Raw genomic sequence first — 144,179 nt, 5'->3', positions numbered from 1 at the left:
AGGGGCAATTTAAGGAGGCCAACCTCTATGAAGGAACGTATAGCTTTTATATGCAATGTGTGTGAACGAAAACACAAATGAATCAAAAATTATTTTAAAAGAACCTGAGAGGCAACTTTTTCCACACAGGTGGATATTTGGAGCAAGCTACCAGAGAAGGTAGTTGAGGCAGGTACTATAACAGCATTAAAAAGACATTTGGACTTTTAAATGGATAGGACAGGATTAGAGGGATATGGGCAAATGCAAGCAGGCGATACTAGTGTAGATGGGGCATGTTGGTCGGTGTGGGCAAGTTGGGCTGAAGGGTCTGTTTCCTCTCTGCATGACTCTATGTTACTTGTACTGAACTGTATAGAAAAATGAATTTTGCTGTACCTCAGTACATATGACATATAAAGTACCATTGAATAAAGTCCTAGTCTGAACCAGTTTTAAACGGTGCTTCCTTAACACCAACTTAGTGGCACTGCATACTTCTCTCTTCCATTGAATCCATGGCACCAGGAACCGCTCTGAACTCTCTTACCAAAAGATGTTGAATATGTTGTAGAGTAGAATTTCAGGGGGTCTACATCTGCGCCGAAGCTTGTCTTTGTATAGTGTGGTGTTCTGTCAACAGAGAGCAATGCCATTGTGCAACAACTTCACTCTGAAACAAGATAGTTTTTTGGAAATGTTAATATGAATCCATTTATCAAAAATGCGCCAAGCTTTCATCAGAATTTATACATAATTTATATTTTTGTATGCTATGTGCTGCTCCAAGCAACATTTTCATTATACCCGTAACTCATAGTTTTAGTTTTTAGTTTTAGTTTTAGAAATACAGCGTGGAAACAGACCCTTCGGCCCACTGAGTCCGTGTCGATTAGTAGTCACCCTTTCATCCTACACACTAGGGACAATTTACAAAGTCCAATAAACCTATAAACCTGGTCATCTTTGGAACGTGGAAGGAAACTTGAACACCCGGAGAAAATCCACGCGGTCACAGGAGAACGTAAAAATTCCATACAGACAGCACCTGTAGTCAGGATCGAACCCAGGTCTCTTGCGATGCGAGGCAGCAACTCTACCGCTGCACCACCATGCCACCCAATTGCCACCTCATCTTACTTGTCCTTATGATATTGAACTTGACTTAAATTGATCAGGTGGAATAGAGTAAAGAACTACAGATCACAGAGAAAAAAGTGGGAGAAAAACATCGTGGTCTGGAAGATCACTTTAACAAATTAATATTTCTCATTTCAATAAAGTGCTCTTTCCATTTATAGCTGTGGTGCCAAACATCTTTACACAGCTACTTTCCTCTTAAAATATTCTTGCACAGCAGACAATCCACACATAACTTTACAAGTGCACTTCAGACCATTGGCATTTCTCTGGAGCTTTTCCAAGAACAATTTATTTCCCAAAAAATTCCTATTGAAGTCTCTTCCCATAGCATAAACGCACAAATATTTAACATGAATTTGCAAGCTTTCTTTCACTTCAAGAAAAGTTATATATGCAAATGGTATACTGAATTTGTATGAAATATAAACAGAGAAATCACATCCTTTGTTTCAAGTCTTCTTTCACAGATTACGAACAAGAGATATCCATGGAACAGTACAGGACAGGATCTCCTGGTCGGCAAACGCTTTAACTCCTCTTCCCATTCCCACACTGACCTTTCTGTCCTGGGCCTCCTCCACTGTCAGAGTGAGGCCACACACAAATTGGAGGAACAGCACCTCATATTTCACTTGGGCAGCTTACAACCCTGTGGTATGAATATTGATTTCTCTAATTTCACTTAACCCTTGCATTCCCTCTCACTCCACCCTTCCCTCACCCTAATCGTCCAGCTAGCTCCACTGTTTGCATCCATATATTACTTTGTTACCACCTTTTGCACAGCTAACAGTTGACCATTGTGGGCTCCACCTTTTCTTGGGCATCGTTCTGATTTGTTCTGAGCCTTTTCATACCTCTAGTTTGCCTCTCCCCTGACCCTCAGCCTGAAGGAGGGTCTCGACCGGAAACATCGCTTATTTCTTTTCTCCAGAGATGCTGCCTGACTCGCTGAGTTACTCCAGCATTTTATGTCTATCTTTGTGTAAACCAGCAACTGCAGTTCCTTCCGACACAGGAATAGGCCCTTCAGCCCACAATGTCCGTGCCGAACATGCCAAATTAAACTAACCTTGTCTGCCTGCACCTGATCCATATCCCTCCATTCCCTGCATATTCATGTGCCTATCCAAGAGCCTCTTAAATTCCCCTCTAATATCACCACCTCTGACAGCACCTTCGAGCTGCAAACTTCACCACTAAATGCTGCCCAACAAAACTTGGCAATTTCTACACAAACAACATTCATTATTTTTGTGTTGCTTTTTTACAGAAGTGAAAGAATAATTCTTCCAATTAGAGATAAAATGTCTTGAATTTATCTCTTGAATTTATGTACTCAGTGCATAACTATTTTTTAAATCATTCTCGTTGTCCTCCTCTGCATTGTTATCTAAGTCAATATGTCATCCACAATATAAAGAACAAAGTGAGCCAATGCATTCTAAATGGTTGAGCTAAGGAGCAATTGCTCTGTGCGTTGTGTCTATATTGTGCTCTATTTGCACAATATACACAATATAGAAAGGAACTGCAGATGCTGGTTTATACCGAAGATAGACACAAGGTGCTGGAGTAACTTAACGGGTCAGGCAGCATCTCTGGAGAAAAAGAATGGGCGACGTTACAGGTCGGGATCCTTCTTCTGAAAAAGGGTCTCGACCCAAAACATCACCCATCCTTTTTCTCCAGAGATACTGCCTGACCAGCTGAGTTACGCCAGCATTTGGTGTCTATATTGTGCTCTATTTGTTATTATATGTCAAATAGCACAACTTAATATTTTATTTGCTTTAGTCATAGCTTTTGGACAATGGTTCGCAATTAATGGCAAGACCCTTAACAGCAGTGATGTAGAGATGATAGCATCCAAGTCCATTGCTCTCTGGAAGTGGCAACACAAGTAGATGGTGGTAAAGAAGGCATATATCCTGATCTTTTCTCGCCTCCAGCTATTCACCCAAGATGCTGCCTGACTCTCTATGGCACTCCAGCACATTGTGCCTTTCTGTGGACCCTTGCCTTCATTAGTTGGGGCATTGAGTATGTCAGGAAGTCATGATGCTGCTTTATCGGGCTTTTGTTAGGCCGCATTTGGTGTATTGCGGGAAGTTCTTGTCGCCCCGTTACAGGAAGGTTGTGGGGGCTTTAGATAGGTTGCAGAAGAGGTTCATCAAAATGTTGCCTGGATTTGAGGGTATTACCTACAGGGAGGGGTTGAACAGAATTGGGTTGTTTTCTCTGAAAGGTTGGAGGCAGAGGGGAGACCTGATTGAAGTATATAAAATGACTAGAAGAATAGATAGCATGGGTAGGCAGAACCTCTTTCCCAGGATGGAGATATAAAATACCAGAGGGCACAGCGTTAAGGAGAGAGGGGCAAGGTTTAATGGAGAGGTGCAGAACAGGTGTTTTTTTTACACAGAAGGGTGGTGAGTACCTGGAAAGTGTTGCCAGGGGTTGTGGAAGCAGATGTGATAGTGGCATTTAAGAGTTTGTTGGATAGGCACATGGATTTGCAAGTAATGGATTATGTGTAGGCAGAGGATATTAATTTAACCTGGCATCATGTTCGGCACAGACATTGTAAGCCACAGGGCCTTTTCCTATGCTGTACTGTTCTATGTTCTGTGTTCCATGGACACTTAATCCTAGGCTTGCCTGCAAAACACATATTCCATAAAGTCAAACTTTTAAAATCATAAATTGCAACATCACTTTTACCTGCCAGCTGATTCATTTTTAAGTGTACATCGCGCTCGTATCTAAAATGCTGTTTCTTGAATATATTAAAGTGTATCTAAATTTGCTTTGCAAAGATTTGTTCTTCACAGTCATTGCAGCCAAGTCAACATGTTCACACCATGTTTTTTGGACCTAGATGCAGCAATGTGGTAGGGAAAAAAAGCTTGATATGAGATCAGAGCAGCCTATAACACCAGCGATGCCAGCATATATAAATAAATAGAACTTGCCATGAAAGAGAAATCTGCTTCTTCTTAAGCTTTTGAAATCTAGAATGAGTTTGGAAATCATATTAGTTACTCGTCAACAGAATAAAATGGTCCATGCCATGATCAGAGATGATTCCAAATTATCTTTCCTGATATTTCTAAGTACAAAGCAAAATTTTCACCTGATTGATTGATCAATTGAAAGATACAGCAGGGAAACAGGCCCTTCGGCCCACTGAGTCCATGCCAACTATCGATCATCATTCACACTAGTTCCATGTTATGGTCTGCACTCTGTATCTTTTCTTTCACTCTGCCTGGTGTACTTGAGTTTGACTTTATGTATTGTGTTATTTATGTATGTATTTATGTATAGTGTTATCCGATTTAATTGGATAGCTTGCAAAATAAAGCTTTCACTACGACACATGACAATAATAAACCTAAACCTAAACGATATATCGAGTCGCTGCCTCAAAAAATCAACCAGCATAATCAGAGACCCACAACACCCCTGCCATCGGGAAGAAGGTGCAGGAAACTGAAAACTGTAACGTCCAGGTTCAGGAACAGCTACTTCCCTACAACAAACAACCTCCAAATAGGCTCCAAACTATATAGACTAGGGGACATTATTTTTGACTTTGCGCTACTATTGTCTATTTTTTTAATGTACTGAACATTTTTATTACTATGGGTTTTACATAGTAAAATGTTTACACGGCTGTTGTGCTGTTGTAAGTAAGAATTTCATTGTTCCGTTTCGGGACATATGACAATAAAACACTCTTGACCCTCTCTTGACTTTATATTGAATACTGTTTATGAATAAAGATTATTTTTAAAATATACAAAAGTAAATGAACTTCAAGTTCAAGTTCACGGTTATTGTTACTTAACCAACTAAAGTACAGTGAAATTTGAGTTACCATACAGCCATAGTAAGTGAAAAAGAACAATACACACGTAAAATAAAATTTAACATAAACATCCACCACAGTGGAATCAACATTCCTCACTGTGATGGAAGGCAATAAAGTGCAGTCATCTTCCTCTTTGTTCACCATGGTCGGGACCTTCAGGGTCTTACTTCAACGTGCTAATGTTATTACATGGCATGTTCAATTCAGTAAATGAGGGATGAATTTCCAAGCGACTGTACCTTAGATGGTCTTTCCAATTATACTCTATTGCTACTATTCCCCTGCCCTCTGGTGGACTTAACCAATCTGTACAAGTTAGGTTTTAGTTTAGTTTGGATACAAGGAACTGCAGAAGCTTTAGACTTCAGATTTTCAGAAATTGGTCCTTCGGCCAGACAAGCCAGCAATCGCCCCCATACACTAGCACTATCCTACACACTAGGGACAACTTACAATTTTTTACCAAAGCCAAATTAAACTACAAACCTGTATATCTTTGGAGTGTGGGAGGAAACCGGAACACCCGGGGAAAACCTACGCAACCACAAGGAGATCGTACAAACCTGGTACAGACAGTACCCATAGTCAGGATCCAACCCAGGTCTCTGGTGCTGTGCCACCGTGCTGCCCCTGGTTTACAAACCGTTCACAAAGTGCTGAAGTCATTCAGTGGGTCAGGCAGCATCTCTGGAAAATATGGATAGGTGACATTTTGGGTATGGAACCCTTCTTTCGGGTGAATGGGTGATCGACAGCTGGTGCGGACTCCATGGGCCAAAGGCTTTTTTCCATGTTGTAACTCTATTGTCTATTGTCTATAACTCCAAACTAAACTAAACTAAACTTAATCGTGAGAACAAGTCGCAACCACAAGAATCTGCAGATGCTGGAATCTTGAGCAAAATGCAAAGTGCTGGAGTAACTCAGCGGGGGGAGGCAGCATCTGTGGAGGGAATGGATAGATAATGTTTCGGGCCGGGACCCTTCTTCAAACTGATTGTGGCAGGGCGTGAAAACTGGAAAAGGTGTGGGGGCAGGATAAGTAGAAGAAATACGATATTTGAAAAAGGAAAGAATATAGATGGAGTGGACACAGGGAAGAGAGGGAGAGGAAAAATTGTGTGTTTGTAGGTTACTTACCTAAAACACACCTATCCACAAACATCTTTGCTGCTTTGGGCAGTTAATCTGCAACTTTAGTTTTCATTTTAGAAATAAACAGCCCGTTGGCACACGGAGTCCATACTAATCAGTGATCACCCGTACACTAGTTCTGTTCTGCACACTAGTCAATTAACCTACCAATGTGGGATGTGGGAGGAAACCGGAGCACCTGGGAAAACCTCACGCAAACACATTGAGAACATGCAAACTCCGTATATACAGCACCCGAGGTTAGGATCGAACCCGAGTACCTGGTGCCGTGCGGCAGCAACTCTACCGCTGTGCGGCAACAACTCTACGGATGCGACGCTGTGTCACCCCCTAATGGAATTGCTGGAACCTGGGATCAAACCAGGGACCTTAATGCCCCTGTCCCACTTAGGAAACCACTCCCTGCGCATCCGTGTGTCATCTACAAACCTTTTAAACGCCACTATCGTATCGGCCTCCATCATCACCCTTGGCAGCATGTTCCAGGCACCCACTACCCTCTGTCTTTGAGAATAGTATTGCAAATTGTAATTTTGAGGAATTAGAGGGCCAAGGATAGAATCTTCTAAGAAATGTGTAGATAATCTGAAGGTGAAAGAGGGGACAGAGATGAACTGATCATTTAACCTGGTTAATTGTGGAATCACACAAGTAGGCCATTGGAGGTGAGAGAGTGCTGGAAAATAACTCGTTTAAAATGCGTCATCTTTCACACCGAATTATTGAATATGAAATGCATTGACTTATATAAGCATCCACTTTGCAAGCAAATTACTTATGATACCCTGATAAAATGGGTGAGTTGTTATGATGGATGAAATAGATAAATAATAAAATTAATACGGTATATTATCGATTTAAATTTGCAAACAACGCTTTCTATTATGAGAGGTTTACGTTTCATTGCCTTATGCCTAATTCCTATTTGCACGACTCTTTTCCATGTTTACCACAGTGTCGCAGCGGTAGAGTTGTGTTAAGAGGGAAAGATAGATCAGCCATGGAGGAGTTGACTTGATGGGCCACATGGCCTAATTCTGCTCCTATAACTTATGAACTTATCAGTTGCTGCCTTTCAGCGGCAAAGACCCGGACTTGATCCTGACTCTATGGGTGCTGTATGTACGGAGTTTGTACGTTCTCCCTGTGACCACGTGGTTTACTCCAGTACTTTATAACTTTTTTTGTAAACCAAGTTTTTTTACATAAAGGGTGATGAGTGCCTGGAACGCTGCCAGGGATGATGGTAGAGGCAGATTAGATGGTGGTGTTTAAGAGGCTTTTGGATAGCACATGCATATGCAGAGAGTGGATGGATAAGGACCATGTACAGGCAGATGAGATTGGTTTATCTTGGCATCATGTACGGCATGAATGTTTTGGGATAAAGTGCCTGTTCCTGTGCTGCATTGGTCTCTGTTCTATTACTTAAGCTTTTGCATCATGGTAACATCCTGGTGAATCTGTATTCCATGTTCATAGAAGAATTTTAGCAGCAACAGAAAACATCAGTATGCCAAGACTACATCATGAAAAGTTTGCTAATCTCAGACACAATAAACTGCAGACGCTGGTTTACAAAAATAGACACCAGGTGTTGGAGTAACTCCGCGGGTCAGGCAGCTTCTGTGGAGGAAATGGTCAGATGGCATTTTGGGTCAGGATCCCTCATCAGACTGGAAAATAAGGCACTTTCTCCCCCTATTATAATCAGTGGAAAGGTCCCAACCCGAAACATCGCCTGTCCTATCCATCCACAGATGCTGCCTGACCTGCTGAGTTACTCCAGCACTTTGATCTACAAACAATTTCAATGTTCTGGATGCGTGAGCGGAGGTTGAAAAAGGGTTCCAACTCAAAACAACACCAATCCATGTCCTCCAGAGATGCTGCCCGACCCTCTGAGTTACTTTTGGTACTATGCAGAACATGGCTGGGTGAAGTAGAGAGGCAGGCGGATAGTCAATGAAAATGAATGAATTAAGGGTGGCACAGTGGTAGAGTTGCTGCCTTACAGCGCCAGAGACCCAGGTTCGATCCTTACTATGGGTGCTGTCTGTACAGAGTTTGTGTGCTCTCCCTTTGACTGTGTGGGTTTTCCCTGGGTTTGCTCCCACCCTCCAAAGACGTACAGGTTTACCCGTTAGCTGGCTTCAATAAAATTGTAAGTTGGCCCTAGTGTGTAGGATAGTGCTAGTGTACGGGGTGATCGCTCGTCGGCACGGACTCAGTGGGCTGAAGGGCCTATTTCCGCACTGTATCTCTAAAGTAAAGTCTAAAGAAATCTGGAAGTGCATCTCATTCCAATGAAACCTCAGAGTGCATCTCACTTGAGGGCTATTACTCTGTGTTGGGGCCACCATCTCTGATCAATGTGAAGAAGGGTCCCTCTTATCCAGGCGGAATCGTGGTGAACCTATTCTGCATCATATCCAAAGCCTCCACATCCTGTCTGTACTGGGGTGACCACACCTGCTCCCTCCCTTTTGCCCCTGATGCTTTGCCCCTGGTATCTGATCTCATACCCCTTGCCTCTGCTCTCGCATCCCTTGCCTCTGCTCCCTCACCCCTTTCCCACCACTCGCACACCTCTGTCCCTACTCCCTTGCCCCCTGATAACTGCTCCCTTACGCATTACTCCTGCCCCTCACTCCTTACCCTGCTCCCTTCCACCATGTCCCTACTTCCTCACCCCTTTCCCCTACTCCCTTGCCCCCTGATAACTGCTCTCTTATCCCTTAACCCGTCCCCTCACCAGCCCCTGACCACTCATATCTTTCCACTGCTCCCTCACCCTTTACTCAGTTCCCTTGCCCCTTGCCATCTGCTCTTACCCCTTGCCCTTGCCCCACCTCTCTCGCCCCTTAATATCTGCTCTCACACCCCTTACCCCTACCCCCTTACTCCCCTAGCACCCTGATATCTGCTCCCTCCCCCATGCCCCTACTGCCTGTTTCCACATCTCTCACTCTTGTCCCCTTACCCCTCGCCCTTGAGTCAGCCCCTTGCCTGCCGCTGCCTCTCCAGCTCCCCTCCAGCCTTGCCCCTTGAAATCTGCTGTCTCACCCATCACCCCTTGCCCTTCTCTTCTCCCTTACCCCCCAGCCGCGGTATCTGCCCCTTTACCTGCGGCTGTCTCTCCAGCTCTCCTGCACCCTCGCGGCGACGCTTACTGTTCGCAGCCTGGCAACCGTTGTCTCGGCAACTCGGTAACCATTGAGGCAGCAACAGTGCGCGGCACCGGCGCAGCTCCCAAACCCCACTCTACACCAATGTAATGCAGTGCAATGCAGACCCTCCCCGCAGCGTCAAAGGCAGAGCGCAGCCCGCGTTACATTTTGCATTAAACCCATCTTTGCCATTTATTAACGTTGCTGAATGCACGTGTTTATAGTCAGAATTGCGTAAAATGTCATCTGTCCGGACAGCAGAACAGTGAAGTTGTTGCTTGCAGCAGCTTAACAAGTTCAAGTGTTCAAGTGAGTTTATTGTCATGTGTCCCTGTATAGGACAATGAAAATCTTGCTTTGCTTAAGCACACAGAAAATAGTAGGCATTTACTACAAAACAGATAAATGTGTCCATATACCATGATATAAATATATACACACATGAATAAATAAACTGGTAGTGCAAATAACAGAAAGTGGTTGCTAATAATCAGAGTTTTGTCCGAGCCAGGTAGTAGGAACAGGAAGTGGCTATTCCTGAACCTGGTTGTTGCAGTCTTCAGGCTCCTGTACCTTCTACCTGAAGGTAGCAGGGAGATGAGTGTGTGGCCAGGATGGTGTGGGTCTTTGATGATACTGCCAGCCTTTTTGAGGCAGCGACTGTGATAAATCCCCTCGATGGAAGGAAGGTCAGAGCCGATGATGGACTGGGCAGTGTTTACTACTTTTTGTAGTCTTTTCCTCTCCAGGGCGCTCAAATTGCCGAACCAAGCCACGATGCAACCGGTCAGCATGCTCTCGACTGTGCACCTGTTGAAGTTAGAGAGGGTCTTCCTTGATAATCCGACTCTCCGTAATCTTCTCAGGAAGTAGAGGCGCTGATGAGCTTTTTTGATAATTGCGTTAGTGTTCTCGGACCAGGAAAGATCTTCAGAGATGTGCACGCCCAGGAATTTGAAGTTCTTGACCCTTTCAACCATCGACCCGTTGATATAAATGGGGCTGTGGGTCCCCCTCCTACTCCTTCCAAAGTCCACAATCAGTTCCTTGGTTTTGCTGGTGCTGAGGGCCAGGTTATTGTGCTGGCACCATATGGACAGTTGCTCGATCTCTCTTCTGTACTCTGACTCATCCCCATCAGTGATACGCCCCACAATAGTGGTGTCGTCAGCGAACTTGATGATGGAGTTCTCACTGTGGTTCGCTACGCAGTCATGGGTATAGAGTGAGTACAGCAGGGGGCTGAGCACGCAGCCTTGAAATGCTCCCGTGCTGATTGTTGTTGAGGCTGACACATTTCCACCAATACGAACAGACTGTGGTCTGTGGACGAGGAAGTCGAGGATCCAGTTGCAGAGGGATGCGCAGAGACCCAGTTCTGCGAGTTTGGTAACCAGTTTGGAGGGGATGATTGAATTAAATGCCGAGCTGTAATCAACGAATAACAGCCTGACATATGAGTTTTTGTTGTCCAAGTGGTCCAGTGCGGAGTGGAGGGCCAGCGAGATCGCATCCACCGTTGATCTGTTGTGGCGGTACGCGAACTGCAGTGGGTCCAGGTTTTTGTCGATGTAGGAGTTGATTTGCTCCATGATCAAACTCTCAAAGCACTTCATCACCACCGGCGTTAGTGCCACTGGTCGATAGTCATTGAGGCATGTCACCTTACTCTTCTTGGGCACCGGTATAATTGATGCCCTTTTAAAGCAGGTGGGGACCTCAGACCTCAGAAGTGAGAGGTTGAAAATGTCCGTAAAAACTCCTGGCAGTTGGTCCGCACAGGTTTTTAGAACACCTGCAAGCACGACATACATAGATAATATATAATAAACATCTTACAAGTTCATGTTGCTGGGGGTTTCAGAGGGCTCTGCTTCTTCCTAACAGATGATGGCACTAAATTGAAACAATATTTGGACAGGTACATGGATTGGAAAGGTTTAGAGTGTTTAATTGTCATATGTAAGGACAACAGAACAATAAAGTTATCACTGTGTAGCAAGGAACTGCAGGTGCTCGTTTACACCAAAGATAGACACAACATGCTGGAGTAACTCAGCGGGTCAGGCAGCATCTCTGGAGAAAAAGAATAGGTGACGTTTCTGGTCGAGACCTTTCTTCAGATGGAGTTCATATTTGCAGCAGCATACCATGGCTGTAAACACAGTACACAGGGGTGGCACAGTGGTAGAGTTGCTGCCTCACAGCGCCAGAGACCCACCTACATTGGCCATAGGTCAATTGGCTTGGTAAGTTGTAAATTGTCCCTAGTGTAGGATAGCGCTAATGTACACAATGTTCGCTGGTCAGCCCGGAATTGGTGGGCTGAAGGGCCTGTTTCCGCGCTGTATCTCTAAAGTATCTCTAAAGCATACCGAATCTCCTCAATCCTCCTTCTTCATGCGTATCGCATGCACAGCCTAAAGTTGTAGGACAACTTATCGGCTTTGTTAAGACATGTAACACTATCGATAGCACCGTTTCATTCCTTTACTTTTGAATATGCACTGCATGTAAAAATATCCCCCAATGCACACGTCTTCTTAAGACAGTCTTCAATGGCATTCCTTTTTAGATTATACAGCTTGGTTCACCAACAGACTGCACCAGGTACTGTGCCAGGTGTACCTTTAAACAATTTAAATTCTGTATTTATTGTGCAAATAGTCACTAGATATTGATTTCAAAGTTTATGGTTAATTCATACCTGCTGCTTATACCAAAGCTAAAAATAGAACTAGCTTGAAATACAAAACTAACTTAACAAAAGTGAAAGAGCACTATTTCAATAGCACTTAATAGTGTATTGCAATGTCCCCCAGCGCTTGTTACAACTGCACATTGAGTGGAGATATTGTTCTTTATGTTGTCATGCAGCGACTAAAGAGAGATACTTTATGGATATTCATAGAAACATAGAAACATAGAAAATAGGTGGCGGAGGAGGCCATTCGGCCCTTCAAGCACCACCATTCATTGTGATCATGGCTGATCGTCCCCTATCAATAACCCGTGCCTGCCTTCTCCCCATATCCCTTGACTCCACTAGCCCCTAGAGCTCCATCTAACTCTCTCTTAAATCCATCCAGTGACTTGGCCTCCACTGCCCTCTGTGGCAGGGAATTCCATAAATTCACAACTCTCTGGGTGAAAAAGTTTTTTCTCACCTCAGTCTTAAATGACCTCCCCTTTATTCTATTCAGTTTCTTCTTCATTCAAAATGTTAATCATTCTTTTGAATATTAAAGTTTCTATTGAATATATGCAGTATTTTATGAATGAGAATTAAAAAAAAAAAATCAAATACAGATCACTGTGAATGATAGACGGGTCTCAACCCGAAACGTCACCCATTCCTTCTGTCCAGAGATGCTGCCTATCCCGCTGAGTTCCTCCAGCTTTTTGTGTCTACCTCTGTGACTGATTCTCAGGTACAGTGTCTTTTAGACAAAAGGGACTGCGGATGCTGGTTTACAAAAAAGTTACAAGGTGCTGGAGTAACTCAGCGGGTCAGGCAGCATCTCTGGAAAGCATGGATAGGTAACGTTTCGGGTCGAGACGCTTCTTGAGACTTCATGGATTTACAGTTCATGTAAACACAATTCGCACCCTTTATCTCACACATTTGTCTTTTCATCTCTGGTTTTTGTCCAACCATCTGCCCATCAAAACCCCCCTCACCTATCACTTGCTAGGCTTTGTGCTGCCCCTCCTCTTTTCCAGCTTTCTTCCCCTCCATCACTATCAGACTGAAGATGGGTCTCGACCCGAAACATTGCCTATCCGGTTGTTCTCCAGAGATGTTGCCTGACCCGCTCAGTTACTTCAGCACTTTGTGGAGAGGGAGAAATGGGCTGCAAAGAGCATCTGCAAATTACAATCTGAAAGGACTGTACATAACACATTTTCCTCTATTGCAGAACCTGAAACTCAAAATTAGCTTACTCATATAAAAGTTATTAACATCTCAAAGTTTTTTTAACTTTAGTTTAAAGATACACTACAGGAGCAGGTCCTTCGGCCCACCGAGACCATGCCGACCAGCGATCCCTGTACACTGGCACTATCCTACGCACTAGGGACAATTTGCAATTTTACTGAAGTGAATTGACCTACAAACCTGTACGTCTTGGGAGCATGGGAGGAAACCAGAGCACCCAAAGAAAACCCACGTGTTCACAGGGAGAACGTACAAACTCTGTACAGACATACCTGTAGTCAGGACTGATCCCGGGTCTCTGGCGCTGTAAGGCAGCAACTCTACCGCTGTGCCACTGTGCCACCCCAAAGTAAGACAAAATCTCCCAGTTCCAATTCAACAAATCCCCCTAAGATGAATAGATAAGTGGGTAAGCCATAGATTGCAGGATACAGAATAAGATTTGATGTTAGAAATACATCATCATCATCATCGTTGAAAACATTAGCGCCGCAGTGGTGCTGGTTTCCAATGGGAACGGTGACGGACCACACATCTCTGTCCTCCAGTTCCAGCGGACTTCCGCCACTGGAAGTAGAGGATTTTGGTGTGTGTGCTTTATCATCGTTCCTTACAATGCTATGTACGACAGTGATCGCAACTTCTACTGAAGTGTGGATGGCCGTTGGCTCGCTAGAAGCTCATCCGCTCTTTGACAGGTCTTGTTTTTGGTCCTGCTGAGGGTCCACAGCCCCCTCCTCACCTGGCAAACCACGTGGGGGAGACAGTTTAGTCGCCGACTATCCGAGCATGGAGCAGGTAGCACGGGATTACATGGAACCCATGGCGGGGGGAACTCCCCCCGACCTGACCTGAAATACAGTATAAGTAATTATGTCATATTTATACTTCCAGTCTTCATTTTATATTGCTGATGGTGATACAGGCCTTTGTTATTTTTAGCAATTATGTCCCCTTTAAGGTCGGTTCCTCTTCCGGCCACAGGTAAACGAGCAACAGCCAAGTCCAATTAAGGTGCGTTGGACCAATGAACCCAATCCTTCAGACCTACACCTTATAAACCTTGGAGCCCAGAGGGGAAGGAGGAGAGGACATGGTGGGGGTTGAGTCTAGAGTGCATCATTTATTGCCCAATGGATGAGTTCACCTTATTGTGTGTGCCAGTGTATTCATTATTGATGTGGTGTCATGCTTAATGCCACACAATATCTATATTACTAAAAGTCTGATCTTGACCGCTTTTGGCCCACTGTGCTGCGATTTCCGAGAGAACGCCTCCACCTACGGCCGTCATTTTTGGCCACCTCGCTCAGAGCCCACGTCTGCCTTCCTGGACCAGAGGATGTTTCCCATGGATGAAAAATCAGAGATATTAATGATTTTTTTTAAATCACCATTCTCTCTGCTGCCCCTGCTGGAGGGAGGGGGAGGGACTATAAAACCAGGAAGTGGTGTGCCTCACTCAGTCTCTGCAAGATGGAGGTCACGTCTCTCTGAGCTCTGAATAACACTGAACACATGTCTACTCAACTGTGAGTGACCTTAATGTGGTTTGAAAATGAAAATATGGTTGGTTTGAAGTAAAAAGGCACTGCCTGCAAATGGTTGGTTGGGGGGTTTGGGTTGAAGTAAAAAGTTGAAGTCTCCCCTCCTCTCTTCCCACCTCTCCTCCCCCCCCCTCTCTCTCTCTCCCCCCCCCTCTTTCTCTCTCCCCCCCCTCTCTCTTCCCTCTTTTTCTCCCCCTCCTCCCCTCCCCCACCCTCCCTCCCCTAAACCCCCCTCCCCTCCACACCCCCTACCCCCTTCCCTCCACCCTCCCTGCTCCCCACCTCTCCCCCCTCACCCCACCCCACCCCCTCTCAGCACCCCCTCTTTCTCCCCCTCACTCAGCACCCCCTCTCTCTCCCCCCTCCCCCCTCTCTCTCTCCCCTCTTTCTCTCCCCCTCTCTCCTCTTCTCCCCCACCTTTCCCCCCTCACCCACCCTCACTCTTCTCCTCCCCCCCACCCCCTCTCCCTCTTGCCCCTCTCTCTCGGTTTCTGCCTCTCTATTTGTCTCTGCCCCTTCTCTCTCTGCCCTCACTCTCTACCCCCGCCCCCCCTCTCTAGATGTGACTGCGTTGGGGGCTATGCGTCAGTAGATAGGGTGCTTATGGGGTAAAAGGAGCAAATTAATAATATTAATATAATATCAAGGGGGGTAATTAGCGTGTGTGGGGGGGGGGGGAGATAGTTAGTGTGTGTGACGCTGCATGCCGCCTCCCCCCCCCCCACAACCGCACGTTGGGGGAACAGACCCAACGGGTCTGCAATTGGTCTAGTAACTGTTAAAGGTACAAGATGAAAATATTGTAATCACTATTTTAAGATCACCAACTTATAATTGTTACATTTTGATAATTGAGTTCAATATGCTGCATATTGATCTATACATATATAGTTTTGATATATAGTTTAGAGATACAATGTGGAGACAGGCCCAATGAGTCTGCGCTGACAAATTAGATTAGATTTTAGATTAGATTAGATAGCCTTTATTGTCATTCAGACCGAAGTCTGAACGAAATTGAAGCAGTCATACATACAATACAATACAATAAAAAACAACAATAAACACATATTAACATCCACCACAGTGAGTCCACCCAACATCTCCTCACTGTGATGGAGGCAAAAGTCTTAGGTCTCCAGTCTCTTCCCTCCTCTTCTCCCTCTGCGCTGAGGCGATACCCCCCGGGCGATGTTACAACTGTCCCGCGGCTCAAACACCGCGGCCCGGGGTGGTCGAAGCTGCCGTCCACCAGTCCTGCTGACACAGCCGCTGGCCCGCGGCCGAACCCCGGACTCAGGCCACCACCGCCAGAACGCCGTCCCAGCCACCGGAGCACCGTTCCAGCCCCAAGCCGGATCGCCCCCACGTGAGTACCGTTACCGTCTCAGCCTCGCGCCAGGCCGCCCCGACGGCGCCGCTCCTCCTTCGGGCTGGGCCGCCCCGACTGGGCACCGCTTCTCCCTCGGGCTGGGCCGCCCCAACATGGGCGCCGCTCCTCCCTCGGGCTGGGCCGCCCCGACTGGGCGCCGCTCCTCCCTCGGGCTGGGCCGCCCCGACATGGGCGCCGCTCCTCCCTCGGGCTGGGAACGCCATACCTCCCCGAGCTCGGCCACTCCGACGGGAGCACCGTTCCTTCCTCGGGCCAGGCCGCCCTCCCGGGAGCGTCACAGCCCCTCACGAAAGCACTGTTCCAGCCCCGAGCCGGGCCGTCCTCACGGGAGCGAGCTTAGGGCGAGTCCAGGCGGGCTCTGCCTCCTGAGCCTCGAGGTCGCCAGCTCCGCCATTAGGCCTCAGCGCAGACGGAGGCAGAGAAGGGGAATACGACAAAAAAGTCGCATTCCCCCGCAGGGAGAGACAGCAAGCCCCGTTTCAACCCCCCCCCCCCCCCAAAACAGAAACTAAAAACCAAAACTAGACTAACCAAAACGAAAATAAACAACACAAAAAACACAAAACAAACAGGACTGCCGGAGAGCCGCTGCAGCCAGAGCCGCGCCGCCACTAGGCGTTCATTAGAACTATCCTAAACACTAGGGACAATTTACAATTTTTACGAAAGCCAATTAACTTTCAAGCCTCAAGTCTCTGAAACCATGTCTGGTTTTAGTTTTAGAGATACAGTGTGGAAACAGGCCCTTCAGCCCAATGAAAGCATACTATCCAATACATTAGTTCCTTCCGACACACAAGGGACAATTTACAGAAGCCAATTAACCTACAAACCTGTCTTTGGAATGTGGGTAGAAATTGGAGCACCCAGAGAAAACCCATGCGGTCACAGGGAGAATGTACAAACTCCGTACAGACAGCACCTGTAGTCGGGATCGAACCCAGGTGTCTGATGCTATAAGGCAGCAACTCTACCGCTGCGCCATTGTGCCGCATATAAGCTTTCCTTTGAGAAACCCATAATGCCACATGCCAAGATAGAGTGTGGATAATTAGGCGTGAGGAACTGCAGACACTGGTTTAAAAAAAGACACAACGTGCTGGAGTAACTCAGCGGGTCAAAAAGCATCTCTGGAGAGCATGGATATGTGATGTTTTGGGTCGGGACCCTTCTTCATTCTGATTGTGGTGGGGGGGGGGGGGGAAGAAAGAGGGAAGGGAGGAGGAGCAGGACAAAGCCTGGTGAGTAATAGGTGGATTCAAGTGCGGGGCGGGGGGGTTAATAGGCAGATGGATAGACAACGGGCAGAGATGAAAGGACTAAAGGTGTGAGATATGGATAGAAGTATGTATTGTGAAGCAAGATAAATGAATATAGGTTGTAGGGGAGGATGAAGGGCAGAAATGGGTGTGAGTCCAGATGGGGCATGGGAAGAGTGACTGGGGATGCTGGAATCCTGGGCAAAACCACAAACTATGGTTTGTTCACAAACAGCTTCATCCCATCAGACACGAACACTGGCCAACACTGATCCCAGCACTACCTCAGCAACTATGACCTACTATGTATATTGATTTTGTTGAGCTACAAACTTCCATATTGGATTATAACAGTCTGATTACCGAGTATTGCTGATTATTATTGTATAATTGTGTATTTAGAAAGGAGATGATGGGGGATTTCTTTAGTCAGTGGGTGGTGAATCTGTGGAATACATTGCCACAATGAATGGCTGTGGAGGCATTTGGTATTTTTAAAGCGGATATTGGCAGATTCTTGATTAGTAAGGGTACCAAGCATTATGGGGAGAAGGTAGGAAAATGGGTCTGAGAGGGAAAGATAGATCAGCCATGGTTGAATGGCGGAGCAGACTCAATGGGCTAAATGGTCAAATTCTGCTCCTTTGACATGAACTTATATTTAGCTGTGTGTTATTGTGTTAATGGGCTTGTTACGCTACAGCAAGTAAGAATTTCAATGTTTCATTGCTGGTATATATGACAATTCAAAGCTCATGGCTATCTTGACTCTTGAATAAAATTGAGTTTGACTCGAGTTTCATTTTTTCAAACTGGAAATAAAAGAGGGCAGTGTTCCCAGTAAAGGGACACAAAAATCAGATTGTCCACAGTGTTTTGCACGATTTCAACTTAAAACAGAACAACACTACACCCAGCAGGCAATGCTGATGAATGGAGATTGAGCTTTGCAGGTAATCTCTCTGCCGCCTGTATAGGAGTGAAATTGGTTTTATTATCAGCAATGAGGGAGTTTTTCTGTTTTTCTGAAGGAGAGGTTGAGCAGCCGAGGACTTGGAGTGCCTTGGAGTGCAGGGGGAGGAGGGTGGGTGATCTTAGAGGTGCACAAGACCATGAGAGGAATAGATCGGGTAAATGCACAGCCTCTTGCCCAGAGTAGGGGAATCGAGAACCAAAGGACATAGGTTTAGGGTGAGGGGGGAAAGATTTCATAGGAACCTGAGGGGTAACATTTTTATACAATGAGTGGTGGTACATGGAATGAGCTGCCAGAGGAGGTAGTTGAGGCAGGTACTATCATAACGTTTAATTGACATTTGGACAGGGACTTGGATAGGATAGGTTTAGAGGGATATGGGCCAAAACGCAGGCAGGTGGGTCTAGTGTAGATGGGGCATTATAGTCGGCATGGCCAAGTTGGGCAAATTACCTGGTTCCATGCTGTGCGACACCATGACTGACTTTATTGCTTCTGTGAAGTGCATAACATCCAACGGTCACATTGGTGTAGTACTGACGGGATGTTGCACCGTCTAAGTGAAAGATCTGCAAACATAAGGAAAGATAGATGGCCTGAATTTGCTCTTTCCAATTATTATTTATTTTTGATAAAGCATGAAAATCTCTAAACATTATTCCCTTTTCCCTGTAAATGTACACTGTGGACGGTTTGGTTGTAATCACATATAGTCTATTTGCTGAAGTAGGTAATTCGGCCCTTCGAGCCAGCACCATCATTCAATATGATCATGGCTGATCATCCAAAATCAGTACCCCATTCCTGCTTTCTCCCCATATCCCTTGATTCCGTCAGCCCCAAGAACTATATCGAATGCTCCTGTCCCACTTAGGAAAAGTGAATGGAAACCTCTGGTGACCTTGCGCCACACCCAAGGTTTCCATGAGGTTCCTGGAGGTTTTGGTCACTCTCCCTAATGGTCGAAAGTGGTTTCCGCGTGGTTGAGGCTTCTTCTATGCTCCTTCGATTATTTCAACAAAATCAAAACCGGCCTTGACTAATACTAGGTTGCCATTTGGTCGAAGCCAGTGGAGTGGGGCCGCTATTTACTTACAGGCAGTCAAAGGCAATCTCTTTCACTGACCGGTCATTTTGATTGGCTCATTGGAGTTTCACGACCTAGAAGGACCCACCTTGCTAACTTTATTAAACTTCTTAAAACTGTCTCCACTCCTTCTCCCCCCTTCTCCCCACCTCTCTCCCCTTGAACTCACTTGAACTTGAACTTCTCTCCCCCCCTCCCGCGCTCTCTAGAGGACTTACCGTGCTCTGTGGCAACCGTTTACCTTCCTCTACATCGCGCAGACAGCGTTCCTCCGCCGTCCCAGGCCTCCACCATCGCGATGTGTGTGTGTGTGTGTGTGTGTGTGTGTGTGTGTGTGTGTGTGTGTGTGCGCGCGCGCGCACGCGCGCGCGCAGTAGGTAGCAAGGATCCTATAGGATCTTTGGTCAGTAGATGCAGCTCACGCTGCGGTCGAGGCTTTTCAGGCGGGTGGGGCGCAAGGTCACCAGCTGTTTCCGTTCAGGTTTCCTAAGTGGGACAGGGGCATTACTCTCTCTTGAAAACATCCAGTGAATTGACCTCCTTGCACCTGAACTCAAATGAAGGCCAACATAGAAACATAGAAAATAGGTGCAGGAGTAGGCCATTCGGCCCTTCAAGCCTGCACCATCATTCAATATGATCATGGCTGATCATCCAACTCAGTATCCTGTACCTGCCTTCTCTCCATACCCCCTGCTCCCTTTAGCCACAAGGGCCACATCTAACTCCCTCTTAAATATAGCCATTGAACTGGCCACATTAACATGCCATTAGCTTTCTTCACTGTCTGCTGTACCTGCATGTTTACTTGTACTGATGTACAAGCCCACCCAGGTCTCGTTGCACCTCCCCTTTTCATTATCTGACACCATTCAGATAATAATCTGCCTTTCTGTTCTTGCCACCAAAGTGGATAACTTCACATTTGTCCACATTATACTGCATATGCCATGCAGCTGCCCACTCACCCAACCTATCCAACTCACCCTGCAGCCTCATAGCATCCTCCTCGCAGCTCACACTGCCATCCAGCTTTATGTCATCCGCAAACTTGGAGATGATACATTTAATTCCCTCATCTAAATCGTTAATATATATTGTAAATAACTGGGATCCCAGCACCGAGCCTTGCGGCACCCCGCTAGTCACTGCCATCCATTCTGAAAAGGATCCGTTAATTCCTACTCTTTGCTTCCTGTCTGCCAACCAGTTCTCTATCCATGTCAATACCCTACCCCTACTACCATGTGCTCTAATTTTGCACACTTGTAATTATGCTCCTATAGCGAACCCCCTTTAGTCTAGTTCAGTAAAACACAGAGTCAAGCACTGGACCACTAAACTTAATTTTATGAAACAATAGCGAATCCCCTATACAATACCTAACCACTGCGGGATTGATCCTTGTCTCTGCTTGTCCAAGCCCTTTAGCCTCATGCAAGCAAACACCTCCAAAAGGTTACGCAGTCCGAAGCGCTCCTCCAGAAGATCGACAACAAACCTCTTGGGGGTTACCTTTTATAGGTCACCAAACCCTGTGGGGCAGAACTACATGGGAGTGGTAATCCCTACAAATCAATCACAGATATCAATTACATTAAAGTGTTATTGACAGTTCCCCAATCCAATTACAAAGCACCCCATTCTGGAAGGAAGTCAATTAATCAAATAATGCATCATTCTCCCAGGGAGTATAAACAATTCAAACAAGGCTTCACACTTCAGTCAATCATCAAACAGCACAAATGCCTTGCAACATTATTAACTATTTACAACCCTTCTGCAGTCAGCCAATCCTGCTAATGCATGTCCAACACCTTTGGGTTTCTCTGCTAATTCCTCATACATTTTAACAATAGAGAGGACATCTGGATCTTTCCCCCATCCTGCATATCAATCTAGGAGCCAATCCACAGCCTGCAGCTTTTCACAGACAAAGGCCCAGCAAATCCTGCAGGGGCAAAGATCCTCCATTTTATATATAACCATATAACCATATAACAATTACAGCACGGAAACAGGCCATCTCGACCCCTCTAGTCCGTGCCGAACACATAATCTCCCCTAGTCCCATATACCTGCGCTCAGACCATAACCCTCCATTCCTTTCCCATCCATATAACTATCCAATTTATTTTTAAATGATAAAAACGAACCTGCCTCCACCACCTTCACTGGAAGCTCATTCCACACAGCTACCACTCTCTGAGTAAAGAAGTTCCCCCTCATGTTACCCCTAAACTTCAGTCCCTTAATTCTCAAGTCATGTCCCCTTGTTTGAATCTTCCCTACTCTCAGTGGGAAAAGCTTCTCTAAATATATCTCTATTTTGGCCAATATTAACACACTAACCTCTTGTGTGGGACCCTGTCAAAGGCTTTTTGAAAATCCAGATACACCACATCTACTGGCTCTCCCTTATCCATTCTATTTGTTACATCCTCAAAAAATTATTGGAGTGCAGGAGGATAAGCATTATTCTTATAGAGGTGTACAAAATCATGAGAGGAATAGGTGGGGTAAATGCACTGTCTTTTACCCAGAGTAGGGGAATCAAAAACCAGAGGACATAGGTTTAAGGCGAGGGGGGAAAGATTTAATAGGAGCAGTGGGGCAACATTTTTACACAAGGTGTAGATGGTGCGAGCCGCCGGAGGAGGTAGTTGAAGCAGGTACTATCGCAACGTTTAAGAGACATTTGGACAGGTACGTGGATGGGAATAGCTTAGAGGGATATAGGCCAAGCAGGAGAATGGGACTAGTGTAGATGGGGCATGTTGGTTGGCCTGGGAAAGTGGGTCAAATGGCCTGTTTCCACGTTGTATGACTCTTTGGTAAATTCGTTTGGCAGAAAAGAGGTTGGGTGGAAACTATTAAAGACATTCAAGGATGCCATAGGGCATCAGTATTAAGTCTCAAACAAACAATGGTTCTGAAGAAATGCAGCACATTCTCTGAAGTATCCTGGTCAACATTTGATTCTGAATAAACACCCCTAAAGCAGACTATCTGCCCTTTCTTGCATTAATCTTCATGGAAACTTGCTGTGGCCATTAGCCACAATTCCCTTCATCGTAACAATGGCTTAACCTCAAAACAGGAGAAACTCTGGAGGACATGGACCATATTGATGTGTAGTAAGGAACTGTAGGCAGGAAGGAGAACCTTCTTTGACCCAAAACGTCACCCATTCCTTCTCCCCTGAGATGCTGCCTGTCCCACTGAGTTATTCCAGCTTTTTGTGTCGATCTTCGGTGGACTATATCAATGTTCTCCTGAGATGCTGCCTGACCCATTGAGTTACTCCAGCACTTTCTGTCCTTTTGTGTAAACCAGCACCTGCTGGATGAACTCAGCAGGTTAGGTAACATCTGTGGAGGAAAAAGACGAGTAATGTTTTTGGTCGGGCGCTTCTTCAAACCCTGCTCATTCCCTCTACCAGATGCTGCCTGACCCATTGAATTTCTCCAGTACATTGAGTTTTACATTTTGAATAGTTTACCCAATTTCTCATCTATCACACCAGGTGGCAGTGTATTTTGCAGTGATCAGCCCTGTTGTACACAAAGAATATAAATCATCTTGAAAATTTAATTGTAGGCGCCATATTATTGTGAGCTGCCATCACAATGTCGGGGAACCAGGACTTATGAGAAGAAAATGAGAAATGCATACCTGCTTGATGGGCAGCCATGTGGCACGGTGGTAGAGTTGCTGCCTCACAGCACGAGATACCTGGGTTCGATCCTAACGTTAGGTGCTGTGTGTACAGAGTTTGTACATTCCCCCTGTGACTGCGTGGGTTTTCTCCAGGTACTCTAGTTTCCTCCCACATCCCAAAGATGTACAAGTTTTGTAGATTAATTGGCCTCTGTAAAATTGGTCCTAGTGTTTAGGGAGTGGGTGAGAAAGCGGGATAACATAGAACTAGTGTGTACAGGCCCTTTCCAGGGGATATCCCAAAGTGATCATCAGCTGATTAAATGCATGAAGGAAATAATGTTTGTTATTGTTGTAACATGGGAAATAAAGCACCCGATTATGCACCGAGATACAGTGATGCAGAGTTTGCAACTTCTCCCTGTGACCAAGTGGGTTTTCTCCGTGTGCTCTAGTTTCCTCCCACATCCCCAAGATGTGCCAGTTTGTAGGTTAATTGGCTCTCTGTAAATTGTCCCTAGTGGGTAGGGAGTGGATGAGAAAGTGGGAGAATAATAGAACGAGTGTGAATGGGTGATCGCTGGTCGGCATTGACTCGGTGGGCCAAAGGGCCTGTTTCCATGCTGTATATTTCAATCATTCAATTAAGCAGGTGAAAAATCTGCATTGTTTTTAGAAATATTAGTTGAAGGATAATTTGGATTCCTCTCAGATTGTTCCATGGAAACTTTCATTCTGTTGACATTATAAACAGTGTTAAAGTAATATTGATGGATTAAGTGTGGCAGTCGGATTTCATAGTAGGTACGTGTGAGAATCAAACCAGATTTTTTTTTAAATATGGAGCAAAAGTAAGAACAATGGCGGTCTATAGAGATTTGGAAATATGTTTAAACAGACCAATTAAATATTGCGGTCATGTAAATGTAAAAAAAAACAAATGGAATATTAATCCTTACATCAATGAGGTCGAAATATTAACAAGCCAAATTTTGTTCTACAAAAAACACAAATTGCTGGAGTAACTCAATGGGTCAGGCAACAACTCTGGAGAATATGGATAGACATCGTTTCAGATCAGGATCTTTCTTTAGACCTGACACCTCTCTTCCAGCTTTTTCTCCTCTACCACAATCAATTCGAAGAAGGGTCCTGACCCGAAATGTGACCTGTCCCATGTTCTCCAGAGATGCTGCCTGACCCACTGAGTTGAGTTGAGTTTAGTTTAGAGATACAGTGTGGAAACAGACCCTTCGACCCACCGAGTCCACACCAAACAGAAATCCCCACACATTAACACTATCCTACACACACTTGGGGCAATTTACAATTATACCAAAGCAATTAGGAGTATGGGCGGAAACCGGAGTTCCCTGGTCAAAACCCACGCAGGTCACGGGGTGAACGTATAAACTTCGTACAGACAACAGCTGAAGTCAGGATCGAACCCGGGCCTACTGGCGCTGTAAGGCAGCAACTCTACTGCTGCGCCACCGTGTCGAGTTACTCTAGCAACTTGTGCCTTTTATTGTAAATGCAGTTCCTTGTGCCTCCACATAATTTTCTACCCATGTACCGAGTCCCAATCAAACCATAGACAGAGGATTATTCACAGCTTTGTACACTGGCACTTTAGAAAATATACAAGTAATACAAAGAACATAGAACAGTACAGAACAGGAACAGGTCCTCCAGCCCATAATGTCTGTGCCGAACATGATGCCAAGTTAAACTAATCTCCTCTGCCTGCATGTGATCCATATCCCTCCACTCGCTACCAATGCCTGTTTCTATCGAAAAGCTTCATGAGGAGAGTTTATATTATTGAGATCTGTACAATGGATTTTAGAAGATTAAAGGTCTCCAATTTCCAGTCTGGTTTGGAGACAGGCAAGTGTGCATAATATGAAAGAAATGCAGTATATTGATTACCCCTCTTGAGAAAATGTTTAATCCATACCTGCTTTGCCATTCTAAGGGCCAAAGGATAAGAAAGCAAAGCCTTTTCTTGTTGATCCTGAAGTCTGGCGATCCTTCCGAATGCCGCTGTGAATCGCAGATGGCAGCACAGTGATGTAGCTCATCGAGCTGCTGCCACACAGTGCCGGAGATCTGGGTTCAATCCTGACCTCATGTGCTATCTGTGTCTTTTTTACGTCAGAGCACAACAAAGTGTGTGTGGAGTTTGCACATTCTCCCTCCATTCAAAACACTAGGTGCTGGAGGAACTCAGCAGGTCAGGCAGCATCTGTGGAGGGACGTAACATTGAATATAGAACATAGTACAGGAACGGGCCCTTTGGCCCACAGTGTTTGTGCCGAACATGATAGCAAGCTCAGGACCCTTCTACAGGTGCACCATACTGTCGGGTTGTATCGCAGCTTGGTTTGGGAGCAGCTCCCGCCAAGACTGCAAAATATTTACAGAGCGTGTGGATGAACCCCAGTCCATCCCACAAACCAGACTCTGCTTTGGCTCGGGACTCTTCTTCAGACTCATTCAGAGACTGCCTGACCCACTGAGTTCCTCTAGTGTTTTTGTTTTGCTCAAAATGCCATCTTCTGCAGTTCCTTCTGCCCAGTGAAGAAGGGTCCGATCCAAAATGTCACCTGCCTATGCCCTCCACAGATGCTGCCTGACCCCCTGAGTTCCTCCGGTACTTGGTCTTTTGCTCAAGATTCCATCATCTGCAGTGTCCTGTGTCTCCTGATGATCACGTGGGTTTCCTCCGGGTGCTCCAGCTTCCTCCCACTCCCCAAAGCTGTGCTGGTTAGTAGGTCAGTTGACCCTCTGTAAATAGCCCCGAGTGTATAGGGAGTGATAAAATCTGGAGAGGGTGACTAATGGCCTGTAAGGATTCGGTACGGGGTGGAGGAGGGAGAGGGGCAAAGGGCCTGTTTCTGCGCTGTGTGGCCGTGTGACTTTATGGCAGAGTGAGAGATGTGAATGAGATAAAGTGCAGGTGCCTGGAATAATCTTGAGGCTCGGAGATAGCGAGGAACCCTGACCTTTGTGTACAATGACAAAGCACTTCAGGCACATTTGTGATGGCGTAATTGAGGCCACAGGAGGTCAAACAACTTAGTGAGGATAAAGAATGCAATTTGCATTTGGGCTCATTAAATAGCAGAGGGTTTAGTTTAGAGTTTTTTGGCACATGTACCGACCGAGCTACAGTGCAAGGCTTTTGTTGCATGCTAACCAGTCAGCGGAAAGACTACACATGATTACAATCAAGCAATCCACAGTGTACAGGTACAGGATAAAGGGTATAACATTTGGTGCAATATAAAGTCCAGTAAAGTCCGATTAAAGAGGGTCTTCAATGAGGTACTGTGCTGTGCTGAAGTACTGACACTTTTGAAAAATATAAAAGTGGATAAGTCTCCAGGTCCTGACAGGATATTCCCTAGGACATTGAGGGAAGTTAGTGTAGAAATAGCCGGGGCTATGACAGAAATATTTCAAATGTCATTAGAAACGGGAATAGTCCCCGAGGATTGGCGTACTGCGCATGTTGTTCCATTGTTTAAAAAGGGTTCTAAGAGTAAACCTAGCAATTATAGGCCTGTTAGTTTGACTTCAGTGGTGGGCAAATTAATGGAAAAGATACTTAGAGATAATATATATAAGCATCTGGATAAACAGGGTCTGATTAGGAACAGTCAACATGGATTTGTGCCTGGAAGGTCATGTTTGACTAATCTTCTTGAATTTTTTGAAGAGGTTACTAGGGAAATTGACGAGGGTAAAGCAGTGGATGTTGTCTATATGGACTTTAGCAAGGCCTTTGACAAGGTTCCTCATGGAAGGTTGGTTAAGAAGGTTAAACTGTTGGGTATAAATGCAGGAATAGCAAGATGGATTCAGCAGTGGCTGAATGGGAGAAGCCAGAGGGTAATGGTGGATGGCTGTTTGTCGGGTTGGAGGCAGGTGACTAGTGGGGTGCCTCAGGGATCGGTGTTGGGTCCTTTGTTGTTTGTCATGTACATCAATGATCTGGATGAAGGGGTGGTAAATTGGATTAGTAAGTATGCAGATGATACCAAGATAGGGGGTGTTGTGGATAATGAAGAGGATTTCCAAAGTCTACAGAGTGATTTAGGCCATTTGGAAAAATGGGCTGAAAGATGGCAGATGGAGTTTAATGCTGATAAATGTGAGGTGTTACACCTTGGCAGGACAAATCAAAATAGGACGTACATGATAAATGGTAGGGAATTGAAGAATACAGTTGAACAGAGGGATCTGGGAATAACCGTGCATAGTTCCTTGAAGGTGGAATCTCATATAGATAGGGTGGTAAAGAAAGCTTTTGGTATGCTAGCCTTTATAAATCAGAGCATTGAGTATAGAAGCTGGGATGTAATTGTACAAGGCATTGGTGAGACCAAATCTGGAGTATGGTGTACAATTTTGGTCGCCCAATTATAGGAAGGATGTCAACAAAATAGAGAGAGTACAGAGGAGATTTACTAGAATGTTGCCTGGGTTTCAACAACTAAGTTACAGAGATAGGTTGAATAAGTTAGGTCTTTATTCTCTGGAGCGCAGAAGGTTAAGGGGGGACTTGATAGAGGTCTTTAAAATGATGAGAGGGATAGACAGAGTTGATGTGATCAAGCTTTTCCCTTTGAGAATAGGGAAGATTCAAACAAGAGGACATGACTTCAGAATTAAGGGACATAAGTTTAGGGGTAACATGAGGGGGAACTTCTTTACTCAGAGAGTGGTAGCGGTGTGGAATGAGCTTCCAGTGGAAGTGGTGACAGCAGGTTCGTTGGTATCATTTAAGAATAAATTGGATAGGCATATGGATGAGAAGGGAATGGAGGGTTATGGTATGAGTGCAGGCAGGTGGGACTAAGGGAAAAAAATTGTTCGGCACGGACTTGTAGGGCCGAGATGGCCTGTTTCCGTGCTGTAATTGTTATATGGTTATATGGTTATAGGTAGATGGTAGCTCAGGCCCACTCTCTTGTTGGAGATAGGATGGTTCAGTTACCTGATAACAGCTGGGAAGAACCTATCCCTAAATCTAGAGGTGTGCGTTTTCACATTTCTGTACCTCTTACCTGACGGGAGAGGGGAGAAGAGGGAGGGAGAAATAGAATGCCTACCTTGTTCTGTTGTGCTGAAGCAAAGCAAGAATTTCATTGTCCTATCAGGGACACATGACAATAAACTCTCTTGAATCTTGAATCTTGAAGTCTGGAGTCCTTGCTGAGGCAGCGTGAAATTTAGATGGAGCAAGGTTGTACATATAAACTTTGATCTTCCTTTCCAATCAGGTGACACATACTAGAGGTGACATTTGGACATTGGGCTGTTGGTGATTCCATTGTGAAGATGTGTCACCAGACTAAGGGGGGTAAAGTGAATGTAAAACGACACCAAAGTCAGAGGCCAGAAATATGAGCACCGTTGCACTCCTTCAGGTTAATCTCATTTTTAATTCCACAGCACTGTTCTCCCTCAGACTTTGGCACAGGGGTTGTTCTGCCACAGTCATTATCTTAAAAGACGAATCAGGGCATTCAGGAAGGAAGTTAGGAAGTATTTCTTGCCACCAAAAAGCAAGTAAGGTGGGGCACAGGAGCACAGTGGTCGACCCAGGTTCGATCCTGACACTGGGTGCTGTCTGTACGGAGTTTGCACGTTTCCTCTGTGGGACTGCGTCGGTTTTCTCCGGGTGTGCCGTTTTCCTCCCACACTCCAAATATGTCCAGGGTTGCAGGCTAATTGGCTTTGGTAAATATGGTAAAATTGTCCCTAATGTGTAGGATAGTGCTAGTGTACAGGGATGGCTGGTCCGCGCGGACTTGGTGAACCGCAGGGCCTGTTTCCGTGCTGTACCTCTAAAGTAAATGTCAACACAGCGTGGCACAGTGGTTGACCCGCTGCCTCACAGCGCCCGAGACCTCGGTTCGACCTTGACCTCGGGTGCTCTCTGTGTGGAATTTGCATGTTCTCCCTGTGTTTTCTCTGTGGGACTGCGTGTGTTTTCTTCCGGATGCTCCGATCTCCTCCCACATCCCAAAGACATCCCATAATTGTCCTCTGTAAATTGCCCCGTGTGTGGATGAAACATAGAAACATAGAAACATAGAAAGTAGGTGCGAGAGTAGACCACCAGGTCCGTCGAGCCCGCACCGCCATTCGCTCATGGCTGAACACTAAACAGACACACTTACCCACAAACAGTAGACACAAGACACAGAACACAAGACACTACCCTCCCCTTTATACCGCTATCACCCCTCTCCACCCCAAGAACCTCGTGATCTCCTGGGGGAGGCAAAAAAACGGATAAAAACCCAGGTCCAATTCGGGAAAAAAATCCGGGAAATTCCTCTCCGACCCCAATCCAGGCGATCGACACTTGTCCAGGAGATCACTCAGGTCTTACTATACTAACCATACCTAGGTCCATATCCCTGCCCTCTCCCCGTAGCCCCTTATCCCCTTGGCAGCTAAAAAACCATCTATTTTAGTCTTAAATATATTTAAAGTTTCTGCTTCCACTGCTCCCTGGGGCAGTGAATTCCATAAATTAACCACCCTCTGGGTGAAGAAGTTCTTCCTCATCTCAGTTTTAAAAGAGCCCCCCCTTATTCTGCAACTATGTCCCCTAGTTCTAGTTTCCCCCGATCATTGGGAACATCCTCGGTGCATCCACCCGATCAAGGCCCCTCACGATCTTATATGTTTCAATGAGATCGCCTCTCATTCTTCTAAACTCCAAAGAGTAGAGTTCCAGCCTACTTAACCTTTCCTCATATGTCAATCCCCTCATTGCAGGAATTAATCTTGTAAACCTTCGCTGCACTGCCTCCAGGGCTAGTACATCCTTTCTTAAGTATGGAGTGGTAGGATGCGGAGAAATTGATGGGAATATGGGCAGATTAAAAATGGGATTAGTGTGGAATTCGCCGAAGGACAGTGTGGTCACGATGGGCCGAAGGGCCTGTTTCCATGCTGTACGTCCCCATGACAACTTTGGCAAATGGGGATTAAAATGCAGCCTTATGATTAAATCTGGAAATTCATGCTGACATTAGTACATTCCACCACCGATTTTCCGCCACCCTTGGTTCCAGAGCCTTGCCGTACTATCCGTTTTGCCAAACTAATAGAGTTCACGGCCTCGGAGGGGCCAGATACCGGCCTGCAAAGTCCGCCATGGAAGTCGGCTATGGGAACGGATCTGCTGGCTCCGGCCGCAGGAGGCAAATTCGACCTGCCGATTGGTGCGGAAGTCCTGTTGAGGTAGAGGTAGGTCGCCTCACCTGGCCGAGGTGCCACATTTTCAGGGCATGAGGGTATGAGAGAAGGTCTCGCTCAAGTTGACTGGAGCAATTTATTTGAGGGGAAAGGAACATCGGTTAAGTGGGATGTTTTTAAAAGTGTACTGAAGAGAGCTCAGGATGTGTACGTCCCCGTTAGAATGAAAGGCAAAGCAGGCAAACGGAAGGAAGCTTGGCTGACGAGGGAAATTAAGATGTCAAAAACAAGAAAAATGCCTGGGACAGATTTAGGCAGCTGGGATAAAGTGTATCCCTGGAGGAGTTTCAGGAACTAAGGAGCAAACCAAAAAAGGGAATCAGAAAGGCAAAAATGGGCCAGGAGATAGCTCTGGTGGGTAGCATAAAAGACAATCCCAAAAGATTTTATAAATACATAAGGGGGAAAAGGGTAACTAGAGAGAGAGTGGGACCTCTCAGGAATAAAAGTTGGGAAAAGGGGAAGTACAACGAGATCTGGTGGGTCCTTATTCATCGGTCACTGAAGGTAAGCATGCAGGTACAGAAGGCAGTGAAGAAAGCGAATGGCATGTTGGCCTTCATAACAAGAGGAGTTGAGTATAGGAGCAAAGAGGTCCTTTTGCAGTTATACAGGGCCCTAGTGAGACCTCACCTGTATTGTGTGCAGTTTAGGTCTCCAAATTTGAGGATATGGGGAGAAGGCAGGATCGGGGTATTAATTGTGGATGATCAGCCATGATCACAGTGAATGGTGGTGCTAGCTCTAAATGGCCTAGTCCTGCACCTATTGTCTATTGTCTGTAGGGTAGCTAAGACATTGTTGCCGGTGTGGCTGAGTTGGGCCGAAGGGCCTGTTTCAACACTGTATCACTCTATGCCTCTATAATACCAGGCCCGTACGAAGCTTTTCAAAAAGGAGGGTGGCATGACAGGATTACAAAAAACAATGTGAAATAATGTGTGCGCTGCACACATCGCGAGCGCGAAGCGTGAAGTCTCTCGATGCCGGGGTCCAGGGCCCGCTTAAGGGCCCTGGAAGCTCAGGGGTTTTAGATGCTTTCTGATCCATTCTGAGCCTTGTTTTGGAGCATTTTTGCACCAAATTTATGACCAATATTTCAGAAATTAACAGGAATCTGAGGTAGCTTTTTCACACAAAGGGTGCTGCGTGTATGTAACGAGCTGTCAGAGGAGGTAGTTAAGGCTGGGACTATCCTAATGTTTAAGAGACATTTGGACACGTACACGGATAGGACAGATTTAGATGGATATGGGCCAAACGCGCGTGAGTGGGACTAGTTTAGATGGGACATGTCGGTCGGTGTGGGCAAGTTGGGCTGAAGGGCCTGTTTCCACACTGCATCATTCTATGACTAAAAAGTGAAGAAGAAAAATGCATGTAGATAAGTAGAGCAGATTTGAAAGAGGAGTGAAATGTAAAGGCAGAGAGAGGTTTATGGGTGGAAAGGAACATAGGAAAGGAGGGGGAAGAGTGGGCTTGGGCAAATGGGCAAAGGGAAAATAGTCACAAAGTGCTGGAGTAACTCAGCGGGTCAGGCAGCATCTGCGGAGAATATGACTAGGCGACGTTTCACAGAATGCTGGAGTAACTCAGCGAGTCAGGCAGCATCTGTGGAGAATATGGATAGGTGACATGTCACAGAGTGCTGGAGTAACTCAGTGGGTCAGGCAGCATCTCTGGAGAAAAGGTATAGATTATAGTTCGGGTCAAGACCGTTCTTCAGTAATATTCATGATGTGCAATGCATAGACATTCCTGAATGTTACCCAAACCATCGTGAGCTACTTTGTTACGGTGCTTGCCCTCTCCTATAACATCTCCGCTGCCTTGGGTGATGCAGGACAGGACACAAGCTTTGGGACATGGTGTGAAGTTGTTGCCGTCTGTCCCAGCCTGGTAAAAACCTGGATGGAGTGGATTTGGAGAGGATGTTTCCACTAGTGGGAGAGTCTAGGACCAGTGCCCACAGCCTCAGAATTAAAAGATATTCCTTTAGGAAGGAGATGAGCAGGATTTTCTTAAGTCAGAGGGTGGTGAACTGTAGAATTCATTGCCACAGACAGCTGTGGAGGTCAAGTCACTGGACTTTTTTCAGGAGGAGATTGATAGATTCTTGATTGATAGGGGTGTCAGAGGTAATGGGGAGAAGGCAGGAGAATGGGTTTGAGAGGGAAAGATAGTCATAGAGTGATACAGTGTGGAAACAGGCCCTTTGGCCCAGCATGTCCCATCTGCACTAGTCCCACCTGCCCACGTTTGATCCATATCCCTCTGAACCTGTCCTATCCATGTACCTGTCTAACTGTTTCTTAAATGTTGTGATAGTTCCTGCCACAACTACCTCCTCTGGCAGCTTGTTCCATACACCTACCACCCTTTGTGTGAAAACCATACCCCACAGATTCCTATTAAATATTTTGCCCTTCACCTTAAACTTATGTCATCTGCTCCTCGATTCACTTACTCTGGGCAAAAGACTCAACCATATCTATTCAAATCATGATTTTATACACCTCTATTAGATCATCCCTCAGCCTCCTAGACTCCATGAAATAGAGTCCCAGCCTACTCAACCTCTCCCTATAGCTCTGGCCCTCTAGTCCTGGCAACATCCTCATAAATCTTCACTGTACCCTTTCCAGTTTGATGACATATTTCCTATAACATGGTGCCCAGAACTGAACACAATACTCTGAATGCGGCCTCACCAACTTCAACATGCAACTGCAACATGACCTTCCAACTTCTATACTCACCCGACATGCTGAGTTACTCCAGCACTCTGAAACGTCACAGAACAGGGCAAGGTTAGCAAGTTTGCTGATGATACAGAAGTGAGTGGTTTTGCAGATAGTGAAGATGGTTGTGAAAGATTGCAGCAGGATCTGGATCAATTAGCCAGGTGGGCAGACAAATGGTTGATGCATGGTTCCTTGAAGGTCGTGTCGCAGGTATATCAGGTGGTCAAAAGGTATTTTGGCACTTTGGTCCTCATCAGTCAGAGTATTGAGTATAAAAGTTGGGAGGTCATGTTGCAGTTGTATAAGACGTTGGTGAGACTGCATTTAGAATATTGTGTTTAGTTCTGGGCACCATGTTATAGGAAAGATGTCAAACTGAAAAGAGTACAGAGATCCCCATCCTGGATCAGTCCAATCAGGGTTTTGTTATCCACAAACTTGAGAAGCTTGACAGAGGTGTCTGTGGAGGTGTAGTCATTGGGTGTGAAGTGGTGATTGGAGTGAGTGGTGATTGGAGTGGGGTGGGTGTAGAAGGGCCCAGTCTTTACAGACTGAGGTCAGGCTGTGAGTGGGTGTGAAGTGGTTGGGTGGGGTGGGAAAGGTTCCACTCTTTTCATACTGGAGTCTTGCCTTAAGTAGGTGTGAAGTGGTGAATGGGAAGGAGAGGGTGCAGGGTCCATTCTTTGCAGACTGGGGTCTGGCTGTGTTTGTTGGGGAGGGGGTTTCAGGGTTACGTTTCTGATTTTCAAGCCTGCAGTAATACTCATTCAGGTTGTTCGTCAGCTGACGATTGTCCAAAGAGCGGGGGGCTTTCCTCTTATAGCTGGTGATTTCTTGCATGCCCTTCCAAACTGAAGAAGATTCACTAGCTGAGAACTTGCTCCTCAACTTCTCAGAGTATCTTTCCTTAGCAACTCTGATTCCTCTTCTCAGCGCTTTATCGATTAGGCTATCTTTTAACTATTTAACGATTAGGCTATCGGCTTGATGCATATTTGCCCCCAACACCCCCCCCCCCCCCCCCCCGATCTCAAAATGGAAATGTTACATCTGTATATAATGATCCCATTAAAATGTGTATTTATGTCACAAACTATGGAATTCATATTTTTCAGTATTGTTATCGAAAAGAAAGCAGTTCCAATTGTTTGATATTATTTGATATTGTTTAATATTATTCATATGGAGGAGAAAATATAATAGCTCTAAAACCTACCTTAATTTTGCAATCTCACTCAAGATAATCCCCCTTTCCCTCTCCCCTCCCCATGACTCTCCCCCTCCCCCCTCTAACATCCCCCTCTTTCTTGCGGGGGGGGGGGCGAAGATGGAGGTGGCGCGGGCCCAGCGGGCGGGGGGGATGAAGGTGGCGTGGGCCCCGTGGAGGTGGCGGGGACCCAGCGGGTGTCAGTGGGGGTGGCGTGGGCCCAGCGGGGGTGGCTTGAGCCCAGCGGGGATGGCGTAGACCCAGCGGGGATGGCGTAGACCCAGCAGGGGTCAGCGGGGGTGGCGTAGGCCCAGCAGGGGTCAGCGAGGGTGGCGTGGACCCAGTGAGGGTCAGCGGGGGTGGCGTGGGCCCAGCAGGGGTGGAGTGAGCCCAGCAGGGATGGCGTAGACCCATCGGGGGTCAGCGGGGGTGGCGTGGGCCCAGCAGGGGTCAGCAGGGGTGGCGCGGGCCCAGCGCGGGTGGCGTGGGCTCAGCGGGGGTGGTGTGGGGGGGGAAGATGGTTTGGGAAGCGGCGGGGGGAGGCAAGGGGAGCGGGCACCGCCGCAGTGGCGACTGGTGTTGGGGTTACAGCCATTGGGTTCAGATTCAGCCACTCCCGCCCGGGGACGAGAGAACAGAGAACTGGCCGTTTCCAAAGTGGAAACGTTGATTTTTATTTTTTTTTCAATTTTTATTTTCCGAATTTAAAAAACTTTTTTCTTAAGGGAAAAAAAGGGGAGTGCGGTCGCACCCAACCTTCGGATGGCCATGAACACCATTCAATGCCAATGAAAGAAAAGCAAAGTTGTATCAGCCAAGAGCAATTACAACTAATTTCTTTGTGCAAAATTAGTCCTGTCTACCACAGAGACTTAATTATTAATTATTAGTTGCTCTCAGTTTTCCGCTTATTTTTGTTTTCAGAAATTCAACCACCGACAAACTTTAAAAGGCCACTGCTTTTTGTTCAACACTTACCATGGCAATAATCTTTCCTCGTCTTGATGGAAATGATTCCTTTCTTTACGTTGGTTTCAAATATTTTTTTCTCATTAATTAACATTCCCTGTACGTAGAAGAATAGGAAGGCTTTAAATTGCAGCAGGCCAAATACGGCCAAATGATACTTACTCAATATGCCAACTTGGTCAGCATAGACAAGGTGTGTCGAAGTGGCCTGTTTCCATGCTGTGCAGTTCTATGACTCATGCAATAGTGTTGGCTGTAAGCATTTGCAGGTATGAGGAAGCCCTGAGCAAAACACAAATTGCTGGAGGACCTCCCTGCATCAGGGAGTATGTGTGGAGGGAACAGGACCCTTCTTCAGTCTAAGTTTGCAGTTGTCCCTAACAGATTCAAGATTCAAGATTCAAGAGAGTTTATTGTCATGTGTCCCTGATAGGACAATGAAATTCTTGCTTTGCTTCAGCACAACAGGACATAGCAGGCATAATTAAAGAACAGATCAATGTGTCCATATACCATTATATTAAATATATACACACATGAATAAATACATTGATGAAGTGCAAATAACAGATAATGGGCTATTAATGTTCAGAGTTTTGTCCGAGCCAAGTTTAATAGCCTGATGGCTGTGGGGAAGTAGCTATTCCTGAACCTGGTCATTGCAGTCTTCAGGCTCCTGTACCTTCTACCTGAAAGTAACGGGGAGATGAGTGTGTGGCCAGGATGGTGTGGGTCCTTGATGATACTGCCAGCCTTTTTGAGGCAGCAACTGCGATAGATCCCCTCGATGGAAGGGAGGTCAGAGCCGATGATGGACTGGGCAATGTTTACTACTTTTTGTAGTCTTTTCGTCTCCAGGGCGCCCAAGTTACCGAACCAAGCCACAATGCAACCGGTCTGCATGCTCTCGACTGTGCACCTGTAGAAGTTATAGAGTCCTCCTTGACAAACCGACTCTCCGTAATCTTCTCGGGAAGTAGAGGCGCTGGGATGCTTTCTTAATAATTGCATCAGTGTTCTCGGACCAGGAAAGATCTTCAGAGATGAGCACGCCCAGGAATTTGAAGCTCTTGACCCGTTCAATCATATAAACAGGACTGTGGGTCCCCATCCTACTCCTTCCAAAGTCCACAATCAGTTCCTTGGTTTTGCTGGTGTTGAGGGCCAGGTTATTGTGCTGGCACCATATGGACAGTCGCTCGATCTCTCTTCTATACTCTGACTCATCCCCATCAGTGATAAGTCCCACAACAGTGGTGTCGTCAGCGAACTTGATGATGGAGTTCGCACTATGACCGGCTACGCAGTCATGAGTATAGAGTGAGTACAGCAGGGGGCTGAGCACGCAGTCTTGAGGTGCTCCCATGCTGATTGTTATCGAGGCTGACAAATTTCCACCAATACGTACAGACTGTGGTCTGTGAATGAGGAAGTCAAGGATCCAATTGCAGAGGGATGTGCAGAGACCCAATTCTGCGAGTTTGGTAACCAGTTTGGAGGCGATGATTGTATTAAATGCCGAGCTGTAATCAACGAATAACAGCCTGACATATGAGTTTTTGTTGTCCAAGTGGTCCAGAGCGGAGTGGAGGGCCAGCGAGATCACATCCACCGTTGATCCATTGTGGCGGTAAACGAACTGCAGTGGGTCCACGTTTTTGTCGAGGTAGGAGTTGATTTGCTCCATGATCAACCTCTCAAAGCACTTCATCACCACCGGCGTTACTGCCACTGGTCGATAGTCATTGAGGCACGTCACCTTACTCTTCTTGGGCACCGGTATAATTGATGCCCTTTTAAAGCAGGTGGGAACCTCAGACCTCAGAATGAGAGGTTGAAAATGTCCATAAAAACTCCAGCTAGTTGGTCCGCACAGGTTTTTAGAACACGACCGGGTATACCATCAGGTCCAGGTGCTTTTCGGGGGTTCACCCCTCTGAAGGATTTCCTGACGTCGGCCTCTGTGACTGAGACTGAAATACCATCACAGCGAATGGGGGCTCGGGAAGGCACATCAGTATTCTCCCTATCAAAGCGTGCGTAAAACGCATTGAGCTCGTCAGGGAGTGATGTTTTGCCGACATTCGAGCTGCCTCCTGATTTTGCCTTGTAGGAGGTGATTGCATTCAGGCCCCGTCACAGCTGCCGAACATCTGTCTCATCCTCCAGTTTGGAGCAGAAGTCCCTTTTGGCCTTTTTGATGGCCTTACCAAGGTTGTATCTGGACTTCTGTAGACCACTGTATCATCAGACATGAATGCCCGGTGTCTGGTCTTCAGAAGAGTGTGGATCTCAAAGTTCATCCAAGGTTTCTGATTGGGAAACACTCAGAAGGTTTTTGTAGAGATACAATCCTCGACACATTTCTTTATGAAGTCTGTAACGACTGTGGCGTATTCGTTCAAGTCCGCTGCCGAGTCCTTGAACATTGCCCAGTCTACAGACTCCAAACAGTCCTGCAGTTGTTGCCCCCCCCCCCCCCCCCCCCCGACCAGCTCTGTACTGTCCTCACCTCTAGGGGTGCGCACTTTACGGGATGTAGACCGCGGTCAGGATGATGGAGGTGAATTCCCTCGGAAGGTAGAAGGGACGGCACTTCACCGCCAGATGTTCGAGGTGTGAAGAGGAGGAGTTGGACAGGGTTTCCTCCCACAAACCAAAGACGTGAGGGTTTGTAGGTGAATTAGCCTCTGTAAATGTCCCCTGGTATGTAGAGTGAATGCTAAAATGAGATAGAACTAGTGTGAATGAGTGATCAATGGTCAGTATTGTTTCCGTGGGCGGAAGGGCCTGTTGCCATGCTGTGCCTATAAACTAAACTATATTAAGCATGTCCCAACGATGTGCGGGTTTGTAGGTTAATTGGCCTCTGTTAATTATCCCTAATGTGTAGTGAGTGGGTTGGAAAGTGAAATAACACTGAACAAATGTGAACGGGTGATTGATGGTTGGCATTGACTCAGTAGGCTGAAGGGCCTGTTCTTAAGCTGACTAAACTAAACTAGTTTTTTTATGCAGAGTCGGGGATCGAGAACCAGATGACATAGGATTAATGTGAGCGCAGAAAGATTTAATAGGAACCTAAAGGGCCTGTCCCACTTTCCTTAGTTATTCACAAATTCTCCCGAGTTATTCACAAATTCTCCTGAGTTTTCAAACTCGCAGAATGTTCGTAACGAGTCCGTAGGAGTCTGTGGATATATCGCAGTGGCTCGTTATACCAGCCGTAGGTACTCGGGGCATCAGGTAAGTCAGGACGTTTGTTCCAGCCTGATGAAAAATGTCCACAAGTAAATAAATAACTCAGGAAAGTGGGACAGGCCCTTATGGGCAACTTTTCATTCAGAGGATGGTGGGTATATGGAATTAGGTGCCAGAGGAGGTAGTTGAAGCAGGTCCAATAACAACATTTAAGGGATACTTGGACAGGTATATGGATAGGAAAGGTTTAGAGGGATATGGACCAAATGCAGGCACATGGGACTAGTTTAGATGGGGCATCTTGGTCAGCATGGACAAGTTGGGCTGACTGTTATATGCTGTATGATCTTATGATAGTCATAATTTAATCCATTTCTATAGCTTTTCAGGCAACTCATTCCAAATATGGATTACCATCTGAATGAAAAAGCAGCTCCTGAGGTATTTATTAAACCTCCCTGCTCTTCTATGAACTCGGGTTTTAAATCCTCTCCTCTGAGGAAACGACTGTGAGTGTTCAGTTCATCTTGGACGAAGGGCCTGAAGACTCCGTGCTACATGATGATGACTCTGTACATCGGCTCTCTTCCCCCCTTATCAAGAGCTCCGAAGTGAAAAACACTGCAAATGTTCACGACTTGGTACCTGTGCTGGAGTAACAGCTAGCATCTCTGGAGAGAAAAGAAAGGCGATGTTTCGGGTGGGGAACCCTTCTTCAGATTGGAAGTGGGGTGGTAGGGAGGGGAAAGAGCTGGACGCGATAAAAGACAAGGATAAATTGTGGCCGGCAGCAAATGACCTCAGGCAGGGTGGTGCCCTGGTGGTGGGCGGCTAATTGTTGTCTAGGGAAGGTGGGATCTCAAGAGGGATACATGGTGGTGAACTGTGCCACTGGTACCTATTTAATTATTGAGGCACCTGCTGGATTGGATTGTTAAAAAAAAAAAAAAGCGCAGCCATAGAGCACTTGGTTAATGGAAACAGCTGCTGTGATAGATGGTGTGTCCACTCCGTTTAAATAACAGCTGTACTGGTTTCCAACGTAACCTGCTTGGCGGCTTTAAACCCCTCCCACCTGTAGGACGTGGATCCAGTGTGAGTTTGGCATCTTCTCCTCCCGTAGGGTGTTAGTTCTCTTCCTCTGCGCGTAGCCAACTACAGAGACAGCCCGTGAGTAGCCAGGTGGTGGTGGTGGTGTGTGTTGGCTGCAGACTGCTCGAGAAACGAAGTGAATCTGAAACTGGAAGAGCCCCGAGTGACGCAGGGAGAATCAGCCGCATTGGTCTTGCAGAACTGATTATCTGCAGGAACAAAGTTCAACCTGACAGGGAAGTGGGGACGAAACAGAACATTGAGTCTTCACCTCAAGGCAAAAGTACAAGCAGGTTTAATGGCTGGAAGGTTTGAGTGAAGGTGCTTACATTTGGCAAGTTTAAAGGTAAGTAATATGACAAGTTTTTTTTTCTGCTTTCTATTATAAGCGTGTATGTATTTTTAGACGCCTGGCCACACACTAGGTTCTGAACTTTGCGGTCAAGGTAATTCGAGTAATTAATACCAACGCTGGTTCTGTAGTGGTGAGGATTCCTTATCAATCTCCTCATCAAATAGCGTAAACTATTTCTTCAGGGATTAACCAGACAATTTACTTGGACATGAATGTTCACTGTTCCAGCTGTGAAGATTGACGCTGATATGTGTGTGTTTATGTGTGGGTGTATGTGTGTAGATATATTATATCTTTTGACCTTATATTGACTGACTTTTGTTTTGAAGGGGAACCTTAGTTGTAGTACCTGCACCTTACGAAGCAAGTATCCATTTTATTTGCATGTAGGTAGCATAAATTGTGCTTGACAATTGCAGTTTGAGCCCGTAGATGTTAACCGTGAAGGGAGTTGTTGTAGAGGCCACATTGTGGAAATCAAGAGTCACAGTCGTACAACACGGAAACAACCCCTTCTGGTATTTGCAAAGTGAAGATTGATGGGTTGGTACACAAACATGCTGGAGAAACTCAGCGGGTGCAGCGGCATCTATGGAGCGAAGGAAATAGGCGACGTTTCGGGCCGAAACCCTTCTTCAGAAGTTTGATGGGTTGTTCAGTTGTAAGGGCGTCAAAGGTTACTGGGAGAAGGCAGGAGGATGGGGTTGAGAGGGAAAGATAGATCAACCATGATCGAAAGGCGGAGCAGAATCGATGGGCCGAATGACCTAATTCTGCTTTTATGATCTTCTGCCCAATTCGTCCATGCCGACCACGATGCCCCATCCAAAACTAGTCACATTTGGCCCATATTCCTCTAAACCATTCCCATCCAAGTATGTGTGCAGGTGCCTTTTAAATATTGTTATAGTACCTGCCTCAACTACCTCCTTTGCCAGCTCATTCCATATATACCTCACTCTCTAAGTGAAATAGTTGCCCCTCGGGTTCATATTAAATCTTTCCCTTGCAATCTTGAAACTATATCCTCTGGTCTTGATCCTTCATAGTCATAGATTGTGCATTTATCCTATCTATTCCTTTCATGACGTTGTATACCTCTAAGATCCACCCTACAGCCTCCAGCATTCTGAGGAATAAAGTCCTTGCTTGCCCAATCTCATGCCCCCTCTACAGCTCAATGACATCCTACTGACAACAGGGTGACCAACACTGAACACAATACTCCAAACGGGGGGGGACGGGGGGGGGGGGGGGAGAGAATTGATTGCAATGCTAGGTTAGTGACTATTGTCGGACCAGGTGCCACTGTTTAGAGAAAAACTCTTCATAGTTCTATAATTTCACCAACCATGGTGAACAGGGCTGTGGTGATTAGACAGCTTTATAATTTTTTTATTATACAAATTAGCTACATTACCCCCATCCAAAGGCGTTTAGAATGACCTTTGTATTTTGGTTACATCATGTATCCAGAGAGTATATTAGAATTTAAAACTAGGTCAAATTTGAAATTAGAAATTAAATTGTCTTTTGGAATTCGTTATATTTGGTAAAAGGTGGAATGGAGATTATTACCTGTGGAATTCTGTGTTTTTGTCAATGAGAATGTATTGAGTTTACTGAACCAGGTTCAGGAACAGCGCCTTCCCAACAACCATCAGGCTCTTGAATACTAGGAACACCAACGTTAGAGTTTTTAGATTTTAGAGGTACAGCGTGGAAACTCTCTTTGGTCCGCCGAGTCCATGCCGACCAGTGATCTCCCCGTACACTACCGCTATCCTACACACCAGGGACAATTTACACTTTATAGAAGCTAATTATCCTACAAACCTGTACGTCTTTGGATTGTGGGAGGAAACCGGAGCGCCCGGAGAAACCCACGTGGTCACAGGGACAATGTATAAATTCCATACAGACAGCACCTGCAGTCGGGATCGAACTCGGGTCTCTGGTGCTATAAGGCAGCAAATTTACCTCTGTGCCAGCGTGCTGCCCCTGGTTTACAAAACCTTTACACAAAGTGTTAGAATAACTCAGTGGGTCAGGCAGCATCACCTATTCATGTACTCCGGAGATGTTTCGGGTAAGGACCCATGGGTGATCGACGGTCGGTGTGGACACTATGGGCCGAAGGGTGCTGATGGTGTAAGGCAGAAATTGTACCGGCGCGCCACTATGCCACCCTTGTACCTAAACTACTAACTGTCTTGGTTACACGAAGGACTTCAGGCTTTTTTGCATGAATATTGTTCTTTGTTTAATTTATTGATTGATTTTTATTATTGTGTTATCTATGAGCACCGTGTTTACAGGCCTGTTATGCTGCTGCAAATAAGAACGTCATTGTTCTGTTTTTTGTACGTATGGCAATTAAGCACCCTGGACTCTCTTGAATTATTTATTTCCAGAATGAAACATGATTGTGATGCACTTACGAGTTGAATCATACTTGCCATTAGTATCCAGTGGGTGATTCTGTTTACAAATGGCATACACTGGGAGGAGGATGATATCATTTCCAATGCAATGTTCCTTCACAACAATGCCTGGGAAATGTGGCTGCTGTTTGTAAATGCGCCATCCTTGGGTACTCTCGGTGCAGCCATCTTGTAGAAGAGCTGGAGAAATGTGGAGGGTCTGGCAGCGTTTGTGGAGGGAATAAACAGACCCAGTCTGAAGAAGGGTCCTGACCCGAAACGTCACCTGTCCATTCCCTCTGCAGAATCTGCCTGCCTGACCTGCTGAGTTCTTCCAGCACTTTGTTTAGAGTTTAATTTAATTTCGAAATACAGCGTGGAAGCAGACCCTTCAGCTCACCAAGTCCATGTCGATCATGATCACCCGTACACTCGTTCTATCCTAGACGCAAGGGACAATTTACAATTTTACTGAAGCCAATTAACCTACAAACCTGTATGTCTTTGGAGTGTGGGGGAAAACCCACGTTATCACAGGGAGAGCGTACAAACTCCATACAGACATAATTCGTAGTCAGGATCCAATCCAGATCTCTGGCACTAAGGCAGTAACTCCACCGCTGCACCACTGTTTTATATTTTTAGTTTGTGATTCAGCATGGAAACAGTCCCTTCGACCCACCGAGTCCATGATAATTCTACGTTATCCCACATTTGCATCCTATACACTAGGAGCAATTTACAGAAACCAATTAACCTACAAACCTGCACGTCTTTGGAGTGTGGGAGGAGTCTGGAGCAGCCGGAGAAAACCCTCAACGCATGTGTAGCACAACGTGCTAGAATAACTCATCAGGTCAGGCAGCGTTTCTGGATAATGGCGCTTCAGCCTGAAGAAGACTCCCGACCTGAGATGTCGCCTATCCATGACCACAAGAGGTGCTGCCTGAACTGCAGAGCTACTCCAGCAGTTTCTGTTTTAGTTTAGTTTAGTGCTTGGCTTAGTCATACAATGTGGAAACAGGCCTTCAGCCCAACTTGCCCACACTGCCCAACATGCCCCATCCACACCAGTCCCACCTGCCTGCGCTTGGCCCATATCCCTCTCAACCTGTCTAATTGTTCCTTAAATGTTGTGTTTAGTGTTTACCTTGGTCACATCTACCGAGGTTCATTGAAAAGCTTTTTTTAGGGGCTATCCAGTCAAAGAAAAGACTATACGTGAATATAATCAAGCCATCCACAGTGCACAGATAACGTTCTCTGCAGAATTCCAGCATCTACAGTAACTTGTCTACCCTCAACACAAGCCCTCCCTCACCTGTGTTGTCTCTGCTGGCCTGATCACAGGGAGAACATGCAAACTCCACACAGACAGCACCCAGGGTCAGGATCAAACCCGGGATCTCTGGCACGGTGAGACATCAGCTCTACCAGCTACCCCACTGTGCTGCCGTGCCTTTTTAATAATCTCTTTGCGCTGATACCGTAGAAAATATTCCTATCCTTGATGTATCCGACAAGCAGAAAGTTAAATTATGCACATCAGCAGTAATTATGTTATCCTTCGCCCTAGATCTGCCCACTTATATCTATGTGGGCGTCTATGTGATGATATAAGCTGTAACAGAGTGCACCTTGGTTCAATGGTTATTTTATTGTCACGTGTACCAAGGTACAGTGAAATACATTTTTTTGCATACAAATCAGTGAGATTATTGCCATCCGTAAAGACAGGCCTGATTAAGTACCCCATGCATAGAAACAGCCCGCTGAGTCCATATGCAATGGTCGCTAGATTTTGGCACCATTTTGCTCTTTAAAAATAGCAGAGTCGGGGGATATGGGGAGAAGGCAGGAATGGGGTACTGATTGGGGATGGTAAGCCATGATCACATTGAATGGTGGTGCTGGCTTGAAGGGCCGAATGGCCTACTCCTGCACCTATTGTCTATTTACACAGTCCAAGCAGCAGCTAGCCATATAGGCCCGTTGCATTCGAATCGCCAGCTATTCTGCCCAGACCTTCAGCCTACGTTCCCCAGGGGTGGGGGATGGGGGCTCCTGCAGCGGTCCTGGAGCTTAGACACCCCCAGTTCTCCTACTGGCCCTTTGTCCAGCGTCCACCGGTGTCATGGACTCTCCAGGTTCCCTATCTTCGGGGGGTCGAACGGGAGACGAGCTTCAGACCCAGCCCGGGCGGGTTCTTCCCACTGATTCCACAGTTGGGGTTTAGCAACTGCCAGCACGGCCCTCCGAGAGCTTCCACCGCGCGGTCCAACGTACATTGTCACCGGTGGCTCCTCGGATCTTTTTTTGTTACAAAAATAAATGTAATCAACTATTGCAATAATATATACAATACAAAACAATACCAACAAACCCACCACCTTAGTACAAAATCATCCAAATGTCTAAATAAATATTCTTATAAACTATACTTGCATACTTGTAATGAAATATACTGTTATACAACTATATTACAATCCTTGTCAAGCATGCATGCCACCTCCTGCATTGCCCAGCGATCCTGGAAATTCACCAGGGCGCCCGTGGACAGTGGGTATTCCCACTCTAGTCCCACCCGGGCGCAGACGTAACCCCGGAAAAGAGGCGTGCAGTGGGCTCAGGCAGAACCCTCTTCTGCCTGTGGCTGTGACTCGTGGATGGCCTGCTTGGCCAGGCCTACAATCAACCCAACCAGGCTCCTCAGATCATCTGGGATGAGCAGGGCCGGGTTCAGCGGCGGCTTACCTCCGCAGACCACGGCCTGCTGGTCTAATGGCATCCGGCCACGCTGTCTGATGTTTCAATGTTTCCTGTATAAATGTCCCTTGTTTTGCAGCATAAACAAATCTATATTTACAGCTTTCTACTTGCATAAATATCCCTTCATACAAATGGTGTGCCAGTGACCCATTCAGGAGCCAAGATTGTTTAATTGTCATATTTACCGACAATGGAACAATGAAATTGTTGCTTGTTGCAGCACAACAGGCCTGTAACCACATAATATATAACAAACAAATAAAAAATGCAATAAATTATTAACCTCAATACTAATGCAAATAATACTCACAAGCTTCTTCGTGCAACCAAAGGCAGTCCATAGAAGTTCATAGTTGAGGTCAGTGTTGTGCCGTGTTCAAGGTCATAAGGGATAGGAGTAGAATTAGGCTATTTGGCCCATCAAGTCTACTACATCATTCAATCGTGGCTGATCTACCTCTCCCTTCTAACCCCATAACCTCTGACACCCGTACTAATCAAGAATCTGTCTATCTCTGGCTTAAAAATATCCACTGACTTGGCCTCCTCGGCCTTCTGTGGATGTTGGGCAGAAGCTGTTCTTGAGCCTGGACGTCACTGTTTTCTGGCTCAAGTACCTTCCTCCCAATGGTAAATGGGAGCGTGGCAAGGGTGGTGTGGGTCTGTTGATATTGCTTGCCTTTTTGAAGAGGATAAAACAGGGATTAGTGTAAATGAAAGCTTGATGGCTGGTGCAGGCTTGATGGGCCGAAGGGCCCAGTTTCCGTCGTATGACACTCACTTTTTTGCTTTTCACTCTTACTGATGAAAGGTTTTGCAAAATTGGTTATGCACTGGTGCTGACAAATACTGAAGTCAAGGGAGAAATTTTGGTGTTTCGTGCAGAGATAAACAGGTTAAAAATAGAGTTATTTGTCAATCTCATCGCAACCACAGTGTATTAGCATTTTTGCAGACCTTCCAGGGATTGTAGGTAAAGTACGATACATCTTTCTTGGGCAGGCAGCAAACATTCCGCATGGAAAATAAGATGTCCTACAGCATGGAAACGGGCCATTTTGGTCCATTGAATCCATGCTGACCATCAACACCCTTGTGCCCAAATCCTCACCACCAATGGCACATAGAACAGTACCAGGCCAGGCGCAGACTGGGCAATCGTTTCGCTAAACACTTGCGCTCATCCTTCTAAATCAAAGTCTGTCAAACCTTTTCTAGTAGCCAATGCCTTCTAATACAGGTATCACATCATTCTGGTAAACCTCTTCTGCACCCTCTCCAGTCTCTACATCCTCTACTGCATGCAATACTTCAAATGTGGCCTAGTCAAAGTCTTACATACCTACATCATGATTTTCTAACTATTACACGTTGCCTCCTTTACCCACCAGAGCCTTCTCTACTTATGTTGCCACTTTTAGGGCGCTAAGGACCCCCAAATCCCTCTGCGCATTAATGCTATTAAGGGTTCTGCCATTAACTGATCTCAGATTTCCACCATACATAGTTCTAATTTAGTTTAAAGATACAGCATGGAAATAGGCCCTTCAGCCCACCTAGTCCGCACCGACCAGTGATCCCTGTCGCTCCATCCTACAGACCAGAAACAATTTAACCTGCACGAAACCCACACGGTCACAGGGAAAACGTACAAATTTCGTACAGACCGCACCCGCAGTCTAGCCTACACCAACCTCTGCGGGAGAAATATTCCAGGGATTTATTACTCTGTTAGAGAAGTAATTTCAATGCACGTCAATTTTAACAGAGACTATCTCACTAGTGACATTATCCCCTGATCTGCTCTATCAAGCCCCCTAAGGTTATGGTAAATGTTTTCCACATTCCAGGAATTAGCTGGGTGGAACTCTTTTGGATTTCTTCCAATGATACTATCTTTTTCTAGTAAGGGGACTAAAACTATGTGCAGAGCTCCAGGTGTGTCATCGCCAACGCCCTGTCAAACTCTAACAAAGCCTTCTTATTCTGAAACTCCAATCTCCTTGCAATGAAGGTCAAAATTCCATTTGCCTGCTCAGCTACTAGCTGGACCTGCCTGCTGGCTTGGTATGATTCATACACAGGAACAATGAGATTCATCTCCACTTCACTCACTTGAGGTCTCTCTCCATTTAGATTGTAATCGCCTTTTGATTCCACTCACTGAAGTGTATGTGACCGTTTACTTCCTTTCGCCCAATCACTCAGTCTATTGACATCCCATTGCAAAGATCACAATGTCCTTCTCACAGCATGTGCTGCCTTCTATCTCGGTATCACGCTTGGGCTCAGCTCGATGTCAAAGACAATTTGCAGAAGCCAATTAACCCCCAAACCTGCACGTTTTTGGAATGTGGGAGGAAACCGGAGCACCCGGAGAAAACCCACGTGGTCACAGGTAGAACGTACAAACTCCACATAGACAGCACCCACAGTCGGGGTCAAACCCGGTTCTCTGGTGCTGAAAGGCAGCCACTCTACTGCTGCACCACAGTGCTGCCCTAAATCATTGTTAAATGCCCCAATGTGCTGTTGTTTTAGTAGGTTGATTGATCTCTGGTACAAAGGCTCACAGATAAAGAAGATTGTTGTTGGGAATGCAGGGAGTGGTGCCAAAGTTTATTCTCGTTCATTCTCATCTCTAGTATGTATTGCATATCTGGAATAGTGTGTTTCCATTAAGAATATCCACAAGCTGAGAAACACTGGAGAGGCATGGAATTGTCGAGGGCAAAGTATTGATTTTGATAGTTTATAGCGACGAGTCCTGTTGCACAGAATATGTTTGCAGAAAGATGAAAGAGGGACAGGACAAACTTGGCAAGTGATAGGGGGATATAGTTGAGGTGGGCTTGAGATAGACAGATTGTTGGACAAAGGCCAGAGATGAAAGGGCTAAAGGTGTGAGATAAGGGTAGAAGTACAAAAGCCTGTGACACCACAGGAAGGAATATAGGTGGAAGGGGATTGGGAAGGGACATCTTTGTCAGCATGAAGAAGGGTCTCGACCTGAAACGTCACCCATTCCTTCTCTCCACTCTGCCTATCCCGCTGAGTTACTCTGGCATTTTGTGTCTAAGGTTTAAACCAGCATCTGCTGTTCCTTCCTACACTCTTGGTCAGCATAGGCGAGTTGGGCCAATGGGCCTGTTTTCTTGCTGTATAAATCAATGACTCGTACAAATACAACAAGGATGTATTGTTTTACCATTAACCTTGACAGGAAGTTTTATTTGAATGTCAGCTTGTCTTTGTGGTACTGTAGAGCGGGAAGTGTGTTACTGTTACACACTTCCCAAGCCCAAAGTAAACTTGCGATGTTGGTTTATCATTTGAACAAACACATAATCAAAGACACAACAATAAGATCAAGCGCCCCCGTTCTTGTTCCGCATTTGCACAGTGCAGATAACTTGGTTAATAAAATGAATCAGTCACTGTATATGACCACCGTGACTGTAATATTTTTGATCTAGTTTGCTTGCTAGATAAAGGTGCTCGGAGTATCTTTCCATTGCCGAATCAGTTTTGGCTATTTAGGTCATAAGGTCATAAGTAGAATTAGGCCATTCAGCTTGTCAAGTCTCCTTTGCCATTCAATTATGGCTGGTCTATCTCTCCCTCCTAACCCCATTCTGCTGCATTCTCCCCATAACCTCTGATACCTGTACTAATCAAACAATCTGTCTATCTGTGCCTTAAAAATATCCACTGACTTGGCCTGCATTGCCGGAGACCCGGGTTCGATCCTGACTATGGATGAAACTCGGGTCTGTATACATGCAGCATCTTAGCAGTCGAAAATGTTTATCTCCAGTGACCTATGACCTGGGCATGGAGATAATACCGAATACCGAACTCCCTTATTCCACTGATTCACCACCCTCTGACTAAAGAAATTTCTCCTCGTATCCTTCCTAAAGGAACTCAGCAGGTCAGGCAACATCTATGGAGGACATAGATAGAAGTCTGAAGAAGAGTCATGATCCAAAACGCCACCTATCCATGTCCTCCAGAGATGCTGCCTGACCCATTGAGTTCCTTCAGCACTTAGTGTTTTACTCAAGATGCTGAATTTGTAAATTACGAGACACAAATAATTAATTCGGAGGATATTACCTCAAGGTTAATTCAGAGGCTATGACCTTTAGTCCTAGACTCTCCCACTAGTGAGACCATCCTCGCCACATACAATTTCTCCACATCCATTTCTGGATATTCTATATTGGGTTTAATCCAGAGAGGACATATAGTCAGGTTGTAACATGGTAATTTTCTGAAGTCTTTAGAAGGGTCACGACCCAAAACCTCACCTATCCATGTTCTCCATAGATGCTGCCTGACCTGCTGAATTACTCCAGCACTTTGTTTTACTCAAGATTTCAGCACCTGTCTCTAGGTCCAACAACTCGTCTCATTGTCAATGGCCAAGCCAATGGTTCAATGGTGCTTTTTTTTGTCATGTGTGCGCAGTGCAAATGTGCAGTGAAATTCTTACAAACAAAGATTAGCAAAGGATGTAGATCTATAGCCTTTTTTTCCCCATAGGTCAGAGGAAAAACATTATTTTAATATTTGGAGCGTTGATCGAGATGAGAGAATATTATTTCACTTTGGGAGTGAAATTCTCATCTTTGGCATCATCAACGGTTATCATTGCAAAAGATGGAAGCACATTAAAACAATTGTGCCTATTGCTAGACATCTTTGTAAATGTGGTGCTCTTGACTCGCATTTCCAATGCACTGGGTACCCTTCCCTGCAAAAACAGATCTAGAAATGAGGAACCGCAGATGCTGCTTTACAACAAAAAAAAGGTACAATGTACTGGAGTAACTCAGCGAGTCGGGCAACATCTCTGTAGAACGTGGATAGGTGATGTTTCGGGTTGGGACGCTTCTTCATACTGATGACAGATCTTGATTTAGAATTGTTAATTTTATTGTTATATACACTAGGGTCTTGATCCGAGACGTCACCTATTCCTTTTCTCCAGCTTTTCATCCGCTGAGTTTGTCTATCTGAATTGCACTGAGATGTTGATTGAAAGAAACACACAGCACGGACACGCCGACCATCAGTCACCCATTCAAACTAGTTCAAGTTCAAGTGAGTTTATTGTCATGTGTTCCTGTATAGGACAATGAAATTCTTGCTTTGCTTAAGCACATAGAACATAGTAGGCATTTACTACAAAACAGATAAGTGTGTCCATATCTATATATTACTAAAACTCTGATCTTGACCGCTTTTGGCCCACTTTGCTGCGATTTCTGACAGAACGCCGCCACCTACAGCCGTCATTTTTGGCCACCTTGCTCAGAGCCCTTCCGCCTTACGGGTGCGTAGGATTTTTCCCATCGATGAAAAATCAGAGAGATATTAATATATATTTTTTAAATTCACCATTCTCTCTGCTGCCCCTGCTGGAGGGAGGGGGAGGGACTATAAAACCAGGAAGTGGTGTGCCTCACTCAGTCTCTGCAAGATGGATGAAGCCAAGGGTCACGCCTCTCTGAGCTCTGAATAACACTGAACAAATGTCTACACAACTGTGAGTCCCTTAATGTGGTTTGAAAATGAAAATATGGTTTGTTTGAAGTAAAAAGGCACTGCCTGCAAATGGTTGCAATGGGCAACCTGGAAAAATTAGAGGAAAAAATGAATTAAATTCTCTAAAAGATTGCGCCAAACATATTTTTCCCATAGTAGAGATGTTCTCCCGTGTGAACATGGGACCCAACGGGTCGCACTTAGTCTAGTACCATAATATACACACATGAATAAATATACTGATAAAGGGCAAATAACAGAAAATTGGTTCATAATAATCAGAGTTTTGTCCGAGACAGGTTTAATAGCCTGATGGCTGTGGGGAAATAGCTGTTCCTGAACCTGGTTGTTGCAGTCTTCAGGCTCCTGTACCTTCTACCTGAAGGTAGCAGGGAGATGAGTGTGTGGCCAGGATGGTGTGGGTCTTTGATGATACTGCCAACCTTTTTGAGGCAGCGACTGCGATAAATCCCCTTGATGGAAGGAAGGTCAGAGCCGATGATGGACTGGGCAGTGTTTACTATCTTTTATAGTCTTTTCCTCTCCAGGGCACTCAAATTGCCGAACAAAGCCACGATGCAACCGGTCAGCATGCTCTCTATTGTGCACCTGTAGAGGTTAGAGAGAGTCTTCCTTGACAAACCGACTCTCCGTAATCTTCTCAGGAAGTAGAGGCGCTGATGAGCTTTCTTGATAATTGCATTAGTGTTCTCGGTCCAGGAAAGATCTTCAAAGATGTGCACGCCCAGGAATTTGAAGCTCTTGACCCTTTCAACCATCTAAATAAATGGGGCTATGGGTTCCCCTCCTACTCCTTCCAAAGTCCACAATCAGTTCCTTGGTTTTGCTGGTTTCTATGTTATCTCGTTTTCTCATCCACTCCCTACACATCAGCGGCAATTCAAAGGGCCAATTCACACACACACACACACACACACACTGTGTTTGTCTACTTGAGCTGCTGTGTATCTCCATCCTTTCTGTGTTTATTTTTGAACTATAGTGTCTTGTGTCTTCCCTGCTATTGAAACCACACATCCATTTAGCTTTTAAAGTTCAGCTAATAACAGGTGATTTATTGTTTTCACAATCGTCTGCACAGCAAAAAGGATCTATTGTGATGGTTCTACAATGTTGGCCATAAACACCAGTCAATATTTGTAGAAGAATGAAGAACCTGTTGGAAGTGTGTGGGACTGCCGTCCAATTCAATGCATTAGATTGTGATCTCCCTTGTTGCTGCGGCAACCATCTCCAAATAAACAATGACAGGCTGCAGGGTGTGGTTTTAGGCCCTAGATATAATTGAGCTCAACCGATGCTGTAAACTAGTGCTTCTTAAACTATTTCAATGTAATTCACCCGTGAGTCTTTATCATTAAATTTCATTCACCATCAACTAAATATTCTTATGTTTTTTTAGTAAATTTCGTCTTATTATCCCTTGAGTATAATTTTATATATAATTTATTTTGTCACGAGCTAAAAACATAAATTAACTAATTTCTTAAGTGTCTATTTTATTCAACTTTTTAAACATCCTAAAAATATGTAAAGAAAACTAGGAGTGAAAAAAAAAAAAGTTTAATTACCACTGGAGTTGGAAAATTATTCTATTAGAATGATAAAAAAAAAATTCCAACGTTTAAACACTGGGATTCAGCCCTATCCTACCCTTTCGGGCTTTGATTACTGCAGTTTTTTTTCTTGGAAAACTAGCTCAAAAAACTATGTGATTTAATATATTCGTATCCAACTAATATAGAAAATTCAGAATATCACTACAAGAAAATGCCACAATCTAACAATAGATTGCCAAAAAACGGGGTTCAAATCTCCTTAATACAGTTAGCATTCATGTTGCTTGATGCAAATAAGTGCTGGCAGATAGAAGTACAGTAAATGTAGCGGTATATAGAATTCTAGTTCTAGCGGAAAAGTAGCTAAATAGGCAACAAAAAGTTAAATTGCAGTTCAACACTTGCCTACGGCGATCCTCCAGTGTTGCCATCTATAATTTTGTGATCCCACTAGCTCGTCTGGTCTTCATAAAAAGTTATATTACAGAAAATTTGGGAAATATCCTGCTACTTTGAAATTAGAAAACCATAGGTAGAGGAAAAAAACATCACATTTCCAGCTCCACTGCCATTAAAACCAATAAGAGCTCACTAACCACTTTAATAACAATGCCTTTTTTAAGTATAGAAAATAATATGTATCTAAATGAATTAAGTCATTCACCCCTCTAGTTAAATGGAGGAGGACTGTGCCTTCCACCACAGTGATGAATGCTGTGGTGGATGTTTGTGTTAAATTTTCATTGTGTTTTTGTGTGTTCTTTTTCATTGTACCGATGCTGGCAAATTCATTTCACTTGCACTTTATGTGCAAGTGACGAATAAAACTGATTGGATTCTAATTGAATTTAATTTTCATTCACCCCAAAATAATTTAATTCACCCTTGGGTGAACCATTCACCAGTTTAAGAAGCATTGCCGTAAACAATGCAGAGATCATCTTGGCCAGTTTAAAACTATCAAGTAAAAGGCTCCCCGGATAATTCGGCAGTTCCATAATTTTTTTCTATTTGCACTGTCTTGAACAATGCATTTATGATAAAGACAAAGATGCAACGTGCAGGAGTAACACTGGTTCAGACAGCATCTCTGGAGCACATGGATAGGGGGACGTTTCATAAGGTCATAAAGAATAGGGGTGCCATTGGGTCCCATCAATTCTACTCCGCCATTCAATCATGGCTGATCTATCTCTCCCGCCTAACCCCATTCTCCTGCCTTCTCCCCATAACCTCTGACGCCTGTACTAATCAAGAATTTATCTGTCTCTGCCTTAAACTACCTGCATGTGTCTGTATGCGTGTGTGTCACACACGTGTGTGTGTGTGTGTGTGTTCCCTCCTACATCACAAAGATCTGTTCAATGTTGGTAACAGATTTCTCTTGGCGTGTAAGTAGGATTGCCAACGGTCCCGTATTAGTCGGGACATTCAGTATATTGGGCTAAATTGGCTTGTCCCATACGGGACCGCCATTGTCCCATATTTGACTGCTACTACTCCGGTCAAGAGAACTGTCGGGTCGGAGCGCCGCAGTGGCTTACTGCCGACACTACCACCCCTGCTTCTCATGGCCCATCATCGGTTCATGTGTTGGATGGGATGCCGGACTTTGCATGCAACGTCGCGTGCAAAGTCTGACGCCCAGGCCCAATCTCCTCAGCTGGCCTGCCGGCTGGGCTTTGTGTGCAGTCCAGCACCCGGGCCAACTCGTCATTTAACCAGCCACGGCCGAGTCGGTCAATGAATTTCCGTCGGGAATTTGTCCCTTATTTTGACCTTTTGTCCCTTATTTGGGAGTGAGAAAGTTGGCAACCCTACGTGTAAATGAATGGTAGGACGCTTTTTGTGGACGTAGATGGGAAAGCGGGGAATAAAATGGAATTGGTGTATGTTTATGTGGACATAAGGACCTCTAGATACTGGTATACAAAAAAAGACAAAGTGCTGGAGTAACTCGGCTAGTCAGACTGCATCTGTGGAGAAGATGGGTAGGCGACATTTTGGGTCGGGACCAAACTTCAAACGGACTTATTTCTATTGATGCCAGAAAGTCATTTAGATGGTTTAGTTTACTGTCACCTGTACCGAGATACAGTGAAAAGCTTTTTGTTGTGTCAGTGAAAAGCCTATACATAATTACAATCGAGCCATCCACAGTGCACAGAGACAGAATAAAGGTACAACATTTAGTGCAAGATAAAGACCAGTAAAGTCCGATTAAAGATAGTCCGAAGGTTTCCATTGGGGTAGATAATAGCTCAGGGCCACTCTTTAGTTGGTGATAGGATGGTTCCGTTGCCTGCTAAAAGCTGGGAAGAAACTGTCCCTGAATCTGGAGGTATGCGCTTTCATACTTCTGTGCCTCTTGCCTGAGAGAGGGGAAAAGAGGGAGTGAGACCAGTCCTAGTTTATGGCGGTTGCCTTGCTGAGGCAGCGTGAAGTGTGGATGGTCAATGGAAGGGGAGGTCTGTTTGTGTGATGATTTTGGCTGTATCCACAATTCTCCGAACAGTCAATAGTGTTAATGTTCACGGATGGTTGTATCTCTTTTGTTTAATTTTGTGCTGAGCTGGATGAGCCCCAGTGTTGAACACAATAGCGAACACTTAAATCAACAATATATTTTGGAAAAATGAAATTGTACCCAGGAAGCCAACAGCCATTTTAGGTTGTATTAAAGAAGGAACTGCAGATGCTGGAAAATCAAAGGTACCATTTTAGGTTATTTAATTCAGTGATTTTATTTACATTTTCATGTGACCTATATTGCTTTCAGAAGAGATTGTTTGAACAATGAGTGCTTTCAGATCGTAATATCTGTGTCATTTAGATTAGGAATTAGTCAAATCGAGAGTAAAGTGTTTGATTGTCACGTGTACTGGACAATGTAATTCTTACTTGCTGCAGCTTTACAAGCCTGTAAACACAATACCACCCATAAATATACAATAGGGAGACACAAAGTGCTGGGGTAATTCAACGGCTCAGGCGACATCTCTGAAGATAAAGGATGGGTGACGTTTGGGACGGGCAGCCCCAGGACTAGCAGCCTGAAGAACCGAAACGTCACCAATCCTTTTTCTCCAGAGATGATGCCTGACCCATTGAGTTACTCCAGCTCTTTGTGTCTATCTTCGGCGTAAACCGGCATCTGTAGTTCCTTTCCACACAATAATATACAATAATTAACAAAATAATAAATTAATAATCAGTAATACTAGGTAACCAGACCACTAGTTCAAGACCGTAATACATTGTGCAACTAAAACCAAGTCCATAGTTGGTTATAGTTGTTGAGGTCAGTGTTGTGCGGTGTTCAAGAGCCTGGGACGAAGCTGTTCTTAAACATGGAGGTCATGGTTTTCAAGTTCCTGTACCCTCTTCCCGATGGTCGTAGCGAGATGAGAGAGTGGTCGGTTGGTGTGGGTTTTGTTGATATCCATTGCCCTTTTTTGAGGTAGCGCCTCGATGGTGGGGAGATCAGTACAGGAACACAACTGATTTTCTGGCAACAGGTGGTCTGTTGCCACCTGTAATCCGGACAAATTACAAGAGCGCGCTTCTAGGCTCTCTTTTAAAATTGTGGAAATACAAGAATAATCACTTGCATTTAGATAGCACCCAAGTGTGTGTGAGAATGAGAACAGCACCTCATGTTTCACTTGGGCAGTTTACAACCCAGCAGTATGAATATTGAAGGTACACAAAATTGCTGGGGAAACTCAGCGGGTGCAGCAGCATCTATGGAGCGAAGGAAATAGGCGACGTTTCGGGCCGAAACCCTTCTTCAGACTGTACACTGTTCCCTTTTGAACAGTATGAATATTGACTTGTCTAACTTCAAGTAACCCTTGCTTTCCCCCCCCTCCCTCTCTCTCTATCTCTTCCCCATCCTAGTTCTCCAACCAGTTTGACAGGTTTCATGATTTAATTTTATCTTTGCACGCCTCGTTGTCATCTTCCAGCGAACAATGATCTATTCTACATTTTCCTAGAGCTTAATCCCCTTTGATCTTTCGTTTTCACACCTTCCATGTTTATGTGTCTCCCTCTCCCCTGACTCTCAGTCTGAAGAAGGTTCTCGACCCGAAACATCACCTATTCATTGTATCCTGGGATGTTGCCTGTCCCTCTGAGTTACTCCAGCATTTTGTGTCTATCTTCGGTAATAGGTGAACACAGGTGAGGGGGATACTTGGTACACAAAAATGCTAGAGAAACTCAGCGGGTGCAGCAGCATCTATGGAGTGAAGGAAATAGGCGACGTTTCGGGCCGAAACCCTTCTTCAGACTGATAGGGGGATGAGGGGGATACTTGATATGATTGGACTAAGGCCTGAGATGAAACAAAATGGGCCAACATTCTGTTCTATATGATATGGCAATGTAATTTAGAACACCAAAATTGGCATCTTTGATCACAGAAGGGCACGTTAGGCTGACAGGCTTTGGAGAGCATCCCAAAGGAGGAAAGAGAGGTGGAAAGGTTTCTTTTGGGAAATGCAGAACATAAGGGCTCAGCAGTTGATAACTTAGCCAAAGCATGGATTGATTAAAAATATGGAGGGATGTGGAGCATGTGCAGGCAGGGGGAATTTGTTTAATTTGGCATTTGTATTCAACACTGACATCATGGGCCGACATGTAGAAACAATAGAAAGGAACTGCAGATGCTGGTTTACAAAAAAAAGGACACAAAGTGCTGAAGTAATTTAGCGGGTCGGGTAGCATCCTGGAAAACATGGATAAGTGACGTTTTGGTTCAGGAACCTTGTTCAGACTAGTTTAGTTTAAAGATACAGTGTGGAAATAGGCCCTTCGGCCCACTGTGTCTGCGCTGACCAACAATCTCCCCATTCACTAACACTCTCATACCGCACTAGGGGCAATTTTACATGTTTAGTTCAGTTTAGAGATACAAGCCCGTCGGCTAACCGAGTCCACGTCGACCAGCTATCCCGGCATACTAGCACTATCCTACACACTCCGGACAAGTTACAATTTTTACCGAAGCCAAATTAACCTGCAAACCTGTACGTTGTTGGAGTGTGGGAGGAAATTGGAGCATCCAGAGAAAACCCATACGGTCACAGGGAGAATGTACAAAGTGCATGCGGACAGCATCGTCATGATTGAACCTGGGCCTCTGGCGCTGTAATGCAGCAAATCTACCGCTGCGCCACCTTGCTGCCCATAGACTGATTGTAGGGGGAGGAGGAGGGAGAGAAAAGAAAGCTGGGAGAGGTGAGGGGCAGGACAAAGTGTAGCAAGTATTAGTTGAAATCTGGTGAGGGGATTATTTAGTAGGCAGATGATTAGACTAAACGCAGATGAAAAAAAAGGGCTAAAATCATGTTCTTTATAATAAGGCAAATTGTACCTTTGATCACTATGTTTCTCTTCCCCTCTTTGTCTTGCAAAGGGTTAATTTCATTGTCATGCAACAAGAACATGTATAGAGTTTCACATCACCTAAAGGGAAACGGCTACAAATTGCTTCTGATTGTCATTTCAACTATTGGTATCAACTGGGGAATCTTTCTATTGAGGCATTTCATCTTCCTCTTAGTTTAATGAAGTTAATAAACTGTTTACAATCAACATGAATAAATTCATTGAAACAGCGGAGAAGGCTTCCATATTGCACCTGATTAATATTAATCTGGTGTAATCTCATTCTCCCTCACAATCCTTTCCGTTTTTTTATTTCTTGAATTTTCAGATTATTTTGGTGCTCGTAAATCCTTAAACATTATGGCGCAGTGGTAGTGTTGCTATCTCACAGCATCAGAGACGGGGCGCGATCCCGACTTTGTGTGAAGTTTGCACGTTCTCCCTCTGGGTGCTCTGGTTTCGTCCCACATTCCAAAGACCTGCAGGTTTGTTGGTTAATTGGCCCTTTGTAAATTGCCCCTGGTGTGTAGGGAGTGGTTTCTAAACTGGGGTAACATAGAACTGATGCAAACAGGTGATCTTTGGTGTGGACTCGGTGGGCTCGAAGGGTCGTGCTATATCTCTAAATTCTAATCTAATCTAAACTCTAAACATCAGCCGTTGACAAGCTCTGCTGGTTTAGTTTTAGTGTTTATTAAAAATCATATCATAGCAATGAATGCCCACATTTAACCCAGGATTGGAGATCATCCTGTTAGTAATAATCTTCCAACAACAGCATGACCCATAAAAAGCTGGTCAAATCCTGCTGGAATGACATTGAGAACAAGCAAGCAAAGACATTTCACAGAACAGGTTGGCATTGGGGTGAAGGCAGAGTCTTTTACCCAGACGACATAGGTTTAAAGTGAGAGGGGGAAAGATTTAATTGGAACCCGAGGGGCATCTATTTCCACGCAGAGTGCAGAGGGCATATCGAATGAGCTGCCACAGGTTTACTGCAGCAGCAGCAGCAGCATGTAAAAGGCATTTGAACAGGTTCATGGATAGGTACGGTTTGGAGGGATATGGGACAAACATGGGCAAATGGGATTAGCTTAGATGAGACATTTAGGTTGGCATGGACGGGTTGGGCTGAAGGATCTGTTTCTCTGCTCCGTGACTCTGTCTCTAAAAGTTTATTGAGCAGCTTAAAATGTGATGTGTGTCACGTGAAACATTTGATCTGTGTATTTTAAAATGGCAATAAATGTTGCCACTGTGGTAAACGGTAAATATTAGCCAGGCTCAAGTTAATCTCAAAGCTAAATATATATATATTATCCCAAAGGTAAGTACTGTCAGAGAACTGGTTACTCATGACCATTGGAAGCAATGTCAAACAGCCATTTATTTATCTTGCCTCAAGCGGTAAACTTAGAATGCATTTTATCGGGATACATCGCAGCATGGTTTTGGAACAACTCCATCCAAGACCACAAGAAAATGCAGAGACCATCACACAAACCAACCTCCCTCCATTAACTCCATCTGCACTTCACGTCACCTCGACTGTTACCAGGCAACTTCTTCTTATTGAGTCCACACTCAAGATTAGAAATTGTTCAGCCAGAGCTGAACACACTTCTCGGCATCTGCATACATTGGTGTCTGTCTTGTGCACGGTGGTGGAAACACGGCCGCAACGTGAATGCTCTTTCCTTGACCCCATCAGGCAACTGAACCATTCTATCACCAACTAGAGAGTGGTCCTGAGCTACTATCTACATCATTGAAGACCCTTGGACTATCTTTAATCAGACTTTACTGGACTTTATCTTGCACTAAACATTATTCCCTCTAGCATGTATCTGTACAATGTGGATGACTTGATTGTAATCATGTATTGTCTTTCCGCTGACTGGTTAGCACACAACAAAAGCTTTTCACTGTACTTCGGTACATGTGACAATAAACTAAAGTAAACCAAACTAATGTTTTCATATTGAAGGGATGTATGTAATATTGCACTCTGGAGATCATTGCTGTTCTTGCATTGACTTTGGGCTCTGGACATCTGTGTACACATAAGCATTTCCCTTGTCCTACAGGAAGAATGAGCATAGAGCTAAAGGAGGCACAGTGGTGCAGCTGGTAGAGCCACTGCCTCGCATCGCTAGAGTCCCGGGTTCAATTCTGACCTCGGGTTCTGTCTTTGTGTGGAATTTATACGTTCTCCCTGTGACTGCGTGGGTCAATTTGGATTGTATATATGATGTATATCCTAAAAACAGTTAATGACAGGAAGAATCAATTTTCGCAAAAATTGCTGTCATGGGGTGATTCATGAAACAACGGTTTTGAAACAATGGCCACATTTCTTCTCGGGAATTGTAAAATGTAGGCACGAGAAACTGCAGATGCTGGTCAACAATAGAAGACACAAAATGCTGGAGTAACTCAGCAGGTCAGGCAGCATCTCTGGAGAACATGAATAGGTGACGTTTCAGATCAGGGCTTTTCTTTAGACAACAATTGTCCCTAGTGTGTCGGATAGTGTTAATGTATGGGGGTGATCGCTGGTCATAGAGTGATACTGTATGGAAACAGGTCCTGCGACCCAACTTGCCCACACCAGCCAACATCTCCCAGTTGCGCTAATCCCGCCTGCCTATGCTTGGTCCATATGCCTTCAGACTTGTCCTATCCAAGTACCTTTCTAACTATTTCTTAAATGTTGGGATAGTCCCAGCCTCAACTACCTCATCTGGCAGCTTGTTCCATACATCCACCACCCTTGGTGTGAAAAAGTTACCCCTCAGATTCCTATTAAATCTTTTCCACTTCACCTTGAACTATGTCTGCTGGTCCTCGATTCCCTTACTCTGGGCAAGAGACTCTGCGCATCTACCCAATCTATTCCTCTCATGATTTTATACACCTCTATAAGGTCAACCCTCGTCCTCCTGCGCTCCAAGGAATAGAGACCCAGCCTAAACCCCTCCCTATTGCTCACACCCTCTAGTCCTGGCAACATCCTCGTACGTTGGCACAGACTCTGTGGGCCGAAGGGCCTGTTTCCTCGCTGTACCTCTAAAGTCCTAAAAGTAAAGGGTTCCGTCCTGAAACATTACCTATCTATGTTCTCTAGAGATGCTGCTTGACCCGCTGAGTTACTCCAGCACTTCATTTGCAGGTTTGTTGATTAATTGTCTTCATTTGAAGTTCCTTGTGCCTACTATTACAATGCCCAAAAAGAAATATCCCCCATTTAAAAACTTTTGTATAGATTGACTACTGATATATCAAGTGAAACAAAATCACCTAACGTATTAAAAAACTGCTTTATGTTATTTCAGCAGTGTAATGGCTCCTAAGGTGAAATGTTATTTATTGACAGAGTTTATGAACAATATTCTCCACATGACAATGTTTTATTGTCCTATTCCAGTTGAGATAGTTTTTGTGGGTGGTTTATAAGGACAATCTTGTGAAATCACAATAGTACTTTATTAGCCAAGTATGTTTTGCAACATATGAGGAATTTCATATCCCAAGTGAGTCGTACAAATAAAAGCAACAGAACACACACAACACATTTTAACATAAACATCCACCGCAGTGCGTCCTCCACATTTCTCTCTGTGATGGAAGGCGAAAACAAGTTCAAATCTCTTCCCTCCATTGTTCTACTGCGGTCGGGGGCATTGAGCCCTCCGTATCGGGGTGATCAAGCTCCTGCATCGGGGGGATCTCAACTCCCCCGCGCTGGCAATCGAACCCCGCGTCGGGGCTGGCGAACCTCTGCGACGTTGGAGCTCCCAACATCGACGGTAGGTTGCAGAGTGACCGGAGATGCAACCCGGAAAATAATCACACATCCGGCAAGGTAAGAAACTGAAGAAAAAAGTTTCCCCTGAAACCCCCCCCCCCCCATAAAACAACCGGAGAACATTTACATTAACTTTTAACACACACTAAAAATTTAGAAAAAAAGATGACAAAACGGACAGACTGTTGGCGCGGCTGCCAATTGTGCGGTGCCTGGTGGCACTCTATGATCTCAAAGAAAAACAAAGAAATCCAAATGATAAATTTTTTCCAGTTGTTACGTCCTCTCACCAGCTAGAGAGTGGTTCTGATCTACCATCTACCTCATTGGAGACCTTCGATCTACCTATAATCAGACTTGATTGGACTTGTTCCTTTTGTCCTTTATCTGTAAACTGTGGACTGCTTGAATTTAACCAAGTACAATCTTTCCGCTGACTCAATAGCACGCAACAAAAAGCTTTTCACTGTATCTCGGTACTAAACAAAACTAAGTTATAGTTGATGATGGTTTGGAGAAAAAACATATCCTTTCATTGAAGAATCGCTGTAAAGTTTGAGTGGTTTTTCTTTGCTCGACAAGCATCTCAAAGTTCGAGGTCGGGAATCATAAAGTGAGGTAGATTTATGATAACCTGCGCTTAAAAATGAGCAAGACGTTTGAATTCGAGAACCAAAGAAGATAACTGTTGGGGGAACACAATGCATCGAGCACCACCTGTGGAGGGAAGGGAACTGTCGATGCTTTTGCTCCTCGCTCCAGATTTCAGCAAGCGTTGACTCTTGTCTCTTGTGTCTCCACTTTTATTGGAGATCTCTAACCAACATTGTAGTAGGTCACTTCTCCAGCTGTTGTAACACCACACTTTCAATGTGAACTTCAATGTGGTTAAGCCAGGGCAAATCTTTGGTGGTATGTACGTCCAGGGACTAGTTCTCCATTTCCACTTCAGCACCTGGGGCATGTACAGAACACCACCACATTGCCTGAAGTCAATAACTAGCACCTTTGTCTTGCTGCCACTGAGGGAGAAGTTGGTGTCTTAACACCATGTTACTAAACTCTCTATCTCCTTCCTATACTCTGTCTCACCACTGTTTGAGCTCTGGCCCACTATGGTGGTGTCATCTGCAAACTTGTAAATGGAGATAGAGCAGGTGGAACCCGAGAGGCATCGCATGGTGGCACAAGGCTCCTGAGATGCGGGTGGGTTGCCGGGAGCGAGGAGGGCCGTTGAGAACAACCTGCCGAGGGCCCCCCAAGATCAAAGGGGGAACCGGTAAACACTGCCTGCTGCCACGTGCGGCAACAGGCCTAGATTAAACTGCAAGGAAACATAGACTGATTAACTTTGTGTAACTTTGTCTGTCATAAACGTGGCGACTCTTTGTGTACTGCCTAGGTGAGGTCCGTTGTATGATTTTACTGGGTTCTATGCATGAACAAAATAATTTCACTGTACCTAGGTACATGTGACCATAAAGTATCACTGAATTTAGCCACCTAGTTGTGACTGTGTAGGGCAAATAATAAGTGATTGTCAACGTACCCTTTTGGCCAGTAAGATAGCGTCTGTCGGGGACGTTGCTAATTTGCACCATGACCAGCCTCAGGATGTCCGAGCCACTGAATGGCAGTCGTTGAGGCACACTGCCTTTCCCTGGGATGGAGTTGGGTCATCTTAAAGCAGATTGTAAACCTCAGATTTTAGTTTAGACTAGTTTTGTTTATTCTCACATGTACTGAGGTACAATGAAAAGCTTCGTTTGTTGTGTGCTATGCAGTACCCATGGAGTTGGGAGAGGTTAAAGATGTCTGTGAATACCACTGCCAGCATGGTACAGTGGACAGGGCCAGTTGCTTTCTCAGGAAGATCGATCTGCCCTCTGCAACAGTGACCATGGGTACAGGCGCACCCATGTCCACTGGAGCAGGTGCACCATTCCACTGAGCCTCTGTTCAAAGTGAATGCAGAATGCATTGAGCCTGCTGGATAGGAACATAGTTGCCAGTGACACTGCTTGAATTCACTTTGTAGCTCGCTATAACATGCAAGCCTTGGCACAATCGATGGGTGCCCACATGGCTATCCCAAGACTCCAACTTGGTTTGATATAGCATGGAACCAGGCCCTTTGGCACTCACCGAGTCCACATTAAGTAGCGATCAGCCCTCGAACTAGTTTTACCCAACACACTAGAGGCAATTTACAAAAGCCAATTAATTACAAACCTCTACGTCTTTGGAATGTGGGAAGAAACTGGGAGCACCCAGAGAAAAACCCATGGGTCATAGGGGGAACGTGCAAACTCGGTACAGACAGCACTGGAGTCAGGATCAATCCGGGGTCTCTGGTGCTGCAAGGCAGCAACTCTACCGCTGTATGGCTGTGATTTCACTAGACTTGAAAGTTGCGGATTTGAACCTCACCCAGGAGTGGCCCACATGGTTCACAAATGGTATTGCCTTGTCAAAACAAGGAACTGCAGATGCTGATTTACCGATAAGAAAAGCCAAAGTGCTAAAGTAACTCAGCAGATCGGGCAGCATCACTGAATAACATGGATGGTTGGGACCCTTCTCCAGACTGTATTGTCATTCTTTCGCATGCATTTAATGTTGAAGTCTGTGCTAGTCATAATATATTCCTTCAGGTTGATCGCAGAGTCCTTGAATGTGAACCAGTCACGCACTAGGCCACTAGCATAATGAAGGACCAGTCTCACCCCGGTCACTCCCTCCTCTCCCCTTTCCCATCAGGCAAGATGTACAGAAGTGTGAAAACGCACACTCCAGATTCAGATCCTTTCTTCCCAGCTGTTATCAGGCAGCTGAACCGTCCTATCACCAACTAGAGAGCGGTCCTGAGCTACTATCTATCTCATTGGAGACCATTGGAGTAGCTTTAATTACTTTACTAGACTTTATCTTGCACTAAACTTTATTCTGTATCTGTACACTGTGTGCGGCTCGATTGTAATCATGTGTAGTCTTTTTGTTGACCGGTTAGTATGCAACAAAATGTTTTTCACTGTACCTCAGTACACGTGACAATAAACAATAAACTAAACCCCACTGATTCTGTACAATCACGAAAGATATCATCTGTTTCCTCACACGAGCATTGTATGATTTTCCATTTGGAGGGAAATGGGACGGGCTCGGGTAGACCAGTAGGTCAACATGGACGTTGCGATGGAGGACCTGATTTTCCGCATAGTACAGCTCCATAACTCTGACGTGAACGATTCAAAAGGTGGTGATTGGTTTGAAATTGGACCAGCTTTTCCAGCTCAACCACCTTGACCTAGAATCAAACCTAAAACCAGTCTTCCACATCACGTAATCATCTTTATTTATAGATCCCTCATCAATGCTTATTCATTACCGTAAAATGAAGTCCGAGAGAGTGTGTGAAGAGACTGTTTAGTTTATTGTCATGTGTTCTGAGGTACAGTGAAAAGCTTGTGTGCTAACCGGTGGTGTAGTGGTAGAGCCAGCGCCAGATACCCAGGTTCGATCCTTGCTACGGGTGCTGTCTGTACTGAGTTTGTATGTTCTCCCTGTGACCGCGTGGGTTTTCCCTGAGGTCTTTGCTTCCTCCCACACTCCAAAGACGTACAGGTTTGTAGGTTAATTTGCTTGGTATAAATGTAAATTGTCTCTAGTGTGTGTCGGATAGTGTTAATGTGCGGGGATCACTGGTTGGTGCGGACTCGGTGGGTCGAAGGGGTCGCTGTATCTCTAAAACTAAATAAAAACTAACCAGTCAGCGGAAAGACAACACATGAATACAATTGAGCCATTCACAGTGTACAGATACAGATAAACAGGAATAACATATAGCGCAAGATAATGCCAGTAAGGACCGATCAAAGTTAGAGATAGTCCGAGGATCTCCAATGAGGTCGGTAGTAGTTCAGGACTGCTCTCTAGTTGTTGGTAGGATGGTTCAGTTGCTTCTGAGTACTCTTCTGAGCTGAATCGCTATTGAAGTCTCCTGTTTCCTGACCAGTGTCAATCCTAGCAAATTAAAGTCACTATTGACTTAAATATGTATATATGTAAAACATAATCTACTAATCTTTGCTTATTCCTTCACTGATCCAACTCCAAATAGTAATATAAGATAAACATGCTGCCTAGTTAATGCCCATCCTTTCAACTGCCCACACCTGTTTGTCCATAAGTTTATGATGACCTCTATCCTCTTTTGAAACAACTTTTAATATACGCAAAAGTACAAATCAGATGCACTCTGGTGCACAGCCTTGGGAAGTTTAGTTTAGAGAAACAACGCAGAAACAGGCCCTTCGGCCCACTTAGTCTGTGCCGACCAGTGATCTCCACACACTAATGCTGTGCTACACACTAGGGGCAATTTATAATTTTACCAAGCCAATTAGAACGTATAAACTCCGTACAGACAGCACAAGTTGAAAGGATTGAACCCGGGTCTGTGGTGCTTTAAGGCAGCAACTCTATCGTTGCTCTATCGTGCCACCCATTGCAGATAATTCTCAGAACTAACACTGGAGGTCCAAGCAATGGAGGTCCAGCCAATGGGGTTCAAAGCGATGTAGGACCAGAGGAGGGAAGTGGAGATCCCTGTAAATGTAAGGAGAAGTAATCCAGCTAATACTCCGGTCCACTTTTCATCTCCCTCGCCCGGACTGTTGATCTCTTGAGGTGGATCTTGCCATGGACTGTGGGTGACGTGCAGAATGATGCCCATGCACAGGAACCTTCTCTCCAAAGCATCTACAGTGCAGGATAACACCGCTTTCTCCATTTTGAAGGGGAGTTGATGGGTGGGTTTTTTTTCCACATAGAGATTAGTTGAAATGAACGGCCAGAGGATGAGGTAGAGACGGGAACAGTAACATTTAACCGGCACATGAATGATCGGGCATAGAGAGATGTGGAATTAACACAGGCCTGTGGGGACAGTATGGACGGGCGTGATGGTCGGCATTGACGCGATGGGCCAAAGGGCTGATTCTGCGCTGTGCATCTTTATACATTTGTTCTGAGCAAGTTACAGCTTTTCCCATTTCCCATGCACAAAATATGCAGCGCATTGACAGGAAAATATATAAGTAGAACCTAGAACAGTCACAAAATGCTGGAGTAACTCAGCGGGACAGGCAGCATCTCTGGGTAGAAGGAATAGGTGACATTTCGGGTCGAGACCCTTCTTCAGCTTTTTGTGTTTATCTTCGGTGTAAACCAGCATCTGCAGTTCCTTCCGACACTGAACTGTGTATATAGCACAGGAACAGGCCCTTCGGACCATAATGTCAATGCTGAACATGATAGCGTTAAACTAAGATAATATTGATGAAATAGGGACACAAATATCACAGGTATTTGTTTGTTGTTGTTTCACAAGCTCTTTTTCAAATACACAGGAGCAGGTGAATTTTAAATGATAATGACTTAGACATTCATTGGAAAACCAACTAGATTGAAGTTTTAACACGGGGATGCAAAAAGAGTTCATAGAAAATAGGTGCAGGAGTAGGCCATTCGGCCCTTCGAGACTGCACCGCCATTCAATATGATCATGGCTGATCATCCAACTCTGTATCCTGTACCTGCCTTCTCTCCATACCCCCTGATCCCTTTAGCCACAAGGGCCACATCTAACTCCCTCTAAAATATAGCCAATGAACTGGCCTCAACTACATTCTGTGGCAGAGAGTTCCAGAGATTCACCACTCTCAGTGTAAAAAATATTTTTCTCATCTCAGTCCTAAACGATTTCCCCTTTATCCTTAAACTGTGACCCCTTGTTCTGGACTTCCCCAACATCGGGAACAATCTTCCTGCATCTAGCCTGTCCAACCCCTTAAGAATTTTGTAAGTTTCTATAAGACCCCCCCTCATAAAGTACAGAATTTCACACAAGCAAAGTTCATTCCTTTGGTTGGTGGTATTAACTGGAGCATTGGTGTATAAGCTGGCCTTATTTGTAAGCTGTCTGTATGGACTTTCCACGTCCTCCCTGTGATCGTGTGGGTTTTCTCCGGGTTCTCCAGTTTCCTTCCACACTACAAAGACGGGGAGGTTTATAGGTTAATTGGCTACTATAAATTGTCCCTGGTGTGTAGGACAGACAGGTTGGTTGGCATTCACTCGGGCCAAAGGGCGTGTTTCTATGCTGTATCTCTAAACCTCACGCTGCCTTAGGGGAAAACAACTAACATAATTAAGGACTGTTTTCATTCTTTCTTCTCCCCTCTCCCATCGGGCAGAATATACAAAAGCTTGAAAACATGTACCATCAGACTCGAGAACAGCTTCTTCACCACTGTTTTCACACTACCGAACAGCCCGGATGTAGGGTACCACAAGCTAGGATGTAGTCCCGATCTTCCAACCTACCTCATTGCAGACCTCTGAGTTTTCTCTGGGACTGCAATGCCTCAACTGTAAATTATTGTCTGCAATTTGGTATTTTTCTCTTTGATCTACCTGTTGTACATGATTGATTTGCATCATGTATAGCATGATCTGATTTAATTGGAAAACATGCAAACAAAAGCTTTTCACTTGGTACAATTGCTAATAATAAACCAATACAAGTTGTACAAGACATTGGTGAGCACGCACTTGGGGTATTGTGTTCAATTTTGGTCACCCTGCTATAGGAAGATGTCATTATGCTGGGAAGAGTGCAGAGAAGACTAATATGGATGTTGCCAGGACTCTAGGGCCTGAGCTATTGGGAGAAGTTGTGCAGGCCAGGACTATTCCCTGAAGCGCAGGAGGTCGAGGTGTGATCTTATGGAGGTGTATAAAATCATGAGGGGAACAAATAGGGTGAATCCACAATATTTTACCCAGGGAAGGGGAATGAAGAACTAGAGGACATGGGTTTAAGTAAGAGAGGAAAGATTTAATAGGAATCTGAGGGGCAAGTTGTCACCCAGAGGGTGGTGGGTATATGGAACAAGCTGCCAGAGGAGGTAGTTGAGGCAGGTGCTGTAACAGCATTAAAATACACTTGGACAGGGACAGGGACAGGGGTAGGAAAGGTTTAGAGGGATACAGGTGAAACCAGGGCAAATGCAACTAGCTTAGGATAGGGCAACCTGGTCAACATGGACAAGTTGGGCTGAAAGGCCTGATTCTGTGCTGTATGAAGCTATGACTCTATAAAGAGTGCCCACCGCAACCATCTAGTGCTGAACTGCTAAAGCATTGATGTATAACTTGAAATTTAAAAATGCGCATGAGTTAAAATTAAGCATAGGGCGAGTGTGTGGAAGTCACAATTGTTCAGAAGGGACCCGATTATAGATGCAAACTGCTGGAGTAACTGAGCGGGTCAGGCAGCATCTCTGGAGAAAAAGGATGGGTGATGTTTCGGGTCAGGACCCTTCTTCAGACTATCAACTGTGCAGTACATCATGGAAGTCAAAGTGCAAAGCTATGAGGTTCAAAGTAGTGTCGAGTGAAAGAATATAAATAGATGGATAATTAAACAATAGAGGTTGGTTGCCCACACCCACATTTATGTTGCTGACTCATCTTGTAGAGTATGATTAAGCAAAGTTTATTGGGTAGATTGGAAATCACCTGGAAATGTTGGTGCACCATAGCCGCCAGTGTTATTTGAGGTAACTTCCTTCTAATCTTACACCCCTTGACAACATCACAGGGATTACCACACGCCTTGCCGCACAAGGATCTGATGGTAGGAGAAGTGTCTCGACCCAAAACATCATCTATCCATGTTCTCCACAGATGCAGCCTGACCCACTTAGTTATTCCAGCACTTTGGGTCTTTTTAAGAATATGATGGTGCCTGGTGTATTACAATGCGAGTTAGCCATGGAGCTATATAGCATGGAAACAGGCCCTTCTGCCCAACTTGCCCATGCTAACCAAGATGCCCCATTGAATTGTAATAAAAATTGGAATTAAAATTGAAATTAAAATTATAATGGAATTGAAAGATACGGTGTAGAAACAGGCTCGTCACCCGGAGGAAACTAACGTGGTCACAGAAAGAACGTACAAACTCTACACACTGACTGCGCCAAAGGTCAGGATCGAACCTGGCGCTCACAGTCCAACACTGGGCGGCTCTACTAGCTGTGCCACTGTGCTGCCCAGTAATGGATTCCCCCCTACTTGGGTAGATTCCCTTTAAGGACCCTTGCTGTGAAGACTTGCTTGTGCATGAGTGGTCCTTTATGCATCAATGATCAGTTTTGAGGATCTCTTGCTGTGTAGGGTCAGATTAAAATTTTCAGTTAACTGGGGCTGCTTTACATTCTTGAAATGTTCTCTAGGACTGATAGCCTAAATGTGCAGTAAACCTGTCAGAGAACAGGATTGATTTGTTTATTGGCCTTCAGTGACTTTTATCCTAATCAACCTCATCAGAAACTGTCTGTTCTTTGAGAATGTGCTTGAAGGGGATTCGAGGGACATGTTTTCCACATAAAGATTAGTTGGAATGAACTGCCAAAGGTGGAGACGGGTACAGTAACATTCAACAAGCACTTGAATTAGCAGGGCATAGAGAGATGTGGAATTAACACAGGCCGGTGGGATCAGAATGGATCAGCATGATGGTCAGCATAGACGTGATGGATGAAGGGCCTACATCTACACTGTACAACTTTATACAGTCTGAGCAGGTTACAGCTTTTCCCTTTTCCCTTGCAGAAGATCTGCAGCCCTTTGACAAATGTACAAGTAGAACATAAAACAGTGTAGGAAGGAACTGCAGATGCTGGTTTACACCGAAGATCAGCACTAAATGCTGGAGCAACTCAGCGGGACAGGCAGCATCTCTGGAGGAAATGAATGGGTGACGTTTCGGTCCAGAAACATCACCCATTCATGCTCTCCAGAGATGCTGCCTGCCCCGCTGAGTTACTCCAGCATTTTGTGTCTATCTTCGGTATAGAACAGTACAGCACATGAACAGGTTCTTCAGCCCACATTGTCTGCGCCAAACATGACGGCAAGTTAAGGGTGGCACAGTGTCGCAGCGTAGAGTTGGTGGCTTCAGTGCCAGAGAACATACTGAATGAGGATGCTGGTGTATGGAGTTTGGGTGTTTGCCCCGTGAACGCGTGGGTTTTCCACCGGGTGCTCCGTTTTCCTCCCACACTCCAAAGACGTACAGCTTTGTAGGTTACAAGATTGTAAATTGTCCCTAGAGTGTAGGATAGACTCCTATCCTGGTGTACGAGGATCGTTGGTCGGCATGGACTTAGTGGGCCGAAGGGCCTGTTTCCGTGCTGTATCTCTAAACTAAACTGAACTTTAAAAAAAGTTAAACTAATCTCCCCTGCCTGCACATGTTCCATATCCCTCCCTTCCCTGCATATCCATGTGCCTGGCCAACACTCTCTTAAACGCCATTATCGGATCTGCCACAACCACCATCTCAGGCTGTGCATTCCAGGCCCCCACCACCCCTCTGTGTAAAGGAAACTTGTCCTGCACATCCACTTTAAACTTTGACCCTCTTACAAATCCATCGAAGAGAACATGGGATAACATCGAACCAGCGCAATAAGGTGATCGCTGGTCGGCATGGACTGGGTGGGCCGAATGGCCAGTTTCAAAGGTGTCTTTTTCAATAAATTCAATTCAACAGAAGATATGGAAGTATTGTAACTTCACATTTTGCAAATGTGAGCAAAAAATGTTGACAGGAATGGAAAATGCTTCTCCAGAGTGTGGAGGGACTTGAAAAACTGGTTCCTCTACATTTCTCTATCAGGCGGATGTTGTCTCTTATGTTTGGTGATGATTCATGTGACTGACTGGTGATCTGTGCTGTGAATGCCTGTCCCTTAACCAGCTGAGCCAAATTACAAGTCGAGTTACTCATTTAGTCAATAGAAACTCGCTCGTGAATATTTTGGAAGTTATTTGTCATTTCAACAGATATTTCACCATCATGTTACAAAGACTGAACAGTAGTGTCATTGTGGAAGGTCAAGTAATTCCTTTTAACTGTAGACTTTAGAGATACAGTGCAGAAACAGGCAGAAACAGGCCCTTCAGCCCACGCCGACCTGCGATCAGTGGCGGACTGGCCAGGGTGTCAGCTTGCCCGATGGCAAGTGGGGCCCCTATATCAAGTGGGGCCCCTATATCAAGTGGGGCCCCTATATCAAGTGGGCCCCTGATGAAGTGGGCCCCCTTTGTCTCCTGGCAACCAATATTTTTAGACCCAGTCCGCCACTGCCTGTGATCACCCCATACACCAGCACTATCCTACACACCAGGAACAGTTGTCAAAGCCAATTAACCTACAAACCTATATGTCTTTGGAGTGTGGGAGGAAACCGGAGGAAACGCAAACAGTCACGGGGTGAATGTGCAAACTCCACACAGTCAGCACCTGGGGTCAAGATTGAATCTGAGTCTCAAGTACTGAGGCAGCAGCTTAACCTGCTGCAGCACTGTGATGTGCAACTTTGCGATGTGGGAAGAAGTCCATGTAGTTACAAGAAGAACTTGCAAATTCCACACCGACAGCACCTGAGGTCCGGATCTCAATTAAGCCCAAATGCAATGAGTAAATGAGGGAGTTAATGGGTTCATTAATTTGTTCTATTTACCCTCTATCTCTCATTTTCCTTTCCCCTGACTCTCAAACCAAAGGAGGGTCTTAACCCAAAATGTCATCTATTTATTTTCTCCAGTAACACTGCCTGAGCTGCTGAGTTACTCCAACATTCTGGTCTAATTTCAGTGTAAGCCAGTATCTGCAGTTCCTTCCAACATGTGTTAATGGCTAATTCTTCAGGAAAACCATTCGGACACAATTGCATGGAAGGTGGCAAATCTAAAATGTCGTCTGGGCTTTCTCCTTCAGGCATTGACAGATTAGTTATGCATGTCCAGCATTAATATTTTGAATTCATAGTTGTGGGAGGCGTGTGCAATCAGGTTTTAATGTGGATGTTGAGCGTCTGCCAAAGCAAACAACGAACATCGTTCCTGATTTATGTCTGTCAACTCTTGGTCAGCTTCTTCACAAAACACTAACCAGATGGATTAATTGTCGGCTCTGTCTCGTTTGTTCTATTTACCTTCAATATCTCTCATTTCCCTTTCCCCTGACTCTCAATCTAAAGGTCTCGACCCGAAATGTCATCTATTCCAACACTGGTTCTCCAACATGGTTCCGTCAGGCCTGTTGCAGATACGCGACTGAAAATAATGGGTGTGTTTGAAAATAGTGCAAAATAAAGGCAAGGGCAGGCGAGCTGCATACGCACACTTCACTCCTCCGAGCCCAATCAGTCCTTCTTCTCCCCGTTCTAGTCCAGAGGGCACAGTTTTAAGGTTAGAGGGGAAAAGTTTTTTATACAGAGAGCAGTGGGTGCCTGGAGTGTGCTCCCAGGGTGGTGGTGGAGGCAGATACGATAGTGGTGTTTAAGAGGTTTTTACATGGGTACGTGGATATGCAGGTAATGGGGGAATAGAGATCATGTGCAGGCAGAGGAGGTTAGTTTAACTTGGTATCGTGATGCCAAGTTAAGGGCAGCATAGTATCACAATGGTAGAGTAGTGCCTTACAGCACTAGATACCTGGCTTCAAACTGACTATGTGCTGTCTGTACGGAGTTTGTACATCCTGTGTCCATGTGGGTTTTCTCTGGGTGCTCCGGTTTCCTCCAACACTCCAAACACAGAAAGATTTGCAAGTTAATTTGACTTTGGTAAAAATTGTAAATGGTCCCTAGTGCTAGTGTATGGGGATCGCTGGTCGGCATAGACTCGGTGGGTCAAAGGGCCTGTTTCTGCACTGTTATCACTAAACTAAATACTTTGTGTCCCTTTGTTGCCGATATTTCTGCCTAGCACCATTGATGCTGATTTTCAAGAGAGAGCTAGATAGGGCTCTTCAAGATAGCAGAGTCAGAGGATATGGGGAGAAGGCAGGGACAGGGTACTAATTGGGAATGATCAGCCATGATCACATTGAATGGCAGTGCTGGCTCGAAGGGCTGAATGGCCTACTCCTGCACCTATTGTCTATTTACTGTACTGTTTATTTGGTCTATTGGTGTGACGGTGAATCATTTTTCTTACTTCCTTTTCCCCTTGGTGTCACAATTTTATGGGATTATTTTACTCAATCCTACTCCCATCCTTTGTTTGCACACCTCCAAGTCAAGGTTCACCCTAATCTCCTAAGGTATAAATATTTGCTGTGAAATAATAACTCCCCTATTTGCAAATGGTGAAACGCCAGAACCAGTAATGGTTTAAAGTTGCTGCTGAGAGAGCCAACATGAAGAAATTCTATTACTCAGCAATTAACCTCCAACAGATTCCTCTGTCCACTGGTACCATCCTCAGAGAGATTTTGGACTTTAGAGATACTGTATGGAAACAGGCCCTTTGGCCCATCGAGTCAGCGCTGACCAGCAATTACCCCGTACGCTAGCTCTATCCTACACACGAGGGACAATTTACAATTTACAGAGGCCTAATAAACTGCAAACCTGTACGTCTTTCGAGTGTTGGAGGAAACCGGAGCAGCTGAAGAAATCCCACATAGTCACAGGGAGAACATACAAACTCTGTACAGACAGCATCCGTAGCCTGGATTGAACCCGGGAGGCAGTAACTCTATCGCTGAACCACAGTGCTGCCCTTTGTTTTTTTAAAGACTTTAGACTTTATACCAAGACCCTCTTCACACAAAGGATAGACAGTGTGACAGTACCAGTTCTATTTCCAGTGAAGCTGTCTACACCACCTATAACCATATAACAATTACAGCACGGAAACAGGCCATCTCGGCCCTTCTAGTCCGTGCCGAACACTTATTCTCCCCTAGTCCCATCTACCTGCACTCAGACCATAACCCTCCATTATATAACCATATAACATAAATATCCAGTACAGTGACACCCTCCACCCTCACCGTGATGGAAGGTGAAAAAAAAGTTCAATCTCTTCCCTTCTTTAGCCTCCCGCAGTCGGCGGCCTCCAGCCTTCCGTTGATGGGACGATCTTGGCTCCCATAGCTGGGGGTCAGGTCCTCTGCATCGGGGCGATCAAGCTCCATCATTGGGGGGGATCTTGGCTTCCCTGAGCCGGGTGAGACCCTGGGTTGGAGCTAGTCAAACCTTCTGCGACTGGAGCTTCCCGACATCAGTCTCTATCTGCGAGCTCCTCGATAGTGAAATCCGCAGGCCGCGCGCGGTTGGAGTGTCGATCCCAAGCAAGGGATCACACGCTCCGATGGCAAGTCCACGGCCCCGCAGTGGGGCTCAAAGTCAGCCTCGAGCAAGGCCACCAACTCCATGATGTTGGGCCGCAGAGTGAACGGAGAACATTAACACAAACTTTTAAAAACTCACTAAAAATAAAACAAAAAAGACAAAAAGACAGACAGACCATTGGTGAGGCTGCCATCGCTGACAGCGCCACCCGGTAGATCACTAAACATTGAATTGTACAACTTTAGGTAACTTCTAACAACCCTACTCCGCTCCTCCTTCCCTTTCTCCCCCACACTGCCCCTTTCCCCTCCCCCACTCCCACCTGGACTCCCTCCGTCTCCTCCCCTTCCACCTACATTCCTTCCTCTGGCCTCACAATTCGCAACTCTTCAATCCTTTTCACTAACACCTTCTGTCTTTTTATCTCTTGCCTTTATCCAACCATCTGCATATCAACTGCCCCCCTCGCCCTTATCAACCTATTCCCTGCCATATTTTATCCTGCCCCTCTCTTCCAATTTTCATCTCCCCCACACCCCGCAATAAGACCGAAGAATGGTGTTGACTCAAAACAACTCCGATATATGTTCTCCAGAGATGTTGCCTGAGCCACTGAGTTACTCCAGCACTTTGAGTTTTTTTCAGGCTTGCCTGGTGAATGACAAGTAATGTTTGCACAATGCAAGTTCCTGGACATGACTATCATAAAGAGTAGACAATAAACCATTGTCAGGAATAGCAAGGGCACCATCTACAATGGTCACATCACCTTTCTTTCATGCAATGGCCACATCACCTTTCTTTCATGCAATGACCAGAAACATATTCCTGGGCACTCTTTGATTGTTGCCTTTTTGATATAGATGGTTTCAATTGATTGATTGAAAAGTATAGCATGGGATCAGGCCCTTTGAGTCTTGACTCTAAATGTCACCTATTCATTTTCTCCAAAGATGCTGCCTGACCTGCTGAGTTAATGCAGCATTTTGTATCTCTGACCGTCGAACACCTGTTCTTACTAAAGGTACACAAAATTGCTGGGGAAACTCAGCGGGTGCAGCAGCATCTATGGAGCGAAGGAAATAGGCGACGTTTCGGGCCGAAACCCTTCTTCAGACTGATGGGGGGTGGGGAAAGAAAGAAGGAAAAAGGGAGGAGGAGGAGGAGCCCGAGGGCGGGCAGATGGGAGGGTGGGAGGAGACAGCTAGAGGGTGAAGGAAGGGGAGGAGACAGCACAGGCTAGCCAAATTGGGGGAATTCAATGTTGATGCCATAAGGACGCAAGGACCCCAGACGGAATATGAGGTGCTGTTCCTCCAATTTCCGCTGTTGCTCACTCTGGCAATGGAGGAGACCCAGGACAGAGAGGTCGGATTGGGAATGGGAGGGGGAGTTGAAGTGCTGAGCCACCGGGAGGTCAGGTAGGTTATTGCGGACTGAGCAGAGGTGTTCGGCGAAACGGTCGCCCAACCTACGCTTGGTCTCACCGATGTAAATCAGCTGACATCTAGAGCAGCGGATGCAGTAGATGAGGTTGGAGGAGATACAGGTGAACCTTTGTCGCACCTGGAACGACTGCTTGGGACCTTGAATGGAGTCGAGGGGGGAGGTGAAGGGTCAGGTGTTGCATTTCTTGCGGTTGCAACGGAAAGTGCCCGGGGAGGGGGTGGTGCGGGAGGGAAGGGAAGAATTGACGAGGGAGTTGCGGAGGGAGCGGTCTTTGCGGAAGGCAGACATGGGGGGAGATGGGAAGATGTGGCGAGTGGTGGCGTCACGTTGGAGGTGGCAGAAATGGCGGAGGATTATGTGTTGTATTTGTATTCATCCTCCGCCATTTTTAAACATGTTGAAAATATGCCGCAACCTAGCTGAGGCCTCGAGTACACGGGGACCACTCTCGAACATGAAGGAGAGTTACAAAGACCTCCTACAACCTCGTGTCGACCATGCTGCGAGTATGAGTCGAGGGCAAACTCGCCAGAACTCGTGGATTTGGTCGCCCTAGTGGCACAGCCCCATTATACTATCCCTTGCTCCTCTCTTTCTCCTGTGCCATCTCGCATTTCTCCCATTATCCCACTCTGCCCAACCCCACTTGCCGCCCCCTCCTTCCATCCCCTTCCTCCAATATTCCTCCCTCTGGCTTTGCATATTGGTCCTGTTTTCTCAGTCAAATCAGTGAAATGAATTTGCCAGGCAGCGATGCAGTTTTTTGTCTCCTTGTCACCTCTGGCCTTGCCTGTATCCTCCTATCACTTGCCAGGCTTTGTCCACCTCCCACCTCTCTTCCAGCTTTCTACCCCGTACTACATTCAATCTGAAGCAGGGTGAATACACAGAGTATGGGAATTGAGAACCAGAGGGCAGAGGTTTAAGGTGAAGCGGGGGAACAATTGAATATGAATAAATCTGGAAGAATAGGAACCTGAGGGGCAATTTTTTTTTAACAAAGGGGGCTAGGTATATGGAACAAACTGTCGGAGGAGGTAGTTGAGGCGGGAACTATCGCAACGTTTACGAAACATTTTGACAGGTCCATGGAGAGGATAGACATAAAATGCCGGAGTAACTCATCAGGACAGGCAGCATCCCCGGGTAGAAGGAATGGGTGACGTTTTGGGTTGAGAACCTTCTTCAGTCAGGATAGGTCTAGAAGGATAAGGGCCAAAATGCAGGCAGGTGGGACCAGTGTAGATGGGACATGTTTGTTGACGTGGGCAAGTTGGGCCAAATGGCCTGTTTCAATGCTGTTTGACAGCTTTATGACGATGACAATTTGCGCTTTACTCTAGATTGCAACATCTGCAGTTCCTTGTGTCTCCATTGTCAATATTGCTCTGCAATGGTGCCAATTCATTTGGCTGATGGATTCTTTAAATCATCGTCATTATTACATTGCATTCTGCCAATATTCCTTTTTTTTAATCTCAGTGTGCTGGAATAAAAAGATGCATGAAAGCATATTGTTAGTCCCACTTTCTAAGGTTCCAAGGATTAATGTAAAAAGCACCTAGACAAATTGGTTCAGGCATTTTATCTCTTTTCTCAAAGTAATTATAATTAATGACACAGGAAACTGCTGGTGTCCTGAACACAATGTATTGCCAAGGGTGGTGGTGAAGGCAGATATGATACAGGTCCACCACTAATTTTTTAGCACCCGTGGTAGCCGTATTATCCGTTTTGCCAGACCAACAGAGGTCACGGTCTGGTGGGTGGGGGGGGTAATACCGGCCCGGTAAATTAGCTATGGAAGTCGGCTATGGGAACGGATCTGCCGGCTCCGGCAGGGCCAGAGTTCCAGGGCCCCTGCTGCAGACGGCAATTACCATTGGGGTCTAGATCGGCCACTTAGGCGCCACATTTTCAGGGGGACGTTCGGGTGGGGGTGTTTGACAGGATTATCGGAAGTGTCGGAAAATCGGAGGTGGACCTGTAGTAGCATTTAAGATATTTTAGATAGGCACATGGATATGCAGGTAATGGAGGGATAACCAAAGGGTTATAACCTCGTTTCATGCTGTACTTTAAACTAAATTAAACTCTCATCTTTGGACACAAAGTGCTGGATTACCTTAGCAGGTCACGCAGCATCTCTGGAGAACATGGATAGGTGACATTTCGAGTTGGGACCCTTCCTCATTAAACATTAATGTTTTATGTATCATTCTTAACTGTCACTATGTCATGTTGTCACTTGCGGGCGGAGCACCAAGGCAAATTCCTTGTATGTGAATACTTGGCCAATAAACTTATTCATTCATTCAGACGATTGCGAGGTATTGGGGGTGGGGGACACGTCTTTCTTCACAACACTCATCCTTCCTTTCTGACGGAACTAACAGAGATGGTCGGTGGATAATAAAGTCAACTTTGGCTGTTGTCCAAACCACTACATCGGGGCTTGAAGTTAAACAATGTGCAATTGTCAGAGTACTAGGGTTTGGTTTCAGGCAAGCAGTTTCATCTTTGGAGATAAAGTACCAAAGAATGCTTCTCCTGGAAACAAGAGAAAATATAAAGGGAAAGTTGAGCAAGAAAGTGCCATCATTCATCTGAAACCAAGCTTCATGATCTATAACCTTCATATTAAACGGACTGTGTGAGCTAGAACAGGTTGAACTGTGAATGGCCACCACTCCTCACACTCCCATCTCCTCCCAGAAGTTATTTTTGCTGCATTCAAATTTCCTGCTGCCTAAATGAAGGCAATGCATTAATTCTTGTAATTAAATGTAGTGCAGCGGTATATTTGGGGCCTTATGGTGCCAGAGACCCGCATTTGATCCTGACTATGGGTGCTCTCTGTGTGGAGTTTGTATGTTCTCCCTGTGACTGCGTGGGGTTTTTTTTATGGGTGCTCCGGTTTCCTCCCACACTCAAGTCGTACAAGTTTGTAGGTTAATTGGCTTCAGTAAAAAATGTTTGTTCTGTATTGTTCTATGTTCAATAGGCCCGACTATGGGTGGACATGGGGATGGGACTGGACTTAGTGCCTTTCCCCACAGTGGGAATCATTGGGGGGGGAATGTTTTTTATGTTAAAGTTCTTTATTATTGTCATGTTTGTATTCTTTTTTTATGTGCTGCATTGGCAACAAGCATTTCACTACACCTAGGTGTATGTGACTAATAAAGAAACCTTTGAAACCTTTGTAAATTGTCCCTCATGTCTAGGATATTGCATGGTAGTGTATGGGTTAATCATTGGTCGGCACGGACTCAGTGGGCCGAAGGGCCTGTTTGCGCACTGTATCTCTGAAGCTATAGTCTAAAGCACTTGATGTTAAAGAAAGGACTGGTGGAGGCAGATATGATTGTGGTGTTTAAGAGGCTTCTGGACAAGCGCATGATTATGCAGGGAATGGAGGGATATGGATCAAGTGCAGGCAGAGGAGATTAGTTTATCTTGACATCATGCTCAGCATGGACATTGTGGGCCGAAGGGCCTGCTTCTGTGCTGCATTGTTCTATGTTCTAAGTTAAGTTGAATCCCAATTTGGCTTCTCTGATGGGAGTGATAGATTTGATGGCACTGGTTTAAAATTCAGTAGGGAGTGTTCCATGACCTTTTTGTTTAATCAATTTTATAAAATATTGAAGACATTATGGCTGGTACAATCGGGTCATGACTACTGCAGTCACAATAGACAAATGGTATGTTAGCCTTACTTTTCAGGGCCTGTCCCACTTAGCAATTTTTTTCGGCGACTGCCGGCGTCATATCGGTGTCGCCAAAGATTTTGAACAATTCAAAATCCAGCGGCGACAAAGAAAATGTTACGACACTTGAAAAAAACACCACGTGTCATACGTCACCGCCGTCTCACGCCACAAATTTTTCGGTGACCTGATACCTCAGTCAATGATGCCGGCAGTTGCCGAAAAAATTGCCAAGTGGGACAGGCCCTTTAGCCTTACTTCAAAATGTGACTGTGCTATGTGAATCAAATGATGTACTACATAATAAAGTTATCCTCTCGCAACATTAGTTATATTCATATAGCATGGAAACAGGCCCTTTGGCCCAACTTGTCCATGCTAACCAAGAAGCTCCATCTATACTAGTCCTGCCTGCCTGCGCTTGACCCATATCCCTCTAAACCTTTCCTATCCATGTACCAAATATATTTTAAATGCTGTTATAGTACCTGCCTCATCGGTTTGCTCTGGCAGCTCATTCCATCCCCTCGGGTTCCTATTAAATCTTTCCCCTCTCACCGTAAACCTATGTCCTCCGTTTTTTCAATCCCCTACCCTGTGCACTCACCCTATCTATTGGCCTGACGATCTTATACACCTCTATAAGATCACTGCTCAGCCTCCTGCACTCCAAGGAATAAAGTCCTAGTGTGCCCAACCTCTCCCTATAGCTCAGGCCCCTCGGGTCCTGGCAACTTCCTCGGAATTCTTCTCAGCATTCTTCCCAGCTTAATGGTATCAGGTTTGATACATTCTCTTTTCTTGTAGGCATTAATTGGGTTGCAGTGAGTGCAATTGCTCAGCCTCGAGCAAAGATATAGTTTGAGCATAGAACAGAGATATTTTGTCATCCATTTAATGTCTGAATAGGACTTTTGTACAACTGGTTGTAATTCAATGCTGGCCTGATGTAAACATGCAGAAGATCAGGGAGAAAGAGAGGCCGGTCCTCCAACCCTACTTGGTTGCTGCCGTTGGGTTCTGCATCAGATTGTAGAGTGGACTGGGTCATTAGATGCTAACTAGCAGTAAGGGGGTAAAGCAAGCTTTCACTGCCAAAAGTAATGGATTAAACGAGTTTAGACAATTGCTATCGAGCTTAAGTCCACACAGAATAATAACCGGTGGTAGCTGATGTCCTATTATCATTGGTATGTGGAGAGAATGAAGATAACACATTGCTATGATCAGTCATTATCATATAGCAGGGAAACAGGCCCTTCGGCCCAACTCACCCATGGCAACCAAGATGCCCCATCTAAGCTAGTCTCATTTGCCTGCGTTTGGTCCATATCCCTTTCAACTTTTCCTAACCATGTACATGTCCAAATGTTTTTTAAATGTTGTTATAACACCAGGCAGCACAGTGGTGCAATGGTAGAGTTGCTGCCTTACACCCACAAAGGCCCGGGTTCGATCCTGACTATGGGTGCTGTCTGTACAGGGTTTGTACGTTCTCCCTGTGATCGCGTGGGATTTCTCTTAGTGCTCCAGTTTCCTCCCACATTCCAAAGACGTACAGGTTTTTAGGTTAATTGGATTTTGTAAATTGTCCCTAGCATGTAGGATAGTGCTGGTGTATGAGGTGATTGCTGGTCAGCGCGGACTCGGGCCAAAGGGCTTGTTTTTATGCTGTATCTCTATAGTCTAAAGTGAAGTCTACCTGCCTCAATTACCCATCTGGCAGCTCGTTCCCTGTACCCACCACCCTCTGTGTGAGAAAGTGCCCCTCAGGTTCCTATTAAATCTTTCCACTCTCACCTTAAACCTATGTCCTCTGAGTTCTTGATTCCTCTACTCTGGGTAAAAGACTCTGTGCATTCACCCTCTCTATTCCCCTCATGATTTTAGACATCTATATAAGATCACCCCTCAGCCTCCTACACTCCAAAGAATGAAGTCCTAGCCTCCCCAACCTCTCCCCATAGCTCAGGTACTCAAGTCCTGGCAACATCCTCATAAATCTTATCTGCACTCTTTCCAGCTTAAAGATGCCATTCCTATGACAGGTTGGCAGAATGCAATACTGCAATATGAGCACAATACTCCAGATATGGTATTTTAGTGATGAATCAATCATCACTTTTAAGTTAATGCATAAAAAGGGCACAACTTTTAAAGCAGGTCTGTTTTATTCTGACCTTTACTACTGCTGCTGCTAATATAGACATTGCTAGTTGTCAAAATTTATAGCCAAATAAAATTAACCTTCCACAATTCTAGTGTTGAAGACTGCAAATGGCATTCTAACCCCTTCCAACACAGTTTAAGGAAAGTATTTACAGCTTTCACTACCTCTTCAAGAGGAAATTCTGATAATGATTCTGGATGCTGGTTTGTAGATTCATTGACCTCTGTAAATAGTGTGTTGGGAGTGGATGAGAAAGTGGGATAACATAGAACTAGTGTGAACGGGTGATCGATGGTCAGTATGAACTTGATGAGCCGAAGGACCTATTTCTATGCTGTATCTCCAAATAAAACTAAATGCAAGCTTCCAAAGATACGTCCAATATCCTCCCATAATAAATTATCTGATATCATGCCATTAGATGATTTCATTAGGTCTGCTAACATCATAAAAATGATGAGTGGTGTTGTCAAAGGCACATCCCACATAAAAAATTCCATTATTCAAGGAACTTAGAGGGAGGAGGACAATCATAATGGCAGTTCTCCAAGACAATGAACATTTTGTACAAACTGATTTATGTGTCAGAATATTGGGAGATTTTAATTAAAGAAAGTAAATTGGCCATAAATATTCCCTGAACTCCCTGTGAAGTTGCGTGCACTGTTTAGGATTCCTGGCCTTTTCTAGTGGCCCACGATTTACTTTGGTAATTGGACCAGACTTTAGAGAGACAGCATGGAAACAGGCCCTTCGGCCCACTGAGACTGCGCCAACCAGTGGTCACCCAGTACACTAGCACTATCCTACACATGAGGGATAATTTACAATTTTTACCGAAGCCAAATAACCAACAAACCTGTGCATCTTTGGAGTGTGGGAGGAAACTGGAGTACCTGGACGAAACCTATGCGATTACAGGGAGAATGTACAAACTCTGTACAGACAGCACCCGTAGTCAGGATCGAACCTGGGTCTCTGGCGCAGTAATGCCCCTGTCCCACTTAGGAAACCTGAACGGAAACCTCTGGAGACTTTGCGCCCCACCCAAGGTTTCCGTGCAGTTCCCGGAGGTTGCTGGTGGTTGCCGGAGGTTGCAGGTAGTGGAAGCAGGTAGGGAGACTGCTCCTCCGGGAACCGCACGGAAACCTAGGGTGGGCCACAAAGTCTCCAGAGGTTTCCGTTCAGGTTTCCTAAGTGGGACAGGGGCATTAGGCAGCAACTCTACTGACGTGCCACTGTGCCGTCCTTTGTTTGTGAAATAATATCACTAAGTTGCTTTCAGGTTTCCCAGCAATTTACATCCATTTTTTAAAAACATTTTATTTCTTGAAGGGTATCCAATAAAATATGTAATTATACAGTTTTTTCAACGAACAATTCTAAAATGAGTTACCTTCCATTTTCCCTTCTATACAATACTTCCTTAATGTCAAATATCATTGAAGATACAGTTCCAGTGGCAATTAGATCATATCCAGTTACACTTATTAATTTATCTGCTCTATTGTAACTGCCACTTCCAGTTAAAAATAGTACATTTACTTTTGCCCTTTTAATATATTTCTATGCTTTGACTCCAAGAGTGCAAGAAATTGCAGCGAGCTGTAGATGTATCCCAGTCCATCACACGGACAGTCCATTATCACTCCCTGCCATTGCCTCCATCTATGCTTCCCATTGGCTTGGGAATGCAGCAAACATAATCAAAGACTTTTCCAACCCTGGCCATGCCTTCTTCTCCCTGCTTCCGTCAGGCAGAAGATGCAGAAGCGTGAAACCGTGCACCAGTAGATTCAGAGACAGCTTCTTCCCCTCTGTTATCTGTATTGTCCCATTATGTTACTCCAAAATTAAGGTGATGTTTATCTGTTGAAGAAACACAATTGATGTTTACACATACACGTCTCTCTCATATTGTATAAACATGTTTGAGGACAACGATATACTATGCACAATGATAGAAACGTACAAATCGCAAAGAGTAATAGAACAGAACTGATTCCCACAAGGAGATTGAGCTGTTATCTTCATGATTTAAGTTTATTGTCACATGCACCGAGGTCCTGTAAAAAACATTTTGCTGCATGCTATCCAGTCCACAGAAAGACTATACATGATTACAATCAAGCTGTCCACAGTGTACAGATACAGGACAAAGTATAAGATAAGGTCCACAAAAATAATCCTATGGTCTCCAATGATGTAGATGGGAGGCCAGGAACGCTCTCCACTTGGTGAGAGGATGGTTCAGTTGCCTGATAACAGCTGGGAAGAAACTATCCCTGAATCTGGAGGTACATGTTTTCAAACTTCTGTAGTCAAAATTTAACCTGGGTGTCCGGCGCTGTAACACAGTAACTCTACCGTTGCGCCACTGTGTTGCTTCCGTGCTGAATGACTCTGTGACTGAATTAATTGTGAAGTGACATTTGTGAATAACATTAATTTTCTTAAACTTTTTTTACAGCAGAATGTCTGAAGGCAGGTTGAGTGCAAAGGCTCTATATGGTGAGTTGCAGTCTTCCTGAGATCATTATCTTGTATAGTCTTAGATATGTGCATCTTACAATCTGATTGTGTGATCATGCCCAAGTTTAACTGCACTACATAGTTACTACGTGTTAGTTACATATCTTCAAGTGGCAAGACACTAAGTCCTGGAATTTCCTGCCTTTACCTCTTTTTACCACTGCTTCTCTTTCTTTCATCCTCGCTTAAGATAGCCCATAAAATTTGATTCTTGACCAAGCTTTCAATTGTCTTTCTGAAAATACCTTTACAAGGTTCAGTTTCAGAGTTTGTTTGATAGCATTCTTGGGAAGTATCTTGGGATCTCTGGACATGGAGGTGTATAAGATCATGAGGGGAATAGACAGGGTGAACACGCAGTGTCTTATACCCAGGATAGGGGAATCAAGAACCAGGGGACATAGGGTTTAAGGTAATAGGGGAACCATTTAATAGGAACCTGAGGTAAGTTTTTCACACAGTGGGTGGTGGGTATATGGAACAAACTACTAGAGGTAGTTGAGGCAGGTTGTAACAGCATTTAAAAGGCATTTGGACAGGTACATGGATAGGATAAGTTTAGAGGGATATACTGTAGGCCAAATGCAGGCAGGTGGGACTAGTGTAGATGGATCATCTTAGTTGGCATGGGCAAGTTGGGTCATAACCTGTTTCCAAGCTGTATGACTCTGACCTTTGTTAAGGGTGATATAAAACTGTGGTTAATCATGTTAAATGCAAATTATGATAGTACTACCAAGCATTATGCTGGATTTTCATAACTCAATCCCAATTTAAGGGCAATGCCACCATCTCACACCTGTGCTGCAATCATCCAGAGAGAAAAACCATAGAGACACAAGGAACTGCAGACGCTGCTTTATAAAATAATTTAAAAAACACACAAAGTGCTGGAGTAACTCATCAGGTCAGGCAGCATCTCTGGACAACATGGATGGGCAATTTTTCGAGTCTGAAGAAGGGTCCCAACTTGAAATGTCAATTATCCATGTCTTCCAGAGATGCCACTGAGTTACTCCAGCAATTTTTTTTTTCTAAGAAGATGAATCATTTTGTTAGTGCTATATTTTAATTGAGAAAAACATGAATTCTTTATTCGTGGATAAAAGATTACTTCTTCTTCTTCTTGCGTATGGCGTGCACAGCCTAATGTTGTAGGTGAACTTGTTCTATTTGATCTATATATTTGTGCACGTCGGGTTGAATGCATTAGTCAACACAGGGTAGACCACGTGAAGGTTGCAATTTCCCACCCCAAAAGATTACTTGTAGTGAAGAATAATTGTATAATTAGTGCAATGTCGTTCCAATGATGGTCACTTTCTTAGGGACTATCCTTTAGACTTTTAGAGATACAGTGTGGAAATAAGCCCTTTAGCCCACCAAGTCCACACTGACCAGCAACTCTATACAGACAACACCCATAGTCATGATCGAACCCGAGTGTGCTGTAAGGCAGCAACTCTATCTCTGCGCACTGTGCTTCCCAATATGCCATCTGTTCTGACAACTGATGATGTCTTTCAGAAAAATGAGTTATTTGACTCAGATCCCTCAATAATTCCATTTGCTCATGGTGTGAATTATATCCATTCTGTTTGTCTCCTTCTATACTTTCCAACATTGTGAAGCAGAATGTTTAACTTGGGAGATAGGCACAAATTGCTGGAGTAACCCAGCGGGTCAAGCAGCATCTCTGGAGAAAAGAAATAGGTGACATTTCGGGTCAGGATCTTGCTTCAGTATATTGCTTTTCTCCAGAGATGCTGCCTGACCTGCTGAGTTACTACAGCTTTTTGTATCTATCTTTGGTATAAACCAATATCTGCAGCTCCTTCTTACACATGCTTAACTTGGATCCACTTTTCAAAATGTGAATGCTATGACTGACATTGTTTTGTGCTCTTTGGTTTCATGGTGCTTCATTGTCACTTGTGCAAATGCACAGAGAAATCCTTTTCTTACAAACAGTGGAGTATTCCCATACCTAAGCACAATCCCCGATTAGAAAAGTGTTCTGAAATAGTCCACTGAGCCCACATGCAAGAGCTGCCATGTTTTGGCGCCATTTGCAAAGTCCAGTCCGCCTTCTAGTGTTTATGAACGGTGCCCGATCCAGGCAAGCCCCAGGCTTCTGCAGGGCCTCCAGCCGTCGCCTCCCTTGGACATGTGGATTGACCTGACAACCCCCTCTCTTCATTAATGCTGTGTTTATTTAGTAGTTGGGGCAACAGTTTTCATATCCGTTTCCATTTGTTGTCATGTTTAATTAAATGGCATTCATGGACCACAGAGCAAATACGAGGTTTATTTTTGCCATAGACCTAACAGGTGATTCCCCCTCTTTAGGAGCTGTTTGATTTGTCTTTTTCATTTACAACAAAACTTCAACCACAAAATCAATATACAGGAGTCAATGTTCAATGAGATGAATGGTGGAGAGAGGATTTGTATTTGATCTCTGACTTAAGATGAAGACTTGATCGAATTATCCTAGCCAACATTCATGGCTTTTTAAAATTAATAGTTTGCTAAAAATAATATGTTTATATGGCTAAAAATGATCATGAGTAATTCATTATCATTTTTTAGTCATTTCAAGACATTTTTAGAAAACTAGTTATGTAGTTTCCTCATTCCTTTAAAATGAACACATAAGTGATATCATAAGTCTGAAGAAGGGCCCCGACACGAAACATCACCTATCCATAAGATAGACACAAAACGCTGGAGTAATTCAGAGGGTCAGGCAGCATCCTTAGAGAAAAGGAATAGGTGACATTTCGGGTCTGAACTCTTCTTCACCTGAAAAAGGATTCAGCCTGAAGAAGGTTCCGACTAGAAATGTCACCTACTCCTTTTCTCTAGAGATGCTGCCTGACCCACTGAGTTACTCCGGCATTTTGTGCCTATCTTCAGTATCAACCAGCATCTACAGTTCCTTTCTACACATCACCTATCCATGTTTTCCCAGAGATGCTGCCTGACCTGCTGAATTACACCTGCAATACGTCCTCGCATATCTTAATTTCATCTCTTAATTTTGGGGTCTATTCTGGTTTTGTCCATTTAATCATCTTTATGTTTACTTGTCCCATCCTTCGGGTAGCTATGGAAATCCTCCCTTAAGCTGTCCTCCTCATTTCTTTCTTCCTTTAAGTTTTGCTCTATAAAACTAGGCCTGTAAACCAAGTTATTTTGCCCATCTACCCTGCTCACACCTTTAGTTCAGTGTTTTGTATTGCTAGATATCACTTATAGAACACAGTACAGCACAGGAACAGGCCCTTCGGCCCACAATATCCGTGCCAAACCTGATACCAACTTAAACGAATCTCCTCTGCCTGCACATGAGCCATATCCCTCCATTCCTTGCCTATTAAAAGCCACTTGAACATCACTATCGTATCTGCCTCCACCACCACTCCTTGTCATGCATTCCAGGCACCAACTGCTCTCTGGGTAAAAAAGTACCCAAGCCAAGCGTATCTCTTTTAAACTTTGCTCTTTTAACCTGAAAACTGTGCCCTCCAGACATTGACGTTTCCACCTTGAGATAAAGGTTCTGACTGTCTACCCTATCTAGGCCTCGCATCATTTTAAATACTTCTATCAGTTCTCCCAAAGGGGAAGATGCAGAGTGCAGAATATAGTTTTCTGCATCGTAGAGCTTCACTTCCACAGACCAAGTCCAATGTCCGCAATGGGGTAGAGGTGAATCGGACAGTATCCTCGCTTATGTAAGGACCGTTCAGAAGCCTGGTAACAGAGGGGAAGAGGCTGTTTTTGACTCTGGTGGAGTGCACCCCTTTGTACCTCACCCCTAGTGCGTAGGAGAGTTTCTGTATCTCTCTAAGACTATAATTTCAAGTCTTTACCCAACTGTTACCAATAGAGGAACAGTGCTTTAGCAAGTTGTTATCAGGCATCTGAACCTCCCATCACCAACTAGAGAGCGGTCCTGACCTACCATCTACCTCATTGTAGACCCTCTGACTACATTTAATCAGACTTTACTGAACTTTATCTTGCACTAAACATTATTCCCTTTATCCTGTGTCTGTCCACTGTGGATAGCTTGATTGTAATCATGTATAGTCTTTCCATTGTCTGGATTGCACGCAAAAAAAACACCTTTCACTGTACCTAGATACACGTGACAATAGTAAACTAAACTAACGAACTAAGAAAGAACAACATGACATGAGGAGATTAAACACAATCTCTCTAATTCTTAGTTATCTCTATGTTGAAGACAAGATCAAAAGAATTTGCGCATGTTTAATGTGTCTTGTCATTTTCCTGTGGTATTGAATCTATAATGAAGCTTTAATAAGCATGATTCAGAGTTTTGACGGCTCCATCCAATTACAATTGACATTGTGGCAGCAGAACTTGCACATAAGTATTTCTTTCCAAGGGGGAACAAATTTCTTGCAGTGTTGATGATCCACTTAAAATGAAAGGCTGGTCACATCATTTCAAAGTGGATGTGGAAGATTTAGTTTCATAAACTTTTGATTACATTTTTTCAACATTTAGCACGGTGGCACGAGGTAGAGTTGCTGCCTTACAGCGCCAGATCCTGATTATGGGTGTGTCTGTATTTTTCCACGGAGCACCGATTTCCTCCCACATTCCAAAGACATGCAGGTTTGTAGGCTAATTGGCTTGGTATAATTTTAAATTGTTCCTAGTTTGTAGGATAGTGCTGGGATCACTGGTCGGCACGGACTCGGTGGGCGAATGGCTTGTTTCTGCACTGTATCACTAAACCAATCTAAACGTGACAGAATCTTGTCAGTCAAAAGAATTGATTGAAAGATACAGCACGGAAACATGCCCTTCAGCCCACCAAGTCCATGCCAACCATCAATCACCCGTTCACACAAGTTCTAAGTAATCCCAAATTCTCATCCCGTTCTCCCAAGGCACCAGGGGCAATTTTACAGAGTTCTGGTTCAAGGGGTATTGTTGAAGGAAGTGCCCTCGCAAGAGCAAAGGTGGTTCAGGATGAGTTAGCAACTGTGCCAAGTCATCATATGGGATGACCTCCTTGCTGAGTATCAAATACACCAAATAGCCGACCGCAGGAGACAGCGAGCAGAGCTAGCCAGCCTCACTCGCTCCTTCATCTGTTGCTCTGCTGGTGCCCTACATATGCAGTCAGCGTTGGGATGCATTCAAGTTTTTTTTCAGGCTAATTAAAAAATTCTGATTATGCATTCCCTTGCTAAAACCCAGAAAAGATCAAAACAGGTTCTTAAATGAAGAGTCAAGAATAGTCTAAACGAGAAGATATTAGTAACCTAGTAACAGTGAATTCTTTACCACCCTGGTGCAAAGCTATTGAAATTTAATCTTTGAACTGTGAAGAGCTGCTGCATGGAAGGATTCCACGATTGGTTGAGGCTGCTGATATTAGTTTAGTTTAGAGATATAGTGCAGAAACAGGCCCTTTGGCCCACCGAGTCCACGGCGACCAGCAATCCCCGCACATTCCTTCTGGAAGGTTCTCCCATCTCCACAGAGGAATTCTGGAGCTCTGTCAGAGTGACCATAGGGTTCTTGGTCACCTCCCTGACCAAGGTCCTTCTCCCCCTGCTCAGTTTGGCCGGGCGGCCAGCTCAATGAAGAGTCCTGGTGATTCCAAAGTTCTTCCATTTAAGAATGATGGAGGCCACTGTGCACTGTGCTGTAGAAATTGTTTTATACCCTTCCCCAAATCAGTGTCTCACCACAATCCTGTCTCGGAGGTCTACGGACAATTCTGTCGTCTTCATGGCTTGGTTTTTCCTCTGACATGCACTGTCAACTGTGGGACCTTATATAGGCAGGTGTGTGCCTTTCCAAATCATGTCCAATCAATTTAATTTACGACTGTTGGACTCCAAGTTGTATTAACATCTCGAGGATAATCAATAGAAACGGTATGAACCTATGCTCAATTTTGAGTGTTAAAGCAAAGGGTCTGAATACTTATGTAAATGTAAAATTTCAGTTATTTCTTTAGAATTACTTTGCAAAAATTTCTAAACACCTGTTTCGTTTCTTCATTCTGGGGTATTGTGTGTAGATTGATTTTAAAAAAATGAATTTAATCCATTTTAAAATAAGGCTGTAACATAATAAAATGATTACGTGTTTTATTGCCTGGTGTTTTATTGCCTGATGGCTATATAAGGAAGAAGCTGTTCCTGAACCTGGTTGTCACAGTTTTCAGACTCGTATATCTTCTTCCTGATGGCAGGAGTGAAATGAGTGCATGGCCAGGTTGCTGTGGGTCTCTGATGCTGGCTGCCTTTTTGAGGCAGTGACTCCTGTAAATCCCTTTTTAATGTTGGGGAGGCCTGAACCATGAATGGACTGGGTAGTGTTCACCACTTTTGCAGTCTTCTCCACTCCTGGTTGATCGAGTTGACAAACCAGGCCAAGGTGCAACCATTTGCTCCACTGTAGTTTAAGAGTCTTCTCTGACATACCGAATCTCCCTAATCTTTTCCGGAAGGAGAGGCATTGATAGGCTTTCTTTGTAATTACATCAGTGTGCTGAGTCCAGGAAAGATCTTCAGAGATATGCATGCCCAGGAATTTGAAGATTTTGACCATCCTCCCGTTGATGTAGACAGGCTCATCCTTCCTTTTCCAAAGTCCATAGTCAGTTTCTTGGTTTTACTAGCATTGGGAGCCAGGTTTTTGTGCTGAAGAAGGGTCATGACCAAAAATGTCACCTATCCATGTTCTCCAGGGATGTGCCTGACCTGCTGAGCTACTCCAGCACTTTGTGTCTTTTTGTTAACCAACAACTGCAGTTCCACTTTTCTGCACAAATAACTTTATTCCCTAATTGAGATTGGGGTTCACTTCAGGGAACAACGGATGTGAAAAATCCAATTAAGAATGAACCAAGAAAATCAAATTTTACATTTGATTAAGACAATCACTATGGATTCATATCATGGAAACGGGTCCTTTGGCCTAACTTGTCCATGCCGGCTAAAATGCCCCATCTAAGCTCGTCCCATTTGCATGAGCTTAGCCAATATCACTCCAAATCTTTCCTTTAAATACAAACAATAAAGTAACACCAAAAGACCATAAGACAGAGGAGCAGAATCGGACCATTAAGCCTATCGAGTTTGCTCCATCATTCGATCATGGCTGATCTATATTTCCCTCTCAACCACATTATCTTACCTTCTCCCCATAACCTTTGATGCCCTTACTAATCAAGAACCTATCACTCTCCGCTTTAAAATTATCCAACGTCTTGGCTGAAGTCACTACTGGAGCGACTCAGCAGGTCAGGCAGAATCTGTGAAGAAAAATCGCATCTATCCATTCCCTCCGCAGATGCTGCCTGACCTGCTGAGTTCCTCCAACGCTTTTTTCTCAAGATTCCAGCATCTGCAGTCCATATCTGTATACCTCTTGAAACCTTTCCTATCCATGTACTGGTTGGTCCATGTGTCTTTTATAGTACCTGCCTCAACTACATTCTCTGGCAGTTTATTCCATATACCCACCACCTTTGCAAACATTTCTAAACAACTGTTTTCGTTTCTTCATTCTAGGGTATTGTGTGTAGATTGATTTAAAAAAAAAAGAATTTAATCCATTTTAAAATAAGGCTGTAACATAATAAAATAATTACGTGTTTTATTGCCTGATGGCTATAAGGAAGAAGCTGTTCCTGAACCTGGTTGTCACAGTTTTCAGACTCGTATATCTTCTTCCTGATGGCAGGAATGAAATGAGTGCATGGCCAGGGTGTTGTGGGTCTCTGATGCTGGCTGCCTTTTTGAGGCAGTGACTCCTGTAAATCCCTTTTTAATGTTGGGGAGGTCTGAACCCAGAATGGACTGGGTAGTGTTCTCCACTTTTGCCGTCTTCTCCACTCCTGATTGTTCGAGTTGCCAAACCAGGCCAAGGAGCAACCATTTGCTCCACTGTACACCTGTAATTCAAGAGTCTTCTCTGACATACCGAACCTCCCTAATCTTCTCAGGAAGGAGAGGCATTGATAGGCTTTCTTTGTAATTACATCAGTGTGCTGAGTCCAGGAACTATGTGAAAAGGTTGCCCCTCAGGTTCCTACTAAAATGGGCTGCTCTTACCTTAAACTTACTTCCTCTGGTTTTTAATTCCACTGCCCTGGGTAAAAATCTCTGTGCATTCATCCTACATATTCCCCTCTATAGAATCACTCCTCAGCCTCCTGTACTACAAGGAATAAAGTCCTTGCCTGCCAAACGCTCCTTACAGCTCAGGCCCCTCCAGTCTTGGCAACATTTTGGCGAGTCGAGACTGAAACAACTCGGTAAAAAGCGCGCGAAAGTCGCCCCCTGCGTCCACGTGATCGGTGCAGCCAATCCGAGGGTTTGACTAACCAAAGTCACCACCAGTTGTCGCGACAACATCCTCATAAATCGTCCCTACACTCGTTCCAGCTTAATGACATCCTTCCTATAGCAGGGTGATCCAGTTTTGATGTGGTACAAATGTGGCCTCACCCATATTACATATAAGGTCTGAATAGAAGCATATAGTTGGGCGTGCACAGATTCATGACTAATGGTTGCACTTTGATCATTGAGAATGTATATATTTTTTTGTCAGTTTATTGGCATCTGTAAAATTGCCCCGAGTGAGTGTGCAGGGAGTGCGTGTGAAATTGGGATAGCATTCAACTAGTGCGAACGGGTGACGGATGATTGGCATGGACTCAGCGGGTCAAAGGGTCGAAGGGCCTGTTTTCATGCTGTGTCCCTGAACTAAACTGCGCAGTGATGTTAGGAAAGATAGACACAAAGTGCTGGAGTAACTAAGCAGGTCGGGCAACATTTCTGGAGACAATGGATAGGTGACATTTTGGCACGGGACCTTTCTTCAGACCCTTACTCAAAAGGACAGGTTGTCATGCACATGGGTGCTGTTTTGCGTTCCACGACTGGCTTGTAGTTAAAGTCTGAAGAAGGGTCCCAACCCAGAAAGTCACCAGACCCACTGCGTTTCTCCAGCAAATTGTTTTTTCTCTCAAGATTGCAGCGTCTCCAATTTCATGTGTCACATAATTAAAATTAATAGGTTTGAATTCCAGTTACATATTTCTGAAACACTTTTGCCCTGTGGCCTACATTGGACTGGTATTATTTGACTAGTAATCAGTAGATAAGAGACCAAATGTTTTCATGTCTGAGCCAACTTGGTACACTATAATCTGCTGCTCGCCTGATACATTTTTTTCTACACAATGTAAAGGTTACCAGTAAAGCCATAAATAATTCTGAAAGATTTTGGTTTTATTGCCCCCTTACCCTGACATCTAAGGGTGAAATCAACTTAGAATGAAAATTGCTCACATTAATAATGACAGGTCTTAAATAAACCATGTTTTGACTTCTGACTCTCATATCAAAGTAAACTGAATAAAAGATTTAGCTTTGCCTAATCCTGAGTGTCACACTGCTTCACTAACAGTGAATTTTTAATGCTTTGCCGTGAATTTTCTGATGTGATGTCCTATTTGATAAGCTTGGCAGAAAGTCCGTTCAATTTTCCATTGATAACGTGAATTTACTTTTGCTTTTTTTGGGACATTTTGTTACTTAAACATAATGTGTTTCAAGGTGAGATGGGAAAGATTTAATAGGAACCTGAGGGGAAGCTTTTTCACACAGAGGGTAGTGGGGATATGGAACGCACGGCCAGAGAAGGTCGAGTCATACAGCATAGCAACAGTCCCTTCGGCCCAAACTTTTCATGCCAACCCAACATGTTCCATCAGTGCTAATCCTACCTGCCTGAGTTTGGCCCATATATCCCTATAAACCTGTCCTATCCATGTATCTGTGCCAATGTTTCTTAAACATTGTGATAACACCTGCTCAACTATCTCTTCCAGCAGTTCATTCCATACAACCACCACCCTTAGTGTAAATACGTTACCCCACAGGTTCCTACTAAATGTTTTGCCCCCTCACCTCAAACCTATGTCCTCTGGTTCTCGATTCCTGTACTCTCGGCAAAAGTCTCTGTGCATTTATCTGGTTTAGTCCTCTGATAACTTTGTATACCTCTAAGATCACCCCTCATCCTCCTAAGCTCCAAAGTAATTGAGCCATTTAGACACAGCATGTAAATCGTAGCATGTAGAACATAGCCAGTAGAACATGGGACAGTAAAAGGTAGATACAAGGAACTGCAGATGCTGGTTTACCAAAAAAGACACAAATTGCTGGAGTAACTCAGTGGACCAGGCCGCATCTCTGGAGAGCATGGCTAGGTGACATTTTGGGTCGGGACCCACAAAGTCCATGCAGAACATGATGCCAAGTTAAACTGATCTTACATGCCTGCACATGATCCATGTCCCTCCATTCCCTGCATATCCATTTGCCAATCTAAAAGTGCTTTGAATGCCACTATCGTATCTGCCTCCACCACCACCCCTGGCAGCTCGTTTCAGGAATCCGGCTCGTTTTATGCTAAAAACATGTCCCGCGCCTCTCCTTTAAACTTTACCCCTCTCACCTTAAAGCTATGCCCTCAAGTCTTTGACATTTCAACGTTTCTAAGTTAAGTAGTTGATCCATTTAGGTACGACTCTTCCCTGAACTCTTGCCTTTCTGTGCACGGTCTGGAATGTAGGAGTGGCACGGTGGTGCAGCAGTAAAGTTGCTGCCTTACAGCGCCAGATCCTGACTACGGGTGCTGTCTGTACTGAGTTTGTACGTTCTCCCTGTGAGTGCGTGAGTTTTCCCCAGGTGCTCCAGTTTCCTCCCACACTCCAAATACGTACAGGTTTGTAGGTCAATTAGCTTTGGTAAGTTGTATAATTGTCCGTAGGTTAGTGTATAGGGTGATCACTGATTGGCACTGACTCAGTGGGCTGAAGGATTTGTTTCCACTCTGTATCTTTAAATTCTAAAGTAAAGTCTAAATACTGAAGAGAGTTTGGCCTCTGAATAAATTTGAGCTGCATTCATATAAATTATTGATCATTGGTTGAATGCTCCTAAATTGAGTATTTAAATAGCACTCCTCTATTTTGCTCAGCTTAAAACCAATGCCTTGAGAGATGGAATGTTTTCTCCCAACATTGAACAGAGACAAAAGATGGCAGGAGTACAGATATCAATGGTGAAGAAGCAACGCGATCCCTGTTCAAAGACCGACAATGCTGATTAATATGAGCCTCCTTTGACAACTTGTGAACTGACTATCTAGTTTCCGATCAATAAAAAGAGCATTTTTATAGCAACTTTCACAGCACCCCAAAGCCCTTTACTGCCAATGAAGTGATTTCAAAGTTTACCATTTTAAAGACAAAGATACGCTTAAGGTCCCTGGAGACAGGGACAAGGGACAAAGTGTGTAGGAAGGAACTGCAGTTGCTGGTTTACACTGAAGATAGACACAAAATGCTGGAGTAACTCAGCGGGTCAGGCAGCACCTCTGGAGAAAAGGAATAGGTAACGTTTCAGTTCAAGATCCTACTTGAGACAGAGTCAGGGGAGAGGGCAACTAGAAGTATGATAAGGTACAGAACAAATCAGAGCCAGCACTGATGACCCTGGAAAGGTGGAGCACACAATGGTCCATTGTTGGCTGGGGAGTTGATAATGAAGGGATATATGGATGCAAACAGTGGAACTGGCAGGACGATTGGGGTGGGGGGAGGGACGGAGAGAGAGCGAATGCAAAGGTTACTTGAAATAAGTGAGTAAAGTATTCCGACTGGGCATGCCCAGGTCATAGGTCACTCGTGATAAACATTCTCGGCAACTGTGCTGCTGCATGTATATAGACCTGCGTTTCATCCGTAGTCAGGATTGAACTCGTGTCTTTGGCGCTGCAAGCGCTGTTGAATTGCTACTGGACCGTCCCCTCCCGAGTGTCCCATCCCTGTCCGGGGGTGGCCGGAGATGTCTGGGGTGACCCTGGACTGACGGGACACCGGCCTGGAGCAGTGGCGGCCCAGGCTTACAGCCAGCGCGGAGAAGAAGCTCTAACTCCAGCCCAACTCTGCCTGTCCTGCCGGGTTAACGGGCAGCCCTGGGCTGACGGGACACTTCTTCTTGGAATTAGCGCTGCTTCTCCGCGCTGGCTGTAAGCCTGGGCCGCCACGGTTCTGGCCAGGTTCCCGTCAGTCCAGGGTCACCCCAGACATCTCCGGTCGCCCCCGGACAGGGATGGGACACTCGGAAAGGGACGGGGACGGTCCAGTGGCAATTCAACAGTGCCAGAGACCCGGGTTCGATCCTGACTACGGATGAAACGGTGCCGGAGACCCGGGTTCGATCCTGACTACGGATGAAATGCAGGTCTGTATTCATGCAGCAGCACAATTGCCCTAAATGTTTATCGCGAGTGACCTTTGACAAATCCCATGATTCCTTGCTTTTTTCAGAATACCAACCTCGCTTATTAGAGAAATCAATATATATAACATTGGGTTGTAAGCTGGCCAAGCAAAATATGAGGTGTTCCTCCAATATGCTTTTGGCCTATCACCCTTTGTGTAAAAAAAAAAAGTTGTTCCTCAGGTTCCTATTAAATTGTTCTCCCCTCGCCTTAAACCTATGACCTCTGTTTCTTGATTCCCTTACTCTGGGTAAAAGACTGTGCAATTACCCTATCTAATCCTATCTTATGCCCAGTTTATTCGACAGATTGGTTCTTTGTTTTACATCTTACTCTAAAAGGCAAGCATACCTGTGGCTGCTTCACTTTCTTAGTATTGTAATTAATCTTCAATGTTGTTTGGTTAGCTCTAGTCTCTAGAGTGGAATGTAAGGCCCACACCAGCTGATTTAGAAGCTAGTACTTTGCCAATTGAGCCACAGTTGACTTGTAATTATCTTTGCTTGCAGTCAGGGTGTATTTTTACATGCACGTGACACAGGAAGCCCTCCAGCCATTCCATACATGCCAGACCTTTCCAATCAAAGATCCTATAGCAGAAGATCTTTGGTTCCAATCAGTCCCATTCCTGCTTTCATTTCCCTCCCACACAATCCCCAACTCCGCAACACAATTTCTACTGCCATCCAGCTACGTCAAAGACGATTCACAGTGGCCAATTAACTTACCAGCATGTCGTTAGTGAGCAAAGGGTTGAGGTTTATTACTGTCACGTGTACCGAGGTACAGTGAAATGCTTTCTTTTGCATGCTAGCCAATCAGATCATAATATTCGGGGAATCACAGTGGCGTAGCAGTAGAGTCGCTGCCTTGCATCGCCATTGACACGGGCTTGATCCTGACCTTGGGTGCTGCCTGTACAGATTTTATTTGTTCTCCCTGTGACTGTGAAGGTTGTCTCCAGGTGCTCCAATTCCTCTCACATTCCTCCGAGGTTAATTGGCTTCTGTAAATTGTCCCACCGATAGAATCAGTGTACGGGTGGTCATTGGTTGGCGTGGACTCGGTGGGCGAAGGGCTTGTTTACACGCGCGATATCTCTAAACTAAACTAAACCACTGTACATAATTACAACCTAGTCAAACTCAAGTAAAAATAGATAGGGCAAAGGAGAAGATACAGAATGCAGAATATAGTTCTCAGTATTGTATCAGTTCCAGAGACAAAGTCCAACGTCCACATTGGGATAGAGGTGAATCAGAAAGTACCCTAGCTTCTGGAAGGACCGTTCAGATGCCTGATAGCAGAAGGGAAGAAGCTGTTCCTGAGTCTGGTAGTGCGCGATTTCCAGCTTCTGAACCTTCTGCCAGACAGAAGCGGCGAGAAGAAGGAATAACTGGGGTGGGACGTCTTTCATTATGTGGGTCGATTTTCCAAGGCAGCATGAAGTGTAGATGGAGTTAGTGGTGTGAAGTCTGGTCGTTTAGTTTAGTTTATTTTATTGTCACTTGTTCCAAGGTACAGTGAAAAGCATTTTTGTTGTGCGTTATCCAATCAGCGGAAAGAATATACATGATTCCAATCAAGCCATTTAAAAAAATAAAATTAAAAAACCCAATGATTTACAATAACCCAGTTGTTGTGGGGAATTGACCTGAACAAGATGAGGAATTTCTTTAACCAGAGTGCGGTGAATCTGTGGAATTCATTGCCATCTGTGGCAATGAATTCCACAGATTCACCGCACTCTGGTTAAAGAAATTCCTCATCTTGTTCAGGTCAATTCCCCACAACAACTGGGTTATTGTACATGGAGACAAACATTATTACAGAAGCTTGACAGAAATACTGACAGCCTTAAATGTGTTTCCATCAGCTTTAGTAACTCAATAGTCCGAACACAAGGGAAGTTGGTGCTGCTTGTGTGCACCTGTGGTTTTTCACTGTTTATCTAAGCAGCACTTGTGGCTACCTTCAGTGTACTTGGAAGGTAATGAGATACTGCTAAAGCGGGAAAAGGTATTCTTCTTTCAATCGAGTCTAGGAAACTGGATAAGTCAAAGGAAAAGAATGTGGGGCAGCAAAACTAAACAGTACCTCCTACTCATCTGAATGTTAGCCAAACGTTATGAAGCATTCCATTCTGGTCTGAATTAGTTTTAATTTCTACTGGGAATTAACCCCATGATGTCTCGTAGTTCTTTTGGATAAGTATCCTACCACAGCACGGTGAGTTGCGGCCTTACAGCGCCAGAGACCAGGGGTTCGATCCTGACCATGGGTGCTGTCTGTACGGAGTTTGTACGTTCTCCCTGTGACTGCGTGAGTTTTCGCCGGGTCCTCCCACACTCCAAAGACGTGTAGGTTTGTAGGTTAATTGGCTTCGGTGAGAATTGTAAATTGTCCCAAGTGTGCAGGATAGTGCTAACGCACAGGGATCGCTGGTCGGTGCGGTCTCAGTGGGCCGAAGGGTCAGTTCTCACGCTGTATCTCTAAACTAAACTAAACTATATGGTTTGTATAAGAACTCCATCTCTCACGGACATCAGTTAGTTTAGTTTAGAAATAAAGTGTGGAGACAGGCCCTTCGGCCCACCAAGTCCATGCCGACCAACAATCACTCATTTACACGTTCAATCTTACACACAAGGGACTATTTACAGAAGCCAATTAACCTACAAACCTACACGTCTTTGGTATGTGGGAGGAAACTGGAGAATCCATAGAAAACCCACGCGGTCACAGGCAGAACATACGAACGTGCTGCTAGAAGCTCATCTCCTCGGTGAAAGACGCTCTTTGGTCTGCCCGAAACCTGTTGACCTCCCAGCAGAGCGAGATGTCGCATTGGGAACGTTGCCGACTAAGTCTCTCCCGACCGCAGGAGTTCGTGCTGAGGGACGCACTGAAACTTGGTGCAGCCAACGCCAAGGCTCTGTGGGAGAGGACCACAGTCTAGAGTCCTTCCGCTGCTGGACATTGGGTGGCAGAGTCCAGTGGGGACAGCCCTCTAATCAGGGAAGTGATATCACCCCAGTATGGCAACACGCTAGGTATAAAGAAAAATGGAAGGTACTAACACTACTGCGTACAAAACAAAGAGCTGGAGGTGGGCCCAAAACTGGCAAGTGATAGGTGGATACAAGGAGGGGTTTGATCAACAGACAGGTGACATTTCAGGTGGAGACCCTTCTTCACTCTAACTGCAATGGTCAGGCGTGCGTGTGTATGTTGTGCGTGCGTCTGTGCATTCACCCTGTCTATTCCCTTCATGCTCATATACACCCCCCCCCCCCCCCCCACCTCAGCCTAATGAACTCCAAGGAATAAAGTCCATTTGCCTCTAAACCTTTCCTATCCATAAACAAGTCCAAGTGTCTTTTAAATGCTGTTATAGTACCTGCCTCCATATACCCACCACCCGCTGAATGAAAAAGTTGTCCCTCAGGTTCATAGTAGACCTTGCCCCACTCGCATTAAACCAATGTCTTCTGAATCTTGATTCCCCTACTCTCTTCAAGGGAGAGTTAGATTTAACTCTTAGTACTAATGGAATCAAGTGATATGGGGGGAAAAGCCGGAACGGGGTACTGATTATAGATGATCAGCCATGATCATATTGAATGGCAGTGCTGGCTCGAAGGGCCGAATGGCCTACTCCTGCACCTATTTTCCATGTTTCTACCCTGAGTACAAAACTGTGCATACAACTTATCAATTCCCCTTATGATTTTATACACGTCTATGAGATCACCCCTCATCTCCGGCGCTTCAAGGAATAAAGTCATATCCTTCCTAACCTCTCCCTGTAGCTCAGTCAACATCCTCGTAAATCTTCTCTGCACCCTTTCCAGCTTAATGACATCCTTCCTATCATGTGGGGTGACCAAAACTGAACACAATATTCCCAAATGCGGCGTCATCAATTTCTTGTGCAACAGTATCGTAACGCTCCAGCTTCCATCCTCGAGGTTCTGACCGATGAATGCCTGTGTATCGAAAAGCCTGAGCATATAGTCATGGGATCTAGTTCCAAGCCCCGTAAAAGCCCTATCCCATGGTACGAGTTCATTCCAAGAGTTCTCCCGAGTTTGCCCTGATTCAAGCTCGGAGATTTATGTTAATGGCCACTCGACGGTACTCGGGGCTCTCGTGGCCATTTTTCATCATGTTGAAAAATCTTCATAAGTCTTCCCGTGCTTACAATACAATACAATTCAATTTATTGTCATACAATACAATTACCTGCCGTTAGCGAGTCTTCCTGAGTACCTGCCGTTAGCGCTAAGGGACGTCCCCGAGCTCAGACGTACCCGCTATGTTCATTCTCCGTGCTTACCACGAGTTTGATTTTTTTAAAACTCGGGAGAGCTCTTGGAATGAACTCGTACCGTGGGACAGGGCTTTAAGAGATGCATTTCAACCCCATGGCTACAACTATCCCCGGCAGTGGTCAGGTGTGTTTTCAAAGCCATCCCTCTGAAATTGAATCGTAAGGTGTCAGTGCAGAGAGTCGTGCAATATTCATTTTCTACTACTAGGTACTAAATGCACAGTAAACAGAAAAGTATTGAGCCTGGAATGTAAAGCATTCACATTCTGTGGCATGTGAGGCATCTTAGTGTCCCAAGGTTCAATGGCCCTCGGAAAGACAGGCGGGGATTGTCTGTGCAATGCCATTGTACTGCTCTGTCTGCAGGCAGAGAATGTTAACACCTACTGTTTTATTGGTCGATGCGGCACAATGGCGCAGCGGGTGGGGCTGCTGCCTCACAGCCGTCAGAGAGCCGAGTTCAATGCTGACCTTGTGTGCATGTGGAGTTTACATGTTCTCCGTGTGACCGCGTGGGTTGCCTCCGGGTGCTGCAGTTTCCTCCCACATCCCAAAGACATGTGGGTTTGTAAGTTAATTGGCCCTCTGTAAATTGCCCCCTCGTGTGTAGAGAGTGGATGAGAAAGTGGGATAATGTAGAACTAGTGTGAACGGGTGATCGATGGTCGGTGAGGCCGAACCCCACACAGACTGCATCCGAAGGCAGGATCGAACCCAGATCTCCGGTGCTGTTGGGCAATGGCTCTAGCAGCTGCACCTCTGTGGGGCAGGTTTAGTTTAGTTTAGTTTCGAGATATAGTGTGGAAACAGACCCTTCGGTCCACTAAGTCCATACTGACCAATGATTATCCGTGCACTAGTTCTATCCTTCACCCTAGGGACAATTTACAAACCCACACGTCATCTACCAACCCACAAGTCTTTGGAATGTGGGAGGAAACCTGAGAACAGGGAGAAAACTCGTGCGGTCACAGGAAGAACGTGCAAAGTCTGTACAGACACCACCCATAGTTAGGATCCAACCTGGTTATTCCAGCACTTTGTGCCCTCTGCATTTCATCACTGTGCCGCCACTAACCATGTTCTGCCAGACCTGCTGAGTTCCTCCAGGACTTTGTGTTGTTCTAAGCTGGCAGGGGGGGGGGGGGGGGAATCGGTGGTCACCATGGCCAATGTCCTGGGACGAGGCTATCCCATTGCACTCCGGGTGTGCTGCCACCTGCAATGTCCCCACATATGAGATACGCGACTGCAAAGTTTGTGAGAGTGAGGGACTGCATTCACCCTCAAATTCAGGCCTGGCACAGTAGCGCAGTGGTGGAGCTGCTGCCTTATAGCACCAGAGACCCGGGTTCGATCCTGACTCCAGGTATCTGTCTGCACGGAGATTGTACCTTCTCCCCGTGACCGCTTTGGTTTTCTCTGAGTGCTCCAGTTTCCTCCCTCACTACGAAGACTTGCAAGTTTGTAGGTTGATTGGCTTTGGTGAAATTGTATATAGCCTCGAGTGTGTGTAGGATGGTGTTACTGTACGGGGATCGCTGGTCTGCGCAGATTCGGTTGGCCAAAGAGCCTGTTTCCATGCTGTATCTCTAAACTAATGCCCCTGTCCCACTTAGGAAACCTGAACGGAAACCTCTGGAGACTTTGCGCCCCACCCAAGGTTCCCGGAGGTTTTTGTCAGTCTCCCTACCTGCTTCCACTACCTGCAACCTCCAGGAACCGCACGGAAACCTTGGGTGGGGCGCAAAGTCTCCAGAGGTTTCCGTTCAGGTTTCCTAAGTGGGACGGGCATAAACTATACTGAACTACTTTTGTAATGCTCAGTCTTTTTATTTTGTTGCATTGTAAACCACTGGGTACTCCACCGCTGGGTCAGGTTGCAGGTGATACTGCACATGGTAAACACAGCTGCTTTCTATGCAACCCGAATGTAATGGGAGCAGGGCCAAAGCTAACAACTCACAAAGCTAGAGTGCGTTGTGGCAGGTAAACATAACACTGCTGTATTCAAACCCTCCCTCACCCTTGCATTAATACAATCGCCTGGCAGGGACAGAGGGGAATGGAAACACTGTCCCCATTTAAGGGAGGCACGATGGAACATAGAAACATAGAAACATAGAAAATAGGTGCAGGAGTAGGCCATTCGGCCCTTCGAGCCTGCACCGCCATTCAATATGATCATGGCTGATCATCCAACTCAGTATCCTATACCTGCCTTCTCTCCATACCCCCTGATCCCTTTAGCCACAAGGGCCACATCTAACTCCCTCTTAAATATAGCCAATGAACTGTGGCCTCAACTACCTTCTGTGGCAGAGAATTACACAGATTCACCACTCTCTGCGTGAAAAATGTTTTCCTCATCTCGGTCCTAAAAGATTTCCCCCTTATCCTTAAACTGTGACCCCTTGTCTGGACTTCCCCAACATCCGGAATAATCTTCCTGTATCTAGCCTGTCCAACCCCTTAAGAATTTTGTAAGTTTCTAGAAGATCCCCCCTCAATCTTCTAAATTCTAGCGAGCACAAACCACCCACATTCTAAAGAAGTACAGCTTCGTAGGTTAGTTGGCTTGGTTTCAATGTAAATTGTCCCTAGTTTGTGTAGGATAGTATTAGTGTGCGGGGGATCGGTGCGGATTCGGTGGAACAGCTCGTAGAACCACTGTCACGCAGCGCCGGAGACCTAGGTTCGACCCTGGGCTCGGTCGCTGTGCTCATGCATGGTGTTTGCACGTTCTCCCCGTGACCACGTGGGTTTTCTCCGAGTGCTCCAGGTTCCCCCCCCCCCCCCAAAGACGTGCTGGTCTGTAGGTTAATTGGCCCTCTGTAAACTACCCCTAGTGTACAGGGAATGGTTTAGAAAGTGGGATAACATAGAACTTGTGTGAACGGGTGATCAAAGGTCAGTGTGGACTCAATGGGCCAAAGAGCCTGTTTCCATGTTGTATCTCGAAACTACACTCGCTAACTTAACTGAGTTAAGACTGGAAAAACGCCTCTGACCTATGTCCATTCCTTGAAACCTTTCCCATCCATGATTCCGTGTAAATGCCTGTTGAAAGTTGTAATTGTGTCTGTTTCTACAGCTTGGTACAGATATGGACAACACTCTGAGAGAAAAAGTTGCCCCTGAGGTCGCTCTTAAATTTCTCCCCTCTCATTCTAAATGTAAATTGTCTAGTTTAGAAACCTCTACCTTTGGAAAAAGACTGTTGTGAGCATTCATTTTATCCCTGCCCCTTCTGATCATGTGCACCTCAGTAAGGTCACCCCAGTGCCAAGAAGGGTTCCGACCCCTGAAACATCACCTATCCATGTTCTCCAGAGATGCTGCCTGAGCCGTTGAGTCACTCCAGCGCTTTGTCTCCATCTTTGTACTCCCTTACTTGTTGTGTATATTTTCCATTTTTAATCTCTCTAATCCTCATCACCAGTCTGGTATTTTTGATTTTGTTTTCTCTACCTTTTACAGAGCAACGGAAGAAGTATTCCAATTCCAATGTCATCATGCACGAGACTTCACAATACCACGTGGAGGTAATGCTGTTAAGAATGGAACTGATTCTTCTACTTGTAGTTGGAAGATCAAGGTGGGACATCTTTGATGGACCAGGCCCCTTTCAGCCCATCAAATTAAACACCTACTTTTTCAGGCAATGTGCTATTGATAGTACAGAATATATTCTCATTTATTTAAATCTTCAATAACGGCACAGTGGCCCAGCGGGTAGAGCTGCTGCCTCGCAGTGCCAGAGACCCAGATTTGATCTGCCCTCAGGTGCTGCCTGTGTGGAGTTGGTACGTTCTCCCTGTGGGTTTCCTCCTGGTGCTCCGGCTTCCACCCACATCCTCATGACGTGCAGGTTTGTGAGTTACTTAGGCCTCTGTAAAGTGCCCTGAGTGTGTAGGGAGTGGATGAGAAAGTGGGGAAAACATAGAACTAGTGTGAACAATGGTCGACATGCTGTATCTCTAAAGACAAAGAAAAGCTCAGCGGGTCAGGCAGCATCTCAGGATCCAGATCAGGACAAGGTTGGAGAGCAGCAGGAATCACAGAGGGGGAGCAGTAAGAGAGCATCTACCACAATTGCCCTCGGAGAGAGGAGGCAAACTTCCTCAAAGTAGGCATACCTTGAGGAGATTTCACAGAGGAACAGTGAAACGGAGACACAAGGAACTGCAGTTGCCGTTTTTCAAAAAAAGACACATTGTTGGAATAACTCAGCGGGCCAGGCAGCATCCCTGGAGATATAGAGACAAGCAGATCCTGATTTAATTTTAAAAAGTGGTTGCCTGACCTGCTGGCAGATGCTGATCTTTTTTTGTGAACCAGCATCTGCCAGTTCCTTGTGCCTCCATCTCCTGAGATGACTGACCCACTGAGTTTAGTTTAGTAACCTGAGCACCACGGGGAAAGCCCACGCTGTCAGGGAGAATGTACAAACTCCGTACAGACAGCACCCGTGGTCAGGATCGAACCCACGTCTCTGGCGCAGTAAGTCATGGGAGCTCCAGTGAGGAATGGCAGTGAAGACAAAATTCTCTTCACCTAAATCTTTTTTTGTTGTTGCTGCTTTCAGCATCTGGCCACGTTCGCCATGGACAAGAGCGAGTCCATCGTGACAATCGATGACGCCATCAAGAAATTGGTGCAGCTGGACATAAAGGGCAAGGTGTGGACTCAAGAGATGCTGTTTCAAGTGAATGACAATTCCATTAGACTACTGGACTGTGAAAGTCAGGTAAGGATACCTTGGGGACATCTACCACACACGGTGCCTCAGGAAGGCCGTCAGCATCCATAAAGACTCATCACACCCCTGTAACGGTCCGTTCGAACTACTTCCCTCCGGCAGACGTTACAAGGCCTTCTACGCCCGAACCTCCAGACTCAGAAACAGCTTTATTCCAAGAGCTATAGCGGCTCTGAACCGGCCCTGCTGAGTGCCCCCCCACCCCCCCCCTGGACTGTCTCCCTCGGATGGCCACGACACACAGCTTATTTATTTATTTTACTTTTCTTTTTCATCGGTTGGAAGCTGCATACTAAATCTCGTTGCACTGACGTGCAATGACAATAAAAGATATTATTATTATTATTATTATTATTATTATTAAGGAACTGCAGATACTGCTTTACCAATAAAAAAGACACAAAGTGCTGGAGTAACTCAACGAGCCAGGCAGCATCTCTGGAGAACAAGTGATGTTTCGTGTCAGGACCCTTCCTCTGACTGATTGTAGTTGGGGGGTGGAGGGAAGCTAGAAGATAGGTGGAGATGAGACAAAGCCTGTAAAGTTATAGGTGGATACGGGTGATGGGGGAAGGGATTGATTAGGACGTTCTTTTAGGAAGGAGATGAGGTGAAATTTCTTTAGTCAGATGGTGGTGAATCTGTGGAATTTTTTGCTGCTGTGGAGGCCAAGTCAGTGGATATTTTAAAGGCAGCGATCGATCGATTCTTGATTAGTACCGGTGTCAGAGGTTATGGGGAGAATGGGGTTAGGAGGGAGAGATAGATCAGCCATGATTGAATGGCTGAGTAGACTTGATGGGCCAAATGGCCTAATTCTACTCCTATCACATATGACCTTATGGTTAGCAGATGGGTGGACAAAGACCAGATATGGGAAGAAGATCTACAGCTGTGAGATACGGAACGAAGGAGACAAGCAACACTGAATGGGAAGTCAGAGGAAGGGATATAGGTTGGAAGGGGGAAAGGATTGTTGTATCTCAAAGAAATAGTTACATAAACTTGGAGAATTCAATGTTCATAACAATTGGGTTGTAAGCTACCCCAGTGGAATATAAGGGTATAAGGGTATTGACACCTTTTTATCAAACACTTGCGCTCGGACAGCCAAGACCTACTGTATCTCCCGGTTGCTAACAATTTTAACTCCCCTTCCCATCCCACACTGATGTTTCTGTCCTGGACATCCTCCATTGCCAGAGTAAGGCCGCACGCAGACTGGAGGAACAGCATCTAATATTCTGTTTGAGTAGCCTACATCCCAATGTAGCAATAAACTCGATTTGACATTGCCAGTTAAAAATAACTCATCACAAAAAACAAGATAGGACAAAGTCTTGACCCAAAACTTCACATCCATGTTTTCCTGAGATGCTGCCTGATCCATTGAGTTACTCCAGTCTGTCCTTTCGTGACAATAAGCAAATCTTCAAACCTGTCTCACACCTTCCTTTCTTCTCACTGGCCTTTGTTCCAACCATCTGCTTATCTAACCCTCCCCCCCCCCCCCCCCCCCCGCCTGTGTCGACCTAATACCTGCCACCCTTTGTTCTGCCTCTCCCCTTTTCCAGCTTTCTTCCCCCCCCCCACCACACACACAATCAGTCTGAAGGAGAGTCTCGACCCGAAACGTCACCTATCCGTGTTCTCCAGTGATGCTGCCTGACCCGCTGAGTTACTTCAGCATGTTGTGTCCTTCTGTGTATTAACCAGCATCTGCAGTTCTTTATTTTAACGAGAAGAAAGTGTGTTATTTCGTCTCTTAAAATCAGATGACATTGAGTTTATCTAGTACTGTTTTTTAAGTACGTGTATCATCTACAGTCTGACTATAACAGACACATCATGTAACATGTAACTCCATGTGAATGTTCAAAAGCTTCGTTGATCACCTACACCAATGTTGGTCGGACATCTTTAAGCAACTGGTGTTAGGTTTGGTACCCCGTTGTGGACAATCTGTCCCATCTGCCGTAGAGCGGTGTCTCTCTGTCGGCGTTCTACTCTGATTTTAGTTACGGCTCCGTTCCTGTTCCCTTTGTGTGCTTCACCAACCTTCATTTTGATTCCCTCTTTCAACAGGATGAACTGGAGAACTTTCCACTAAACATTGTGCACCACTGCCAAAATGTACACAACCAGTCCAAATACCAGTCTGTGTTACTCATCATCTGTCAGGACTCCGACCAGCACAAGCCCGACATACACTTCTTCAACTGTGACGAGGTCGGGGTGAGTAACTGTACAGAAATATCAATATGAGATGCAGAGGACTTTGGCCATATTAATGGTGCATTGTTCTTGAGTTCAGTTTACTTTATTGTCATGTGTGTCCGTCCAGGTACAATGAAAAGCTTTAGTTGTGTGCTAGCAGTCACTGGAAAGACAATACATGACTACAGTCCACAGTGTATAGATACAGGATAAAGGAAATAACATGAATAAGCACTAGGTAGCACTAGTGTTAGGGGGAGTAAATTACAACTTTATTTTGTATATACAAAGGATATATTATTCATATCATTAGTGAGAGGCTTCTTTGTTTAGTTTATTTTAGTTAGTTTAGAGATACAGCATGGGATTGTTCATTGTACACCATGCGGCTGCATGTCATAATAGATTTTAGAAAAAGTGTCTCGACCCGAAAAGTGTCTGTCCCGCTGAGTTACTCCAGCATTTTGTGTCTATCTTTGGTTTAAACCAGCATCTGCAGTTCCCTCCTACACATATAGATTTATTTAGATTAGTTTAGGGATACAGTGTAGAAACAGGCACTAGTTCTACCCTACACACTAGGAACAATTATACACAATTCTACTGTACTTTAACCTACAAACCTGCACATCTTTGGAGAGTGGGAGGAAACGGAAAAACCAGGAGAAACCCACATGATCACAGGGAGAATGTCCAAACTCCGTACAGACAACAGCTGAGGTTAGGATTGATCCCGGGTCTCTGGCGCGGTGAGGCAGCAGCTCTACCCGCTGCGCCACTGTGCCACCCTATACTAATGCAGAGATTCTAAAGTAATTGTAATGTGGAGATTTTTCTAATGGTGATATGTCATTGTTTTAATACAAAATAAATTGAATGATTGTAACTGCCGCGTTTGTTATAATTGCATGTAATTGCTCAATGCAATGGTGTAATCCAGGGACCAGTTTCTCTAATTACACAAAATTATAAAATGTAGTTCCCAAAATGTGGATAAAAATCCAGCAGTGGGTCCTGACCCACCTACTTCATTGGAAACACTCGGGCTATCTTTAATCAGACTCTAGTGTACTCTATCTTGCAATAAATGTCATTCCCATTATCCTGTGTCTGTACACTGTGGATGGCTGGATTGTAATCAGGTATAGTCTTTCCGCTGAATGGATAGCACGTAACAAAAAAGCTTATCCCTGTACCTCGGTACACGTAACAATAAACTAAACTAAACATTTTTTTTCCGCTGTTGGTAACGAATAGTCCTGGTCAAAGCATTAGCAGGTTGCCAGTTATGCACAGTTTGCCGTGGGTTCAACATTTTATTAGGGTGGCAGATGGAAGTCTCCACTGCTCCGTAGTGCCAAACATTTTTTGGCTCATATTTAATTTTGTTCTTATTGGCAATAGAAAAGGACACATGGTGTATTTAGCAACGCAGGTATGTCAGGGCATGTTGATCTTCTGCATGTACCTGTGTACAGCCTCATAAGACAATTCTTTGTCGGCATGTTTAAGCACTCATGCACCAGTAAGAAGTCTGAAGAAGGGTCTCGACCCGAAACATCATGTATTCCTTCGCTCCATAGATGCTGCCTGACCCGCTGAGTTTCTCCAGCATTTTTGTCAAGCATTCATGTATGTTTAGTTTAGATATACAGCATTAGAACCAGACTTTCGGCCCATCGATCACCCGTTCAGCCGAGTTCTGTGTCATCCCACATTCTCTTCAAAGTTACTCCTACACTTTGTGTCTTATTTTTGTGAATCGGCATCTGCAATTCCTTGTTGCCATGACTTTTAGTTTAGATTAGTGATACACCATGGAAACAGGCCCTTCAGCCCACCGAGTCCACGCCGACCATCGATCACCCGTCCACACTAGTTCTTTGTTATCCCACTTACACAGGCACTCCCTGCACATTAGAGGCAATTTACAGTGGGCCAATTAACAGACAAACTACGTCATCTTTGGAAACCGGAGCACGCAGAGGAAACCCGCACAGTTACAGGGAGAGCATGCAAACTCCACCCGGACAGCACCCGAGATCTGGATCAAACCTGGGATCTCTGGGCACTGTGAGGCGCAGCTGCTGGAGCTGCTGTCACAAGGGTTCAGTCTTGTCAACGAGACGTTAATCTGTTTATTATACTTTTTTTTTACTCACAAAGCTATTTTTCTGCACAGTTCTGTTCCGCTGAGCCCAGCATAATTCCCAGCTGGGAGAGTTGAAGGAAGTGGAGTTAGAGGCACCTGCTCCAGACACCTGACATGGCAGTACAAAGCTGGCTAACTCTAATTATATAAAAACTCTTAAAACTGATTTCCTGTCCAATTTCCTCAATGCCTAAAGCTAAAATTCAGGTACCTCAGGTGGTGAAGAAGGCTTTTGGTCCAATGACCTTCATCGGTGACAGCACAATGGCGCAGCTGGTAGAATTGCTGCCTCACAGCGCTGGGGCACCGAGTTCGATCCTGTCTTCGGGTGCTGCCTGTGCGTAGTTTGCACGTTCTCCCACCTGACCACATGGGTTTCCACCGGGTGCACCCGCTTCCTACCTCGTCCAAAAGACGTGCGGGTTTGTAGATTAATTTGTCTCCGTAAATTGCCCCAGTGCAGAGGGAGTGAATGAGGAAGTGGGATAGCGTGAATGGGTGATTGATAGTCAGTGTGGATCGATGGGTCAAATGGCTTGTTCCCATGCTGTATCTCTAAACTTTAAAAAAAGTCAGAGCATTGTGTATGGAAGTTAAGGAGCTGTCCCACTGCAGCGACCTAATCCGCGAGTTCAGAAGAGTTTAGGACAGTTTGAAAAAGTGTCATGTTGAAGACCTCCTTCAACTATGTTGAAGACTATCTACGACTACCTTCGACTACCCTCGATTACCTGCGAATAACATGCTGACCTACTTCAACTAAGCTTTGAAAAAATATCGATTTTTTTTTTGCCATGGTGACCTTTTTTTGCTCGTGGGAGAGTAAGGCTCCTAGGACCTCGTGTTGACCATGCTGAGAGTATGAGTCATGGGCAAACTCTTCTGAACTCGCGGATTAGGTCGCCGCAGTGGGACAGCCCCTTTGGGACATTATGTTGCAGTTGTACAAGGCGTTGGTATTGTGTTCAGTTTTGGCCATCCTTCTATAGGAAGGATGTCATTAAGCTACAAAGAGTGCAGGGAAGATTTACGAGGATGTTGCCAGGACTTAAGGACGTGTGCTATAGGGAGAGGTTGGGAAGGCTAGGACTTTATTCGAGTGCAGGTGGCCGAGGGGTGATCTTAGAAAGGTGTATAAAATCATGAGGGGAATAGGTATTGTGAGCGCACAGTATCTTTTATCCTGAGTTGGAGATTCAAAAATCAGAGAACAGATTTAAGGTGAGAGAGGAAAGGTTTAATTGGAACTTTTTCACATAGAAGGTGGGGGTGTATATATAACGAGCTGCCAGCGGAGGTAGTTGAGGCAGGTACGAGGACAGCATTTGAAAGGGCAGGTTCATGAATAGGTAAGGTTTGGAGGGCCAAGCGTGGATAATTGGGGCGAGCTTAGATGGGGCATGATGGTCAGCATGGACAGGTAAGGCCAAATGGCTTGTTCCATGCTGTAGAACTCTATGACGCTACGAGTCCTAATTGGACCTGCTTCTATAGCTTTTCAGGCAACTCATTCCAAATGCGGACGACCATCTGAGTGAAAAAGCTGCTCCCGAGGTCCCTCCGAAAGCTTCCCCCTCTCACCTTAAGCTTAAACCCTCTGGTTTTAGAATTCTCTACTGTAAGGAAAAGTCTGTGAGTGTTCACTTTATCATCATTTAACACCTCCTCACACCCCAGTGGTTGAGGTAAATAATCTCAGTCTTGGTGCAGCTGAGCTCCAGTAAAGCGCAGCATCAGACTTCTTTACTGTCACTGTGTTTCACTGTATCTCCTGCTGTTAATAAATGACACAGTGGCAGACACTTTAAATGACTGTAAAATGGCTCCAAAATGGCCCCTCGCATAAAGACTCAGTGGGTTGGTCTGGATCATCTGTACTAACTGGGGGATGGTGCTAATGTGTAGAAAGGAATGCTGGTTTACACCCAAGATAGAAACAAAGTGCTAGAGTAAAGGGCCTGTCCCACTTGGCCGTTATTTGCTCGTAATTTACGCAACATCATTTACGCATCACGTCGCACGGCGTGCGTGTCGTGACATGCACGTGATGCGCGCAAGGTGCGCAATGACATAGGCAGTGACACGCGGCATCGCAGGATTTTGTGATGTACAAAATCTTTGCGCGTCATCTACGTGACGTGCAAATGACGGCCAAGTGGGACAGGCCCTTTACACAGCGGGTCAGGCAGCATCCCTGGAAACAAAAGGATGGGTGAAGTTTCGGGGTGGAACCTTTCCTCTGACTGAAAGTAGACGGGAGGGAACTAGAGAGAGGAAATGGCCAGAACAAAGCAGGGCCGGCAACAGATGACCAAGGAAAGGTGGAGCCCATAATGGCCCATTGTTCGCTGGTGAAGAGGTGGTAACAAAGGGCTACAGGGATGCGAACAGTGGAACTACTACGACGACTAGGGTGGGGGAGGAGGGGAGAGAGAGAATGCAGGGGTTACTTGAAATCACCGTTCATACTGCTAGGTTGTAAGTTGCCCAAGTGAAACATGAGGTGCTGTTCCTCTTATTTGGGTGTGGCCTCACTCTGACAGTGGAGGAGGCCCAGGACAGAAAGGTCAGTATGACAGTGGACAGTGGGTATGGTGATAGACTGAGTTGTATTCAACAAAAATGATTTCACTGCAGCTTGGTACACATGATAATAAAGAAACCATTGAACCATTGCCAGTTATTCCTTGTATCTTCTCTTTACAGGCCGAGATGATCCACGCGGATGTAGAGAGTGCAATCTCCGATTGCAAAGGCGGACAGAAGATACGACCACAGACCTTGAAGTAAATGCTGTCTCAGTTCCCACTTTGGTTTTCTGTGATCCCCCTGTCAGTGTGCTACTGGCCAAAGCTGCCTGACCCGCAGAGTTTCTCCAGCACTTTGTGTCTTTTTTTTTTGTTGTAAACCAGCATCTGCAGTTCTTTGTTTCTACAAATGAACTGACAGACCTGAGATAATGCAGACACCATCACGCCAAGCACACGAGGAGTCTTCCTCTGTCATCAAACCTGTTCCTTTGTGGCTTGTTCACATTCAAGTAGTTTCAATCTGTTGCAGCCACTCCCTTTGGCAACGAAACTCAGCACAGGCAACATTATCTTTTTGTTTTACTTGAGGACTAACAGATACAATATTTAATTTAGTTTACAGATATAGTTTAGTTGATGTTTCGTTCAGCTTAGTTTTGTTTTGTTTACTTTACTTTAGTCATGCCGTTTTAGTTTACTTTAGTTTAGTTTAGTTTAGAGCTGCCATTTCAGTTTAGTTTAGATTTATTTTAATTTGTTTTGTTTAGAGATACAAATTAGTTTAGTTTAGTCTTGTTTAATTCGGAGATACAGTTTTAGTTTGGTTCAGTTTAGTTTAGTTTAGAGATAGTTTAGTTTAGTTTTGTTTAGTTTACAGTTTAGTATAGAGATATATCATGGAAACAGGCCCTTCGGCCCACTGAGTCCATGCTGACCATCGATCACACTAGTCCAATGTTATCCCACTTTTGCAACCACTAATTAGTCTATAAACTCGCATGTCTTTGGGGTGAGGGAGGAAAATGGAAAGCCTGGAAGAGACCACAGGGAGAACATGCAAACTCTGCACACAGGGGGTGTCAGGATCGAACCTGGGATCTCTGGCGCTGTGAGGCGCTGCAGGTAGTGCTGCTGCCACAGTGTTGCCCCAAGGCTATAGTCGTGTCAGCGAGACATTAATCTCTGGCGCTGTGTGGCAGCAGCTCTACCCGCTGCGCTTCACAGTAACCGAGACCAGGGTTTGATCCCGTCTCGGATGCTGCCTGTGTGGGGTTTGCACGTTTGCCCTGTGACCTCTTGGGTTTCCTCCGGGTGCTCGGAGTTTCCTCCTGCATCCCAAAGAAGTGTGGGTTTGTAGGTGAATTGGTTTCTGTAAATTGCACTTAGTGTGTCGGGAGTGAATGAGGAAGTGGGATAACATGGAACTAGTATAAACAGGTGATTCGTGGTCGGCATGGGTCGATGGGCCAAAGGGCCTGTTTCCATGCCATGCCGCCCACTGAGTTTTCTTTTCAGTGCGGTGAGAGATTGAATCGGTGCTCCATAAACATATCTCTCTCTCTCTCTCTCTCTCTCTCTCTCACCAGGGTAAACCAGGAGAAGATGAAGAGACAACGAGAGACGATAATCCCATCGCCCCCTCACTCTGCCGCACCTGCCCACCCCCCCGATCTCAACATGAGCCGGGCTGCAGCTCTGACAGCGCAGAACGACCAAGGTAAGACTACCTGAGGACACACTCTGGCAGCACGGTGGCGCAGCGGTAGAGTTGCTGCCTCACAGCGCCAGAGACCCGGGTTCGATCCTGACTACGGCTGCTGTCTGTATGGAGTTTGTAAGTTCTCCCCATCACCTGCGTGGGGTTTTTCCGGGAGCTCCAGTTTCCTCCCACACTCCAATAATGTACAAGTTTGTAGGTTCAATGGCTTTGGTAAAAATTGTAAATTGGCCCTGGTATGTAGGAAAGTGCAAGTTTACAGGGATCGCTGATCGGCACGAAGGGTCTCGATGGGTCGAAGGGCCTATTTCCGTGCTGTATCTCTATAATGAATTTTTTAAACTAGGTTGTCCTAACAGGAAAAAAAAAAAACTAAAACTGGAGGTCATGGCTTTAAGGTGAGAGGGACAAAGTTTAAAGGAGACATGTGGGGCAAGTTATTTACATAGAGGTTGGACAGACTTGGATTGTTTTCTCTAGCATACCTGAGATTGTGGGAAGACCTGATAGAAGTATACAGAATTATGAGAGGCATAGATAGGGTAGGCAGTCAAAACCTTTTCCCCAGGATAGAAAAATCAAATACTGGAGGGCACAGCTTTAATGTGAATGAATGAATGAATGAATAAGATTGGGCACAGCTTTAATGTGAATGAATGAATGAATGAATAAGATTATTGGCCAAGTATTCACATACAATGAATTTGCCTTCGTGCTCCGCCCACGTGACAACATGACATCCAGTGACAGTTAAGAATGATACATAAACGTTAAACATTAATTATAAAACATCATTGTAATGTGAATTAAATAAAATACCAGCGCAAAAGGAGGCTACAGATTTTTGCTTATTGTGCAGGGGGATGATTTGTTACACAGAGGGGTGATGGGTGCCTGGAGCTCACTGCCAGGGGTGGTGGTGGAGGTAAAGAAAACAGTGGTGATTAAGAGACTTTTGGGGAGCACGTGGACATGCACGGCATGGATTATGCACAGGCAGATAAGATTTGGCTGTGCATAATTTGGCTGTTTTGGTTTCCTAATCTGAGGAAAGACATTCTTGCCATAGAGGGAGTACAGAGAAGGTTCAGCAGACTGATTCCTGGGATGGCAGAACTTTCATATGAAGAAAGACTGGATAGGCTCGGCTTGTACTCGCTAGAATTTAGAAGATTGAGGGGGGATCTTATAGAAACTTACAAAATTCTTAAGGGGTTGGACAGGCTAGATGCAGGAAGATTGTTCCCGATGTTGGGGAAGTTCAGAACAAGGGGTCACAGATTAAGGATAAGGGGTAAATCTTTTAGGACCGAGATGAGAAAAACATTTTTCACACAGAGAGTGGTGAATCTGTGGAATTCTCTTCCACAGAAGATAGTTGAGGCCAGTTCATTGGCTATATTTAAGAGGGAGTTAGATGTGGCCCTTGTGGCTAAAGGGATCAGGGAGTATGGAGAGAAGGCAGGTACGGGATACTGAGTTGGATGATCAGCCATGATCATATTGAATGGCGGTGCAGGCTCGAAGGGCCGAATGGCCTACTCCTGCACCTATTTTCTATGTTTCTATGTTTCTATTTGGTCTTGGCATTGCATCCGGCACAGACATTGTGGGCAGAAGGGCCTGTCTTGGTACTCTTCTATGTTTCAAGTTCAGAAGTGCATACGTCATCTGAACAGAATTAGGCCATTCGGCCCATCAGGTCTGCTGTGCCATTCAATCATGGCTGATCTATCTTTCCCTCTCAACCCCATTCTCCTGCCTTCTCCCCATAAGCTTTGACATCCTTATTAATCAAGAACCTGTCAATCTCCACTTTAAAAAAATTCCCAAAGGCTTGGCCTCCATAGCCATCTGTGGCAATGAATTCCACAGATTCACCACCCTCTGGCTAAAGAAATGTGTACGTCCTTTTATTATGAGGATGTGCCCTCTGGTCCTAGACTCTCTGACTAGAGGAAACATCCTCTCCACATCCACTCGATCCAGGCCTTACAATATACGGTGCGTTTCTATGAGGCCCAACCCCTCATCCTTCTGAACTCCAGCGAGTACAGGCCCAGTGCCGACAAACGCTCATCATATGTTAGCCCCTCCATCCCCAGGATCATTCTGTTTAATGAAGGAGAACAGTGAAAGGATAAAGCTACTGACAAGGGTCTGCCTGCATTCATCTTAGCTTCAGTTAACTGGGTTGCTTCACACAAACATTATCTTTTGCTTTTGCTTCCGTCCAACAATTGTATTGTTAGTGTTTAAAAGTACAATATGAAAACAAGCCCTTCTGAGTCCACGTTGACCATAAATCAGGCATTTAAACTAGTTCCATGTTCTTCCATTCCTTATATATTAGGAGCAATTTTAAGAAAGCCAATTAACCTAGAAAACGTAAGTTCTTTAGCATTGATTGTATTGATTGAAACATGTAGAATGGAAACAGGCCCTTCGGCCCAACAAGTCCACAACCATAGTTCACCCATTCATACCAGTTCTATGTTATTCCCACTTTCAGGATATTAGGGGCAGTTTACAGAGGACTACAAACCCACAAGTTTTTTGGAGTCTGGGAGGAAATCGCAGCCCCCGGATAAAAGTAGCACAATCACAGGGTGAATGTGCAAACTCCACAGAGACAGCAACCGTGGTTAGGATCGAACCCGGGTCTCTGCCGCTCTGAGGCAGCGGCTCTACTGGCTGCACCACCGTACCACCCATTAGGTTTTACACTGCAGTGAGAGTTGCAACCGGCAATCCATAACTCCCCCTCCGCCTCCCTCTCCCCATCCCTCTCCCCATCCCTCTCCCCATCCCTCTCCCCATCCCTCTCCCCATCCCTCTCCCCATCCCTCTCCCCATCCCTCTCCCCATCCCTCTCCCCATCTCCACCTTCCCCCTCTCCACCTTCCCCTTCTCCACCCTCCACACACACACACACACACACACACACACACACACACACACACACACACACACACACACACACACACACCAGGGTAGAGAGAGACGTGGATACGGTGTGCTGTCACAATTTGGGGATAAAAGTAAGCCAGCCATTTGCTTTCTTTTGATGAGGAAAACTCTGCGACATAGAGACTAACCCTTGAATGTCATCCCACAGTGGAACACAACAGGAGAACCTCTAACGTCCAGGAGTACGAGGAACCACCGGAAGTCGTGGCTCAAAGGATTGAGAAAGATGTGGTGAGTGGCTCTGAATTCCTTCTCAAAATATCTACCCGGCAACGGAGAAAACAGGATACTCGTGTCCATCTCAGTGTGCTCCCATTTCACCAATGTCTCCTGCACCTCAATTCCTTCTGCTGTGTCCACCTATCACTTGTGGAAACACAGAACTGCAGATGCAGGTTTATACCAAAGATAGACACAAAGTACTGGGATAACTCAGCGGGAGAGACAGCATCTCTGGAGAAAGAGGATGAGTGACGTTTCGGGTAAAGAAGGGTCAAAACCCGAAATGTCGTCATCCATCCTTTTTTCTCCAGAGATGCTGCCTGACCCACTGCGTTACTCCAGCACTTCATGTCTAGCCACCTATCTCTTGCCCCCACCTCTCTTTTCCAGCTTTCTTCACTCCACCCTTCCATCAGTGTGAAGAAGGGTCCTGGCCTGAAACGACGCATATCCATTCACTCCAGAGATGATGCCTGACAGGCTGAATTACTCCAGCACTTTGTACTCAGCATTGCAACTGCGTTTTGCTTTCAATGCCACATCTTATCTCCATTTCCCCACAATAAGAATTCTGTTCCATAAAGTAAAATATTCCCCTATCTGCAATTAAGACTGTAATCTTTGCCCTGTATTCCTCCTGTCCAAATGTACAGACTTAAAACAAGGAAACAAATAAAAGAAAAATAACACCACGTCATTCAGTCTGAAAACAGTGGTGTCTTCAAAGCCTTTGAAACCTACACCTTTTACAAAAGACATCTGCAGTCATGAGCACATGAAATATTCATAGCCATCAGATCAGTCGAGAAACAATAACATGATCTCAAAGCCAATGTACGTGTGCTGAAATGAACACAGCTGACAACAAAGGGCCGACAACAAGAGTATCAGCACACAGCATAAAGTGATTAATACTGAACGCAAGCACAGAACATGCAACAGTACAACACAGGAACAGGCCCTTCGGTCCACAATGTCCGTGCCGTATATGATGCCAAGTTAAAATGATCTCCTCTGCCTGCACATGACCCTCATCCCTCCATTCCCTGCATATCCATGTGCCGATCTAAAAGCCTCTTAAACATCACTATCGTCTCTGCCTCCACCACCAGCCCTGGCATTGCGTCCAGACACTCACCATCCTCTGGGTAAAAAAAGTTCCCATGCACATCTCCTTTAAACTTTGTCCCTCTCCCCTTAAAGTTATGCCCTCTGCTATTTGATTTTTTTCTTTCTTGGGGAAAAATGTTCTGACTGGTAAACCGATCTATGCCATTAGAGATACAGCAAGGAAACAGGCCCTCTGGCCCAACCTGCGATCCCCGTACACTAGCACTATCCTACACACCAAGGACAATTTGCAATCTTTACCGCAGCCAATTATCCTACAAACCTGCACAATTTTGGAGTGTGGGAGTAAACCCGGAGAAAGCCCACGAGGCCACAGGAAGAATGTACAAACTGTGTACAGACAGCAGCTGTAGTCGGGATCAAATCGGGGTGTCTGGCGCTGTGAGGCAGCAACTCTATTGCTTGCCACCGTGCCACCCAAAATGCCTCTCATAATTTTATATATTTCTCTCAGGGTATGGGCCAAACATGGGTAAGGGGTCTAGCTAAGATGGGGGCATCTTGCTGGCCATGCATGAGTTGGGTCGAAGGGCTTGTTTCCGTGTGATTATGACTCGGGCATCCCTGGGAAGTGAACTGGTTTCACTGGAGATGATTGTCATTCATCTCGACGTTATGAATCACGCCGCAGTCTCAAGCCAACCTCGCGATGTTTCTTCCTCCACAGCAAATCCTAAACTGCACGCTGGACGACATTGAGTTTTTTGTGGCCAAGCTCCAGAAGGCTGCTGAGGCCTACCATCAACTCAATCATAGGAAGAAATCCAAGAAGAACAAGAAAAAGGCACCGGCTGGTAGGAAGCACCTTTCACCTTCTTTCCCCTTCCCTGATTTAGACTTTAGAGATTTTAGAGACACAGTGCAGAAACAAGCTCTTTAATGAGCGACCTTTGATGGAATAAGGAGTGGGGATAGTGGTGGTTGTGGGAATAGTAGCTAATCATTTGTATCGATATTGGAGAATATACTTGCCCCAATTCCTTCTTCAATTCATTTTAGGTTTTATAGATACAGCATGCAAACAGGTCCTCTGGCCCACCGAGTTTGTGCTAACCAGTGATCACCCCGTACACTAGCACTATCCTGCACACTAGGGACCATTTACAATTTTTACTGAAGCCAATTAACCTACAAACTCGCACGTCTTTGGGATGTGAGGGGAAACTGGAGCAACCACGTGTTCACAGGGAGAATCTACAAACTCCATACAGACAGCACCAATAGTCAGGATCAAACCTGTGTCTCTGGCATTATGAACCAGCATCTATAGCGTTGCGCCACTGTGCTGCCCTCTCTTCACTCTTTTTCTCATTTCGCCCTCATTTTCCCTTCTTGCCGTGAACTCCAGGTTCAAGAGCAGCTGAACACTGCACATTACTAAGTTCAACTATGAACAATGGCCTATTTTTAGTGGCACTAAGGTCTCGGGGCTTTTTCTTGGCACTTGTATTGGGGTCATGAATTTGTTGAACTTTTGTTTATTATATAATATCTATGAGTCATGGAATCATAGAGGCACACAGCACGTAAACAGGCCCTTCGGCCCAACTTATCCATGCCGACCAAGGTGCCACATCTAAGCTGGGCTGGTTTGCCTGCATTTGGTCCATATCCCTCTAAATCCTTTCTGACCATTGTGTTTACAGACCTGTTATGCTGCTGCAAGGAAGAAAACCAAGACTCTTGGTTTATTCCTCTACAATCACCTTTGCTTTATCCGTTTTTTCTCTTTATTTGCTTATCTCGTGTTTGGGGATTGACAACTCCTCTTCTTTCTGCACTACTGCTTTGCACTTCATCAGCTTTAACTTAGTTTAGAGATACAGTGTGGAAACACCCCCTTTGGCTCACTGAGTCCGCGCCGACCAGCGATCACCAGTATACTAGTTCATTCCTAACCCACACACTAGGGACAATTTTATAGAAGCCAATCTGCATGTCTTAGGGATGCGGGAGGAAACCGGAGCACCCGGAGGAAACCCAAGTAGTCACAGGGAGAACGTGCAAACTCCATACAGCCAGCACCTATTTTCAAGATGGAACCTGGGTCTCTGGAGCTGTAAGGCAGCAACTTTACCACTGTGCCACTGTGCTGTACATAAAAGGGTGCTACTTACAACTTTACAACCACACAAAATAAGAAGCGTTCTGTGAATGCATTTCCTGTGGAAAGGAGTTGTATCTAAGTTGCTTTCATACCTGTGTTCGTCTATGCTATCAGTGCCATATCTAAGATGCCAACGGTAAATTACAAATTAACTCCAGAGGGAGGGATATAGATGGAATGGGGATGGTGGGGTGGATGGGGATGGAATGAGGGATGGGGCAATGGGAGAAATGCAGGGGGGAGGGGTGCATTGGAAAGAGAGGGGAATGGGGCTGCAACTTAAAATTGGAGCATTCAATGTTCATACTGCAGTTAATGGACTTTGTTATGAAATATTCTCTCTCTGTCTCCATTCATTGCACAGAGGGCATGCTCACACTGAGAGCAAAGCCTCCATTACCAGCAGAATTCACCGACTGTTTCCAAAAGATCAAGCTGACCTTGAATTTGCTGGTAAGAACTCGCCTGGAAGATTTGAGGCAGTTTTGAGGAAGATTCAACTGTTAGCACGTTAGATAATGTGTAATTTACCCTAGGAGTGCTTTAAATCATAAACATTTTGTGTTCCGTGGTATATTCAACCTTCCAACTATGCTAGACCTTGTAATTGAGATGTACAGAATAGAAACAGGCCCTTCGGCCCAGTGAATCCATGCTGGCAAAGTTGGCATATTGGGCTAGTCCCATTTGCCTGCATTTGGCCCATAGCCTTCTAAAAACCCTTCCTATCCTTATATATGTCTAAATATCTGACTCTTGAAAAGTCAGGACTCTATCTGTTTCTACTGCTTCATTTGGTATCTCATTCAAGATATGGACTACCCTCTGAATGAAATGTTGCCCTTGTCCTTCGTAAATATCTGATACATTCATAAGTTCTAGGAGCAGAAATAGACCATTCGACTCATCAAATCTACTCCACCATTCAATCTTGGCTTATCCATCTTTCCCCCTCAACCCCATTCTCCTGCCTTCTCCCCATAACCCCTGACAACCTTGATAATCAAGAATCTGTCAATCTGCACCTTAAAAATATCCATTGACTTGGCCTCCATAGCCGTCTGTGGCAATGAATTCCACAGATTCATTACCCTCTGCCTAAAAAAATTCCTTCTCATCTCCTTTCTAAATATACATATTTTATTCTGAGGCTATGGCTTCTGGTCCAAGACTCCCCAGCTAGTGGAAACATCCTCTCCACATCCACTCTATCCAGGCCTTTCATTATTCGATTGGAAATATATAAAATTATGAAAGGCATGGATAGGGTGGACAGTCAGAACCTTTAGCCCCAGGATGGAAATATTAAAGACTAGAGTGCATAGCTTTATGGTGAGGGACAACATGTAGGGGAGATGTGAGGGGCAATTAGTTTAGTTATGTTTTAGTTTTGTTGAGTTTAGTTTAGTTTAATTTAGTTTATTGTCACATTTACTGAGGTACAGTGAAAAGCTTTTTTGTCGCATGCTATCAAATCAGCGGAAAGACTAATTAAGCTGCACACAGTACACAGATACAGGATACAGGGAATAACATTTAATGCAAGATCATACAGTCAGGGGTGGTGGTGGAGGCAGATATGAGAGTGGCATTTAAGCAGCTTTTAGATATACAGGGAATGGAGAGATATGGATCATGTTCAGGCAGAGGAGACTAGTTTAACTTGGCGTCATGTTCGGCATGGACATTGTGGGCTGAAGGGCCTGCTCCTGTGTTGTATTGATTGTAGGAAGGAACTGTAAATGCTGGTTTAAATCGAATGTAGATTTAACAGTACCACGGTACACGTGACAACAAACTAAACTGAATTAAACTGTAATATCGAGCTTGTGCGGTTTATTCGTATTTTCAGACGCTGACAGCTTCTGTTCCTGCTCTTGTTACAGGCCAAGCTGAAGAGGCACATCCAAAATCCAAATGCAGTGGAATTGCTTCATTTCCTGTTTGGACCACTTGAAGTGGTAAGCTCTTCATTGCAAATATTGAGCAGCCTTCAATGGAATGGAGAGCAGGGATGCAGGTGGTGGTGGTGGTGGTGGTGGGAAGAGTAATGAGAGGGCTGGTAATTATTTGGAACTCTCTGAAAGATGTTGGAAAATATACTTGCCCGAAAGCCTTCTTCAGTTCAAATTCTTGATGTAAAATATCAGATGAGGTTAGTTTGCATGTATCTCTACTGCTTTATTGCCATTCGTCCAGACTAGATCAGTTGAAAAAACAAGTCTCCAACACAAGTCTCCACCAAAAATAATCTGATTTCAAGTTTCCTCTCACTTTCAAACGGAATTAGGCATGTTGTAGAACATCAAAGAGGAGGATGAGTGAACTTTGGGCCTTCCCTCACAGTGGGGAAACTTTGATTCCGCTGTGTGTGGATGTTTATGTTAAAGACTATCGTGTTCTGTGTTCTTTTTTTATTCGCATGGCTGTCTGGTGACCCTAAATTTCAATGTACCAATTGGTGCATGTGACAATAAATGTCTCTTGAATATTGAATCTTGGATTTCTGGGCTGGTCACATGTTCCTGCCTTTGGCCGGTAGCCTTCTAAACCCTTCCCATCCATTAAAATGTTCAAATGACTTTTAAAAAATCATAACTTTTGCTGCTCAACTCTAGATTTGTTAAGAAGTTGGGATTGGGAGAGGCATGGTTGATTGATTGATTAGAAGATATAGCACAGTAACAGGCCCTTTGACCCACTGAGTCCACGCCGACCATCGATCACCCTTTCAAGTGACCCACATTCACATCCACTCCCTACACACTAAGGACAATTTGCAGATGGCCAATTAACCTACAAACCCGCACGTCTTTGAGTGGTGGGAGGAAACCCACATGGTCACAAGGAATTTGTGCAAACTCCACACGCAGACAGCACCCGAGGTCAGGATCGAACCCGGGTCTCTGGAGCTGTGAAGCAGCGGCTGTACTGAACCAACAAGATCTCCTGTCCACATCTGCCCCTTACACTCTGACTCAGAATTAAATCATAAGACCAGACAAGAAATGGTAGAGTTAGGCCATTCAGTCCATCAAGTCTACTCCGCCATTCAATTATGGATGATCTATGTTTCCCTCTCAACTCCATTCTCTTGCCTTCTCCCTGTAACCTTTAACACCCTTATTAATCCAGAACCTGTCCATCTCCACTTTAAAAGTACCCAATAACTTGGCCTCCACAGCTGTCTGTGGCAATGAATTCCACAGACTCACCACCCTCTGACTGAAGAATTTCCCTCCTCATCTCCATTCTAAAGGTATGTCCTTTTATTCTGAGGCTGTGCTATTTGGTTCTCGACTCTCCCACTGGTGGAAACATCCTCGCCACCTTATCTTGGTCTTTGAGTATTCAGTAGGTTTCAATGAGATCCACCCTCTAAACTCCAGCGAGTATGGGCCCAGAGCCGGCAAACACTCCTCACATGTTAACCCAATCATCCCCGGGATCATTCTCGTCCACCTCCTCTGGACCCTCTCCAATGCCGGCACATCACCTCCACAAATATGGGGCCCAAAACTGCTCCCAATGTACGTATATGCCACAAAAGGGTTCTCACCCGTTTCACACGTGGACCTTGTTGTGATTTGTTTGGGGGAACAGGTGATTAACAGCACTGGAGGACCAGAAGTAGCGAGAAGCATCGTGAGCCCTCTGCTTTCCAAGGACGCGACAGATTTTCTACGCGGCCACCTAACTCCGAAAGAAATTTCGCTGTGGGAGGCGTTGGGAGAGGCGTGGACCCGATCGAGGTGAGCAAAGATGCCATTGTTTTTGCAGGAAGCTCGCGACAAGAGAGAGACACTTGTCTGTCTTGTCAATAATGGTGGTAGGTGTCAGTCTGAAGGTGGTGTTCCAGCTTTTTGTGTCTGTCTTCAGCTATGCTACCTGCTTAGGGTCAGCCATCACCAATTGTGTTTCTTGCTCATTCAGGGCTGACTGGCCAAGAGACATCCATGTTCCCCCGTACGTGCCAAAGTTTAGGAATCGCTGGGAGCCGCCTCTGGAGAATTTCCGGGGAGTTCCCTGGGAGCTGGATGCACCTCACGGACCAGAGATGGATGGTCAGCGCAGACAGGAGGAGATGAGATCTTCTGTGGAGGTGAGGTCGCTCTCCGAGCTAATTCTTTGTATAACCTGCAGCCTTTTACAGATGCGGGGGCCAAGCCCACTGAGAACAAGGATGGACCCGGAAAGGGGGGGGGGGGATGCATGCGAATAAGAAGGGACCCCACCCCGTTGCATTGGGGGGGGGAGGGACACACACCAAGAACATGGAGGGACCATCGTGACTCTAATCAGCACTTTTGTAACTTTGTCATCTTCAGATACATGGCGACTCTTTGGGTACTTTGTGATTTGCATGCAAAAACAAATAATTTCACGTACCTAGGTACATGTGTCAATAAAGTATCACTGAATCATTACTTTAGCCCACAAATCAGTGATAACTCAATGGGCAATTCCATCAAGCAAGAGCCAACATAATGAAAGACCTGTCCTACCAGTTCATTTCTTTTCTCCCAGCTCCCGTCTGGCAGAAAGTACAGAACCTCGAAAGCACACACCACCAGACTCAGGAACAGCTTCTTTCCTTCAGTTATCAGACTTCTGAACCTCCTTCCATCAGTTAGGGAACTGTCTGATTCACCTCTACCCCATTGCGGACATTGGACTTTGTCCATGGAACTGATGCGATACAATGCTGAACGTCATATTTGCACTCGGTATATTCCCCATTGCTCTGCTTATTGTCCTTGAGTTTGAACTGACTGTATTTGTCAGTGATGTCCGATTAAAGATTGCACGAGGGTCTCCAGAAGTAGATGGTAGCTCGGGACTGTTCTCTAGTTGTTGATATGATGGTTCAGTTGCCTGATAACAGCTGTGAAGAAACTGTCCCTGAATCTGGAGGTTTACGTCTTCACACTTCTATATCTTTTCCTGATGTCAAGTCAAGTCAACTTTATTTGTCATATATACAAGATGTACAGTGAAATGAAAGGGGCAATGCCTGCGGGATTGTGCGAAACAACAGAACAACAGAACAGAACCAGTATTTACATTCTTTTTAAAAAGACACAACAGTAATTACACCCTGGTGAGATCAGACTACAGTCCTGATGGCCTGTGGGAAGAAACTCCGTCTCATCCTCTCTGTTTTCGCAGCGTGACAGCGCGGAGGGGCTTGCCTGACCACAGCAGCTGGAACAGTCCGTTGCTGGGGTGGTAGGGGTCCTTCATGATCCTGCAGGCTCTGGATCTGCACCTCCTGGTGTTTAGGTCCTGCGGGGGGGGTGGGGAGTGTAGTTCCCATGTTGCGTTCAGCCGAATGCACTACTCTCTGCTGAGCCTTCCTGTCCTGGGCAGAGCTGTTGCCAAACCAGATCGCGATGTTTCCGGTCAGGATACTTTCTACTGCACCAGGGTAGAAGGATTGAAGGAACCTCAGAGAAACTCTGAATTTCCTCAGCTGCCTGAGGTGGTAAAGGCGCTGCCATGCCTTTCTCACCAGTGCGGCAGTGTGTGTTGTCCATGTCAGATCCTCTGTGATGTGGACTCCCAGGTATTTAAAGCTGCTCACCCTATCCACAGTAGTCCCATTTATCCCCAGTGACGTGTACGTCCTCGGTTGTTGTGTCCTCAATCATCTCCTTAGTTTTAGTGACATTCAAGAGGAGGCTGTTGTTCTGACACCAGAGTGCCAGGTCAGCCACCTCCTCCAGGTAGGCCTTCTCATCGTTATGGAAGAGGAGACAATAGACAATAGGTGCAGGAGTAGGCCATTTGGCCCTTTGAGCCAGCACTGCCATTCACAGTGATCATGGCTGATCATCCACATTCCTGCCTTCTCCCCATATCCTTTGACTCCACTATCTTTAAGAGCTCTATCGAACTCTCTCTTGAAAGCATCCAGAGAATCGGCCTCCACTGCCTGCTGAGGCAGAGAACTCCACAGATTCACAACTCTCTGGGTGAAAATGTTTTCCTCATCTCAGTTCTAAATGACCTACCCTTTATTCTTAAACTGTAGCTCCTGGTTCTGCACTGCCCCGACATCGGGAACATGTCTCCTGCCTCTAGCGTGTACAATCCCTTAGTAATCTTTTATGTTTCAATAAGATCCCCTCTCACCCTTCCAAATTCCAGCATATACAAGCCCTGTCGCTCCATTCTTTCAACATATGACAGTCCAGCCAACCCGGGAATTAACCTTGTGAACCTACGCTGCACTCCCTCAATATCAAGAATGTCCTTCCCTAAATTTGGAGACCAAAACTGCACACAATACTCCAGGCGTGGTCTCACCAGGGCCCTGTACAACTGCAGAAGGACCTCTTTGCTAGTATACTCAACTCCTCTTGTTATGAAGGCCAACATGCCATTAGCTATCTTCACTGCCTGCTGTGCTTGTATGCTTACTTTCAATGACTGAAGAGGATGTGACGATGGTGAGACTGGTCCTTGATATGATTTGTTTGGATTGCATGCAAAACAAAGTGTATGATTATACCTTGGTAAAAGTAACAATAATATACCTAAACTTGAAGCCAAACCAATAGAGAACTCTGTACATGATTCGATTCCTTTTGTCTTGCAGCAATCAATGGCACCATCCTTCCCTCCTCCAAATGGGTATGAATTCGGTAACACATCTTTCAAGAGAGGCCAGATTGGTGACCAGAATATTGCAGTGGATGCTTTTAAGCAGAGTGTTTGTCGGCATGTGGATAGGTAACTGGTATTGCTTTGCTGTGGAGAACTGGTACAGTGTGCATTCTCTCTCCCTCTGCTGGGTGTGTCTATAAAGGGAGCTTCTCTGCATTAACATACCACCGCAGTGCTGTCGATGAAGGCTTTGTGCACCATTATTTATTTTTCAGTGGAATTATTTACTTGTTCCAAATGACGAATTTATCAGCTTGATTACATTTAGATGTCCGATATACTCTACCTATCAACCATCTGTCTATCAAAAAAAACCATCGCCTTTATCCACCTATCACTCAACAGGAAAGACACACAATGCTTGAGTAACTTAGTGGGTCAGGCAGCAGCCCTGGAGTCCATGGATAGGTGATGTTTTGGGTCGGGACCCTTCAATCAGTCTGAAGAAGGGTGCAGCCCCGAAACACCACCTATCCATGTTCTGCAGGGATGTTGCCTGACCCGCCGAGTTACTCCAGTACTTTCAGCCTTTCCTTGGTAAATCAGCATATGCAGTTACTTGATTCAGCCTATCACTCTCCAGAATTTGTCCTGTCACACCTCTCTTCCAGCTTTCTCCCCCTCCCCCCCCCCCCCCCCCCCACCCCCCAACCCACAATCAGTCTGAAGAAGGGTTCCAACCCGAAACATCACCTATCCATGATCTCCAGGGATGCTGCCTGACCCGCTGAGTTACTCCAGCACTTAGCGTCTTGTTTTGCGTCTAGTTTTTGACTGGGTTTGTTTCTGAATACGAGGAACTCAGGTGAACATTTGCAATCATGTTTTCCATCCCAGGGTGGAAACATCAAATACTAGAAGGCATCACTTCAAGGTGAGAGGGGCAAGATTTAAAGGAGTTGTGTGGGGCAGGTTTTTGTACACAGAGGGCTATGGTTGCTTCGAATGTGTTGCAGATACTATAGTGGCGTTTAAGAGATAGGGGCATGGACATGAAGGGAACGGAGGGCATGTCAAGGCCTGGTAAATGATCGGTTGGTACAGGTGAGGGGAGCGGTCGATTGGCAGATGAGTAGAGTAAGTGATGTAAAGGCGAGTGATGTAAAGGGTGTCAGATTATGAGAGAGGAGGAATGAAATGTTGAGCCTGAGGAAGGGATATGGATAGAAGGGCAGGGGGGAGAGGAAAGAGAGGGCAGGTTGGTGGGAGGAATGGGTGTACACTGGGGTGAGGGAGGGGGCATAGGAAAGAGAGGGGATGGGAGGTATTGCTAAAAATTGAGGAGTTCACTTTTCATATGAAGGTAGACAAAAATGCTGGAGAAACTCAGCGGGTGAGGCAGCATCAATAGAGCGAAGGAAATAGGCAACGTTTCGGGTCGAAACCCTTCTTCATGCTGTTGTATTGTGTGATACTGTGACCGTTGCGAGTCATCTTTCTCTGTGCTTAAGGAATCAAAAGGTAAACCGTGGGCTTGAAAAACCACCCCATAAGTAATACATGATGAATTTTCAACAACATCCTACATTATGCATTATACTTACAACTAGAATTTCAAAGTCCACGCTCGAGACAGAGAGCTGCCCCAACTCAGTCCTGCCACCTAGTGGTTAGCGGATGAGTAGATTGGCCATGAATAGATAGGCACGAAGTGTTGGGAGTGGCTCAGCGGGTCATGTAGCTTCTCTGGAGAAAAAGGATGGGTGATGTTTCAGGTCGGGACCCATCTTCAGACTGAAAGTAAGGGGCGGGGGGTGGGGGTGAAGAGCTGGAGGCGAGAAAAGTCCTGGACCAATCCAATGATTAGGACAAACTCAATAGTCCTTCAAGGATTAAAATATTAAAAGATTACTAAGCTGACAGCAGTTATGTGTTGAGAATTTAAGTCAACTGAAAATGGATCATTTTGTTTCATCTAAGATGCTCTTTTATTAAGGTACACAACTATTTCCATCAGGCAAATGAGCACACTTCCAAGCTGGAAAGCGTACAGAGAGGATTTACGAGGATGTTGTCAGGACTAGAGGGTCTGAGATGATATAGAGAGAGGTTGGGTAAGCTGGGTCTTTATTCCTTGGAGCGCAGGAGGATGAGGGGTGAACTTATCGAGGTGTATAAAATCATGAGACCAATAGTTCGGGAAGGTGCACAGAGTCTCTTCGCAGAGTAGGGAATTGAGGACTAGAGGACATAGGTTTAAGGTGAAGGGAAAAAGATTTAATAGGAGTCTGAGGGGTAACTTTTTCACTCAATGGGTGGTGGGTGTATGGTACAAGCTGCCAGAGGAGGCAGTTGAGGCTGGGACTATCCCAACGTTTAAGAAACAGTTAGACAGGTGCATAAATAGGACAGGTTTGGTGGGATATGGACAAACGCAGGCAGGCGGGACTAGTGTAGCTGGGACATGTTGGCCGGTGTGGGCAAGTTGGGCCAAGTGGCCTGTTTCCATGCTGTATCACTATGACTTGAGCAAAAGTAAAACATAAAGTGCTGGAGGAACTCAGCGGGCCAGGCAGCATCTGTGGAGGGAATGGACAGGCGACATTTTAGGTGGGGACCCTAGATGTGTTTCTTCCCATCATTGACTGCTATCTCGAAGCACAGTTGACATCAAAACTCTTATGATTTCAAAATACAAGATCAGTGATGATTTGAGACACAAGGAACTGCAGATGCTGGAATTGTGCATAGAACACAAAGTGCTGGGGTAACTCACCGGGTCAGGCGACATCTCTGGAGGACATGGACAGTTGACACTTCAGGTCGGGACCCTTCTTCAGACTGATTGAAGTAAGCGGGAGAAAGCTGGAAAAGAGAGGTGGGAGCGGGACAAAGCCTGGCTAGTGATAGGTGGACACAAAGTGCTGGAGTAACTCAGCTGGTGAGGCAGCCTCTCTGGAGAACATGGATAGGTGACGTTTTGGGTTGTGATAGGTGGATACAGGTGCGGGGTGGGGGGGTTGATTTACACATGGGTGGAAAAAGGCCAGCGATGAAGAGGAGGCAAAAGGGACTTAGATAAAGAGGGAAGAGAAGGAAAAACCTGGCGATTAATCGGTGGATTGTAAATACTCTCAAATTGACTGGTCTGTGGCTTGAACTCTTTCTTTGTTAGTTTACGTTCTCCTACGCCATTGATGTGTGTGCTTTATTAAAACGTACGTGCTTATAATTCACAGTCTGTCTGGTGGTGGCTGGGTTTAGATAAATTAGAAGCATTTACTAACGGAGCTTTGCGGGTGATGTTCCTTGCTCTAAGCGTCAGTTTTCCACAGCTCTGCAATACTTGTGTAACGACCGGGTTAATGAAAGATTAACCTATTGAACATGCTGATTACGATGTAGTTTTAAGATGATTGCCGCTGTGTTGTTTTTTTTTTTAGTTGTTTAATACATACTTTTGATGTGATAAATGGATTGTCATTGAGTAGCAGTTAGCCATGTCCATAAGGTCTGTGCGGAGCGAGCTTAGCTCGGTGAGTATGGGATGTGGGAAGGAATATCACTCTGGATTCCTGATCGCTGCTCTGGGATGGGTGTTGAATGTAGGAATCGAGGTGGAATCAAAGATGATAGATGCAAAATGCTGGAATAACAGCGGGACAGGCAGCATCTCTGGAGAGAAGGAATGGGTGACGTTTTGGGGTCGAGACCCTTGTTCAGACTGAAGTCTGAACAAGGGTCTCGACCCGAAACGTCACCCATTCCTTCTCTCCAGAGATGCTGCCTGTCCCGCTGAGTTACTCCAGCATGTTGTGTCTATCTTTGGTTTGAACCAGCATCTGCAGTTCCTTCCTACACATTTTGTCTGGGATAAGATTAAGTTCAGCTGCTGTCTAAGAACATAGAAGGTAGAACAGTACTGCACAGGAACAGGCCCTACAGCCCATAATGTCCATGCCCAATATAGTGCCAAGTTAAACCATCTCCTCTGTCTGCACGTGGTGATCCATATCCCTCCATTCCCTGTACATTCATGAGCCTATCTAAATGCTTCTTAAATGCCACTATCATTTCCGCCTCCACCACCACCCCTGGCAGCATATTCCAGCCACCCAACACTCACTAGGTAAAAAAACTTGCCCTGCACATCTCCTTTAAACTTTGTCCCTCTCACCTTAAAGCTATGCCCTCTAGTCTATGACATTTCCACCCTGGGAAGAAGGTTTTAATTGTCTACCCTATCTGTGCCTCTCATAATATTATATACTTCTATCAGGTCTCCCCTCAGCCTCTGATGCTCCAGAGAAGACAACCCATGTTTGTCCATCTCTCCGACAGCTAATGCCTTCTATTCCAGGCAGCATTCTGGTGAACATCCTCTGCGCCCTCTCCAAAGCCCCCACATCCTTCCTGCAATGCTAGGCTAATGATAAATCTGAAGTGAATATGCTAGCTGCATTTGAGTACGTATCTGATACAATTTCATGCTCATTATAGTCAAAACATGGTGGTGTGGAACATTGTATGTAACTGAAAGTGACAGGTACAGATTCAGATAGTTTACTTAAGTAGTAAAATGTTACTTACTAATTGTAATTTTGCATTTTAATTTAACTCATTAATATAACTGGTATTGTAATAGAGATGCACATGTAGAAGTCACAATGTGGCACAGTGGCACAGCAGTAGAGTTACTGCCATAGATTTCGATTTGATCCTGACAATGGATACTGTCTGTACGGAGTTTGTACGTTCTCCCTATGACCACGTGGATTTTCTCTGGATGCTTCGGTTTTCTCCCACACTCCAAAGACATACAGGTTTGTAGGTTAATTGGATTCAGTAAAATTGTAAATTGTCCATAGTGTGTAGGATCGTGTTAGTGTACAGGCTGATCGCTGGTCAGCGCTGACTCATTGGGTCGAAGGGCTAAAGTCTAAAGATAATTTTCAATTCACAAGTCAAACCTAAAAAAGAGTCATGTTAAATCTGATAGATATAAGCACTTAAAATTATGAGAGGCATAGATAAGGTAGACAGTCAGAACTTTTTTTTACCTGAATGGATGGCAATGACAAAGATTAGAGGACATAGCTTGAAGGTGAGGGAGCAACGTTTAAAAGAGATGTGCAGAGCAAGTATTTTTACACAGAGTGTGGTGGGTGGCTGGAACACACTGCCAGAGTTGGTAGAGGCTGATATGAAGAGGCTTTTATATTGGCATACGGATATGCTGGGAATGGAGGGATATGGGTCACATGCAGGCAGAGGAGAATGGTTTATATTGGCATCATATTCAGCACAGATAGTGTGGGCCGAAGGGCCTGTTCCTGGGCTGTACTGTTCTATGTTCTACAGTAAGTGAAAGGTTATTAGATCAAAAGAAGAACATAAAAAAACACACATTTAAATTGAATTGGGGAATCCCTGAGGAACTTATGTTTAAACTGTGCAAAGTTATTCAGTTACACTGAAGTTAGGCACCAGAATGGTAAAATTAAATTTGAATTTGAAAATAAGGGAAGAGAGGTTTCTTTCCCCAAAGTTATTTGGAACATTTTACGAACCAGTTGATCCATGTACCCGTCTAAATGATTCTTAAAAGTTGTGATGGCGCCTGCCTCAACTACCTCCTCCAGCTGCTCATTCCATACAACCACCATACTTTTGTGTAAAAAAGTAGCACTTCAGGTCCCCATTAAATCTTTCTCCCCCTCACCTTAAACCTATGTCTTCTGGATCTCGATATCCCCCCTCTCAGTAAACGACTAAGTGAATTTACTCGATCTATTCCGCTCAGAATCGTGTACATCTCTATAAGATCACCCTTCATTCTCCTACACTCCAAGGAATAAAGTCCTAGCCTGCCCAATCTCTCCCTACAGCCCAGGTCATCGAGTCCTGGCAACATTCACGTATAGTCTATCGTTGCAATACAAAATAATGTTAGGCAGAATAAGAAATGAAACCAACCACTGATTTCTGTCATTCAAAGGGGAAAAAAAACATCTCCAAGAAACTGTCCCTGCATCTGGAAGTGTACGTTTTCATCTCCCTGTCAATTCCTTGTTTCTATGATGACTGCATGCCCTTACAATTGACAATCATACGAGATGGTCGGAATTGTTGCTTGTTTTTTTCCTCCGTTAGAAATTATGAGGCGCAAGGACTTCACCCTCCGAAGAAACATGTTAAAATAGTGTATGACTTTGTGGCAAGGAATGCCAATGAAATCTCTGTCTTAAAGGATGATATATTGGAGGTGAGAATCCATTTTTAATCTGTTACTTTCTGATGCATGTACCTGTGTATTTAATCAAAATTTAACCAGCATAATCAAGGACCAGTCTCATCCCGGTCACAACCTCTTCTCCCCTCTCCCATCAGGCAAGAGGTACAGAAGTGTGAAAACGCACACCTTCAGATTTAGGGACTTTCTTCCCAGCTGTTATCAGGCAACTGAACCATCCTATCACCAACTAGAGACTGGTCCTGACCTCCCATCAACCTCATTGTACACCTATGAATGAGCTTTAATTGGACTTTACTGGACTTTATCTTGCAATAAATGTTATACCTATCCCATATCTGTACACTGTGGACAGCTTGATAGTAATCATGTAAAGGCAAGACGTACAGAAGTAGGAAAACGTACACTTCCAGATGCAGGGACAGTTTCTTCTCAGCTGTTATCAGGTATTTGAACCATCTTATCACCAACTAGAAAGCAGTATTAATCTACAATCTACCTCATTGGAGACCCTCGGACTATCTTCAATCGGACTTTCCTGAACTTTAGATAGACAAGTTTAGTGCAGGATAAAGTCCAGTAAAGTCCAATTAAAAATCGTTTGAAGGTGTCCAATAAGGTAGATGGTAGGTCAGGACTGTTCTCCAGTTGGTTAAAGGATGATTCAGTTTCCTGATAACAGCTGGGAAGAAATTATCCCTGAAGTTGGAGGTGTGCATTTTAACACAACTGTATAGCTTGCCTGATGAGAGAGAGGAGAAGAGGAAATGTCCGGGGTGAGACTGGTCCTTGATTATGCTGGTGGCCTTGCCGAGGCAGCGTGAAGTGTAGATGGAGTCAATGGATGCGGTGGGAGATTGCAACCTTCCCTGTTTCAACGAATGCAATCAACCTGGCGTGCACAATCAAATAAGATCAAATGGACCAAGTTGTCCCACAACTTTAGGCTGTGCCCGCCATACACAAGAAGAAGAAGTCAATGGATGGGAGCTAGTTAGCTGAAGTCAGTGGAGCAAATCATAACTCCGTTCTCTCCTTGTAGGTGGTGGAGGAAAGCAAGCAATGGTGGAAGCTGAAGAGCAAGTTTGATGAAGTTGGGTTTGTGCCTTCCAATATGTTCGTTCCAATAAATCCAGAAGATATACCGAGCCAGTCTGAAAAAAGCCTGGTGAGTGACACTGTCCAAAAGTAATGCCAAAAGACTAAACATATCTGAGGCTGTTCCTCGCAAACCATGCTGCTGTAGTCATAATGGATTTATATCACCTTACTTATAGTTTGGTGATACAGAGTGGAAATAGGCCCTTCGGCCCACTGAGTCCACACTGAGAAGCGATCACGCTGTACATTAGTTCTATCCTACAAACTTGGGACAATTTACAGAAGCCAATTATCCCACAAACCTGCACATCTTTGGAATGTGGGATGAAACCGGAGCACCCGGAGAAAACCAACGTGGTCAAAGAGAGAACAGACAAACCCCGTACAGACAGCACCCACAGTAAGGATCAATCCCAGGTCTCTGGCGCTGTGAGGCAGCAACTCTACCACTCCAACACTGTGGTGCCCCTTCTCACTGATTTTCTAAAGTTACTGAATTTGTCTGGCAAGACGGTTTGTATAAATCCCCATTCTCCCAGGGAGAGGTGCTCGAGTTGGCCTGTGGGTAGTTGTCATAGTTACAGTGTCATGTTGTGATACAACATAGAAACAGGCCCATCATGTCCATGCCGATCATCCATCACCCATTCACACTAGTTCTATGTAATCACACTTTCACCTCCACATCCTACACATGAATATGCTTGGTCCTTATTCCTCCAAACCTATCCTATCCATGTAAAACAAACTGAAATTTTAGATTTGTGCATTTATTGCTATAAATCAAGGCTGTGATTAAATGTACCAACAAGGAACTGCAGATGCTGGTTTATACCAACGAAAGGCACAAAGTGCTGGAGTAACTCAGTGGGTCAGGTAGCATCCCTGGAGAACATGGACAGGCGATGTTTGGGGTGGAGATCCTTCCTCAGACTGAGTGTAGGGAGACGGGAATCTCCTGCTGCCCACCTGCACTGTTTACAATTGATACACAATCAACAAATATTCTACCCCTGAAGATAACAATTTGCAACTCTTTATCCTTTGTGGGTTCACACACCCATCTCTTCTTATCTCTGGCCTTTGTCCAACAATCTGCCCCCCCGCCTGTGTCCACCTATTACAAGCCAGCTCTGTCCCAGCTTTATTTCCTGCCCAACTACAATCAGTCTGAAGCAAAGGTCCAAGAGCAAGCAAGGTAGCCCACTCAACAAAAAAGACGTAGTACGGTCATGGGCAGATTCTTGGGTAATTTTCGGCCCCATTTCCGTAACCGGCTTCCGTCTCCGCACCAAAGATCCCATAGCGGAGCAAAGATCCTAGTGCGGAGATGGAAGCCGGCTACGGAAACATCCTCGTAAAAATAAAAGTTATTTAGTAAAAATCTTCTCATTTTCAGAATTATAATTTATGAACACAAACTGTTCCCCTGCAACGTTGATTACACTGCATCAGGTCGAGTCTGGTTACTGAAATGGATGAAAAAAAGACCGACGTTCCGCTCCATTGCGAATTACACGTCAGCCTATTGAATTTAGCAGGAGTGGTCTATCTTGCTCCGCTATAGGATCTTTGGTCTGAAGAAGGGCCTTGAGCCAAGACATCACCTTTCCATGATCCCCAGAGATGCTGCCTGACCTGCTGAGTTACTCCAGCACTTTGTGTCTTTTTTTACTGCTATAAAAGTTTGGTTGCTCCAACGTTTGTGCAAGCTATATTTTCCAATTTGCCCGCTGTGCTAGATCTCTGTCTACCTCTTGCACCGTATGTGTTCGGCACGGACTAGAAGGGTCGAGATGGCCTGTTTCCGTGCTGTAATTGTTATATGGTTATATGGTTATATATGGAAGATACAGCCCTCCCCCTCCCATTATGGAGGATCAGAATGAGTTCCCTTTGTTTCATGTTAGCTTCAGCCCATGCAGCAGAACACCAATGCACCATAATTGGTAAGACTTTGCAGAGAATTATGGACGCAGCCCAAATCATAATACAAACCAACCTCACTTCCATTGACTCCGTCTACACTTCACGTGGGCCACCACCATAATCAAGGACGAGTCTCACCCCTCTCCAGTCTTCTCCCGTCTCCCATCAGGCAAGAGGTTCAGAAGTATGAAAATGCACACCTCCAGATTCAGGGACAGTTCCTTCCCAGCTGCTATCAAATCTCAATTACTAGAGAGCAGACCTGAGCTGCTATCTACTTCATTGGAGATCTTCAGATTATCTTTAATCAGCCTTCACTAGACTTTATCTTGCACTAAACGTTATTCCCTTTATCCTGTATCTTTACACTGTGGACGGCTTAATTTTAATCAAGTATAGTCTTCCACTGACTGGTTTGCACTCAACAAAAAGATTTTCAATGTACTTCGATACACGTGACAATAAACTAAACTAGACTAGACTTGTTCTACCATCTCGTGTTCTACCACGTTCTACCACAATGTCAATGTGCAATGGAGAGGAACTGACTAACATCTCATTTACTGCAGAGTGGCCAATGGCACAAAGGAGAGACGAGTGCTCGAGGAACAGGCTCTGCTGCTTCCACCGGACCATTCACCACCCAAGGCCACGTGAGGCATGGAAGTCATGAGCTGCCAGGACTGGCCAACAGGCCCTTCGCAAGGAACAAGGAACGTAAGTGACAAAGGGAGCCAAAGTCAACATCAGGCTCTCAAATCTAATTAAAATCTGCTAAACCTGAATTAAAATTACTGTCCAGTGCAAAATAACAAGGCAGCACAGTGGGTCAGCTGGTAGTCGCTGCCTCACAGCACCAGAGACACCGGTTCGATACTGATCTCAGGTTCAGACTGTGTGGAATTTGTATGTTCTCCCTGTGACTACCTGGGTTTCTGAGCAAACCGGTTCCCTCACACATCCCAAAAACATGCGGGTATGTTGGTTAATTAGCCACTGTAAATTGCCACTAGTGAGTAGGGAGTGGATGAGACAGCGGGATAACACAGAACTAGGTGAACGGGTGATCGATGGTCGGTCATGGACTCGATGGGCCAAAGGACCTGTTTCCGTGCTGTATCTCTCAACTAAACTAAAACTAAACTCTCCTCGTTTGGTTCTACATTCATTCTTATCTGTTTGTGCATCTGTCAAATGCTTTGTTAAACCTGTCTGACCACATGATGTATTTTTGGAACTTGCAGTGAAACGATATCAACATTAATTATATGTATGAAATGCTGAACTAAAGGAAGACTAATAGATTAACACTGATGGAGATGCACTTTTTCCCTGCTTTCTTCTGCTCAAGAGCAAAGTGCATCTTGTCAACTTCCATGTTTTAGTTTAGTTTAGAGATACAGCGCGGAAACAGGCCCTTCAGCCCACCGAGTCCGTGCCGGCAATCGATCCCTGTACAGGAGCGCTATCCTACACACACTAGGGACAATTTACAATTTTTACCGAGGTCAATTAACCCACAAACCTGCACGTCTTTGGAGTGTGGTCAGGAAACCGGAACACCAGGAGAAAACCCACACAGGTCACAGGGAGAACGTACAAACTCCGTACAGACAGCACTCATGGTCAGGATCGAACCCGGGTCCCTGGCGCTGTGAGGCAGCAACTCTACCACCATAGTTTTAGACAAACAATGATTGTCCAGAAGCACATAGAATGTAAAATCTTTCAAGTAAAGTCAATTCTAAATGAGTTTATTGTCATATGCACAAGTACTGTGAGTCACAGGTTCAATAAAGATCTTGTAGAAACAAGTCACTGCAGGTGCTGGTTTATACAAAAGGACAAAAAGTGCTGAGGTAACAGCATCTCTGGAGAACATGGATAGAAGTCTGAAGAAGGGTCTTTAGACTTTAGAAATACACCAAAGAAACAGGCTCTTCGGCCCACTGAATCTGCACCCACCAGTGATCACCCTGTACACTAGAACTATCCTACACACTAGGGAAAATTTACAGTTTTACCGAAGCCAATTAACCTATAAACCTGTACATCTTTGTAGTGTGGGAGGAAGCCAGAGCAGCTGGAGAAAACCCATGCGATCACAGGGTGAACGGACAGACTCCATACAGACAGCACCCTTCGTCAGGATCGAACCCGGGTCTCTGGCGCTTTAAGGCAGCAACTCTACTGCTGCGCCACTTTACCGCTCAACCCTTCCTGAAACATCACCTATCCATGTCCTCTATAGATGCTGCCTGACCCCTTGAGTTACTCCAATCCTTTAAGTCATTTTCAATAAAGATGTTGCTTGCAGCAGTATCGCAAGCATGTAGACCCAGAGAACTCACAAACACATAAATCATACATAAATTATAGATAACCCCTACAAGACTGTGAAAATAAAAAGATTGTGCAAAAGATAATAACAAAAAATACACAATTCTTCTTCTTGCGTATGGCGTGCACAGCCTAAAGTTGTAGGACAACTTGTTCTATTTGATCTTATTTGATTGTGCACGCCGGGTTGATTGCATTCGTCGAAACAGGGTGGACCACATGAAGGTTGCAATCTTCCACCCCAATACACAATTGAAAGACAAGTCCACAGTGGCAGCACAGTGGTGCAGTGGTAGAATTGTTGCCTTACATCACCAGAGACCTAGGTTTGATCCTGACGAAGGGTGCTGTCTGTATGGAGTTTACATGTTCTCCCTGTGACCGCGTGGGTCTCCTCCGGGTGTTTTTGGTTTCCTCCCACATCCCAAAGATGTGTGGGCTTGTAAGATAATTGGCCTCTGCAAGTTATCCCTCGTGTGTAAGATAGAACAAGTGTATGGGTGATCAATGGTTGGTGTGGACACAGTGTGTCGAGGGTCCTGCTTCCGTGCTGTATCTCTAAACTAAACTAAACAAGTGCAAAAGATGGTCTGTAGATACAAACAACTGCAGAAGATCGAATGTAAGCATAAAGCAAAGTGCTGGAGGAAGTCAGCGGGTCAGGCAGCACCTGTGGATATGACCCTTCTTCAGACTAAGTTCTGATGCCAGGGTAGGTTTAGGGATGAGCAGATCACATTGGGTATCTGATAGTGGAAGGAAAGCTCTTGAACCCGATGATATGGGACTTCAGGCTCTGTACCTCCTGCCCAATTAATCTCAAGGATGAGGGAATTTACTTTTGTTGGTCATTACTTGGCTGAAGTTTAGTTTAGGTTAGTTTAGAGATACAGTGCGGTAATCGGCCCTTCGGCCCAACAAGTCCCCGCAGACCCAATAGGCCCCGAATACTAACGTTATCATATACACACACTAGGACAAATTTCCAATTTAACGGAAGCCAATTAACCTACAACTCTACGTCTTTGGAGTGTGGGAGAAAACCCACGCAGTCACGGGGAGAACATACAAACAGCACCCGTAGTCTGACCGAACCCGGTTATTTGGCGCTGTAAGGCAGCAACTCTGCTGCTGTGCCACTGTGCTGCACTTATTGGTATTGATGGTATTGGTGTATTGAAGGCAAACACTGGTATATATAAACTAACTGTGCTGCCTATTTCCTTAAACAGACATGATGAATCAGATGGATGAAGTGAATGACGAACTCCTACATATGATCATCGGTAACAAAGCAAAACGCATCTTCCAGGTCCCAAAGTCAACCTCGGTTCAGGTACCACTTGGCTACGAGTCCAACACAGAAGATGTTAAATCCTGGTTGGTAGTGAAAGGATTCAGTAGAATGTAAGTACAGAGTTATATATCCCAAGCAAAATAACAACTGTTAAATGGTCCATTGAGACTTGAACTGTCCCAACGGCACAGTGGCCAAGCGGTAGATTTGCTACCTCACAGCGCCAGAGCCCCAGTGTGATCCTGACTATGGGTGCTGTCTGTATGGAGTTTGTACTTTGTCCCCGTGACCGCATGGGTTTTCTCCGGGTGCTCTGGTTTCCTCCCAGATTCCAAAGACGTCCAGGTTTGACGGTTAATTGCCCCTGGTGTGTAGGGAGTGAATGAGAAAGTAAGATAACATCGAACAGGGGTGAATGGGTGATCGATGGTGGGTGTGGACTGATTGGGCTGAACGTGAAGTTTTAGTTTAAAGTTTTAATGATACAGCCCACCGAGTCCACGCCAAACACCGATCACCCTTTCACACGATCTCTATGTCACCCCACTTTCTCATCCGCTCCCTAAACACCAGGGGCAATTTATTGAGGGCCAATTAACCTACTAACCCGCACATCTTTGGAATGTGGGAGGAAACTGGAACACCCGGAGGAAACCCCACGCTGTCACAGAGAGAACGTGCAAACTCCACACAGACAGCACACAACGGCAGAATTGAACTTGGGGCTATGATGCTGTGAGGCAACTGCTCTGCTGCTGCACCACTGTGCTCCCCTGTAATTTAGGTATTACTTATGACTTACTACTGCCATCATTCACCCCAGCTCTTTCTTAGACTTGTTGTGTACTACCCATGGGCCTGTGAGTCTCGATTCAAGAGTCAAGAGTGTTTAATTGTCTTATGTACCGAAACAGAACAATTAAATTCTTACTTTCAGCAGTACAACAGATTTGTAAATACAATACTCAATGGAGATCATAACAGATAAATGAAAAAAATGTTCATAGTCATACACAGTGGGGGGGAAAAAGGCCCAACTTGCTCAGGCCCCATCTACAAAAATCCCACCTGCCTGCATTTAGCCCAATTCCCTCTAAACCTATCCTATCCATGTACCTGTCCAAATGTTTATTAAACATTGTGATAGTACCTGCCTCAACCCCCTAATCCGACAGCTCATTCCTTACTTTACCCTTTATGTAAAGAAGTGCCCCTCAGGTTCCTATTCAATCTTTCCCCCCCTCACCTTAAACCTATGTCCTCTAGTTCTTGATACCCCTACTCTAGGTAAAAGACTGTGCATTCACCCTATCCCTCTCATCATTTTGTACACCTCTATAAGATCACCCCTCATCCTCCCACACTCCAAGGAATAGAATCCTAGTCTACCCAACCTCTCCGTATAGCTCAGGCCCTTGAGTCCTGACAACATTCTCATAAATCTTCTCTGCACCCTTTTCAGCTTAACAACATCAAATGAATAAAAAATATAGTGTAAAAAAAGCAAAACAGTTCGTAGTTCATAGTTTAGCTGGTGTTTGTAGTGTTCAAGACCCTGATGGTAGTTGGGAAGAAGCTGTTCCTGAGTCTGGACATTACAGTTTTCAGATGGCAGGAGTGAAATGAGAGTGTGGCCAGGGTGGTGTGGGTCTCTGATGATGCTGGCTGAAGAGATGTGTGCTGATTAATAACTTTGTACTTTATTTTGTCCACAGGACAGTAACGGGATTAGGTATATTGACCGGAGCCCAGATCTTTTCCCTCAATAAAGAGGAACTGAAGATGGTGTGCGGAGAGGAGGGAGCACGAGTTTACAGCCTAATCCAAGTACAAAAGGCTGAATTAGATGTAAGAAACTCTACAATACTACCTATTTCTGCATTTCGTTGTACCCATACTCAGTATTTGTGCAATGACATTAAAGTTGAATTGAATTGAATTGAATTGAATTAATGTAATTTGATTATTATATTGTTTTAACCCAGTGGAAAATATATAAAACAGTATGTTATTGCCACAGACGGCTGTGGTGACCAAGTCACTGAGTATTTTTAAAGTGAAGATTGACTGATTCTTGATTAGTAAGGGTGTCAAAGGTTTTGAGGAGAAGGCAAAAGAATGGGGTCGGGAGGGAAAGATAGATCCACCATGTTTGAATGGTGGAGTAGACTCCATGGGCTGAATGGCTTAATTCTTCTCCTCTGACATTAACTTATATAGCCTGGAAACAGGCCCTTCGGGCCAACTTGTTGATGCCAACCAAGGTCCATTGCTTCCCATCACCTGTATCCACCTATTACTCGCCAGGCTTTGGACCTCCTCCGCCCACCTCTCTACCAGCATCCTCCCCTCATCTCCCCCCACCACAAGCAGTCTGAAGAAGAGTCCTGATCCAAAACGTCACCCATTCATGTTTTTCAATGATGCTGCCTGACAGGCTGAGTTACTCCAACACTTTGTGCCCTTTTTTAGTTTAGTTTAGAGATACTCTAAAACAGAAACAGATCCCTTCAGCCCACTGAGTCCGCGCCTACCAATGACACCCATACACTAGTTCTACCCTAAACACCGGGGACAATTTACAGAAGACAATTAACCTACAAACCCACACGTTTTTGGGACGTGGGTGGAAACCGGTGCACCCGGAGAAAACCCACGGTCACAGGGAGAACGTACAAACTCCACACAGACAGCACCCAGTCAGGATTGAACTCTGGTCTCTGGATCTGAAGCATCTGAAGTAAACCAGCATCTGAAGTTCCTTGCATCTAACTTGATATTTAGCTTAGAGATACAGCACAAAAACAGGCCCTTTTCGCCGTTTTTCAATGATGCTGCCTGACGCTCTGAGTTACTCCAACACTATCCTACACACTAGGGACAATCTTTACATTTACCAAGCCAATTAACTTACAAACCTGTACGTCTTTGGAGTTATTATATTGATATTATTGTTATTGTTCTCATCTTACTTTTCAATTCACAGAAGCATCGAGGTGATACGGAGCTGGAAGAAATCATGAAACGAAGGCAAGAGAGGATTGATTCAAACAGCTAGAAGTTTGCAGACATTTGTTCAGCAATGGGATCGTAGGGTTACCAAGTCGTCTATGAATTGGAAGCAAAACAGACAAATGACATGTATGCATAGAGAAATGTGGTTCTCTTGGACATAATTAATAATAAACACTAATTGTTTGTGTATCTCACTCCTGTTATTTCTGAAGTAAATTCACAGTCAGAATTTGCATGGCTTTCAGGCAGTCATAGAGTTGGAAGTATTAATGTGCATTCCATATGAATATTGAAATCTCCTCCTTTCTCTCTCTCTGTACATGTGTATGTTGCTATTGTAATCTTTGTGGAACAACATTGCCAAATCCCGAAGCCAAGTGAACACAGAATAGATGTAATTTGCTAAATCATTGTGACACGGCAAAAGGATCGACACTTAGCTGGCCAGAACGTACAGATAAACTCGGTATC

The 144,179-nt window shown here is 45.1% G+C and overlaps 2 protein-coding genes, 1 long non-coding RNA gene and 1 pseudogene across 8 annotated transcripts in view; 2 read left to right on the top strand and 2 right to left on the bottom strand.

The window, feature by feature from the left end:
- Window positions 1-9,374, bottom strand: part of ppp1r32 (protein phosphatase 1 regulatory subunit 32) — an 81,954-nt gene extending 72,580 nt beyond the window's left edge. For 2 of the 4 annotated variants that reach the window (XM_033039039.1, XM_033039038.1), the window contains exons 1-2: window positions 9,281-9,374; window positions 530-652 (exon numbers count right to left, since the gene is read on the bottom strand). In XM_033039039.1, the coding sequence (XP_032894930.1) occupies window positions 530-635 (106 nt within the window). In that variant the 5' untranslated portion in view covers window positions 636-652; window positions 9,281-9,374. Of the gene's footprint in view, window positions 1-529; window positions 653-9,280 lie in introns of those variants that run through there. The other 2 variants (XM_033039040.1, XM_033039041.1) reach the window with 2 other exon arrangements.
- Window positions 9,375-39,678: 30,304 nt separating this feature from the next.
- On the top strand, window positions 39,679-143,902 carry eps8l2 (EPS8 like 2). 3 transcript variants are annotated; one of them, XM_033039036.1, is made up of 20 exons: window positions 39,679-40,030; window positions 84,598-84,635; window positions 104,836-104,900; window positions 105,944-106,105; window positions 108,203-108,352; window positions 113,193-113,272; window positions 114,604-114,734; window positions 117,853-117,935; window positions 119,725-119,851; window positions 121,529-121,617; window positions 123,051-123,125; window positions 124,768-124,916; window positions 125,098-125,266; window positions 127,766-127,899; window positions 133,927-134,038; window positions 135,069-135,194; window positions 137,626-137,773; window positions 140,629-140,803; window positions 142,409-142,541; window positions 143,680-143,902. In XM_033039036.1, exons 2-20 carry the CDS (start codon window positions 84,599-84,601, stop codon window positions 143,749-143,751), a joined length of 2,217 nt encoding a protein of 738 aa, XP_032894927.1. In that variant the 5' UTR covers window positions 39,679-40,030; window position 84,598; the 3' UTR covers window positions 143,752-143,902. The 3 variants fall into 3 exon arrangements, with proteins under 3 accessions (XP_032894927.1, XP_032894926.1, XP_032894928.1); XM_033039035.1 differs by having other exon boundaries at window positions 84,595-84,635; XM_033039037.1 differs by having other exon boundaries at window positions 39,680-40,030; window positions 84,595-84,635; window positions 127,766-127,800.
- LOC116984886 lies at window positions 102,497-102,644 on the top strand (annotated as a pseudogene).
- On the bottom strand, window positions 107,767-126,092 carry LOC116984712. The gene is made up of 3 exons (XR_004415106.1): window positions 125,973-126,092; window positions 123,921-123,923; window positions 107,767-107,778 (listed from the first exon to the last, which is right to left on the bottom strand). It is a non-coding gene; the product is annotated as an uncharacterized LOC116984712 (long non-coding RNA).
- Window positions 143,903-144,179: the final 277 nt, after the last annotated feature.

This window comes from Amblyraja radiata, chromosome 20 (genome assembly GCF_010909765.2).
Source record: "Amblyraja radiata isolate CabotCenter1 chromosome 20, sAmbRad1.1.pri, whole genome shotgun sequence".
NCBI lineage: Eukaryota > Metazoa > Chordata > Chondrichthyes > Rajiformes > Rajidae > Amblyraja > Amblyraja radiata.
This window is presented reverse-complemented; position numbering and strand designations above follow the sequence as displayed.

What these genes read in the sequence shown, in the direction of transcription:
- eps8l2 (XM_033039036.1), top strand. Translation starts at nt 84,599, where the DNA reads ATGTCTGAAGGCAGGTTGAGTGCAAAGGCTCTATATG. An exon ending in AAAGGATTGAGAAAGATGTG is followed by an intron (nt 117,936 to 119,724) that starts GTGAGTGGCTCT and finishes CTTCCTCCACAG; the next exon opens with CAAATCCTAAACTGCACGCT. An exon ending in TACAAAAGGCTGAATTAGAT is followed by an intron (nt 142,542 to 143,679) that starts GTAAGAAACTCT and finishes TTCAATTCACAG; the next exon opens with AAGCATCGAGGTGATACGGA.